Raw genomic sequence first — 144179 nt, forward strand, 5'->3', positions numbered from 1 at the left:
GAACAGCTGGAGCTAGAGCAAAGACATCAAGGACAAAATATGAAGGAGAAAAAGGTTACCGGGAGTAGTCAGCACAGATTCACAAAGGGAAATTGTTTTTCACCAAACTGAAAACTTTCTACAATTAAATCCCTCACTGAAGAGATGAGAAATCAGTAAACACTGTCTACCTTGATCTAGCAACTTCTTTGTAGAGATGCTGTTGAAGTATAGGCTGGACAATACTGAGCCTACCCTCAGCAAGTCTGTTGGTGATACTAAACTGGGAAGAGTGGATGATAAGACAGTAGTTCTTGCTGCCATCCAGAAGAACTTCAGCAGGCTGAAGGGATGGGCCAAGGTAATGCTCAGAAAATTTAACAAATGAAAGTGTCCTGCCCCAAGGAAGAGTAAATCTGCAGTAGGAAAAAATAAAAATAATAAAAATAATAAAAATAATAAAAATAATAAAAATAATAAAAATAATAAAAATAATAAAAATAATAAAAATAATAAAAATAATAAAAATAATAAAAATAATAAAAATAAAATCTGTTGAAAGATGATGGAAAATGGCTTGGTAACCACATCCACCAACTCTCTCAGCATGCTAGGGTGCAGTCCATCTGGCCCCAAATCAAAGTATAAATCGCTCCTCATGAAGTTTCTGTCTTAAACCTCAATGTTATATATTTTTCTATGCATATGTACACTGTAAAGTAATTCAAAATTCTATGACCTTTTATGCAAATATCTTGATGCATAACTGTGAGAGAATAAGCACTACATTTCCTACCAAATTAAATAATAGAATTTTAATATAATTTCCATCTTACCATAACTGATCAAAGTTTAAAGCAAATCACCATGTCTCTTTACACTGGGGGAAGAGATTGTTCAAAATGTAGAATAGTGGAAAGTTATCTGGCAAATAATTTTACAATGTGTCTCTTCAGGAATGTCAAGACTGTATTTTGTATAGTTGCAGACTGAGATGTTGTTTATAAATAGAACCACCATAAAGAATATGGAAGTTACAGTGGAGCTCAGACAAGTGACCAGGTGCAGAAGGCTCTTTTCTGGATACAGCTACTAAAAGCATATATATTTCTAAACAACATTCAATTGAATTTGAGCTTTGATCAATAGCTGTTCTGTGGTCATAAAACAAGATGGATGTTTTTCTTTTCTACGGATTTCGTGAATGAGCATTTCTGTCTGGACCTTGAGACATGTGCCCCCTTTCAAACCTGATATTATGCGTGGCCAAATTATAAACATTCAAAGCTAGAGGTTTACAATAAAAATTCTAAGCATACCATTTAGTACTGCTACACAAACCTGGTTTATAACTGAAGAGGGAATCCATTAAAGGAAAGCCATAAAGCTGCTAATCCATGTGTTACCAGCTCTGAAATTACAGTCATGGCAGATTACACTAATAGACTTATTTTAGCATAATATAATGGTATCAAGACACAATTAATCTGACTCAAAATAAATTTTAATTTCAAATTATCAAAACTGTAGAATGAAGACTCTTTTGTAGTACATAACTGACAAAAAAGAAGCAACTCTTCACATGCCAAATATATGGTATTTTCTGGGCCAGAGCTGCAGCACATGGAGAAGAGCCCACAGTGAGGCAGGAGGTCTAGGGGAGAGACAGGAGAGCAGTGAACTAGAATGAAATATTCCTCACATCAGGGATATGTACAAGAAAGCGATGTTTCCTTTTCTATATAATATACATGCAGTATTACAATGTCTAAGATATTTCAGCCTGACATAACACATACTTTACAAGACATATCAGCAAGATATCACTTGGATCTCTTCAGAATCCCCTCTCTGCCCTGATACAATCTGTGTTACTGACATAAATACATTATTAATGAATCACAAGCAGCTCTAGTGTATCTGCTGGCCTTTTCTTATGAAAAGGGTATCTGATATAAATCAAAGAAATCCATTATTTTATGTTTCTCCATACAAATAATATTTGTTTTGGTTTCTTGTTTGCTTGTTTGGTTTCTTCTTATTTATTTATTTATTTATTGAATCTACGATTATGCTCCTTGAAGGACCACACACCACACAGAGCGTGTGACACATGTAAGAGATCAGACAAAATGTTCTGCACTCCAGACACAGGAGGAACACTTACTTAAGAGGACTTTTGAAGGTGAATCAACAAACCTTACCCCACCACCAGACTGAAAGTGCTACAGCTATTTACATAATACATTAGTATACCTCACTTTAGTGTGGTATAATATGCTAGAGAACATCTCCGCATCAAGCTGTCTGAAAGAACAGGTAAGGAATCCTTTAAAAGATATGGATATATTCAAGCAGCATCCACTGTGCATCAGTAGAATGGTATTTCATTAAATTAACAGCAACTTACATTTTAACTAAAAATCATCACCCTTTTATACTACTTCCATATATAGTAAAAAATGTAACTTTTTATAGGATTCACTTCCCTTTTCCTCTTCCTTTCCTTTCACAATTTTTGGCCAACATCTAAACAGATGTGATCAAATTGCATTTCAGATACATTCCATGGCATTAAATGCATTATCAAATCTAGTCATATTATACCTTAAATGTCATCAAAATCAGCCATCACTTTCTTATCTCCCCAGTGTAGTCTAGCAACTTTATCATGGTATTGGGGAAAACAGTCTGATAGTCAAGCACACAAAGTGTGGTTTAATACAAAAAGCCATACAAGATCAGGTGCTGATGAAACACTTGTCAATGTTCACAGTCTATTCATGCTAACATACACATTTCTGTATGTGTAATAATAGAACAGAAATATATGTTAATATGATGTTCACCACTGTTCTGATCTTCTCTTAGTGGGGTGAATATCTGTGTGAGTCATTACTCTGTGTAAAGAGAAGTCAATCTCTGCATGCTGTATCTTCCAAAGAGAAAACAGCAACAACAACAACAGCAACAATAAAAACAAGAGGATGTGTCTTAATGATTTTAGACTCTCTCTGGTGTAAGAGAACTTTACAGTACTGTTTGGAATTTTCAACAGATATAAGCTTGGTCATACATATTGGCATGCACAACAGGTGTCTGCAGAAGCATGGAGCTGTCAGCACTGTCAGTGAACACTTTGCAATGGTGTATAGGAAACTCATAAATCAGCAGAGACTGCTCAATGATTCCCAGAAGTGGAGAAAGTGAATTTTGTGATAGCAGTACAGTTTTTCTTCCAAATAATGTCATCCATGTAGGGCTCAAAACACAAAACCTCCCTGTCCATTTACTCACTTTCTGGTAAACTGGTAAACTGGAGTATCACTTGCTAGGAGAAAGGCAAGGAAATCAAGGCAGATCAAGCCTATTTTTCTTGTTATTTTGTTCTTCAACCAATCACCTAATTACTGTAGTGACTCAAGGCTCACACTTTTTTATTTTTATTTGTAATATCCAACAGTTCCTTATGCCAATGTCAGATCAATATGGAATAGAGAAGGCCCTGATAAGACTTCATACAGTCTTCCAACACTTAAAGGTAGATTATAAACATGAGGGAAATCAACATCTTACATGAGTAGATAGTGATAGGACAAGAAGCAATGGTTTTAAACTAAAGGAGGGAAGACTTAGAGTAGATGTCAGAGGGAAGTTTTTCAAAGAGAGGGTTTTGAGACCCTGGAACAGCTTGTCCAGTGAAAGTGTGAATGCCCCATGCATAGAGGTAATCAACGCCAGGCTGAGCAGGGCCCTGGGCACTCTGATGTAGTGCTTGATAGAGTGGTTGGCAACCTGGCAGATATATCTTTGAGGTCCTTTCTAACCCAAGTCATTCTATTATTTTCTGATTCTATGATTCTATAATATATTTATGTTTTTCCAAAAATTTGGGATGAAATGAATAATCTACTAGAATTCGAAACTATTTCAACACTAAAATCACAGATCTTAGACATATCACTGGATAGATCATAAGCTTGCATTTTTTTTTCACTCAGCATATAAGAAACCAACAGTATTTTGTTTCATGTTTATTTCTTTTTCTTTTGCTCACTTTCTTTGAGAGATTAAAAGAGAAAGCGAGAAAATCTAAATATAACTACGAAGTAAAAGTGTTTATCCCGTTGATTATATATTGATTTGGAGGTGCTAGAAGGAATTCATGTTGAAAAAAACTGTCATCATATAGAAAGGAGAGGAAGAAATTTATTTGGATATCTCATAATTCACTCTCAGTTTCCATTTTTATCTTGTATAGTTAAGCTTAAAACAAAATGTTTATATGAGTAAAACAGATATTTCAAATTGCAGCAAACAATACATTTGACTTTTATGCTTGCCATGTACTTAAAATATATTTCATAGAGTAGAAATTAAATGTCACTACATTGTTATGCATGATGTAATCTCAGATGGGAAAATGAAATCACTGAACATGTTTTTGATTTTTAAGAAAATAGTAAAACACCAACTTTAATAAATAACACTGAAAGACAGTGGAAAATATTTCTGGAGGGATACTAAAAATTTTATCTCCTTGACTTGATAAATCTCTGCCTACATATTCTCCAACCAAGTTAGAATTAAATCAAACTTACTTGCCTGTATTTCTGTGTTTATATTATGAAGTAGGGAGGGAACTTACAAGTTTGTTTTTTGTTTGTTTGTTTTGTGTGTGTGTTGCTAGAGAATTGCTCTAGTTAGTCTATTTATTTTGAAATCTGTGAATACATATATATGTATGTATATATTTAAATCCAGGCATTTGAAATACTTGATTTCAACGTTATAAAATAACAGATTCCATGGCTTCACAGTATAAGGCTAAAGTACAAGTGATTCTTGAACATAATTACAGTAACTTAGATCAGACTAAGTGAGCTGCTCATTGATCTCTAGAGTGCTGAGGACTCCAACAACTGTTTGAGAAGCTCACTGGCCTCAAGGAGCAGCATTTTTTCTCCACACATCAGGTCGATAAAATAAGCAGTTACTTCAAGTTAAAAACTTTTGTCTGTCTATCTAGATAGGCTGTGTGGTTCCAATACCAACAACAACGAAACACAAAACAAAACAATAATATATAGTGAACAGAGTTCTAAAGGCTGTTACACTTCTCAGTATCACACAATTCTAGAGAAGATTAACATAAATATGAAAGTGTGTATCAACTTCAGATAGACTATGGCAATCAAGACACATAACACTGACAGATGAATAGATTGAATCTTATAAATGTTGGGAAATATTGTTTGTTTCAAATTTATCTAGTGTTACCTGCTTTGTTTGCTGGGTAACACTTTCTATTTTGTGAGAATTTTATCTAAAAAGGCTGAGTTTTCTGTTACTCTGTTCAGTACAAGTGAAGCACTAATAGATTTGTCCTCGGAACAAAGATTATTGGTGTGATGCCTCTTGCCTGTGTTTGATTCTTTTGCTCGAGTACTGACTGATTTAAAAGTCTATTAATTTGATATATGCCACTTTTTGTCCACTACATCAGAAAAAGTGCAATAAAAGAGACAGTTTCTAATCTTTTCTAATCTATTAAGAGAGTGCAAAATTCTGAGTCAGTAATTTCTATAGGAGCCCCAGGAAAACTAGAATTAAAAACATTCAGTCATCTCATGGAACAAAAAATACTTCCTGTAATACACTGAGAATCCCTGACAAGCTCTTCAGTAACTAGTGAATCCTCTTAAGTGTGGAGGGACAGCTTCAAACCCACGAAGGAATTCAGTGTTGGAAACAGATTTTTGCCAAGTGGAATTCAACATTAAAAGGTGTGTCAATAAGTAGGCTTTCTATAACAGCAAACAAATTACATCTACCAAATCAAACAACAGTGTGGTCAGCATGTCCAGCTGTTTTGTGCTTGTGCATGTTCTAGGACATTTTATTGAAAAGTGAAGTGCAATTTCAGACTGCTGTGGAAAACTTCCAGGATTCATTCAGTTACCAGAAATAACATGAAACAATACAAATTTCTGTACTCTTCTAGTCCATTTCACCAAAATCGAGAATTAAAAAGGTTCAAATCTCAGGCATTCTGATAACTTGAATATATTCTAGGAAATTTTCTAAAATTTTTAAATTTTGAAGGTACACATTTCAAATGGATTTGCACCAGTTAAGCAGTAATTTATTTGCCAAACATATTGTATCAGTGTGCTGTGAGCCTACACCTCAGACTTTGCAAAATATGCCTCCTATTGGTGGAAGAGCTACTCTAAATCCTTTATTACTGCTAATGTAAGGGCGGACAGTGATAGGACAAGGGGGAATGGTTTAAGACGGAGGCAGGGGACATTTAGGTTGGATAGTAGAAAGACGTTTTTCACACAGAGGGTGGTGACGCACTGGAACAGGTTGCCCAAAGCAGTTGTGGATGCCCCATCCCTGGAGGCATTCAAGGCCAGGTTGGATGTGGCTCTGGGCAGACTGGTCTGGTGGTTGGTGACCCTGCATACAGCAGGGGGGTTGAAACTAGATGAGCATTTGTCACGGGTTAACCAAGAATCTACCTGTGCCTGTGACAGGGTGGGTAGCTGGCCCGCAAGGGCCGCTATCCCGAAAGGAAAAGGGAAAAGTTAATTAGGAAAACAGCGGCAATGATATAAGGAGGCACATTTATTTACTAAATACTATATTAAAATACAGGATAACACAATATAATACAATATAATTGAAATTAAGGCTAACGAATCAAGCAAAATAGGAGAGAGAATGAGTCCCAAAACCAAGAGGCCTACTGTAACTCTAGGCAAAACAACTGGAAGGCTCCCACACGCTCCCCTGGGTGCCAGGACTCGAAAGAGATCAGTCCAGCCTGGGAGTGAGATTATAAAGTGTCCTGGTCCCGTGACTTATCTCTGACCATGATGTTCTCTGGGATATGTAGTCTTCTTCTGTAAGTTGAACATTCGGTAAAATTATTCATGCTTTATATGATGTTATGATGTGGAATACTGATAGCAAAATTACAAAATTATAAAACCATGACAACATTATGGTCCTTTTTAATCCAGGCCATTCTATGATTCTATGTTCAACTATATTTTTTTCTTCAATTTTGTTGCTTTTGAAGAAGACGGTGAATTTCTCTACCTCCAAAGGGCAATCACATTATTTGTATCATTCATTGGTAGAGGTTTAGATTGCTGTACTGCATTAGGCCAGGACTGATTAAGCTGATTAAACCAATGTTTGCTTTCATTCAAATTACTAAACTGTAACAACTGTTGACAAGGCACTTCCTCTTCTTTTATCAAATGACTCCTTGTGACTGCACAGGCTGGGAGCAGACTAGATAGAAGACAGAACAAAAGAAATTCTACTAGTCTCCAAAATTAACAGCATGCTCTCCCAGAAAAGAAGTTTAATCACATAATTTTTGCCTTAAGAGGCATTAAATTGTTAAACTGCAACAATAAATTAGACTGTACTATGGTATTCTGATGCTTCAGTTATCTTCTCGTTTTTTCCCCACAGGCCACTGGGAAATCATCAGAGACTGTTTGCACAACTCTGCTTTTTAAAAATAAAATTTAAGTTAAAAGAGATTTGGAGCATCTACCAACTCTTGATTTAATATACAGTATAAAATCTATATACTTGATTTAATAAAAGTATAAAATCACATTGTAGAATCAATTCCAACAGATTACTAGGCGAGAACATGAGAAACTTCTAAGAGGCAGAAGACACATCAGTTTCTGTCATGCTTCAGCGACGCTGGTATATCTATTTGAATCCAGGCAGGGTGATAAACTATCAGTCAGCTACAGGACAATATTGGACATCATTTAAAAATTGATAGCTACAACCAATACTACTTGTACTGAATAAAAATTGGACAAAAATAGGATTTTATCAAATTGGTGCAAATTGAGATTCATAAGGTAAAAACAGAAGACTCGAGTGGTTCACGCTTTTCTCTTGAATTTTATTTGCTAGGTATAGATGAAGTTCTACTGTAGTTCTGAACTTATGTATAAGAATAAGTACTAAGCCAGTCTTTCAAACAAATAAAATTTTTAATGAGTACTAATTTTCCAAAGGGAAGTAGTCTGACTCAGAGTTTTACTGCTAAGCTCTAGAAGAAAGGTGCCAACAAACTATCATTCATTTGTAGATGATTATTTTGTCTGTATTCTTTTGTTTTAATTCATGCCAAATTTTGTATAATAAATCTGTATTTCTAATTCACCAGAGTGAGTGCTAAGTGCTGCATTACCCTTCACTGTAATACACTGATGATGCAGTACTTTCAATCATCTCACTCAGCTGGAGATAAGCACATAATATAATCTGAAATATTCTCTACTATGTTGTCTGTTATTCAGTGACAGTTTTTGAAATATCACTTGACACCACTCAGATTTTACTGGTTTAAAGCTGTGTTCCTTTAGTATATAGTAGCTAAAGAGGTACACTCATCTCAGAGAAAATGTCTCCATAGAAACAAAGAGAACAAATTGTGTAGTTGTGGTTGAAACTAATTGTACCAAGAAATAGAAGGAAAGTAATTCTAATGTTTAAAAATAATCAGATATAGATAAACTTGTGTGCAAGGAATGCAGTCTAATTTCCCTTATGGCTCATAGTCCTTCATTCTCTGAGGCTCATGTTTGTGTTTTGCAGTGGGTATAGTTTTTGTGCACACAGATGTTGGGGAGAAATACTTTGGAAGGCATAGAAAGCACATGATCAGGCAGAGCATGAGTCAGTTAAGCATATTATGATTTGAAATAGTCCTACCTCCAAATATGAGCCCCATTTCCACCATGGTTATAAACAATTACTTTTAGATCTTTTTGTTATGTATTTGTTAACATAACAGAATAAAATCTGTCCTAATAAGACTGAAAGTTCTCAAATTTTAAAGTTAAAAATAATAATTAAAAAACAAACAAACAAACAAAAACAAACAACAACACAATTTTTAAATTCATATTGGTCTTAATATTCTTACCATCATGTGATAAAACAGTATGGCTTTGAAAGCTCCCCAGAATGAAGTCTTTGATGCACCTGGGAGCCTCCTTTGTATACAAACAATTAATCCCAAACTCAAGGGGCAAGGGGCTTGCATTGCTTAAACTGAAGGACTTATTCTCAACTATAGCTCCTCATGGGCTTAGAGGAATACTGAAATTTTGTTTGATATGCATACAAGCAGAAAACTTCCTACTACTATTATTTTACATTATTTCCCATTTCTCTGTTAGTTTAGTAAACAACAACAAAACAAAAAAGGAGCAAACAAAAAGTGAAAGTAATAATCTGCAGCATTCCTCATTAAATGTTCTGTTAGCACTAGGTATTGTAAACTTCTGTTTAAAAGGTTGTAAAACTCATCTATGTACATGTTAAAATGCAATAAAAAAAATAATCTCATTGACAAGAAGGGAATATCAGAAGACCTCTGCAGGGATTCACAAATAAAATAGAAGACCTGTTTATCTTCCACTTGAGGAACTACTTCAAAATCCACAAAAATTGTATTTTGACATACATTCCTGAACCATCATAATGTATTTCAAAGGCAAGGAGTGCAAACTATAAAGAAAATTGTATTCAGAAATGACAATGGTATATGCATCATGAAATCTGAATAGCAAAGAAACTACTCTTATAAAATATATCTGCAGTTTTCCCTAAAGTATGAAAGCTATTGGTGATTTAATTGCTATCACTATGATATGCATTTCAGTATTTTATGGAATACCACCTAAACTTGAGATTAGATCTTCAAGTTATTTTTTTTATAGAACTGCTAAACTAATCTAGTTCAGGAATTTGCACTGTTAATAGGAACAAGAATTTAATTGGTTTAGTGTGGAAAGACTACACAAACAACTCCACATTAAATAACATCAATTAGCTATGTTTTATTTATTGAAGAGTTAGAATTCATTATTTTATTCAAAACAATAAAACAAGTTATTTATTGATGACTGGAATGATATCTCAGTGAGAGGTATTCACATGACAAATCCTGTGTTCCAAAGTGAGTGACCTCCTAGCAACATACAGATGAGCTGAAAGTCTTTAGAACTTCAGTATTTTTCACTTTTGCCTAATCTTTACTTAAGGATCACATGTAAAACCCTTGTCCAGTCTTCTGGACTCGTGAAATGTGCTCATTTTGACTAAAATAAAGGTTGATTTCACTTCTTGACAATGAAGAGAAAAACAAATCAAAATAAACAGAACAATCATCTTTGTAATCTGTATTTCTACTGAAAACTGGAGTGGTCCTTAGGATCAGGCTCTCAGGACTCCCTTAGGCCTCAAAATTAGGAAACCCTCACAAATTCCTCAGGCTTCAAAATGAGAAAATGTGTACACACTTGTCTTGCTCCAATTTATTGGAGGGAGGGGAGGTTATTTGATGTATGTATACCTGGCGTGGGATTAAGAAATCAACGGTACAAATGTTGGTCCAACCAGTTTATTACAAGTCCTAGCCAGTTAGGGAGATGGCGAAAGGAAGATGGGCAATAGGAAAGATAGGAAATATAAGCAACGAGTCTCTGTAGAGAGCAAAAGAGACCATGGGTCCAGCGAGGTACGTAGTAGGTCCGTTGATCTCAGGAACTCATCTGATCACCATGAGGGATGGGAGAAAGCCAGGAAGCTCCACAGAAAGCAGGCCCTGGGAGGTTCTTCTGAAGAGACTTTCCTCTCCGGGAATTCTCTGCCAAAGGTGTCTTTGGGAGTTTGTCTCCAAAGTCCCCAGTTTAGTAAGGGCCTTTTATCCCCCACTTCTGTGGGTTTTCTTCTTCTTTTCTGTCAGTCAGTGTGACATACCTGGGCCAACAGATAAGCCAGCAGGGAGTGCTGCCTTCACTGCCATGCACAAGCATTATCACCTTCTGCAGTGGTCAGCTCCTTCAAGCAGCACCCCTGGAAAAGACTGCTTATTCTGCTTCTGCTTATCTTTACAGCCATAAGCAGAGGTACTGTGGCATGGTGACATGCCATCATTCCCCCCCCTGGATAATGAGCAGTTGTCAGTCAGAGTCTTATCACGAGAAAAGCCACACGAAGCAAGCTTTGGAACAAAAAAGAAAAACAATTTTGTCTTTCACAATACTTCACATTTAATATTTGGAAAAGCATTTTAACTTTTGGAAGAATAAATAATGCTTTAAATTTTGGTGATTGATAGAATTTCTTGCTATTTTATTCTTTGGTCACTCAGGTGATCAGAGAAAAGATAACAGTTAATTTAACTTTTATTTAAAATTTATATTCATTCTGATTTGCATAAAACTTCATGATTGTTTGGAAAATTATTCCTTGAATGATCGAATACTTAAAACTACCTATTTCTCTAAAATAATAAGGTTAACAAAAATGTGTTGACTTCACTGTGCCAAATGAAGTGAAAACAACATTGAACCAGTAGCAATTTAAGAGGAGATTATCTAGAGGTCTTTCATGAGATGGTTTTTTTTTTTGTTTTTTTTTTTTCTTCATGAAAATATACTTGCTTGTCAGTGTGTTCTACATGTGATATCACCAATCAGTGGCAGACATCAAAAATGGATTTCCTCAATTAGAAGTCCCACAATTCTTGGTTGGTGTCTTTTGATGCCTATGTACAGGAATATAGCTATTGCCTCAAGAATGGATCTTAGATCAAATTTATCACTTATATACACTATTTTCCAAATAGCTATTTTCCAAATAGAAATTTCATTGTAAACATTTTTTTTTAATTCTTAGTCTTATAACATGGTGCTTTGATAATGCCTTGACAAGGTATCAGCAGTAAACATTTTAAAACAGTTCCCAACAAGTTAGAAATATACCTTTAGAAACATTACTTCACATGTTTTATCAGCCTTTATCTTATCCCTACACTATTTTGAATTCAGTTTCCCCTGCCTTCTCTTACTCTCTTCTGGTGGTGAATAGCTTCTGGAAAATACTGGGTGTGGATAGACTTCCTTGTTCACTAGGGAAGAGAGGAGTTTTCCCATCCCAAGAAGTGTTAGTTGTTATTGTTCTTCACACCCTTCTGAATCACATAAAGTGATTCAGTGTTCTCAACATAGGAGTAGTGGGGGGGTAGGGAACAAAGTACTTTAAATCATGTCCTCTACTGAAAGACCTTTTACCCTGCAAATGGAAAAAGCCTGTCCTTAACATCTGAAAATTTGATTTCTGTGTGAATTAGCAAGTCTTATATACAGTACATATAAATAACATATTTTTTCCATCTTAGATTCAGTTTACTGGGAAGCAATTACTTCTTCAAGCTTCTGATTAAATTAAAAATATTAACTCTTGTTACTCAGGGAAACAGTTGTAATGGCAGAATGTGAGCAAACTGAACAATGCAGAGCTTTTTTCATGAAAAAAATAATCAAATGCTAGCTATCTAACATAAAACACACAACAGTGTATTGTGTATTTTCATGTGAACAAAGGGGACTCCACCTATTTCCATCTGAGATTTATCATCAGCCTCTCTTAATACTCATTCCAGAGATGGAAAAAAATGAAACTCATACGATTTGCTGTTAAAATAGTTTTTTGGTTTAATCTTCAGATCATTATTATCACAAATGAAATGGAGCAAATTATCAGTACAATGTTTAAATGTCTTAATACTTTTAAAAGATAATCATCATATTTTGATAAATAATAATACTTATGACTTGAGTTGGACAACAGAGATATTATCTGTGAAAGGAACGTATTGTACCATACTTATTGCCAAGAAACGATATCCATCACTTCCTTTCTTAAATGGAATTTTCCTTCCAAAAATTATTTCCCATAGATTTGACATTTGCAATAGGTTAAACATATAGTGGGAGATGTGGAATAAGGGAAAGAAAGACATATTAATGCAACCACTTCTCCTTCTCAATGAGAATGAGAACATTACTAAATTCAGTGTTTATAACACTGTTAATATTAGAATTTCTACATTTTTGAAGAAACAAATAATAACTTGGTAAAGATTTAAAGAAATTCTGGACGTGTACTTTGTGGTATATATTTAGTTCTCCATATCTAATCTTTTGCTTATTCTGTATGATCCACCAATATTGTCTTGTGAAATATACTTAATTGTCCCAATAACCAAATCTTCTATAGGAAAGTCAATACTCTCAGTTAACACCTTATCCCCCGCACCCACAATTATTTGAAAATACTTACATTTTCAAGTGGAAAGCATTATAAATCCTCAAAGATTTGACTGTAAATTGTTATTGGGAATTTTATCAGCAAGCACTAACACTAATGGGATTAAAAGTAGCTTGCTAAGAAGTTATACATTCTAAAATTAATTAATACAATTGAAAATAATTTGAATATTGTCCAAAAGTTGCTATATATTCTTCAAGAATAGAGTCGACATAAGAAAGGGGAAAAATTAAGTTGACATTAAAAATGGTTGCAGAAGCACATGATAAACAAAAATCAAGTGCAGCCTTATTCAAACATCAAACTATGACTATTATCCTCAGGAAAGATAATCCAGTTCATGAAAAAAAGCAACTGCTTGTAGACATGGCTAATATACTTTTCAGGTTGTTTTGTAAAGCTGACCCACAGTCAAAAAACATTTTACTATCCCTTCAGATCCCTATTTAATAATTCAAAAGATCTGCCTCTTCTGATTCAGTTCATGTTGCCCCCATTTTCATATACATAACACTAACTGAAGTTGACTTTCAGAAAGTGAATACTTTGGTCACTCACTCAGCTAATCTGATCAACAGACAGCATTTTGGACAGCTAACATGAGAACTACCACGGTAAGTGAAATCCACCCTTTGAACTTTAACACGCATTGCTACTTACTCAATTTTGTTTTCCCAGGCTTTTGTAGACCTTTTTGCTGTGACGAAAGCAATACTGAAGAAATGTGACTTCCACTTATTATTTCAGAAGGCGTGCCGGAACCAAGCAGGAAATGGAAACTTCAGCTTATTGGGGGTGAGGGGGGGGGAGGTCAGGGAGGAGTATTTTTTTTTCTAAGGTGAGAATCAGGTCTCAGACATTAAACTTCACACAGGAAAAATTATTCATCTCTGATATTATTCTGGGGAAAGGGAGTGAGATGCATGAATATGCTAGAGGATGACTACAAATGCCTCTGGCCTTCAATGCTCTTATGAGAAAATATCATTAAAAAATTTCCTGATTCATTTACTCTTTTTAAAAGAACTTGGAAAGAGAACCATCAGCATCCTTTATTAGGAAGCATTTTATTCCAAAAGGAAAAGGCAAATCAGATTTTACCCACCGAAATTTCCTTTGTCAAAAAATCACATCTTGATTTTTCATATTGTCCCAGAAGAGATAAATTGCACCCTCTATTCCTGGTGGGACACATTTGCAGTTATCCTTTATGAGTACATGGAAATAGTTACATGAAAAAGAGGTATTTTATTTTTTCAGTGTTCCACTGACATAAGATTTAAGACCTTCAATAATTTTTTATTTCATTCTTCTTCATTTTTGAGGTTTTACACATATGAAGCAAGGTTTCTAAGTCCAGTCATATATATTTAGTGTTTAGTCTTCCAACTTCCACTATAATCCATGGCAACTAAGTGCTGAAATATCTGTTAGTTTGAACCTAAATAATTTACCAAAGAGTTATAAAGGAGGACTGTGGCAGAACAGGGAATCAAATCCAAGCCTCCCAAATCCTATATTTTACATCCATTTCTTTAAGCAGCAGTATCAGTCCAAGCAGCTGCTGAGCTCAATTGTTCCTTTCCTATTGTACTTCCCTGCAAACATCACCTTTTTAGTTATGCCAGTCCAAATACTGGTGTATCACAGAATCACAGAATGACCCGGGTTGGAAGGGACCTCAAGGATCATGTAGTTCCAACCCCCCTGCCTGGCAGGGCCACCAAACATACACAATAGTGTAGTGTGAAACAAATCAGGGAAGAGACACCTGACATCATGATTCATATATGAAACAGGACCAGATTAAAAATGCTGCTAAAGAGAAATCAGTCTAAGCAAGAGTGTAGAAGATAGACATTGCTTTAAATAATACCAATACGAGAGAAAATTTCAGTGGAAAAAAAAAAAAAAAGAGTCTAAAAAAATATTGAAAAACTGTTTTAGAATCATGGTTGGTAATAAAATGCTCAAAAAAGGATACATTTCAATGACTAGATTTGGAAACAGCAGAGCTGCAAAATCATGTTCTACACTTTTAATACTGAGCAACAGTAAAATTGCCTCCTTCTTAAGAAATTCTTTTTCAAAATTTAGGTTGCCTCCTTCAATAGTTGGTATAATTAATTATATTAATTCTATTTGTAAATGAAGAAATAGTAAGCTCTATGAAATGTGGATTAATACTATGTGCAGAACTTAGGAGAGCATTTATGTGCATTAGAATCTATTTTTCCATTTCTACTCTCAATTGCTTGGTCTAATATGCACTCTGTTTTCATTGGTTTCTGTCTTTAATTTACTTTTTCCTACTTTCTTCAGCATTCTCTTTGTCATCCTCATGAGATAATTATTTTACTGGAAAGTGATCCAACAACACTGAAAGTGAATACTTACAAAGATTTACAGAATGTAACATGGCCCAAGACAAGAAATACTATTTTGTCACTCCCTGTAATATTTTCTACGTGCTCACATTACTGAGATATACAAGATCATTTTAGGCTAGGCTTTTGCTGAGTACTAGGAAACCTTCTATGCACCAAATTGTAGAAAATATGTCTTATCAACATTCTCAAACTACCCACATCCTCTGCAATAATTTAGGAAGATCTAGACTAAGCAGGACTAAGAATAAACAAGAAATGCTTAAGTCACAGAAGATACAGTATCTCAGCCAGCAGTACAGAACTATATTTTCCTGTGAAGGAAAAAACATAGATCTTCTGCAAAAGACACAGGCTGAAAGACATACACATTTTTCTCCCAAGAAAGGATAAAGAAAGACAGTAACATGGATTTCCAGTTCACATTAGGGATAATAAACTTTGGTAGAAAAATTTTGATTTTTGCATCATTGTCATATGGTAGCAATCAAAACAAATCCAGAGAAAGACAAGCAAATGAAATGAACAAAATTGTATGTCAGAGAGCAGATCAAGCTATCACAATCAAAAAGTTATAAACACAGTATTAGTCACAGAGAAAATCATTGAAGTCACTGTAGATTAATTCCAAAACTGATTGAATTTAAATTAAATTACACTGTCAAGATAACTATATTTTGTACATATTTGATTTAAGAAAAGATAAAATATTCATTTTATGATTGCTTTCTATCGCAAAGTCTGGGAAACTCATTGATGTAAGAAAGAATTTGTCAAGTACACAAAGTATTTTGTTTTCTAAACACAGTTGTTCAGATTTGTAGAAGGGGCTTAATCTGTTTGTGTAACTTTTAGCTATTTGTCAGAAACAATACATCTAACTATTCAAAGACAGGAACAAATTCCCCAAAACTGGATTTTCCCTTTTCCCTTCCTGGCCACAACATGAAAGACTCTTAAATTTAACTCATTTCTGTGTATAACTTCCCTAAAGAGAACAAAATTGTTTCTTTGAAATACCATTAAATAATCATGAGAGTGTTGCATAGTTTTTCTTCTGTCCTGGTTTTCTTTCCCATATCTGATCTTTTCAGATAAATCAGTTGATCACTTCAACTTTCTATATGATGGACTCTTCAGTTTCTTTAATCAGTAATTAACTAAACTTTCTGAATAGAAGTTTGGTTATGTGATGGACTTGATAAGTCAAAAATACTAAATTAAATTTAACTTTTTATGAAGCATTTTCATGAACCAAATATGTTACAATTGAAAAAAGTGGTGCCATTGCAAAACTAGCTATCAAATAGTGATTAGCCATCAGTTTAATTCTTCTAAGTCAGACCAGAACATGTGATAGCAGCCCTCAGGACTGTGTTATTTTGTTTGCATAAGAAAACAGCTACGAGGGAAAAATGAAAAGGACAATTTGTATTACTATTTGCTTTGTACTTGCAGGTAATTAATTGAATTACTGTGAATACTATAACCCTATTATACCTCTGCATCAGGCAGACTTTGTAAGGAAGTAGTACCATAAAACAGTTTCTTCCAAGGAAAAAATATTTTCTCTGTTGTATATGTTGACATATTTCAGCATGTAATATTCAGTCATCTAAGAGGCTGATGAGTTTTCTTTCCTACTTCTTTTGCAGGATGAACATTTCATTACTATTAAACAAATTGGGAAAAATAAAGATAATTAAAAATATATATATTCCTGAACCTGTTTAGTGCAAGGACTAGGAATCACCAGGAAACTATTCATAGATATGTGTTTACTAGTAAGAATCTACACCACTGCGTGCGTAATATCCTCAACATTTCTAACCTGCATCTTTCATCAGACACACAGAAAAGATAGGTGCCAGATAGAGGTAAAAGCACGAAATATTTTTTAAAATGACCCAATTTTCAGTCAACCCAAGCTAAAGCACAGCGTGAGAGTGCATATGAGGTATCTAGAGAATAGAATGCTGGATAGATTGGGCTTCCTGATACCTCCCCAGAGTATTTCAAACAGGCAAGAACATGAACTCATCTGGCCTACTATGTATGCAGTGACTTTATCCACAGTTAAATAAGAGAGGGCATAAAAATGTAACTCAGGTTCTCCACCAGCTAATAACTGACATATTATTCCATCTTGTATTTTCCTGAGGGCATTGACACTTCATTTGTTAAAGACAGTTTCATTTTATAACCAAGTTATTTTATGCTTAAACTTTTCCACAGAAAAAATGTCCAATCAAAGAAAAACTTTACCTATCTTCCCCTACTGCTGAACTCTCCTAAATGAATAAAATTGATGTCTGATGTAGCACACAAGTATTTGGACTCTTAGTTATGTATCAACATAGAGTAGATATTAAAGTGTTGAAAAATGATCAGGGAGCACCGGATGTGGTAAAAAAGTGAAATGAAAATATAATGTTTAGCCCTAAGAACCCAGTATTGCTGCTCAGGTCACAAGAAAAGGATGAGATAAAAGAAAGAAAACATTCAAGTAAAGTTAGAAGAAAAAACAGTTCATCACTTACCTGAAAGGGTACCTCCTAACTGTTGAATACAATAGTGTTTAATTTTGGTAGTGGTTTAAATGGTGCAGGGCAGTGGTGAGAGAGTGCATTTCTTTGTGTTTTTCAGGGAAGTAATGAGTTAATGCAGTGGCTTTGTGAAATTGTGGCTTTGTGGCTCAGAACTTAAGATGATCTTCTGTCACATTATGTGATAGTTGATATATTTGGCAAGAACCAGATGTATAAGATTTGTACATTCATATGTATTTGCTGTAGAAAAAGGTGGACGTCCTTCCTATTTAGTGGTTACGTAACTTCTTATTGCCTCTGAACAGTTGTTGCCTCTCCTAGTTGATACCATGTGAATTGCATAGATGTGCAATACTTTGCTATTACTTAGGGATTAAAATATGTAAGTTCAGATCATCTTCCTCCACAGCTGCAAGTTAGATTTTTCCATTAGGACTTTTTTTTTTTTTTTTTTTATTTTCTTCTTCGTCTTTTTTTTTTTTTCCCCCTGTTCAAGTGATGGTTTTAATATTTTTACCACGTTGTAAACTCCCAGCTTACAAAACAGAGGGATGACTAAAATGATGACAACAGAATGCTATATCTGGGAGAAGATAATATAAACGTTTCTCTTAAGGACTTCTCTAACAAGGATCTTAAAAGTCAAAACAGCTAGGATGAGAGAGATTCTAGCTACATACAGTGATTACCATTTTATTTTAATGCCTGTTTAAAGGGGATTTTAAAGTAATTTTTTGTCTAACACCTCCTAACAAAGGGATCGGTTCCTCCTTTATTTTTGTTTAAAAAATAAACATTGCACTTTTGGTGTTTTAATAAGTGCAGTCTTAGAAGAAGATCAAACGTTGACATCAGATACTTTTGCCTTGAAAATCTTAAATGTGTCATACCTTCAGAACAAATCATTTTCATATAGATTTTAAAAGCCAGTCAGTCAGACTAGGTTTCTTTCAAAGAACACAAATACCAGCACTTGCAAAGAACAATGTATATGTACAGTGAGAAATAACTGACTTCACACCCATCCTACGAAAAGTCACTGCTCCTCCTATACCAATGTCTTTTAAACCAATCCATGTTAAGGAATTATTGTTCATCTCTGATAGGTACTAGGGCTTTTACAAGCTTGTAACTTTTAAAAAGAAGTTGCAGTACTTTGCAGATTTGTATCCATATGAAGCATGATACATGGCAGCTATTCAAGAAACTAGTGGTCAGAAGACAAAATTATTTTTCTTAGTGGAAATCTGAGAGGGGGGAAAAATTATTGCATATTGGAAAAAGACTTCAACATTTCTTGAGACAAGTATCCTGAAATGTTGTTTACAGAAACTGAAGCAACAGTTTTGCTTTGGCCTTTCAAAACAAAGTAGAGATGACGTTCTTCAAGTTCTCTGAACCCTAACAGCCTGAGGACCCAAACAGTTTAGACTCATCCCATGGCTTGAAATCTGTCTCCAGACAGGAAAAACTGTTGGTGAAGTAGGCTAGTTTCCATGGAAACCTGCCTAGATTCTGTCGAGAATAACTAAGAAAAATGAAGTTGTTCCCACAGAATGTTTTCATGAAACTGAATCAGCATTTTTAAAATATTTCTATTAATAACCTAGACTTGTAACAGAAGACTAGTTTTCAATGACAGACTTAATGTGGAGTTGCACACTGTGATCTCAAAGAAAGCAAATGAGCCTCTACTGATTTTCTTATCAGGAGTTTAACCTCCAAGGCATATTTTTTTCTATCTGAGTGAAACGCTGACACACAGAATCAAAGAATGGTTTGGGTTGGAAGGGACCCTTAAGATCATCTAGTTCCAACCTCTCTGCTATAGGCAGGGACACCTCCCTGTAGACCAGGTTGCTCAAAGCCCCATCCAGCTTGGCCTTGAATGCCTTCAGGGAGGTACAATCTCTGGGTGACCTGTTCCAGTGTCCCACCACCCTCAAAGTAAAGGATTTCTTCCTAATATCTAATCTAAATCTACCCTCTTCAAGTTTTAAACCAATTTTCCTCATCCTGTCACTACATGACTTTATAAAAAATCTGTTCCCAGCGTTTCTGTAAATTCCCTGCAGATATGGGAAGGCCACTTTAAAGTTCTCCCAGAGCCTTCTCTTCTCCAGGCTGAAGAATGCCAACTCTCTCAGGCTGTCCTTGTGTGAGTACTCTAGCCCTCTAGTCATCTTCGTGGCCCTCCTCTGGACCTGCTCTAGCAGCTCCACGTCCTTATTGTGTTGGAGGTTCCAGAACTGGAAACAGTACTCCAGGTGGGGTTTCACAAGAGCAGAATAGAGGGGAAGAATCACCTCCCTTAACATGCAGGTTGCACTTCTCTGATGCAACCCAGGATACAGTTGGCAATACACACAATATAAATGCATGTGTGTATATACACACTTGCATAAAGCTGCATAAGCCCACTTCAAACTTGCAATTCCTTGGTGTCAGCATTGCATTTGCTTATATATTACTGCTCATTCAGTGCCTCTAAAGAGATTTCTGAGACTAGATAAAGTGGTTACATTAACTAATTATTTGAAGAGCCTGCATACTGACTGAATACCAAAGACTTTAATGTGTTATTCAATGACAGAACTTTTAAACAGCATAACAAAATAGATTCACCTTTCATAAAGAGAAAAAAGATCTCAGTGTTTCAAGAAAATATTGGCTAAATCAGTGTTATTATTGTGAGGCAGAAAGAGGTGCCCAGAACATGTTAAAGGCCAAAACACTGGCACTTAAAGTTGCATTATGTTAGTGACTAGAATTTACTGTGATAAAACGCAGAGCAGCAACAAATGATAGGCCACATTTATCATTAGAAGACATAAGAATGACATTTTGTCTGCTGAAAATGCTGGCTATGTTTATTATATCCTTTAGATGGAAAACGTGCACTTGGGGTGCATACAATCCCGGTAACATGATAAGTGCCTCATTTGTAATTTATATCATCGAATATCACAGATGGAGACCTCAGGAAGAATAGTCCGTCTCAGTTAGGCTTTCTTATATTCATGTATTTTGCTTGCAGGAAAGATTACAAAATGATTATCCTGACATGAATTCTCACAACTCTGCAATGTACAGATCTTTATCATTCAGTGTACTTAAAGAAAATGAGAACACTGATTTCTTTCCACAGGGTTTTTTGTTTGTTTGTTTCTCTTTTTGGGTGAGGTGATGGGAGGTAAAATTAGATTTTAACATCATGCATTTTACTTATTCTACACCTGAGAACCTCCAGGGCATGTTCTGTAACATCATGCATTCTTGGGTGCTGGTTTAACTTTAGATGATAAAAAGAAGGCACTTGCATGGCCTGCAGTTTTTGTGTATTAATAATCATGAAAGAATGTAAGTTAACTTTAAGATTACAAATTGTGGGTTTTCTTTTTTCCCCTATAAAATTTTGTTGAGATTCTACTTACTCTTGACAAAACTGATTTTTTTTTATTTTTTTTTTTTTTCCCCCCAGAATGGAGAAATATTCCAAAAAATTGCTTCTATCTAGGCTTTGGGACCATTTTCTCTGGTTGGACAGCACCATACAATTAGACTTCATGCCTGATAATTCTCAAAGATATTTAGGAATTTGTGTAAATAGCCTATCTACAAAGTTAATCATTTTCAAAATATGTGAATAGGAATACTAGAATTGCTACAGCAAATTTCAGAACTAAGATTTCTTTGAATGATAATTTGCCTAGTGCTGTAGTGTATCTAACTAATGTAGATGTAAATACAAATTAATTATGAGCACTAACAATCATAGGTCAAGTACATAGAATAGCAGTGTATATAATAGCACAAGATGATGTAAATAGACAGGACACTGTTATGATGCCAAGGATCATTATTGCATTATTAAAGGGTGTCATAAAACTGGAACAAATGAAAAAGTTTTGCCTGGTAACTAAAGACTCGGCACTAGATTCATTTCATTTTATTACTGTTCTTAGTCACAGAAAAAGCATCCAGAAGAGCAGGATAGAATCATTATCATATCTGATGTCAGTAATTTAAGACAGATAATGCAATATTTTTTTGGTATTTCATCCTGTTAACATCTTCTCTGTTCAGAGCAAAGGTTTCTTTGTAATATCAAATCTAAGAAAGAGTAAGTTAAGACTTGGATAGATGCTGGAAATTAGGTTGTTATCTTTTAGCCAGAGGAATTGCATTTTTTTCCTGTACAAAAATGTGTCTTTAAGTTAAAATAGGAAGTAACATGGTTACCTCAGCACACAGGATTATAAATCCCTTTCTTCTCTTTCAGTGTTTGGCACTTCATCTTTTTTGAGCATATCTCAACAGCCCCTAGTGATTTAGCTCTCATAGCATTGTTCATCATGCTAGCTCCCCTCTCTCAGTAAATAATCCATATATAGAAATATAACACAGAACCAAAACATTACATTGTTAGGTTGATTCTAAGGTCAAGATTTCCTATGTTTTTTATCTACCGAAGTCTGTCTTCCAACAAGGGAAAATAAGCTTTTCCCCATATATATACGTATGCATATATATATGTATGTGTTTATATATATGTGTGTGTGTGTGTATGTACATGTATATGTATGTGTATATATAATCTTCCTATGCAATTTGCTGGTTGCTGACATATCTAGATGTCTCCCTAGCGAGCTCTAACTATTGTATTGTTACAAAGGACTTAGATCAGGAGTGAATTCCTCATGAAAGGTTTTTGATGCAAATAAAAAAAATCAGCAAGTTCACAATATCTGAATTAAAATTTAAAACAAAAGAAAAGCCCTTGAACACCTATCAACTGGAAACTAAATAGCTACAGGCTTTTCTGTTTCCTAGCACTTTAATGTGCCAGACTTGGGATCATAGGATAACTTAGGTTCAAAAGTATCTCTGGAAGTCATCTAGTTCAAACTCTTGTTCAGTGCAGGCTCAGGCTCAGCATGTTGACAGTCTTCTAATTTCAAGACTGTTTATGACGTCTGTACATAATAGGGACTGTACTCTTGGTCTAAAATTTAAATAAAGTTTAGTAAGTATACTGAATTCTTCAATCTTATGCTTACACTGGTTATATTTAAATACATAGATCACAGAATCTGTGCAAAGTAGTAGTTTCAGATGACAAAGATATCTTTATGCCTTTGTCTTTATTATTGAGATTATTTTTCCTGAAATTATATTTTTTTCCTCATAACCACTTTACAAAGATATTGCAGTATCATTAGAACATGAAATTATTTCAGTGCGAATGAAACATACACTCTTTATTTTTAAATGAGGAAAGGAAAAAATAAAAGGGAGAAGAATCTGACTGAATTATTTAAAGTATAATAAAAGTGAACTGATCAAACTTGTAAATACTACCATACTAATTTTCTTACACTTGCAAGAACTCTAAGAAGGTTCGTTTTAAGTCAGGAAATATTTGTCTGAATTTAAGCAACTGAGCAGTATTCCTGATTTCAGTGAGTTTTCACGTACACTTACATTATTTGTCCAAGCTGCTACCTTTCAGCAGTATTTTACACAGAAAAAAAACAACAACAAGATTATTGGTAAAGAATAAAAAAAAAAATAAAAAGGGATTTCTGCACAATGGGGACTAGACACAAATCGATAAAAAGTCATTAAAAAGTCTTAAAGTCTTATATGAAATCTTGGCAGTACTCTCATACTTTCCATGTTTAAAGTAACATAGAAAGTAATTATCTAGAGATAAGATTGCATTCAGGAGCAGGGTGGGAATTGGGCATGAGATTACAGATTGATTTCTAAAGTACTGAAATATGTTAATGGTTCTACACTAGAATTTAATAGAGACATACTGTGAAGAATCTTCTCTCCCTGATCTGAGTGTAGTCTGTAACACACATGAGCTGAGCTTACCACAGATGTTAATGTTGGCTATGCTAATATTTTTGTTCATTTTTTGTGATTTAATCTGTAGGAAATGCAATTGAGTAGCATTGACACTTGCATCTTATAATTACCCTCCTTTGCCTCTTTAAAGTGCTTAATTAAATGTTTGAACAAACAGCAAGTGCTACATAGTTCAGTGAATGCAGGCTCTGCTAAACAGTGAGAAGACCCCTATATTTATCTTGCCACCTCCTGCTGGTCTCTGAGCTAGTTAAAATCTTTGTCAGGCTGGAGCCAACTATAAGCCAACTACCATCACCCAAGGCACGAAAATCATTCTACTAAAAACAGGGTAGACTGGAGGGAGAGATAAAGAAGAGATGTTTGTTACAGAAGTTCCTTTTGTGTGCGTGTATATTCAGCAAATTCTTACTTGGTGAAATCCTATCCTATTACAAAAGGACAGAATCACTAAACAGTGAGGAATTATCCAGATACTTAACAATGCTGAACATAACCATTATATTAAGAATTTGCTAGTGCTCTTTAGTTCATCCTCTTTCTTCAAATTTGGAACACTTTCACTGTTTTCGTAAATTGTTATGTTTTCATACTGCCCTTGAAAAAGGAGATAGGTACTGACCAGTTCTTGTATTTGTAGTATGAAATCCAAACAACATTAAGGAAAAATTCTGCAAGTAGCAGATTCAGAATTAGGTTTCCCTAGACTATGACTATGGCTATGACAAAATATCAGGTATGTAGAATATATTCACTAATACAAATTTAAGAAACTGAACACTGACATTTTCCTCTCAGGAAAGAAGCTGATCTCTCCCCCTTTTTTAAGACTTTGGAATTACCTTGTTTTTAAGGCCAGATCTTTCTGATCCCCAAAAGAGAGTGGATGCACGGGCTGATCAGAATTGTCTAGCACACATTCTCTTTCAAAACTCCATTTATGTGAATTCACCAAAATATTCATTTTCATAAAGCCCACTTGGATAACATACCCAATTTGAAAGAACTAAAACAGTACACTGAATCCTGAAAATTATTTTCCTGTCTGTATCAGCTACACGAAACAGCCATACATTCCTGAATCTCTCGGATTCATCTTCTCTTTCCCACCTCTCCTATTCCCATGAATCACAGTGGCCAACAAGTTCAGATGTGTCCAAGAATTTGCCTTAGTTATGGAACAGGACTGCAGTAAGTTCTAGTATGCTGATAAAAATCAACCTATTCCTTCACAGTCTGACTTTTAACAAATAGCAGCAGCTAGCATGCAGACACTGAGTTGTAATGGAGCACTGCTAGCATAAATATAGTTTGTTTTTATCCAGCTGCAGTCAGCAAAGTTTTTGCTTCTGCCTCTTGAGTTATATCATTAAACTTACTCTGCAGTCTTCTCTGCTCTTTGCAGCAATGTGATATTTCTCCAAAGCAACTATGGAAGATCAGAGGAGCTTTCTAGGAATAGCTTGTAGGAAGGTGGAAAATCTACCTGCGCCCGTGACAGGGGGGCGGCTGGCCCACAGGGCCGCTAGCCCGAAAGGAAAGGGAAAAGTTAATTGGGGAAAAAAAAATACAAACAGTGTCAACGATCTAAGGAGGCACACTTATTTACTAAATACTATATCGAAATACAGAATAACACAATATAATACAATATAATTGAAGTTAAGGCTAACGAATCAAGCAAAATAGGAGAGAGAATGAGTCCCAAAACCAAGAAGCCTGCTGTAACTCTAGGCGAAACAGCTGGAAGGCTCCCACACCCTCCCCTCTGGCTGTCTGGATTCAAAGAGATCAGTCCAGCCTGGGAGTGAGATTATATAGTGTCCTGTCCCATGACTTATCCCTGACCATGATGTTCTCTGGGATATGTAGTCTTCTTCTGTGAGCTGCACATTCGGTAAAATTATCCATGCTTTATGTGATGTTATGATGTGGAATGCTGATAGCAAAATTACAAAATTACAAAACCATGACAGAAGGAACTGTCACAGCTTCTCAGCAGGCTTGCAATTCTTTCTCTTGCAATGGCAACATTATTAGTGTAGCTCTCCACTTAGGATGAGTCTGATGGTGCCTCCAATATTTAGACCATAGATCGTCTCCTGTTGTATTGGCCCTTCAGTCTTTGATTGTAGATGCTTTGGCAACTGGTATATCCACACCAGGACATAGAAAACCAGTAATTTGATCTGGGAAACTCAGAGAAACTACATACAGACATCTGTGTTGAGGATGAACTTACCTATACTTTATGTTTCTAAGTTATAGTAAGCAAGTCCTACTCTAACCATCTTCAGCAACATTCGATCAAACTAGGGTAAAGGGAAAATTGTACGATGCAATGTAAAGTCTTTGAGTCCCTTAGAAATGATAGAAAGCACTTTTTAATTTTCTCTGTACTGAGTCACAGAAACGAGAAAGGAATAATTTCTGGTAGTTGAAATTAGAAGCCATCACACATCTAGTTCTTCTGACTGCTGAATACATGCTAATAGTAAATAAAATAAGAAACTGATTAATTATAAACAAAAGTCCAAAATAATTTTAATGATTAAGAGCTTTGTGACATCCCAAAATCACAAAACCTGGATCTTCTACAATAAATTCTCACTAAGTTCCCAAAGAGAGACTGTTGCCAACATGCTTCTTTCATTCTTGTATTTGGATGTTCCACAACTGGTACTTAGCAATTAGAAAAATACTGTATTTCTCAGTTACCTACAAGCTCTTCACTGAATATCACCTTCCCACAGATGCCTTGCTCTTGATAATCTTAGTTTTAAACTAAAGGAGAGGAGATATACATTAGTTGTCACAGGAAAATTTTTCACTGAGAGCGTGGTGAGGCCTTGGCACAGACTGCCCAGAAGAGCTGTTGATGCTTCATCTGTGGAGGTGTTTAAGGCCAGGTTGGATGGGGCACTGGGTAGCCTGATCTAGTGCCTCATCTAGTGAGTTGCATCCCTGCCTGCAGCAGGGGATTGGAATTGAATGATCTTGAGGTTTCTTCCCAACTATTCTATAATTCTATTACAGGTTCTGCAGGACTGCTGAAATCATGAGCAGTAAGTGGTGGGTTTCCGCTGAAGTGCCCATGCAGTCACTCTGGGATCTCTATCTGCACACAGACAGGACTACTCAATTGCAAGAGAAGCCCCAGCACTTTCTGTGCACTGGAGCACGTGTGCCACCATTTGTAGCCATAGATTGCCTTCAGGTTCCTGTGAACAGGCATATAAATCACCCTGCTTGGACACTAGCAGGTGCTGGGTTATTGTGAGGGCACAGGTGCTAAAGCACAGGCAGATGTTTGTGCTGTCAAGATTGCTTGAAAATGTCAGCACTAAAAGCTCATCTTTGATTAAAAGCTCATCAGTGCCAAAAAAGTATGCAGAATGATGAATGTCTACAAAACCCCAAATCGTGGGAAATTATGTCTGACTATAATTGCAATCTATATTTCACACACTGTCCTAATGTGAATGCTAGCTGGATAGAGGAAAAAAAAAGCAGGAAAACAGTGCCTCGTTGTTAAAACCATTCCTATGGTTGTGCTACATTGCCCTCTGCTCTCCTGACAGAGCTGTCTTTCAGAGGGAAGGCCAGGGCATTCAGCCAGACACCATACTTCAGCCTGTGTAAGTTCCCAGCACATAATATACTCAGAGAGGGAGTCAAGCAACCTAAGAGGCTGTGAAATATTCTGCAAGATGACTGTAGGTAGTGGATTTATTAACTGGTTTTTCTCTCTGAAAACTGTTGTCCTGTTATGATCAGCCAAAATGTGAACCCTAAGAGCTATCACTCTATTACAGAGAGATTTTTGGCACCCTGGCATTTATTCTTAGCAGAGCAATCCCTTATGAATTCATAGCCTCCTAAATTTTCACATGTAGGGAGGATAGTGATCTGTAAAATGTTTGCATTTTCTCTTACTGTGCTGTGTTTCAAACTAATATTGAAACATCAAATACGTCAGCTAGATCACCAAGAGAACAAAAAAAAGTACTAAAAATTACAGGTATTTTGAGATGCCAACCACGAAGAATCTTATCCATCTATCTCACTCCCTCTCTCCTCTGCAGAAAGAAACATATCCTATCTCTATGATAGTATGTCCAATGAAGCCAAGTTTCTTGCTTATAGTTTAGGCTTATTAGCAGATATAACTGAAGAGCTTTGTAAACTCTAAATAAAACTGCTGGTATTTAAGAAATAAAACGTTCCCCCTGCTGAATTAGAGCTCCAAACACAGTGCTAACTTAAAGGGCTAAGGCAGAAGCAGCAGTGGTTTGTTTATGACAGCTTACTCCAAGCTTGCCTTGTGAAAAGAGTTATATAATGTAACTATCACATTAAACACAAAAATCTGATGGCCTGGCTTTTGGCTCAGAATGAAAGATCAGGAATTCAGATGAGTTCCATTTACATCTCTTTTATGTAATTTTTCATCCTTCCAAAACTAAACTTGGAATGTTTTTCTCATTTTCAAAACTCCACAACAACCAGATACAAGTGGGCATGGAAGTTGTGCTAATACAATCTAATTGCATGAGTCTATTGTTGATAATGAAGCTTAACTCATTAACCTTATGTATCAATTTTCTGTATCTTTTGTACTCATAAGGGCCACTGCTTCCTTAACAGAGAGCGTCAAAGTATTGAAGAGCAGGAACACTGAAGTTTATCAGAACTTCTCTTCCTACAGAGCTGATTTTCCTGATGTGAATGACGGTGCAGTTTAAAAACATCTTAATGAGGCTTGAAAAGAGGTGAAAATTTCTTGACAACAGTTTCAGAGACTTTTTCCTGGCATTTTTGATTCAGCAACTGGACATAATTAGAACAGGAAGTGAAGAAATCACTGAAAGTATGAATATTTTTCATCATAAGGGGGGTTGTGGGGGAGAATTAACAATAATTTAACAAGAAATTATTCATTATTGACACTGTGCTTTCCCAAAAGCAGTAGTGAAATTTCTGGTGTCCTTGGTGAACCAATAAAATGGCTATAATTGTGAAAATCTTAAAAACATTCTAGCGGTGCTACTGAATCTGGCACAGGGATGAATTTTGTGTGGCCAGCACATAGGGAAGTATAATACCAGCAGGGAACTGACTAAATAAACATAACATTTGGAAAGAAGTTTAAATCAAGTTTTTATTTTTAATACAATATTTTATACACCTTGAAAAAATTTATTGTTTAAAATACATAGGTTGCTCCGAAAGTAATGCTTCCCATTTATTTCCATGGAAACTACAACAAAAACAAAGAGCACAATAAATGCAATTTGATAGAGCATATTCTCAGTTACAAAACACTCTTTTTCATCTTATTCTCCACCATTAGCTGTGCATTTTTGCTAGCCATGACAAACAGCTTGCATGTCAACCTTGTAAAAATCTGCTTCTGCAAAGGTCACCCACTTTCACACAGTTGTTAAGACAGAATAATTGCTAGGAAAATGTTGCCCACACAGTCTCTCTTTTATTGTCCTGATCAGATGGAAGTCAGAAGGTGCCAAATACAGATTATACAGTGGGTGTGATAGGATAAGGCAGCCAAGATCAGCAATATACACCATGATCATCAAACTAGCATCACAGAATTACAGAATTGTAGGGTTTGGAAGGGATGTCCAGAGATCATTGAGTCCACTCTCCTGTAAAGCAGGCCCCCTGCAGAAGGCTGCACAGGTAGACATCCAGGCAGGTCTTGAATATCTCCAGAAAAGGAGAATCCACAGCCTCCCTAGGCAGCCTGTTTCAATGCTCTGTCACTGTGAAGAAGTTTCTACTCATACAGGTGTGGAACTTCCTATGCTCTGTTTTACATTCATTTCCCCATGTCCTGTCCACACAGACCACTGAAAAGAGGCTGGCCATGTCCCTTTGACTCCCACAGTTAAGATCTTTATAAACATTAATAAGATTACCTCTGACTCTTCTTTTCTCAAGGCTGAACTGACCCAATTTGCTCAGCCATTCTCACAGAGGAGATGCTACAGGATCTTAATCACCTTTGTGGCCCTGTGCTTGACTTTCTCCAGGAGAGCCCTGTCTTTTTTTGTACTGGATACAGTACGCCAGGTGAGGCACAGTAGAGGGGCAGGATCACCTCTCTTGACCTGTTGGCCTCACTGCCTTTAATACGTTCCAGGATCCCAGAAGCCTTCTTGGACACCAGGGCACATAGTCATCCATGAAGCCCCCAAAGTCCTCCTCCACAGAACTTCTGTCCACCTGGTCATGCCTCAACCTGTGTCGATACTTCCAGTTATTCATTCCCAGGTGCAAGACTCTACACTTGTTTTTGTTAATCTTCATCTGGTTTATTGCTGCCTAGCTCTCCAGTCTGTCCAAGTCTTGCTTAATGGCAGCACAGCCTTCTGGTGTGTTAGCCACTCCTCCCACCTTCATAGAATCACAAAATCATAGAATGGCCTTTGTTGAAAAGGACTGTAATGATCATCCAGTTTCAACACCCCTGCCATATGCAGGGCCACAAACCACCAGACCAGGCTGCCCAGAGTCACATCCAGCCTGGCCTTGAATGCCTCCAGGGATGGGGCAGTTTGTATTAATACCTGGGATTGCCCTAACCCAAGTGCAGCACCATGTACTTGGCCTTATTGAACTTCATTAGGTTTACATGGGCCCACTTTTCCAGCTTGTCCAGGTCCCTCTGGATGGCTTCCCTTCCTTCCAATGTATCTACAGCACCGCTCAGCTTGGTATCATCTACAGACTTGCTGAGGGTGCACTCAATGCCATTGTCTATGTCATTGATGAAGATGCTGAAGACCGTGGCATCATCAGTGGCATCATCAGTGTACTTACTGAGGGAGGACACTATCCCCTCATCACGGTCATCAATTAAGAGACTGAACAAGAATACTGGGCCCATCATTGACCCCTGACGAACACCACTGTATGGAATGGGGCCTGGCACCAGCATGCTGCAAGAAGAAGGTTGTCTTCTCTGGCCTGACTCTGGAAGTTCAAGCCTCCTACTTAGTCAACATCACAGAGTAGCAGTCAGACTTTATGGCTTGTCTGGGTTCTAGAAAATCCAGAAGGATCACCATAGTCAATGTACTTTACCTGACAATGGTTTTATCTTTATCTTCAACAGGGAATTCACATACTCTACTCCATGGACTGCTGTTTTTGCTTCACTTGTAGCGGTGACAACATGTCTTGTCATTGGTAATGATGTGATCCAGGAAACTGTCACTTTCAGCTTTGTATTATTTCAATAGATCCTCACAAACTTGCATATGTTGTTCTTTCTTTTCCTGCATGAGCATTCATGGACCCACCTCCTGCAAACTTTGCTGTATTCCAAAGTTGCTACCATTGCATTCAATGCATTGAAGCCAATATTCCTCACAGTTCCCGGTTCCCTGATTGTAATCTGTCAGTTCACATTGATGAGCTGACCTAGACACACTTAATTTTGTAGTGTGATGGTAGTGCACAGCTGCCTGGAATATGGCTTGTCTTTCAAATCATTGTCACCAATGCTGAAATGCATCACCTGCTCTCTCACTGTGCTCACACCCATTGCTTGGCTTCCATAAGTATCCAGTGTAATTGGATGCCAATGTGAGCCATTTTTGCTGCATGGAGGAGTTGAGTGACACTCCTTTGCTTCATACGCACTTTGATGTCAGATGTTCTGTCAGACTGCCCTTCTGCTACCATCTGTCATGCAGCAACAAAGTGCAGTGGGATACAGGAAGGAACGTTCACCCTCTACTGCCATACCATCATCATCTGCCTCTGATGTTTTGGGTGAACATCATAAAACAGAAGACATTACTTTTGAAGCAACCCTCAGATGTTTACATTATATCCAAAACATTTATTCCAAAAAGTATTTAAACTGGTATATTTACTTCTACTACTGTTTCCCTTAAGTTTGTATGATTAAAATGAAAGCATACTGGCAAATTTGAAAACTTTAGTAATACCACCGACTTTGAGTCTATTTCTACACAAAAACTAAACCAGCTTTTCCACTGCATTGTGTGGGAAAATGATTTCATAGGACTTTTTAATTTTAACTATTACCTTAGGGGCAAATGTATTGGTTTGTTGATTATTTTTGTTGTTGAAAGTAGTGATATAGTAATAATCATCTGGCAGGCAGCTTCTAGCTACTTCCTGTATTACATTTTAAATCAGTAAAGTAATCATCAGGCATAATGTCACCATTTGTCTCTATTTAGACTCTTGACCTTTATATTGCCCATTAAGGAGAGGAAATCCAGTTCCTATCCATGTTTTGGCAAGACAAGAGATTTTCCTGTTGTAGCTATACATTTATTCATCAGAAGTTGCAGCCCAATTGACGTCCATTTGATTTGGAAGTTTCCTTCCTTTTTACTGGAATAGGAAGCACATACTATTATGGGCTAGTTCATTATTAGTTTTAAGGGAGGACACTGTAAGAGGAAAATGTCTACGTAGATAGAAATGCTGAACTCTAGACAGCCACCTAAAGGAGAGAGTGAGTATATTTTGTTGCTTCCTTATAGTTTCTGAAGGGACACATTTGTTCCCAGAATGAATCAAAATCCAATGGGAGAAATGATATATTATAGCTTTTGTGACACTATTCCTTGTCATATTTTAAAAATTGCATACTGCAGAACTTGGCAAAGAAAAGATAAATGCATAGGAAACTAATTTTAATTTTGTGTACCTTTGAAAATATCCATGCTGTTCCGGTATTACTATTCACTTGCTAGCTGTCAACATACAAATCTGTAAAAAATCATTCCACAAACATCAGTAATACTGCAGAAATTATAATGCACTATACAAAAGAATAAGTAGAAGAGTGTGCTTCACTTTTCTTTAAGTGAAATAAAGTCTCACGCTTTCCAGCACAGCATCTCATGATAACAGTGAAAGACAGTGCTCTCCTTCCCATAGTCTCTTTCAGAGAACTGAAGTGAATGCATTTTTATATCAGTTTTGACCAAAATTTTACAGCGTAATAGTTGCATTACATTTCCAATAAATTACAGTTAACCATCTTCAGTAAAGTAGTGAAATCTGTCTCATATTGTAGAGCTCCCAACTGCCAAGAAAATTAAATGCCAGTTGTTTATCTGGGGTTTTGCAAACATAGCTATATGTGCAAGGTGCCAAAAATTAAGCAAATTCGGCAGTCAAGCTCTAGTGCTATGCAGCAGAGGCATGCAAAAGAGGACAGTTGTAGTCCAATCTGTCTAGTGGTTATTGGTTCTCAAAGAAAACAGAACATGAGCTGCATAGAAATCTCCTTTCTTTGATAGCTGAGACACAAATACATAATAGATTCTGTTCTCCAGTTTTGCTATTTTACAGGAGGTCCTGTATTCAGGAAACTGTGGGATCAAAAGAGCAAAACACAAATCTCAGCTAACACTGAACAAGTTTGTTTATATCCAAAACAGCACTTAAGTGGCATGTTATGTGTATTCTTCAATTTTCCCATGTGTAAATTTTGAGGAAAAGCCTGGAAATGAATAGGAAGTTACATCTTTCTGCTTCCTAAGTAGAACCAGTAGATAGGAAGGTCCTTGGCTGTTCTCTGTCAAGCAAAGATCTTCACCTTATTAAATAATTTACAATTTTTTTTTTTCTGCTTTTGGATAGTGAGTCAATAGATACTACAGAATTCTCATCTTCCTGTTTCCTCTGCTGACTCACTTTACAAAAGAACCCCACTTGAGTTGAAACACAGAGCTACGAGCCTGTGCTTCAGGAGAGCAAACTTCCATCTGCTCAAGGAACTGCTGAATGGGATCCCCTGAGAAACTGTCCTTAAGGACATGGGTGCAGAACAGTGCTGGCAGCTCTACAAGGACACCCCTTTGAGAGTGGGTCAGTCAAGTAGGGGAGGCAGATGACTGTCATGGGTGAGCAAGGACCTACATCTTATCTAAGGGAAAGAGGGAAATGTACAGAAAGTGGAAGCACAGTTGTGTAGCCTGGGTGGAATACAGGGATGTTGTCTGTGTGTGTAGGGAAAGGATTAGGAAAGACAAGGAGCAGATGTAGCTCAACTTGGTGAGGGATGTGAAAGATAACAAGAAGGGTTTCTATGATTCTACAGGTACATAGGCAGAAGGAGACAGGCCAAAGAGAGTGTTCCCCCTCTGATGAAAGGTAATGGGGACTGGCTTTCTCAGACATAGAAAAAGCTCAGGTACTCAGTGAGTGCTTTGCCTCAGTCCTCACGGATGGTCAGACTTCCCCTGTCTGCCAGGACCCTGAGCCTCTAGGTAAAGGTGTGGGGAGTCATTTCTGTACCACTGTAACAGTGGAACATGTCCTAGTCCTCCTCATGAAATTAAATGTGTATAAGTCCATGGAGCCAGATGATATACATCCTTTTTCAGAGTAAAGTCCTTATGGATAACTTGTGTTTATGTCATCCTAGACTTGTGCTCCTGCAAGAGGAATGAACACTTCTATAAGAAGGTTGTGCAACATTGCTATGCATCTTCTTATTTTATACTTCAAAAATAAAAAGCATGTTAGAAGCTTCAGTCATGGTGCTTTCTTTATTTTTCATTTTCAGGTAAACATTGAAAACTCCAGAAAGGTCAATGGAAGATACATTCTACACAAAAGATTGATAAAATAGGCATCAAAACATCTCTTCAAATCTCAAAATTTATCAGGAATCCCTGTCACAGGCAATATGTGGAAATGATACACTATTACATTAATAGTAGCTACACAGAAGACAAAAAAGGACATTAATATTTGAGTTTCAGTATGTCACTTGCGATAAGGCAATTTCCCCTTTAGTTCTAGTATGTTTGAAATTTGACCTCAGATTTTCTGTATCTACTAATAATTCTAGTTAGACAATGAAGTTAATGAAATTAAAGAGTTCAAAATTTCTAGCTGTTTAGCTAAGAATGTTTTTTTTTCGTTTTTTCTTTTTTTGTTGTTGTTTGTTTTGTTTTGTTTTGTTTTTTAATGCACGTAACTGCTAACTATCAACAGATCTAACCTCTAGGTCAAAGATTTACAGTCCTCTTCCTTTCCAAGTACTTCTTAAAGTAATATATCTGATTAAATTCTAGAGTGAACATTTCTGTTGCCCTTGGAGTTAAAACCTTCAAAAGAATCTAAAGATTATGTAGAAATCTTAAGTAGTAATGATTACAGCTACTGAGTGTAGCTTGTGGCCTTGCCTGTCAAACCTGTCTTGTATTCAGCATGGGAATTTTCAAATCATAACCTGTGTTAAAAACAAACAAACAAACAGCAACAAAAACAAAAACAAACAAAAACAGAAAATGAACACCAACAAAATATACAAAAGCCTAATTTCACTCATGGTTCATTGCCTCCTGTATTTGGACATGCGACTTTTTTTTTTTTTTTTCTTTTTTTTTTCTTAGAAAGTAGAAAAAAACTATGCTTTTTAAGATGTACAATATTAGCAGTATCCTGTTTATTACCTGTGACTCAACAAACCTCAGTGAGTCACAGTATTAAGAAATATTCTTTTGCAACTTACAACTTACTGACAAACGACATTCTATAAATAATCAAGTCACAAGTACTCAAATGTTTTCTTTCCAGATAGAAGTAGAGTAAAGCACATTCAAGGACTTAGCTGAGTTTGGGATTTAGTATGTATGCTATTGAAGGGATTAGCCACAGAAGCTGAAAACATTTTAATGTGCTATTCTAACAGCAATAAAAATCTAAGTATCTATTTGTCTCACAAAATTTGGAAAACAATCAGAGAGAACTGGGTCTGTGAAAGATATGACAGTCATTTAAGTTAGGAAATTCTTTGGTGTCACACCTTGAGTAGTAAATAAGCATTAAAGCCAGCATGTAAGCAATGTCAAGCTACTATAATTAATTTCACTGCTAGCAAAGATGCACAAATATATGCAGTAGACATACAGTGAAGTAACTTGTTTCCTTTTCAAGGACAATTTGTCTTCCATGTACTATATTTCAGAAAGCTTTCAAGATTACTTTGCAGTCCTCTTTGTCTCATGAGTGGGAGAAATTGGGAATGAAAATGAGATTTTACATGACTGTAAAATATATATATCCTGGTCTGATTTTTAGGTGGTGCTGCATGGAGTCTGGAGTTGGACTCAGTGATCCTTGTGAATTCCTTCCATCTTAGGATATTTTATGATTCTACTTATATTTATATTTATATATATTTGGTGTATCAGGAGTGTGTCACTACCGCACAGCAAAACTATATGAAACCTTTCTAATCTGTTTTATTTTATTTTTTAAATAGAAGTTGAGTATAGCTGCCATTAATTAAATTGTGAAATATGTTGAGGTTCAATGTGCTCTTCTGTAATTATTATAAGTATCTTTTACTATCAGGGTTCTTTGCTTCAAGCAATTGCAACAGTTAAGACTTGTCCTTACTGCAATGAAACAGCATTATATTGAGAATAGTCATTAGGTAATTGAAACAAATGGTGTCCATGAAGTTTTGTGTACATCTGTAGCAAACTGCAGATGTTCCTGATGGGTTACTATTAGCACTTGAAGAACATCCAGTTGTGGTGTGGCTTCCTGGGTTTTCTGAGAGCTATGGCTCAACACAGACCAGTTGCTCCAGTGCATCTGTTCTCACTGGCACAGTGCTGTGAGAGCTATACAATCCTGACTGTGCTAGCAAAGCAGGCTGGTGAGTCCAGTCTTTGCAGACACTTGGATAGCTAGTAAGCATGGTGGGATTTCCCTGGAACACATTCAGGCTGGAAAGAAATTTTTGATGTTTCCAGTTAATGAGAGGTTTAAAATCATGTCTTTCAGCTGTTTAAATAATTGTTTTCACTCATAGTTTTTCCACTTTATCCAGTAGCTCCACCATTTCCCTTGGAGGATACTATGGGTTTAATGATTACAAGAATTGAGAAATTTACATTTATTTTTATAAAATCAAAATGACTTACCAGAACTGATAAATACCAGTGTGGCAAGGAGTGTTAGAACATCACAAAGTTCATTGCATCAATCAACAAACTTAAACCAAAAAAATTTTTCTGCTTGCAAGCAGGAATAAATGCATCAACACATAGATATCTAAATCAGGTATCTAAACCCTGAAAGTCTGTGAAGTGTTTTGCAGAAGGAGACTGATTGACTTAAGCAGAGGAAGTAACTGACAAATGAGAAAGAGAAGTTTAAATCTATTTGTTAAGACAGTGTTGTCAATTAATCATAGTACAAACTGTTAATTTCTGAGAACAAACTCATGGACAAATAGTTCAAAAGAATACTTAAAAACACTCTCAAGTTTCTCAGTGGAGGGAAATTCTGGATTTCCTGGATGTAGTAACTATATTTTGGTGGTTTTTTTTTTTCCTTTTTCTCTCTGAGTAATGTAGATTTGTTATGCTTGGATTCCTACCATGGACTGAGTTTCATCTTTTCAGAAGAATAAGAAAACATTCAAAGCAAAATATTACATGTTACTTCAACAGAGCACTAAGAAATTCTGAGGTCCCTTACTGAAATACATCAACCAGTAAATAATGTTGACAGTATTTCTCAAAAAATGACCAATAAATAAATAAATAAAAATTGTATTAAAATCTTCAAATTTTACATCAAAACTCAGCAGGGTTTAAAAACTTTCCCAGATTAATTGCTGAAAGGAAATGTGAAAATGTAGTTTTTAATTTGTGGCCACCATTAGTAACAGAAAACCAAGAAGTGAACTGAATTGATTCTTGTTATGATGGTGGATTTGTTGTTGTTGTTATTTTTGTTCATTTGTTTTTTTCAAGTACATGTGTTGATTTTGACAGAAAATTGTTGAACTTCTCTGGGAAACAAGATCCTTTGATCATCTTGAGCTTAAGCGTGTCCAATATGATTATACCCACTAAATGTTTCAAGAAAGAAAAATTAGCAAAAATTGTGTTTGAAGAGAAGTAATTTTCTCATTCTTGTTTTTCTGTCTCAGTTTTAGAGTTTAGATAAACATCGGAGACTGAAGCACTGTGTTTGCAAAGCAAGCAGACATGGGTCATTATGTGCTACAAACTGTTTCACATTGTATGTTGTCTTAATACAGATCAGAGGTGAGGAATCTTACAAGATAGCCTGTTTTCTATATTATTTTTATTTTTTAAGACTGCTTCATAAGCCAGTGTAGACAAGGTCAAGTGTGACTTACATACAAATAAATTTCTTTTGGAATCTACAGCTACTTTCAGGAACAAAGTCACCTAATTGTACAAAGGAAAAGGCAGTAGTTTTGGAAAAGAAAATGGATATGATACTAAATACATTTAGAAACTGTAGGGGGGAAAAAAGGATATGTGGGAGGCAATCACCTAGATCCATCAGAAGAACAGTCTTTCATTTTACAGAAAAATTGGGTATTCTGCTAAGTGACCTGCTTCTCACTTTTCACGTCAAACTTTTTATGTGTTCACCTTTCTCTACAATTCTGGGGCACTTAATGTAGAGGCAGACAGAAGAGTGGAAGAAGAAAAAAATAATTCTGGAGTATTTAAGGATGGCGTTTGTACTTTGGACATCAGTTAATGCAGAGAAGGACAGAACAGGCAAGGCACAATTGTAATGGGTTATCTGACTTTTTAACTAGTTTGTGCTCATATAAGCACTTACTTGGAATTATGCTGTCACTTCTACTATCTGATGTAGTATATGACTTTGAAGTTTCTCCTTGTGTTCTGGAATAGCTGATATACAGCTGACATAATTATGCCACAATCAGTGGGATCTCCAGACTCACTTCATAGAAAAGAAGTTTTACCTTCACTACATCAGATGCAAGAAGCCTTACTTCCATTTCTGTCTTCTTTAAGAACACTGTGCCTCAAGCTCACTTCTATTTGTATCTTTACAAGGAAGCATGCTGTTCTTGAGGAGTCTCTTGCTGTCTGGCACTTGCCAAACTTTGATGACTAAAATCCAAATGCTAATGTCAGACTAGTATGGAGGGGATTTCATTCACAGTTTCAATGAGTTACTGGTGTTTGTAGCCAAATTACTGGAAACTAATAAACTCCAAAGAGAGTATGGATGGAAGTTTTCCATCCTTGTGATCCTTTCTATCCTTGTGCCGGATAGCAATACTGTAATGGAAGAAGTATTATTCCTTGGGTCCAACTGCTTCTTCCTTTTGTTGTTGTCTGATCACTGATTCTTAGATAGTTTATCTCTCAGGGTTAAAGCATAAATGAAAAACAGTAATGCTGAAGTCATTCACAACGACAATGATGAAAACAGTCACTACAGGAGATGATAATTTAACTTTTAATAAGGCATCCAACACTAATGCTGCCTGCATTGCTCAGAAATGAACTTTTGTCATTATTTACTACAGAAAGACATAGTAAAATGAAATTGGATAGTCAATTTTCACATCTCAGCTCAACAGAGTTTTTCTGTACCCAGTTATCTAAAAGCGCATTAAATCCTCTTTGCCATAAGTGTCTGATTTGCTCTTAAAGGCACAGTAGAGAAATAACAGCTCCTATTTCAAGTCTCAAATAACTTAGTAACTTCAGTTTTCTTGGAATAGTGTTATATCAGAAGTATAGCAGCATTTTTGGGTCTTTGAAAATGAGGTTTCCTTGATTTGCTAAACATTTGTTTCTGAGAACATATACACATGAAAGCAATTGTAATAGATTGCTAAAATAGAGAGAACAGTTAAGAGAGAGAGAGAAAAAAAAAAAATAAAACCACAAACTCTTAAGTTTTTATTTTTGAATAATATAATAATATAATTAATATGTTGACAACATGATTAGACTTAACTAGTGAAAGACCTAACGGAAAAGCTAAGTTCCCATGCCTCCCTCTAGGGCCAAAAGAGAATCAAGTATTATTACTGAGATTCATTGTCTGGGTTGGGTATACATGTCTCTAATACAATAAGCTTGTTGGGACTGGGACAAGGTAAGCTTGTTGGGAAATATCAGATAATGTAGATGGAAATTCTGTTGAAACAGTAATGAACATATGCAAATAACAGTTTTCAAAGTTTTATAACTTATCCAAATAAGTAAATTCTCATAGATAAAATGACAAGCCAGTTTCTGTTACAACACATGGAGGTACCACAGTTCTCCAAAGAAATAAATTTTAATACTGGGAAATCAATATATTTCTCTGTAATCTTCCTCTTGGAAATGCTGTAATGTTTTTCATTGAAACTTCCCCAAATTTTTTCACTTGAAGAATCATTGTGGGAAGTTCAACCCAAGCAATGAAACCTGGCAAAAAAAGCACCAAAACTAAAACCAAAACAAAACCGAACCAAACCAACCAACCAAAATAAATAAATAAACAAAACAAAACAAAAAAAAGAAAAGAAAAAAAGAAAACCAAACAAAAGTGTCTGAGCCACTTAATGCTTTTGGAAAATTTTTTTATGAGGCTGAGCTAAGGGAGAATGACTAGTAAAATGAATATCAGCATTTTGTAAGGCTTTATGAAAGCATGAGCTGAATGCATATCAAGGATAAGATCTCTCTGATTTTATTTGAGCATTTAGCTACCAAAATGCTCAAAATGAGCACCTGGACCTCTGTACACAAAACCTATCACTGTACAGGCAACAGGCCTTATTCTGGTAACCTTCATGTCATGTATATAGTCCTCCTTCCTCTGCCTCCCACTTAACATCTGGAGAACTCTTCTTTATGTCTGCAAGTGTCACCTCTGATGTGAATCGCCTACACACTTGAGATGTACCTCAGCTATGTAGATAACTCATCCCCTAGCAAATAAACTGGTGTTTTTTGTTTTTGTTTTTGGTTTTTTTTTTTTTTTGTTTGTTTGTTTGTTTTTCTCTAATTAAGAAAAATCACTAAAGGATTCCACTCTATAAAGGCAGGATTTTATAAATATATATTTATTTTTAATTTATAATTTTTTGAGACTTTCTTACTGGTTCTAGAGGTGTTTCCGTTAACTCAGTTTCACAGAGTTACTGATAAATTTTCAGAACTGGCCAGGAAGGAATCCAAGGTTTTACATTTAAGTGTACAACTTTTCCTTAAAGCAAGCAATGTGCCCAAGATATCTGCTTTCCTGAAGCTAGTAACCACTGCAGCAGTATTTACAAATTTATCTAGCTCCTAGCAATGTAATTAAACATGTACATTCATTCCAAAGAGACAGATGGCCATATGATTAACTTTGATGCCAGACTGCCTTGACATGTGTAAAAAACCACTGCCTTTACTCTCCAGTATCTTTCCTGCAGACATTAACTTCTCCGTTTAACCCTTCAAAGGGGTTTATGCTCTCAGATCCTTGTCCCTTGTTGTAGTAAAAGATCTCTGTTTGCTTGAACACACATACATACACAGAGTGGGATGTCATTTTTCATTCTCAGTATTCTCCAAATCTCCCCTATGAAGAAAGGCTAAGTGAACAGGGTCTGTTAGCCTTGAGTAAAGAAGACTGAGACCTGATCCAGGTCTATAAATATCTAAGGTGTGGGGGACAAAGTACTGAGGTCATACTCTTTTCAGCCGTGTGTGGAGACACAACAAGGGGAAACGGCCAGAAAATGGAGCATAGGAAGTTCTGCACAAATGTGCACAAGGACTTCTTTATGGTGAGGGTGACGGCCTGGAACAGGCTGCCCAGGGGGGTTGTGGAGTCTCCTTCTCTGTAGATATTCAAGACCCGCCTGGGCACCTACCTGTGAGACCCGGTGTAGGGAACCTGCTTTGGCAGGGGAGTGGACTCAATGTCCACTCCATGTCCATTAGACTCAATGATCTCTGGAGGTCCCTTCGAACCCTTATGATTCTGTGAGTCTATGATTCTGTGTGAACCTGAGTAATTAATTATTGCATACATAGTCTTTTCTACAACAGAAGCATATGCAGAAGGAAAAGAAAAATATAAATCATAAAAATGTGGAACCACTGCCAATAGTAAATTGAACAGTTACATGACACTGCTGCTTCCAGCATCCAAGCTTTGTGTTCTATTGCACTCTATTATGTAGGCAAATTCCCATTTATTTGGAGTCACTCTACAGTGGCAATTAACTTAGGAGTACAGACCTGTGCCTTAGCCCTGGGAATATGTTTAGCAACATGAATAATCTCTTGAATGATCTTCATTGGCCCAATGTAACACATGACCTTTTGTTTTTGCCTCTTTTTGCTACATGTCATTCAAAAAATAATATACATCCTCTTTTCAAGTGATCAGAAAATGTAGTTCTTAAAAGACCAAATCTAATGCCTGCCTTCCAAAGTTTCAGAAGTAACTCAGCATTTTGAGTTCTAAAACTGACTAGTTTCTCCCAGTTATTCTGCTCCTAATTTTTGTTCTTGTAGTAAACACCTCTTTCTTTTCTAGGCTCTCATGATTAAAAAACAAAACAAACTGTTGAATACTGCTAGTAATGGAGAACAGAACAGTTTTTTAAGTAATGGATGACTCACATATAGGTTTGAAATGCAGCTTGTTGATAAATAAACTACTGAATATTAGATTATTATTATTTTTTTAAATTTCATTTTATTTTGCAATAAATGTGGTCAAGCACTGGATTTGGCTTCATAGAGAGGTGGCATTTGGATAGTGTTCCCATTAAGATGTGCTTTAACTTTTTGTTAGCCCTGAAGTGTTCAAATAGCTGGACTTGATATTTGAAGGTCTCTTCCAAATATTGTTTGATTTAATTCTTTTCTGTTCTATTCTAGGCAAGTCTATTCTAATGTAATCTACTCCTATTCTAACCTCTTTTTCTTTTCTCTTTTCTCTCTCCTCACGTTCCTCTTCTCTCTTTCTTCTCCTGTCTCCTGTTTCCTCTCCTCCCCTCTTGTATTCTACTGTACTCTACTTAGTACTGCATACAACATGCTAATGTTACTTTTCACTTTGCTTGAGTATTTTGGGAGAAAGAGATAAAATTTTAAATTGGAAAAAATGAAAAAAGAAAAATTAACACTGTACAAGACAAATAGGTTTCACATGTACTTTTGGGACAGATTTATAATGAATGTCAGTATGATCATAACAGTCCATCAAGTCAAATTATTGGAATCAGTTTCATTTAGGAATGGAGATTATCTGAAGTATTAGTAATTTATGAACATCCTTTTTTAAAGTAAAGCTCAGTGCAATTGTCACTTCAGCAGGCCTTGGAACATATTCTTAAAACAATTCTTTGAACTCAATACCAGTTTAGTGCCATTTTCTAAGAAAAGAAGTTTATGAGAGTATGTGTATTCGCCTGGCTCTAGCAACTGTCCTCACTGTCCTAACAACTTTGTATCCTCTGGCAACACTATTCACAGAAAGCTAGTCCCAAGGCTAACTGTTGTCCTTTTGAGTTTATAAGGTATAGTAAAACAACTGCCTGTTCCTCTTACTTACCAATAACCTGGTGGCAAGAATTACTGCAAAGTGAGGTCACAATTAATAGTGAAAAGACTCTACAAGTAAGGTACCTTTTGAAATCGTACAGAGCATTTAAGATTCTGAAATTAAACAGTCAGAACTTACAGCCATGATGCCAAATTCCAAAAGAAACAATGTTCCAATGCACAAACCTCTTGCTTTGTTGTTTGATCTGTTTTTAATAAATTGTGTAATACTTCAAATTGGGCAGTATCATTTACCTAAACATGGAATACTCCACATTGCCAGTTTTCTGTTATCCCAGTTGGCTTTACCATACAGCTTAAATGTTGAAATGGAAATGATGCTTTTAGTGATATCAGACTGACTTTGTCTTTCCATCTGAACTCACTCTGAAAGTGCTGTTTGACATGCATTTGTATGTATCATAGAATTATATAATGGCCTGGGTTGAAAAGGGCCATAATGATCATCTTAGTGTCCCCCCTCTGGACCCACTCCAGGCGCTCTACATCTTTCTTGTGCTATGGGCCCCAGGCCTGGATGCTGCGCTCCATATGGGGCCTCACAAGAGCTGAGTAGAGGAGCATAATCACCTCCTTCTCCCTGCTGGCCACTCCTCTTTTAATGCAGCCCAGGATACTGCTGGCCTTCTTGGTTGCAAATGCACACTGCTGGCTCATGTCCAGCTTCTCATCTACCAGGACCCCCCCAAGACCTTCTCTGCAGGAGAATCTTCCCCAAGGAGATCTTCCCCATTTTGAACTCCATATTGGTGCATTTTGAGAAGTCTCATCCCTAACTTAAAACACAGCAACTCAAAGCTCATCTCAGCAGAAACTGGCACTCCATTTGTTGAACTGGAGATCATGACAAAAATAAAGTCCAGACACATATTTTGTTTTGTTTTGTTTTGTTTTGTTTTGTTTTGTTTTGTTTTGTTTTGTTTTGTTTTGTTTTGTTTTGTTTTGTTTTGTTTTGTTTTGTTTCTAAAGGACAAGTCCCCTTTGTTCAACTTTGCCTTTTAACAAGAGAATTTCCAAAATGAAAGAATATCTTGCAGTTTTTCTTCCTTTGCCTGCATCTGTGGTATGCAGTAAATGAAATATCAAAACAAAACTGAATGAAGCACAAGTTTTTTGTCAATCCAGAGGTTAAATTTCCTTCCTAGTGATATTAACTAAGCTATCACCTTGCATCTACAACTGTTCATAATGATGCTGAGCAATGATATATGTCAGTGAACAGCTCTGAAACACTGATTAAGAAGAGATGTCTAATATAACATATACAATGATAATAGGCACAGAGAAATTCATTAATGGATTTATTCAGGGTACCCAGATGTACTGGGGTAACTGACAGTTAAAGGGAGAAAAGCTTAATACAGTGGTATTTCAACACAATTGCTTCCACTCCAGATCAAAACAATAAAATGCAGATGTTAGTAAACATTTTTTATATTAGTTAAAAATTAGAATGAAAATAGCTCAATTGGAAGGAATCTAAAAAGGTCACTGAGTCCAACTACCAGACCATGTCAGAGCAAATCAAAAGATAAAGCTTTTTATTAAAGGCATTATCCAAATGTCCTGTGAATACTGATAGGCACAAGGCATTGATTACATCTCTGTGAAACCTTTTTCAGTCTTTGACCATCTTCATGATGAAGAAATTCAGACTCCAATCTGAACATCATCTGGTGTAGCTTTGTGCCATTACCATGTGCTTTCATTGGTTACTGGGGGAAAGAACCAGGCATTTCCCTCTCCATTTCGCCCACTCAGAAAATTGCACAAAACAGTGTGATTGCCTCTCAGCCATTATACACAGCACATCTCCACATTTCCTGTCTTGCTTATCCATCCTGTACAGTTGATATTCCTTCATCCCAACACTCCAGTCACAGGACTCATCCCATCAGGTATCATGTAAATGATATAGCTCTAGGAAAGAACCGATGTTTTCATTTCATCCAATTTGTTTCTTATACTGCATTTGCTGTTATACAAGCATTTCAGACGTACTCCTAAACCCACAGTGCTCCCCAGAATAGCACAAATATTCCCATTAGCCTTGCCACCCTCAGATGGTGACTGTCATTCCTTTGCCTAACTTCATGTACTTGTTCTGCAGACATTCAGGTCCCAAGGATTTTAAACAGGTAAAACAACATATTTAAAATAGCTTTTTAACCAAAAAGATCATCCATGTTTCCATACTTCTTTATTTCAGTAATTCTAATAGTGGGGAGTTGATATGTGTTCAATTCATAGAAAACTAAATCAAGACAGGAAGCTAAGGATTGTATGACAGTAAATATCATGTTTTCCTTTTGAATTATTTACTATTTTTATAGCAATACATTTACATTTACCAGGGCATGCTTATAGTTTATTCCTTCATTTGCTCCATGGCTTTGCCATTTTCAGCTTTTGCAGCTGCTGTTCTAGTGGAAATCCCTATATGTGGTAGTAGACATCTTTTCTGGTTCAAGAGTGAGAATAGCTGACTGCATCATTATTCAGAGGCATAACCTGTTGCTTTACTATTTATCCTTCTCTTTAAAATAGGACTTTGTATACAAGTGGGTGAATTATGCATATAAGCGACTAATCATTTGCAGAAGACTCTTTAACATCACAGCATCACTATGATTGTACAGATCTCTTTTTTCTTCTTTAAAAAATAGTATGGTTGGCAAAAGCATGACATCACACTTACATGAAGACACTTTTTACAAATCAAAATAAAATGAAAGAATAGTTTATGCAGTTACTGAACCAAGAATATGGTGAAAGTCATCGCTGACAATTAGAGCAATACTTGTTTAAAATCCTACCCATGACATCTGGAATCAAAACATTTAAATTTATTTTGGCTTTGATATTAACTACAAGCCACAGATGTTATATTATTAGTGAATGCCTGGATCTGTTACAAACTCTGAGAAATATGTTTTTTAACACTCTGGTGCTAGGATACTCCTCTCAACATATAATGAAACATACGGCATCAGCTTTATTCCTCACTGACATCACGCTAATGCAAATACACTAAAGATATCTCCTTCAGGTTAAATGTAGTTCTTACATACAGAAGATGCTTCCTAATCATTGTACCCCCCCCCCCCCCTGCTTTGGCAGGGGGTTGGACTCGATGATCTCTAGAGGTCCCTTCCAACCCCTACAATTCTGTGATTCTGTGATTCTGTACTACAAAGTGATCTACTGAATAGGAAGAATCATCTTCTCCAGGAAAAAAGAGGTGGGAGATGGGAAGAAAACAGTTCAAATATGAGAGGGCCTTTAAACAAATAACAAATGTCAGACTTACTTATAGCAAATTAATCATAAACAAAATGCTAATATGCATATGTATATATCCAGTTAAATCATTTTTTCCTTTTCAGGATTTTTTTTTTTTTTATTTGAATCAAATCACAGCTGTTTAATTAACTTCCTCCTCTTATATGATCTCAATAATTAAGAATGTATTTCACAGCAAGCATTTGGATTTTTTATTTTATTTTATTTTTTTTTGTCTTCTCAGAGCTGGAAACTCCTTCGACTATTTACCTTGTGACAGTGTGTTGTGGTATGCCAGAAGTGGTATCTGGTTATCACTATTATTTCTATGGAGAAGCAAGTGAAGAATACCAGAAGATAAAATTATCAAAATTATTAAGCAGTCAGATACATGAAATATAAATTTCCCAATGTTCTCATTACTGAAGTCAAACATTTTACCCAGAGTAATCCTAGTCTTGTATAGTTTCTTTAATTCCTCTTTGCCCGGAGAGGTGGTGGATGCCTTGTGCTTGGAAACACTCAAGGTCAGGCTGGACATGGCTCTAAGCAATATGATGTAGCTGTAGGTGTCTCTGTTCTTTGCAGGGGAGTTGAACCAGATGACTTTAAGGGTCGCTTTCAACTCAAAAAATTCTGATTTTATTTTACATCTAATCAGAGGATTAGAATGACATAGTAATGTAAAAGAGTGTGACCTTCAAAATCACAAGAAGCCACTCTGTCCTGCCCATACCTGATGGAAATGAAACAACAGAAAGCAGTGGAATTTAAGGAATGGGGAGGATGCATAGGTCATCTAAATAAGAGCTGTTTTACCTTCTGGGATTCATACTTCTAATATGGACATCACAAAGCTCTTTGAAGCACCCTAATGTTTTATAAAGAATGAAAGAAGAGAAAGAGTGCTGTGAAATGGGCTCCACAGTTAAAAATGATGTCTATGCAGCCCAGTAAGTAATACTCAAGAGAAATTTGTTTTAAATTTTCTCATACATCCCAGATATACATCTAAGGAATCACACTGCTTTTAGGTTCCAACTAAAATTTCAAGGCTAGAGATACTCTTAAGTCTACTATAGATTCCCTCCAGTTTCCTAGCAGGTGGCAGCTGCTTCACCATGTCTTAAAATGCAAAATTAGCGCAAACAGTTAGAATAGCCAAACAAAAATGTAGTGTAGCTGCATATAGCTGGGAATACAGAGGGCAGAACGCTTTCTTTGGATTGCAGGCAGAGAGGTTTTTGGTAGAGCAGTTTCACAGAGGAATTCATGATGAGATTCCCTGCAGGATACACTGAAAGAAAACAAGTCTCAGAGCCAAAGGGGATGTAAATGGTGGCATGAATACATGTTGCTCCAGAAGAATATAGAGTGTTAATATCTGTCTGAGAATCTGCAGGAAAATAACATGTGGGTAGCTTTTGGCATAGAAAAGACTGAATTTCAGATTGTTTAGTACATTTGTTTAAAAGAGTAATAACAATAAAATAGATTGAAAATCACTACTGAGCAACAATGTAAGAGAGAGATAGAATGCTAAATAACCCATTTTAATATCCACTTAAATTATAAGGAACATTAACTGAAAAAAAAACCCAAAACATTTTATTTACAACTTTCTTTGAAACTTCTGAATTGAAGGACAGAATGACTGTGGGTACTAATGTAACATTTTCTCTATTTAGGACCCTTGCTTAAAGAGATAACTCCAAGTACAGACATTTAGAAATGTGTAAGAACAACTTGCAAACAGGATTTGGTGGGCCTTTTTAGTTTTTACACCACACCTCCCATTTGAATGGCTGTGGTATGCCTCTACATGCGCTCCGGAAGCTTTCAATTATCCAGTTTAAACAGAGCATCTGTCAGTTTTACCATTAAAGTCTCCATCAGCTCCAAGCAAGAAACACAGGTCCAGCTGGAGTTCAACATGGCTGCCTTCAGTTAGGAGACTATTTCCTTTTCTGTAGCACTAACAGATTACATATGGCCCAGTTTAAAAGTCATATGGGGTTTCTGTGGGAATGGCCTTCACACTGGCTGGGTCCCACTGCAGCTGCCTAGTAACAATCATTAATAGGACACAGAGGGAAATAATACAACTTCCAGATTTAATTTCCATAGCTGTGTCCAAGTTCAGCACAGAGTAACACCTCTTTCCTTCCCACCCTGGCCTGATTTGCAGCTTCCATGGGACTCTGCCCCCGATACTCTGCAGAAGGGCAGGGAGGAAGTGAGGGTCTCCCAGCAGCAACATGAATACTCCACCAGCTCCTGAACCAGGCTACCAGGGCACTTTCAGGACAAGTGTTGGGTCATCTTTCTTTGTTGTGCAGAGAGCTCTTCTCGCACTTAGGGCAGCATGAAGTTTCAGATTTCCTTTGTGCTCAGGCGAAAAGAAAGGAAAACATCTTCTCTCAAAATGGTGGAATTCGTCCTTCACATTTAGGGACAATTGGTCCCTGCCAGATTTAGGCATTTGCGTTGATCACCATCATTCATCAGCTCTTAGTCAGGGTTGGAGAAACAAACTCCCTGGTCCCACAGAGGAGTGTGACTGTGACTTCTTTCAACAGATTATGTCCAAAATGAAAGATGCAAACTAGAGCTGTCTGTCAGTTGATTTTGTCTTGCTGTTTTCTCTCCTGCTCTTGTATGTATAAATGTACCATTGTCTCATCAACTTACACCTCTCTGGTTTAGTTTTCACAGCAGAAATCACTACTATTTGTTTGTTTGTTCTGTGTATAAAACACTGAGATTTTTCTTTACTTATTAGCAAAAATGTATACTATAGTCAAGCAGTTATAGAAGGCAGTGGTTAAATAGGGGGAACTGCAAGAAGGCTGTGAGTTGCATGTGCCTGCTGAGTGAGCCCCCCAACAATGAGTTTTTATGGGACTTAGAAATACAGAAGCCAATTGACAGTTCTATGGAAAATTCTCTAATTGCCACATACTCACAATATATGTTAATAACTATAAAATCCTTAGTTGCTTTAAGTGAAAATTATCCATGTAGACCGAAGAGCAGAAAAGGCATGAAAGCTATAGCAAGCATAAAAAATTGCGTAAGCCATGCTGTCCTGCTGTCATGCTGTACCTCTGTATCTGTGTGTGATACTTGAAACAACAACATTCTTAAGATTTTCAGTGGTGTTTTTTAGGGTTCTTTTATTTCCCCCCAACATTAGCAAGTTTTCTACAAATTTCCACCGAGAATTAAATTTTAACAACAGCTTCCAAAAGCACCTGTAAATAATGGTTATAATGGATACAGTGACAGAGATTTGAGTGCTGCTGTGATGCCATTCTATGTCATTATAATAAATAAATGCTTATTTCTGGAGATGCATGCATAGATTTGGGGTAAAGACTGAAGGAGATCAATCATTTTTTGCCAGCAGTCATTGCTATACATTGCATACAGAATAGAAACAAGGAAGCATTTAGTTGGGAATAGCAATTCTGTTTCTGTCCATCTGGGGTTTTCTGTGAGAAACTTGTATCCTGCAGGGTTTGCAGTTTTGTTTTCTATTTTCATACTGCTAGACAGTAATTGGATATATAATGTGGTGTTTTACATTCTAGTATCATGTAATGTCACATGTCCAAGTCTACAACAAATCAGCACAATGCCCGTCATCCCTCAATCATTTTACTCTGCATACCTATGAAGTCTAACTGCTGGCTGGCTCAGAATTTATTTCCAAAATTGGTTCAGAATTCATTTCCATAATTCCTGAGCCAGCTCACTCATGATGTACATATGCTAAGTGAAGACAGCAGAAATGCAGTTTTATCTGATTTTATAGTTTTATACTATCTCTTCTGTATAAATATCAAATATTCTTGCTCAGAAACAAGATATATAAATGCAAATAAATAATAACAAAACAATTTAAAACAAAACAAAATCTGACACAGAGGTTCAAGAAACTCTTAATTGATCTGAGAGGATTCCCTCAATTCCACATAAATTCTGCCTGAGCATTTGATAATCTAGAACTACAGAATATAGTTAGTTATCAGAAATCATAATTCAGGCAATATTCTGAACTCACATTTTCTGTGCTGTGAAGTACTACATTTAATTTTATTTCTTGAAAATCTTGCATTCCTAGAGCATAGGAAGTTCCTCGTGAATGTGCACAAGGACTTCTTTACAGTGAGGGTGGCAGAGCACTAGAACAGGCTGCCAATGGGAGTTGTAGAGTCTCCTTCTCTGGAGTTATTCAAGACCCGCCTGGACGCCTACCTGTGAGACCTGGTGTAGGGAACCTGCTTTGGCAGGGGGGGTTGGACTCAATCTCTGGAGGTCCCTTCCAACCCTTACAATTCTGTGATTATGTGATTTGTTATAACCTCAGATATCCAAATTAATCAGCAAGAGGAATAGAATTTTTAAATATACTACCTTCCTGACTTTGAATATCCTTGCTTCAAGTTAGTAGTGATGAGAAGTAATGAATTCCTGCATTTCCAGAACTCTCAGAATCTTTTTCACAGTACAATCCTTCTCACTGTCTCCATCTTGACAGGGACTTCTTTCACTTCCCATTTTTCAACATCCTGACCAATATCCAAAATCTATAATTTATGAAGACCATTATTAGAAATACATTTTCTGATACAATCTGTTTATAGCAACAATAGCAGCAACTCTGCCTCATTCCTAGTTACACTGAGGCTAAACTATGCTGATGTAACCAACATGTGAGAAGCTCTCTAGTATAGCAAGCTATCACTGTGAACCAACACATAGCTCTTGCATGGATTATCAAAGAAAGCACAGCTAGGAAATACAATAACCACACCAGCTTCTGAAGAATCTTCTCAGAGCTTTTTATAGTTGGCATACAGTGATCTGCCTGCATGTATCTGAATGCAACTAACATAAGTGGGCCAGAGACCAAGGGGTGGACTTAACTATTAACCATCCTCTATGAAGTCCTCTGGGATATGTAGTTTTATCCAGTTCAGCACTGGCAGTTGAGGTGCCAAAAGGAGCTGTGTTTCAGTCCCAACTACTTCGGAAGCAGCCCAAACCCCCTCATACCCCTAGTTTTCTCTTTCTATATTGGAGAACATGGAGGAGAAGTGACCATCTTCCCAAGAGTTAACATGTTATGTTATGGTAACCACTTTAAGAGTGGACATGCTATAGCCAGGGTGCAGGACAGCAGTAACAAAAGCAGGTCTTAAAGGTGCTATGAACCACAAAATAGTGTATAAAAATAATCTTAATATTAGTATTTAAAAAAAAAAAAAAAGAGGTATATGTACTTGCTAGAGTCTGCATTGCATGTTTACCATATATACATAAATTTATAGCATACTTTGAAAAATATAGCCTATCTATCATGGAAGTTGATTGTCACAGCAATACCTCGTACAGATTGAGTCATGCACAACAACATCTCTGAAAAATCTGCTTTAGTTTTGTTTAGAATCACCCTTAACACATTGTCAGAGCTAATAATGAACCAATTACTTCAATTTAATATACTCTATCATCATAACTGTGCACAAATGAAACTGGATTTGATATACCCTAGAAAAGTATGTGTCATTGTTTGGACTAGATAAGGTCTGCATCTCTATTCCCACCCGATCAGGGAACAGGACGGAACATTCAGATCCTCCTCACTAGATTTGCTATGGGACAAGACTTATAGCATAAAATAGAAGACACTCAGTTATGTAGTGAATTATATTCAACCTGCTCTGGTTCCAGAGAGGACACAGTAATGCTGTAGCAGACTCAAAATGAAGTCTTGGATGATGTCGTGATTATATGCAGCCTGCAAGATGTTTCACTCTTGTACTCTTTCCAAGCTAAATAGAAATGAATTGTATACAAATGGATCAAATCACAGATTCCAGAATGAGTGGCTACAAACAGTTCAAAATAGTTTTGTACAAAATAAGTTTTCTCACATGTTAACATGTGCTAAATTTTCCTTTAATTTTGTTACAGATGAATAAATCAAAATGAATAAGTAAATGTAACCTTCAACACAAGAGTGTTCTTGCAGTACCTATAAATGCATATAAGCTTCCTGTTACTTACAGCTTGCATCTTACAAGCAGTAAAGGGGAGAAGAAAACAGAAGTTACTGCATTACGTGTCAGTTCCAGCAGTTGCACTATCACTGATGATGCCAGCATGGATCCCTTTCACATGTTTCCATGCTATGGCTCAGAGTCCTACTGAACACCACAGCTCCTCAAGTTTGAGGAAAGGGTTTTGGGTGAAATGCAACCTGCAGGATTTCCTGTGGGAGGAATTGTTTTGCTCATAAACATTTTTATATTTTCCTATCTTTTCCCTCAATATCCAAAGACAAGGGAACTCTTTCTTCCCTAAGGAGGAAGAAACTTATGACAGTTTTACCCCTGATCTTCATGAAAGTCAATTTACAGTAGACTCCTGCTCTCATTCCATGCTACACTGCAGATATTTTTCTCCTAGCCTGAAACAAAGCAAAAAAAAAACCTGCTGAGATTATGATTTGCAAATCTAGTGCTTTCTGCCATCTCATCTCCTTCAACAAAATGTCAGAAAGGGCTGGATCATGCAACTTTCTATAGACACTACAGGGTCCTTTTGTTAACAATCTTTTTATTTTACCAGCCAATGAATAAACAGAATTATCCCTCCAGTGTTAGCTTTACCCTCAAAGCTTTAACTCAAGTACAGATACATTCTATTCAATCATCCAACAATTGTGGAACATCATTTTTTATCCAAAATTTATATTTAAAATTCTTTAAATATGTTATCAGAAGCATTGCATTCATTCTAGAGAGCAACAGTGAGAGGCCAAAGTCTGCTAAAACTACATTTGACAGTTTAGGTGTGACCTAGTGAAACTACCATCATTTAATTGTCTTTAATCATTTGTTGTAATTCTTCCAACACATAACTTCTAGGGTACTTGGAATGTTTAATGTCTTGTGCTGAGTGAACACTTGACAGAGAGAGAATTACATCATTTGGAGTTCAACATCAACTAAGTAATATAAAAAATGTAGTTCCCTTAGTTATTTTGTTCAATCTATTAATAAACATCATTTTAAAGCTGTGCTATATTTATCATGTCAATTGATACCAACTGTAATCATATAAATATCTTAAAAGAAAATTTGTGCTAAGCCTGAAAGGGAACAGATATGAAAGCTCTGAAAATTGACTGTTTCTCATTCCAGTTACTGCATTCTTTACATGTATTTATATTTTGCTAAAGCACAGATTTGTCTTCTTAAAAAAGGAGACAAGAACAGCATATGTTCTTGTCAGATATTCCATATTTTGTTGCAGCTGCTCTAAGAATCTTCTAATATGACAAGTGATACTATTGCCTCTGCAGATCTGTGGTGATAAATTTGCATTTGACATTAAAGACAGAAAAACATCATACACAAACTGGAGACTTTTTACTGCTTGTAAGTCTTCAAATTAGAATAAATACCACAAAAACACTCAGAGGTTACCACTGATCCTTTAAAGGAGCTCAGAATTTGGCCTTACTTCTGGATGGATTTTGACTTCTACTTCTTAAATTTAATGAAGGTTTGCACAATATTCTTGTTGTCAATAGATTAGCAACATTTTAAGATCAAATCCTAGCTGCTATCTTTTATTGTAACTAGTATAAATTGCCATTAATTTAATGAGCATTACTTCACAGTTTACCATAAGAGCACCTCATCACAACTTTGTGAGGCTGTACCCAAAGAAAGGTAGAGGCCAAGCTTCTCACAAATTCTTTTCTCTCTGTCTGTGATTCAATCTGGATACAATATTCACTGACAGAGCTGGGGAAAACTGGTTTCTAAACAGCAGCTGAAAAAAAAGTCTGTTTGCAATTTAAATATTCAAAGAGCTGATGATAGATAATACATACATGGTAGTAAAAGATATTGAACATTTTCTTCAATGTTTCTTAACTTCAGAGGATCTGGCATCATTCTCGACCAGCAGATTTATACATAATACTCTGTATGGTTTGTAACAAACTCTTAATTTGCAGTCTGCCAAGTGCTGGGTGACAGACAAAACTCAAATGTTGTGATTTTTTATTTTTTTAAAAAACATTATTTCTAAATCTGTTCTTGATTAAGCTTTGTTTACAAGATAACAGTTTGTGAAATTCACTTTCCCTGCTGAAGGATTTTCTACATGTCAAAGCATGAAAATGCATAGTAACGTCAGCTCCCTGTACTGTATCAGAGCATAACATACAAATAGGATGTTCATTTTAAAAGGCTGTTAGTTAGCAATTGGTTGGAAGATGCAGTACATGCATACTTATGTAAAAATACATTAGCATTAGAAAGTATTTTACATGTCATTGAGGAAAAAAATGAACTAGAGTCCACAAATTTTGAAAAGCCTTCTTTGATTTTAATAAAGGGTCCAAGATAAATAGCCTTATAGATAAAACAACTTTATTATTATGCACAAAATTAATACATAATTACTACACTGTGCAGATAACACTATGGATCCTCTTTCAGCCCCTTTTCCACAATTATTTTTCAGTCTTTTTTGAGTGGATATCTTGTAAGAGAAAATGAACTGCAGTCTAAGAGAAGGGGGGCAAAGATCCCATAAAGTGCTCTTAGTTTTCATACTTTGGCCAGCTCCTAAGCTCACTGCTATTCACAGCAGAAGATCTGATCTTTCTAGACTAATTTGTGTTAAATACAAATACAACAGCTTTTCTGCAGTCCTCTTTTTGAAAAACTACATCACATGTAGCATTCACCACCCACATGATGCATGGGCCTAAACGTGTGACGGAGCACTGGAACAGGCTGCCCAGGGAGGTGGTGGAGTCTCCTTCTCTGGAGATATTTAAGACCCGCCTAAACGCCTACCTGTGTGACATGGTGTAGGGTGCCTGCTTTGGCAGGAGGGTTGGACTCGATGATCTCTAGAGGTCCCTTCCAACTCCTACAATTCTGTGATTCTGTGATTCTGTGTATTTTGGAACAAAATTGATTCTCTAAGTTATTTCTGCAAACAAAGGCTGTTGGAACTCTATATATCAATTGTTCTGGGAAATGTGAAACATTTTAAACAATTTGAATTCTTCTCTCCAGAGCACATTTCAGGATTTTTTTCATTGACTTCAGTAATATTAAGATTGATTTATTAATACCTATTTCTATCCCAGTCAATAAGCTTTCTGATCATGTAATGAAATGTCTAGAGTCTGAACTACTATGCTATATTTGTCCTGATGAAATATATTGGACTAAACATGGCTATACTCGAGAAAACGGGAAGACTTGATGCAATTGCTAATTACTAGAGTTCAATTTAAAAAAAAATCTTCCCATTTATTTGTTCTGGGAAGACAAGATCCGTGCAGTGCTACTCCTTCTTTCATTTTAAAGACTGTTACTTTTTGCCCTTAAAGCAAAACTTTGAATGCTTTGGATATACAGTACCTTCATCCAGTATTTGTATATATGTGTGTGAAAACTGTGAATGTTTAAATGCTATTTTATTCATTAAAGAGTTAATTCAAAAAGTATAATAATGGTAATAGAAAATTATTTCTCAACTTTTGATGTTTCATCCAAAAAAACAAAAACAAAAACAAAAACAAAAAAAAGAGAACTTTGACCCATTTTGCCAGTAGAAGTATCTAATAGTATATTAAGCTGAAATAACTAAATATTGATGTATTTTTATTTTCTCAGAGCTTCTAATACCACAAGATGCAAACAAAATAGACTAGTCCACCTAGTTATTTAGTAACACAAAAACCAAGAACCATCCTAAACATCAACACAGAAAAGAAGGATTCAATTGTAAAGAATGGCATTTCTCTGAAAAGAAATTTAAAAGAAAGTCAGATACAGGGGAAAAAAAACCAAACACAAAAAAAACCAAAAAATTACCTACACCACAAGATGAAGTCAGAGATATACTTAATGTTGCTTTTGTATAGTGAAGCTGATGATTCCAACTACTGACTGAATTTCTACAGGTAACCACCTGTAATGATCCTTTACCAAAGTCCCAAAAATTTAGAACTGCTGCACTCTAGTTTCTCCCAGTTGTGCCAAACTGACAGCCCTCTATCTAGAGCAAGGAGAAAACATAATTTTGTGTTTAAGCTATTATGATCAGCTTTAGAATTGTATAGTGGCACACCAATACCTTTAGAAAAATGTATTTTATTTTCCATTTGTCAACCTTATCCTTTTTGCCTTATTTCTGCCAATTAGGTAGTTTTTCCTACTTCCAGGGAAATCTCATCCTAGATCCTTGCCAATGAAGTAGTGTATTTGTAAAGCTTGTTTTTCTTCAGCTATTTTTTAATCCGCATCTATCAGTATGTAATCAATCAATGCAAGCTGTCAAGACGATTTAACTAAAAGAACTGAATTGCCCAGTGAGGTTGTGAATGCCCCTCCACCCCGGATGCATTCGAGGTCAGGCTGGATGAGGCTGTGAGCAACCTGGTCTACAGGGAGCTATCCCTTCCTATAGCAGAGGGTTGGAACTGGATGATCTTAAAGGTCTCATCCAACCCAAAATATTCTATAAATAGGGAAAAACAAAACAAAACAAAAAAAACCAAAAACCTGAGCTCCTTAAATTTGGTATATATTATTTGCCCTCTGATTAGAAAAAATAATAGTTTTAATTCAGGTTCAGAGTTGAGAATGACTGAATTTTTAATTGTGAGGGTCTGCTCCAAGGAAGAAACCTGAGTTCCTTAAATATGGATTTAAACTGTGCTTCACTTCTTTCCGAATGAATGCTAACACAAAATAAAATATTTACATTCCAAAATCTGGACTCCATAAATAGAATGTGGGAATTTTGTAGTGAGTTTGTCCAGTTCCCTCTAGAAAATGAGTCACTTCAATGTGAGATTGTGCTTCTGAATAAATCAGTGTAGATATAGATTCATTTCCAGAGCAGTCTAAGGCAAACATTCTATTCACTGAAATGTTACATGACTTGACAGCCCACATGAACTTAGACAGATTCATCTGTAGTTCAGTTTCTCATTTATGAAAAAGAGGAGAAAACTATGCTTTCCAGTCCCACAGTGGTGTCAAGCAAGCACTTTTAAATATTCAAAACTGGCCCATCATCACATTGTTATAGTAATATAGGCTATGTAAATAAAATAGCTGAATAGTGAGAATGAGAATATGATATATATTGTGTCAAAATAGAGGAAGTGAGATTACATAGATAATCAAAGTAATAACATGGCAAAACCTTCACTGATGTGAGGCTATGAATTCATATTTTTTTTCTTAATTCATACTTGAAACTATGTTCACTTAGGAAGAAAAAAAAATCATGCTCAGTAATAAGAACATTTTAAAACCTACATTTCACCAAACACTTAACATTTTACCCCATTTGGAATATCAATTTTCATGGTATTTCCAGACAGTGTACATTTTTATTCAAATTGAATTAAACTGTTTAGCCACATGTGCACACCAGTTTAAATAATGCTGTTTGGAGAACATTTTCACCTTTACTGGACAAAAAGTACCACAGGAAGTTACCTTCTCCTGGAAAATGAACCCAGTTGAAAATAAAACAACTGATATATAGCCAGGCCTGGAAAGTGCGAAAAATAAAAATCTACTTAACAGAGAGGTGCATGTCTTAAATGCTTCAATGACCTTATCTTTCAAGAGGATGGAGTGCTTTCTGGGACTATATCCCATGAAAATAGCTGAACAGCTGAATTTTATAGATTTTGCATTATAACTCTGCATCATTCCACAGATAGATCCAGTTTCTAATATTATCCATTTAACTTTTGTGGGTAAAAATATAGCTTATTACTGTATCTCCTACAGTCTCCAACCACAATCAGTGTCCCACTACAAGACATTCTATGTACTGAGAATGTGACACTGCTGGCTTCATGACTTAAAAGCTACACAGATAGATGATGAAGAAAAAATACTTGTCATCACCACCCCTGTTTTGTTTGTGAATTGACATCAGAGGTATTTCAGTAAAGTCCTAGTTGATTACCTAAATCCATAATGCAACTACCAAACTGGCAACAGGTCTCCTGACTTCCAGAAGCATCTATGCATCGCACACTCCAAAGTAGTTTACAGATAGAAGAAGTTACAGGTTTCATGGAAGAGAATTATGTACAAGTCAGATGAAAAAACAGGACCAAAATTTAAGGAACTTAACAACTAAAAAATCATCCATAGCACTATTCCTCTGGGAGTCTGGAGAAATATGGAAAACATATAGCAAGAATAAATGTTGCTCCTGAAAAAGAGAAATATTTTCTTTATAAGTGACAGCAGGTGCTTCACACTAAGAAATATTCTCCTCTGTTCCTTCATGGTATTCAAGTTTGAAACTGTGATTTGATCATACAAACTATTATATTTGAATAACTGTATTTATTTTATGATGGAACAGATGAGAATATGTACAGTCTTGCTACTTAGACAATAACACTTTCTCTTCACTTTTTATTCACACAGACATCCTGTAGTTGGCAAATTTCAAGTTCAGGTTCCTTTTGGGAGATGTGAGTTATGCAATTATGAGAACAAGATTTAGAGTACAGTTAACACAGCTGCATATTTCTTAGGTTAATTGGCTGCTGTAATATTTCAATTTTTTAATCACTGCTTTCCTCTGGTTCCAGTTTTTTATTTTTTTATTTTTTTTAAATCAAGATCTTGTGAACCAGTTCATGCCAATGGAGATTTTTAGCCCCGAGGTATAAAAGTGAATTTAAAGAACCCTTGGCAGAGATCTCGGATTTAGCAAATATTGCTTTGACGGTCTGGGATCCTAATTTCTTTTTCACTCAAACTAACTGCCATTAATAATCTAGACATCCTTACATTTCCTGTCAATGGCACAAAACTGTCAACATTGTCATTCAAAAGGGAAATCTAGTTTTAAGAAAGTCATTTCTGAATCTTTGGATATTTTTTCTTTCATTCCTTCCTTTTCTCAGCAGATTTTATTTTAAATTCATAGGAGATTACTCTGCACAGCACTGATATCACAAGCAAAATTTGTCTGCAAGAAGAGAAATCATATCCTTCTTAGTGAGTGCTAACACCACTTCACAGAAGAGCAGAATTAGTAGAATATGACATTTATAACTGTTGCATAATAGTGGATAGGTTACAAACTAGCTTCACCAGGAAATCAGGTTTGCCTCCATCAGTTTTCACCAGATATTTCAGCAGATGTAGCTTCAAGGCAAGTTTCTTTTCTTTTCTCTCTTTTCTTTTCTTTTCTTTCTTTTCTTTTCTTTTCTTTTCTTTTCTTTTCTTTTCTTTTCTTTTCTTTTCTTTTCTTTTCTTTTCTTTTCTTTTCTTTTCTTTTCTTTTTTCTTTCTTTTCTTTTCTTTTCTTTTCTTTTCTTTTCTTTTCTTTTCTTTTCTTTTCTTTTCTTTTCTTTTCTTTTCTTTTCTTTTCTTTTCTTTTCTTTTCTTTTCTTTTCTTTTCTTTTCTTTTCTTTTCTTTTCTTTTCTTTTCTTTTCTTTTCTTTTCTTTTCCTTTCCTTTCCTTTCTTTTCCCCCTCACTGAGAAGATTTCAGCTCAGGCTCTAAAACTGTTAGATTAAATATACTTGTGTGGATAGAACTTAACAGTCTTAATATTTTCAGCTCATGGTAGTTTTTTAAACATATCCAAACTTTGTTCTCTCAAGCCTCAAAGTCCTCCAGAAGTCTCATTTATCTCAGTGTGGCTTCATACTTGCTGCCAGAGTAAGATTTAGTTCAGATAACCTCTAATTAGTTATTAGAATATCCACAAAGGAAAGTTTTTCTGATATACATACTGTCTTCTGGAAAGACTTTGTCCCATGGACTAGTGAAAAAATACTTCATTTCGAATTTGTAAATATAAACAAATAAAATAAATATATTATTATTATTAAGTGATTTTGAAGGTGTTACCAGAAAATTTACTTATTTTATATAATAAATTGGGACCAGCAGTAGTTAAAGGATCCCAATACACATTTATATGTCTACTAAATCTTTTCACCCTTCAAAATTCAAAGTTGAGTTTTTTCAAGAATTGATTTGTTGACAAAGTGACTTAGACACCCAAATGTGGGAAAAATTCTGGTTTCACTGAAGTTAAGGGATTTCCATCTCTAACAACTACCAGTAATGTTAGAAGGGGAAAGAAAAGAGTTCTTCCTACTAAATTGTCCAAACACAGCTAACATGGATGTGACACAGAATTCATTATTCTAGTTATATATTCATTATTCTAGTAATAAGCACGTTGACATTGACTTCCTAAGTGCTAAATGGGCAATAATGTCTTTCCAAAAAGTATTCAGCCTATTCAGAAGAGACAGTGGATAAGTCCATCTCCAGACACTGGTTTCTATTCTTAATACCTCCTCTGTAGCTTCTTTTCTCCTGAAGAAATATGTATAAAAGTAAACATGAGCATCCATCCGTTTAATGTGATCAAGCATCTGAAAAGTGTATTAAAATTAGCTTTTTATATGCTTTTTATCCCAGCAAGTAATTTGTACATGCTGTGTCTCTACCCCTTTTACATGTAGGCCTTCAAAAAGGGTGAAATTAAGTAAATTAGTTTTTCTGTGTTTATCAATGGCAATGCCTTCAGCAGAACCTATATACATTCCTTGCTTCTCTCAGTATTTTACATAATCATATTAAATAGATGTGTTAGTTATAATTAAATGTTTATGTGATTTTCTGTTCATCACTTTGATGCCTTTAATCAGCTTACTGGAACACTAGTAAGAGTGAGAATGATCTTCGGGTAAGATATAGAGAAGCAAATGTAGATGTTGTCCACGAAAACATTACCAGAGGAACTGAACACAAGGTCTAGGGCAGAAGGGGAAAATCTGTCTTGTGACTCTCTCAACTCAGAATTATTGAATTGCAACTCTGCAAAACTCCTTCACATTGCAGGTCCATTTCAACATCTCAGAACATGACTAAAACTTCTTATTGTGAAGGTGACAGAGCGTTGGTACAGGATGCCTAGAGAGGCGGTTGAGTCTCCTTCTCTGGAGATATTCAAAACCCACCTGGATGTCTACCTGTGCAATCTGTTGTAGGGAACCTGCTTCAGGAGGGGACTGGATTTGTTGGTCTCCAGAGATCCTTTCCACCTCCTAACATTATGTGATGCTGTGATTCTGTGATACCTATATGAACAGAAATGATGTCTTCCCCAGTTATTTTTAATCATGACATTTACTGTCAAAGAAAAAATGAGGATGTCTAAAATCCTCGTTTAAACTATCAATCACATTTTACTGTCTTGATCACAACTTGGCTTTTTCTTTTTTTCTATTTTTCCACATGCCCACCTTCCTTCTCTCAATTTATATACTCTAAGAAATGCCTCATGCAAAGACTTCATTTCACCCACCCCCATTGCTTCTCTGTTACTATAGTAGAAAGAGTGAGTAGATGAAAAGATTCTTCTTTCCCCAATAGGTCACACTTGCATTGCACTCTAGAGGGCACCCATGAATGAATGGCAAATGGCCATCCAGATAGTTGCCAAATACCATTAGTCAGCTGTGGCAACACTGAGAATTGTGACAGGCATGATTTAATCTATTGTTTGGTAATCAACTTCATCTATGGATGTTCTCTAATTGTTATAAGTTTAAGAATTATTGCTAGTCTTTTGGAGCAGAGCAGTTCAGAGAATGTCTCAGTAATAATCACAGATTGTTCTTTTCTTCAGTCAAAGAGGTAACCATTTCATGATTACTTGAGAGAACAGATTATGTCAGCTAGACCTAACAACACAAGCTTTGTCTCAATGAATACTACTTTCTCCCAACCAAGTCTCCCAAAACTATGCAATCTTCAGATTGGATGTTGCTCACTGGGATCAGTGGATAATAACACCATTCATTCACTGTCTGATTCAGATTTAATAATTAGAATGGCTTACCCCTCAATTAAAGGGCATTGTTACTTCTGTTCACTGTTCCTGTGATTTACGACCTAGTAATATAAAACATTCACCCCCATCCCCAAACTCTTCCCCCCAAAGGCTCCCCATCCCCTTCTGGTCAATATGCAATAGCTATTGGATTATTTCATACCTGAATGAGGACAAATTATTCATTTGAAAGAGTGAATCATTTTGTCTATTTAGAACGTGGACATTCAAAAGTTTAAAATTATTCACAATTTATATTGTTTGGTACTGATGATGAAACTCTCATTCATAACATTTCAGACTGCTAAGTATAAAGCTATAAAACTTTCAGAGACTGAAAAGCTGACTCCCAAAGGAAACAGAAATATTGACAGAAAATATCAGTACTTTCTTAGATAACTCAAATGTAGTTACTCATGTTTATGATACAATGAAACTGTTATTTGCTGGCAAAATACTTTTTTTTCCCCTCTGTTTTCAATGACATATCTTTAGATTCTCAACACTGACATTGCTTTTTATAACTGTTGCATTATTCAGAATATTATGTTACTTATCAAATATCTTGAGGAAGTAAATCAGAATTGCCTAACTATGAGGCAAACTGAGATTGGAAAACTGTGCCATCCTTTCTCTAAACTCTTGCTAGATAAAAGTGTCCTGTAGTCATTATGAATTCCTATTTGAGGTTTAAGGAGATTAAAATTGTACGCTGGGGAGAGAGAAAAAGATTGCTGCCTCCTGACAACTTGTTCTACTGAGTTGCTGCAACAAGGTGCTGGAGACCTCAGGTCAGACACTGAATGGTCATAGTGACATTTAAAGATTTGGATCATAATAAGAAACATTCCCTCTTGCTTGTCATCGTAGCCCAGCAAAGCAGTGGTTTGGGTCCCACGCTGTACACACAATTTTTCCATATTTGGGCACAATCTCTTCTGCAAATCACTTCTACAACCTGATGATGTTCTCACTCCAAGTAACTGAGGAAGTTCAGAGAGGAAGCCTGTGCCAAACTGTGCCAGACTTTAATATTTATTCTCAGGCTCATGCCACAATCATTAGACATCCTGTTAACACTAAAGGAAGTTGGTCATCAGGAAGCAGAATGACATGATGTATACTTGCATTTTATAAATAGATAATAACACAGAAATTGTATGGATTGAAGCATTGTGGTTGGGGTTATACAAACTGTATTTAAAGACTGTTAGAAGAAATTTTTAACAATCAAAAGTGATTACCTTATAGAACTATTTATACCTACATTACTACTTTTTTCTTCTTTTTTTTTTTTTAAACTGTTTTTCTGTGTTGTTTTCCATCTTCTCAGCCTTGGATTGCTAGTAAATTTACATAGTTATGAAAAGGAATTGGGAACTTCAATTTATCTTATGCTACTGCTTAAGATACCACTGTTTTATTTTCTCTGTTACTGGAAGTTTCTACTATGTCAAGGCTGTTCCTCTCTTTTATTATAATGCCAGGTGAGTTGAATATGTTTCTCTTTGTGGAATAGATTCTTTTTTTCATACCAAAATCTATTCCTCACAGGTTTCAAATCTGGGACAAATCTCATAGGACTAAGTTTTTTGAAATGTTACCTGGGATTCTCTACAAAAGACAGTTTCCTCACAATTTTGCCCTCATACACTCCTGACCACAAAATATCTTATTTGATTGTAGCATAGAATTTAATCAACTAATGTTACCAAACTTCAGCATAGTAAAGAAGTATACCATGGAAGAAAATCTCCTTTCTCAAAATTATCATATTAGAGTTAAATTACGGTGTCAAGGAAAATTTAAGATTAATCTAGATGGATCTGCCAGATCTAAAACTGCATACTGTCTGGTAAAATAGGAATGTCTTCTAATCGAGATAATTTAGTTATATTTTTACAAGGAAGGTCCATGGAGCTGTCCATAAGTACAGAATATATAACATCATATACATCTGTTTTGGCCTTTATATTTAATTTTCTACTGATCTATGTGGCTTTTAAAATTATATATACACTTGTGAAAGCAACTACGTATGTGTGTGTGTGTTTATATACATATATATGCATATAAATATATAGTTATTTGTAATCCCCTCAGTATTACAGCTTGATGATAATTTAATGATGAATCAAACTGAATAGTGTAACTAGGAACCGAATGGCGGATGAACTGACTCTTAAGAACTGGAAAACTTGACATATTTGAAAAGTACTGCAAGGCCTGAATAGTGTGAATAATGTTTAGTTTGCAGCTGTTGTGAATCCATTTGGACTGGCAACATGTTTAGTACTAGTGTTACCGCCCTCTTTCCTTCTGATCTAATTTCTTTAACATCTGATGGATATCATTATAATGGATCCCTCGAGGTAGTTCTTTTTTTACTTCATCAAGAAAAAGCAATCAACATTTTCTCAGTGGGCCCTAGTTGAGCATTACAACCTATCCTAATGTTTTTGAGATATTATTGAAATTCAGAAATTCCCATCACATTTGCATCCTGGAGAGTCACACAGGGGGCTGGGTGTGAACTACTAAAGCTAAAAACTGTGATTGTAATACTTCAAGAAGATCTGCTCTATCTCATGTCTAATGTTGCAGCAACACTCACTGGCTGCTAATGATGATTGTATACAACAGATTCCATTCTACTCATGTCAGGGGAAGAAAAGAGCAAGCACGTATCCCACTGTTCTTTTCATCCACTGTCTGTAAGAAACATAGCCATGAGAACTGAAGTCTTCTCATGCTTGTGGAGTCATCTCAGTGCTGACTACTCAGAGTGCTGAGGAGCACTCTAGATGACACTCAGTGCTGTAACATGCCTTGGCATACAGTTGCCCTAGGAATTCAAGGACGAGGCCAGAGGTTGTCACAGGCTATGAAAACTCGGTTATGAGATGAAAATCATTATTGAATAAACAATGCACTTGGAAAAGGTTATCTGAATCTATAACTCTCAAAGAATGTACTGCATACCAGAAAACCTGAAAAAGGGAGCATTTCCCGTCCTTTCAGCAAAGCAGACAATACTGGGGAGGCAGTTATGTTCTTCCTATCTACTACAAGTTGTCTATTTGCTAAAATTATTAAATTGAATACATTACTTTGAAAAAGTGTAATACTCTCCCTGCAGGGAAGGACTTGGGGATCATGTACGAGAAACTGGACAGAAGCCAGCAGTGTGCGCTTGCAGCCTGGAAGGCCAACATGTTCTGGGTTGCATCAAAAAAGTGGCAGCCAGAAGGGACAGAGAGGTGATTGTTCGCCTCTACTCAGCTCTTGTGAGCTCCCATCTGGAGTACTGCATCTAGGCGTTGGGCCCCCAGTGCAGGAGAATGAGGAGCTCTTGGAGCATGTCCTGAGGAGGGCACCTCTGTTATCAGTAAAGGTTGTATAAACAGGAAGGGGAATGGCTGTTTACAAGGGTGACAGTGATAGGACATGGGAGGTTTAAGTTAGACTTCAGGAGGCAGTTTTTCAGTCAGAGAGTGGTGATGCATTGGAACAGGTTGCCCAAGGAGGTTGTGGATGCCCCATCCCTGAAGGCATTCAAGGCCAGGCTGGATGTGGCTCTGGGCAGCCTGGTCTGGTGGTTGTTGACCCTGCATGTAACAGGGGGGTTGAAACTAGGTGATAATTGTGGCACATTTCAACCCAGAACATTCTATGATTTTACAATCCTATGTTACTGACCATATGTCTTGTGTTGTGTTTCATACAGTGTATGAAGCAGAAGGAAAGCTAATAAAATAGATACAGTCTTTTACAGTGAGGGTGGCGAGGCACTGAAACAGGTTGCCTAGTATTCTGGTTGATGTCAAGTCTCTGTAGACTTCCAGGGTGAGGCTGGATCAGGCCTTCGGTAACATGATCTAGCTGTGGTTTCCCTGTTTGTTGCAGGGGAGTTAGACTTGACAGCCTTTAAAGGTCCCTTCCAACTCGAAGGATTCTGTGATTCAGTGAGTCCATGATTCTAAACTGAAACTATTAAAAATACATTTATAGTAATTTCTGTATGCAATATAAATATCAAAAAGTCTTGGAAAACATTGACAGTACCATATCCAAATTATGATTATATTTTGTTTATACCATTCTTCCAAGAGAGCAAATAATTTTTAATTACAATTTAGTAATTTAGAAAAATAACATCTTTTTAAGGGACTAAGAAAAACATACATAAATCTACCTTTTTCAGTTGGAGGAAAAGACATTACATTGAGGATAATAAAAAATGTCTGAAGAAGAGGTTAAAAAAATACTATCTTAAACCTAAAATAGTATCGGTTCATTAAAATATAGGCCCAAATTAGTTATGATATTTTCAAATCTGTGATATTTTTGTACTTTGGGAGTATTCTGAAAGAAAAAAATCCTTAATGTTACTTTTTTACCATAAAAAAAAATTTTAAAGTATTTAGTGATTGTACTGTGACATGGTTATACAATAATCTAAATTATGTAACTTTTTTTTTCTTTTTTTTTTTTTTTTTTAATTTATTTTCAAATGAGAACAAGAGGAGGAAGCTATGCAGAGCAAATTTCACCTTAAAGTATAAAATATACTTTATTTAATCTGAGTTATAAAGTCACTTTTTATCACCCCCCAGTTTGCAGAAGTGCAGCAGAGCTCCTTTGTCATGACTCTTAATGAATAGACTTTAGCATATGAATAGGCTGTCACATATGTTTCTTGCAATTTCTTCTGAATTCATGGAGAATATCTCAAATAATTCTAATAATACTCTTCTTTCTCATAAATATTCTTTTAAATAATTTGAACTATGATTCACCACATATACTGAAAGAATGACCAAGGAGTTCTTCTTTCTTTACAGGAACAAAGATAAATACACATGAATAGTTTCAGATAGGTGGCCATCAAGGAAAAAAAAAGGGTTTATTCTTCAGAAGGAACTTTCTGGGACTTATTTTGAATCAGAAGCCCTCTGAATTAAAAACTTTCTTTCAGAAACAATACAATTATTGTGCAACTAAATTATAGCTTAATGAACTATTACAGGCCAACTTTTACTGTAGGTGTATGGGAACTGTTGAATCATGGCCTGAACCTCTGATTGACCACCTGAGGCAAGCAACAAGTCACCTGCGGGAGCGCAGGTAAAGGAAAGTCAGCTGTGTGACCAGAAGGGGTGGAGCCTGGCTGTACCTCTCCTAGACCCCATCTAAGGGCTGACTAAAACAGTAGGCAAATCTCTTTTTTGAGATTGCTTCTCTTGGAAGATTTTTCAGTGAGCCTGGTATGTGGGTAAGCTTTCCATTCATTTCTGTTTATCCCTAATACATTTTATTATTTTCAAGCCTAACTTCTCCACATACCTTCTCCACATACTGGTTATACATCTGTATACTCATGGGTTATACAGTAGGAAATATATATATTTTTTCCTCTGAAAATAAGAAGAGATCCATTAGATTTTCTATTTACATAAAATGCTCCATAGAGATGAAAGCATCTTGATCTATCCAAAAATTACTAAGCATTGGTCTATGCCTGGAAAGTCAGTTATCCACAGATGCTGCAGTTGTAATTGTTACTTACAGCAGAGCTCTAGTGTTGGGAAATCTGATAGTATTTTAGGGTTTTATTCAGTGTATCTTCAAAGAGGAAGGGACAAGTTTATTTTCGTCCAAGTTTCATCTGAAAATGATAATCTAATTTTTTTTCATTCAGTACAGCAATTTATTTTTTTATACAGAGATTTGTTATGATTTTCATCGATATATCAAGAAGAAGAGAGAAACTTTTCAAGAAGCTGAGTTTAGTGATTTTTTTTTTTTTTTTTTTAGCCATTTCTATGCATAAGCAGCTATTATTTCTACAAATAAATGAATATTATGTGTTGGTTTCCTTTTCTTATGTCATTTTTCAAACTACTTTTCCATGGAGAATTATTTATTTATTTATTTGCTTTTAAAATGTTTGTTTCTTCATTTCCATAATGTAGTAAGTATTTTACTAAAACAAGTGTTTCATTTTTCATATTCTTCTCTCATGTCCATCATTTCCATGCCTAAGTTAGAGGATTCTTTCTGATGAATGTGTCCAGCATGTTAGAAAAGTAAGTCTAAAGGTCTTATTTTTCTTTTTCACTTTTCATATTTGTGGATGGTAGTCATTAGAACTTGACCTCATTTGATAAGATATCCTTTTGATAAGATACTATTTGTGTACTTTGAAATTAATCTGTTCATTAAAGCTAGGTTATTCAATCTCAAAACAAAGAATAAACTCAGGTACTAGACAGCTTGAAATCTAAATAGATCATCTAGAAAAGTCTACATTATCATTATATATATGGAGCTAGGAACTCATCAGGACTGGAGTTTGAACTTTTGAACTATATACCCAATTTCGCTTACAGACAGCAGTAACACTTTCTTTTTCTTTTCTTTTCTTTTTTTTTTTTACATTGTTCAACTGATTCAGTTTTCCATTCCCCATATGCTTGTTAGAAAACTATACAAAAGCAAGTTGTTCCTTGCAGTATGAGGGTTTTTATAAAAATTTAACAGTAAGTTTAGAAAGAACAGTCTTTGTGGATCCACTCTAGAACTAGAGACTGAAATACACAACTTGGACAAATTGTTAGTTAATTCAAAAAAATTACAGCGATTAGACTCAAAAATACAGAATATTATACACATTGGGATTAGAGTGTTGACTTGTGTTTCTGGTGAATTATAATAAAACAGATATAAATTTCAACATTACTAAAAGAAAGATTTCAAGGTTTTGGTGTTCAGTTGTATTTCAAAAGAAGGACAAAATCTGTGCTCAGAGGCCTAAGCTGACCACACCAAGCAAAACAGAGACTATATTATTGTCCTGATTTATTTCAAAATCAACACAAGTAATTTTTGTAAATATTTAATCCCTACCAATAAGAACTATATTATACATATCAACATAACAAACTAAACCTGATGATCACGTCACTGATGATGAAAACTAACTTTAAGCATTTTGATACAGACATAAGAAAACGAGAAATCTGTTTAGACCCAGACAGCCTGAATGATGCACTACAGGAAAACAATTGTAAATTTATATCACCTCAAAATCAAATTTACATGGTGGCACAGAATTTTACATTTTAACTGCAACTTGTGCAGACTGAACAAATGGAATGCAATAAACAAGGACTTATTCGTGATGTAGGTCACATTCAGGATCAAATCTGTACAGATTGAAGAGTGATGCCGACAGAGGACTTGACAGATCACATTCAAAGTCATAATAATAAGTGCTAGGAACAAAAGTCTTTTTATTTTAGGGAAAAGCTACTGCCAGAAACTTTAATTCTAAGTAGTGCCTTAAAATCTAATGGTTATGAAATTGCTATGTTAGTTTTGTGGCTTCATGTTTCATTCCAAACAATTGCAATACATTTATGTGGTTTAAAAAAAGGCAGTTATGGAAATTTTTGAGGGTGGCTGCAGAGGTTTTGCAAAACTGTCTGCATCAATCTGTTGTCCAAAATGTGAAATCACTGAAGTTGTAGTAGGGATGATTCACATCTTTGGAGAAAACATATAGTGGGCCAAAATCATGCTTGGTGCAACTCCAATGAACTTCATGGAGCTACACAGGGAATTGATATATATATATATTTTTAATCTTGGATGAAATTATTTAGTTACATTAAAATTTAGCTCAAAAATAATAAATGATAATATTATGCTGTGGGACCATGGGCCTGATTTTCTTAAGGGCATAATGAGCTCATCTGTATTCTTAGGTCAAGAAATTAAACAAACTGACTTCAAGCTACTCATTTGGGAATTAGTGCAGTGGAACTCCTCTGTCAATGATGAGTGACTCTGGGGACTGGTCCCCACTGTGGGAAGATGATTTTAAACTTGTGCTTTTGGAAAGGAGCAGCCAGATATCATAGGAAGGCGACAGAACAGCTTTTGGGGAGAATTAGGTGCCTATGTATTTGTTGTAGGATAATTTAAGTGCCCATTGCTATCTTGCACAGTGTGTAGATAACACATTTTGCTCTGGTGCCAGCAGGCCACTAGGAAACTTCACCTTTTCACCAGAGCAAACATACTAAAAGTGAGTCAAAAAAAGTGATTCAGTTTTAGCATTAAGGAAAACACATTTCCCATTTTGGAAAAAAAATAAAATAAAAAAATTCCTCTTGCAGCCATATCTCTTGAAGAAATCCATGTAATGGTCTGAATCGCTTAGAATCACGAGTGTTGAACTGTACAATGGAGCAGCAAGAAGATGCTCTACCAAAAAGCTATCCTGCTGAACACAGCAATTAACTCCATCCAAATGTTGCATGTACAATAGGGGACAGCATGTAGAGAGCAGAGCACAGGAAAATAAAATTATAAAATGATAGCTGTGATGCACCTGGTAGAAAATGGGCAATAATGACAATGCTTGCTAAAGACAAAGCATACTGCAGATCTTAGTATGCAGTCTGACCAGATCATTGCAGGTCAAACCTGAAACATTTCCAGCAGTCCTTAGCATTTCTGATATCCTCCATGGATTGCCTCACTGATTCAAAAGGAATAGTGATTTATTTATTTCAATCCTTGTATTTTCTCACCATTCATAAGCCCACCCAAGCAGTATGCAGTTCATGAGGACAGGAAATATTCCATTGTGTGGGCCAGATAATTTGGAAGTGATTCATTTGCTTAATTCAAATGAATTTAATTAATTTAAGCCAGAAGTTCAAAGCTTCTGGCTTAGACCTATGGTGCATTTTAGTCTCTACCCATTCTTGCCTCAGACTTCTGTGTTCAGTGCAAATGAGCTGCTGGAGTGAATGTTGCAAAAGTTCAAGTGGCTTCAAATTTACTTGGATTTAAAAGTCTCTTCTGGGATTTCTGAAAAAGAAACAAAGAAGAAAACCACACATATGAAAACTGATTGCCAACACAGAAAGGAAAATTTATTTTCCCTGAAGCTATAAAGTGGTTTGAAGTCCAGTATCTTTACTTGCTCCACAATGATGTGTATTTACGATTATACCACTTTCCCAGCAATCTCTTTACTAGTTTATTCACTATTACATACTGTGGCTACTCAGCGCAGGTGGAAGAAATAAGATAAAGGCAAGCTTCGCTGCTGCTTTTCTGCTTTGTTATTAATGTATGCAGTGAAGACAACTGTGAGAAATCTTCATCTTGCCTGGATACGAGTAGGAAAAGATTTCCCACTATATGAAAATATTTAAAATCACTCCTTCTCTACTCCTCTCTCATCTTATTGTACGCTGTGTTCCAAAAAAGATCTATTGATACTGGAATGTAACAGAAAAGTGAGAAAAGTAATCTTCAGTGCAATTGCAGTGACCCAAGTTTAGTAGTATGATATGAAGTTGTCCATGCAGCACTCCAACAAAGAAACAAAGGAAAGATGTTCAAACCCAAATCTATTTAATTCATAATATATGTGTTTTTCTGGATTAATAAACACACCACTTTTTCAAATATAATGTTTATTCTTCAAAAAAATTCAGTAAAGGACCATTGAAGGAAGATGCAAACCTGGCAGTACTGAATACAATACACAGAATGAACTAGTAATTCCATATGGATCATTTAATTTGCAAGAGTTCATGTGAAAGAACATCATCAGGTGGAAGATTAATATCAGCAAATAGTATGCATTTGCAAGGGGCACATATGGATCACCAGTCTTTATCCCTGCTTCCAGTTTCCAACATTAGTTTGCAAAGCAATTTGAAAAGAGCTGAAATCAAGCTGAAATGGGAAGGAACACCTGTGATTAGATCACAGGGACAGTACTTCAAGCCTTTCTTGGCTGGTCACTCAGCCAAGGAGAATTCCCAAAGTTAGGAAGGACAGCTGAAAGCTGGGGAATCTTGGGTCTCGTGACAAAAGATATAATCAATTGTCATGCAAACTCTGACAGGCAGAAACACATCCTCTGCAAAGTTAGTACAGGATCACCAGAGCAGAATGAATGGAAGAAGTTTCTTTATGGAGAGTCAGATCATAGTATCATAGTCTCGTGCGGGTTGGAAGGGACCTTAGAGATCATCGAGTCCAACCCCCGGGATTCGAGCCTCTGTGTAGCAGAGCGGCACTTCTACCACTTGCACCACAGGGGGTATTCGAACTCCGGGCCCCAGTGTTGCAAGGCGGCATTCCTACCACTGCGCCACCGGGGCACACGATGCTCAAGAAAAAGAGATGTCTTCCTAAAGATTTGTAGACACGGGAAAAATAATTGCATAAATAATCAAAATTTTGCTTTTGGGGTGCAACAAACAAAAACTATATTAGCATTATTACTTGAACTACTATAACGATAGTAGAGTTTCAGTTCAGGTGTAGTACGTTGTGCTAGGCCCAGACTAAGAGAATGCCACCTTGAATCAAAACTGATTCAAGGACATAAAACAGATAAGCAGTGAGATGAGCAGAAGCAGATGAAGTGATTTAACCAGCTTCATACAGCCAAGCAATGCTGGGTCAGAAAAAATAAGTAATCTTGAGCCCAAGTGTAATACCAATGCACTCTACCATATTGTCTTTCCTTTATGTACCGAGAGAAGAATAGGAGCATGCTGGCTCAAGACTGAACACTTTACTCAACTTTTCTGCATTTCACAAAGAGATGTACAATGAAAAAGAATCAATTAAACAAAACTAAACAGAAGCTTCTATAGCACTGGTGATATTGGAATGAAAAAACTGATTGAGAAACAAACATGTCAGAGGAGTCAGATGAATGTGAATGAGCTGGTAAGAGACAATAGCAATCACTGTTTCTTCCTCAAATATTTCCTTCAAAGAACTACACAGTCATGGGGATATGTATTAAGTTTCCGCCTTATCAGTCAACTGCTTGTGCGCTCTCTGTAAGTATATGTACACTCTACGTTTCTATGATGTGGTGTCTAAAAGGAGAATCCTAATACTGATAGGCATACTTTCATGTTTGTGTTTTGTTTTTTTTTTTTTAAAGTAGCAACCCTCCACACCTGTCACTTAGGGCTGGTTCACAGAATGATTCCTGAAATCTCACAATAGCTGTGAACACAAGGAATATATGAACTTAAGCAGAAGGGAAGCATTATCTCAAGGTCACAAAGCCAAAAACAGATGGAGCCTGAGTTGGGTACTATGGCTTCAGCCCTCGGACAACACTGCTTCCAGACTGAGGATTTAAAGCACCAGAAAGAAGGTTGCACATCCCCATTGCACAGCTGTCAGTGATTAAGAGTAGTACACTCAGAGGAGACTCAGAGTTTCATTTCCAGGAGCTACTATTGCAAAGTTTCTCCGTGATGAACTCTTCCAGCCTTTGACACGTGCAACAGTTTGAAGCCACATTCTGCCCACAGAATATGGGTCTAAATGCAAGTTACTCAAATCCCCAAAAAAGTTCAGAGTATTTTACTCACAGATGTTGTGGAAAAGTTGTTTAATCGGTTAAAAGTGTTCAAGCCAAATAAAAAATTTCCATTTGGCTAAACTTTTGACAAATACTATCAAGAGATTTCAAGTGTTCTCCTTTAAGACAATATCTCCAGCTGCTACCTGACAATTAGAAATATAATTTTCATTTCTAGACTTGAAAAATATTTCTTAGGTGAAGCATCTGATATTTTAAGCTCCAGTCTATGGAGGAAAACAAAAACAACAAAGTTAAAACATCTTAAAAGTTTTTGGTTTTTTTTTTTAATCAACTATCACATAAAGAATATTCATTTTACTTCCAAATTTTGGTAACTAGTGATGCAACTATAAGCCTCCTGTTTGTTTACTTGGAAGTCTGATGAGAAGTAATGTTTTCATGATTTCAGAGAAAGACCAGTCAACCATGCCGTAGAAGGAAATCTACTGCGTCATTTGGCTGGTGTGTAGTAAAAAACAAACCAATATTTAAGAACACCTTGTATTGACCTCATTTTCCATCCAAAGTACATGAGAACTGGCAAGAGTATATTGAAGTGTCTAGTTACTGCACTTTAGGTTAAAATCAGTTCATTCTGAAATAACTATTCCTTCCCCTCCTCTAACAAGCTAACTTTTTTTTTCTTTTAATCTTCCATAGACAAAGAACATTGAATTTACTACCAAAAATAAAATAAAATAAAAATAATTTTAAAAATCTACTTTGGTAATTCCTTTTGCACTCATTTCCTTCTTCAGTTAATTTTTTTTATGGAAAAGAAATTTACAAGTATGCTCTTTAAAGCAGGCTCTTCTGATTATGAATGTGCTTGTGACTAATGCATTTGTCTGAAATTCAGGTTTATATTCAGTTCTCAACTCTGCAGCATACCTCCTCTACAAAACTGTGCAATTTGCAGAATCCAATTCTGAGTTTTCTTATCTGAAAAATGCAGGTAATCTTCATTTTATTGGGATTTTGTTTGGATAGACTCACTCATATTTGTAGAAATCACACACCTAGACAAAAAGCAGCATTCCTAGTCCCATTACTATGCATAATGCACCTACTAACAGTATTTTTTATGTTGTTTTTTAATAAATTCTTCTCAAATTCCTTTATTTGGACATCTCATCTAATAAAGAAACTGAAGTGCTTGATTTACGACTTTAATCAAATAGATGAGGTAGCAGTAAGCTGAGAATCAGATTTCTTCTTGAAAATATTTGAAATAGCAGTGAAAAAAATGCAGCCATTTGTAAACAGATTGCAAACAAATAAACAAATAAGAGAAAGATACACTATGATGAGTATTACCTCAGCAAAATTATTCTTATCTTTAGCAGCAGATGAGCTTTATCTTCTTGCTGAAGAACATCTCAGGGCTGAACTCCTCACTGTGGAATTAGTAATTTTGCCACAGACTAGGAAATACGATCCCAGAAAACAAAACCCTCTGCACTCTTAACAGGTCCCTTTGTTCTTTTGAAAGCACATAAGTGATTTGAGATTGAGTTCTCAATCAGTGGCAGCTATTCAGTTTCACTTGCAGGTTCAAAGATTCTTACTGCAATCTCAAAAATAAGAATCATATCAAAAGAATTAAAATTTAGGTCTAGTAGCATCCAAAAGCCAGGAGATTAAATCAGTTTTATAATTTATGTTCCAGTGCTGGGATGTTATGTATAGGTAATGCCAAATGTGACACTTTACAGGGATTTTACAAGCAAGGTTTCTGTGAGTGTCAGATTTTGCTGTCTAAATGAGGCCTCCTGATACATATTCACTTAATTACAGTATCTGTTTTCATGATTGAAACTGCTTTGATGAAAAACCTCATTGCTTCTTGTTTAAATTTATGTATGAATGCCTAAATATGTTTGTACTGATAAATCTGTCCTTGTCATTTTAGAGTTGCACACTTACAGCCCGGCTTCCATCTGTTTAAGCAAGCTGCACATTTTGGTTGGGCACACCTGCAAGTTAATGGCTGTCTTGAGTCAGCCTTTAGACTGATTGGAATTTCATTTAAGACAACAATCTGAGTGCCCTCACCTTCTCCTGCCTCCAAAACACACATTCTGAGCTTGAAAAAATAACTGTAATGCGCTGAAAGGAAATTGTAGAATGCTTTTTCTTCAGCCTCTACCTCCTCAATGCCTCACTCTATGGTTCTATGGTAAATACCAGCAAGGCAATCTGGGAAATTCCTCTGAAAATGCTAACACATTAATCCCATATCAGTCAAAGACTCTGAAAATCACACTGTGGTATGAAAATTCCCAGAGCGCCATTTTGTTACAAATATTATTGTGAAGGTCACTTTGTAATGCAGCTTATCCTTTAGATTTGGAAACAAGGAGATATGCTGTATTGAAAATACTTGGTGCCTTTATTTATTTATTTTTATTATTACTATTATTATTATTATTTTGGTATTAAAGGACTGGGGTCATATAGTATTTGTCGATAAGTCTGCAAGGGTCATATAGTATTTGTCGATAAGTCTGCAGAATATCCAGTCATATACAATTATTTCACCTGGCCTAGCATTTCTATATTTGTGCTGAACAATTGTTCAAAACATTTACAAGTATCAGATAAATGATCTTCATTGGAAGATTGGAGTAGGAAGTTTTTTAAAATTCATAAATTATAATTGGGAATTATGGTTCATTTTTTGTTTAAGCTGACAGTGATACAATAGTAAGACACCCTCCTTTTTAAGAGGTTCTTCACATGTTTTTGATTGAAGTAGTTCAATCATTGCATTGTCTCAATGGTGGAATACAAATCCTTTTTTTCTGAAGATATGGATAAAACACGTAAAACACTACTGCATGTACTGTTCTGTCTTGCTTTTCCATGCAAAATACCAGATCTAACTGCCTTTCCCAATACTTTATTGTATTTCTGAATAGCTTACCTTTCAAAAACATAAAATTAAGGTAATATTTTTATCATAAAATTTTTTGCCCATTTAAAAATTAGCCACATACGGGAATTGTAACTTTAAAGTAAGAGTGGAGAGAATGAGGGCAAAAGTATCTTTTATGATACTTTATGGTTTAAGTATCTTTTATGTATAAAGATACTTATCATCATAGAATCACAAAATAGTTTAGGTTAAAAGGAGGGACCTCAAAACCCACCCAGCCCCAACCCTCGCCCTGGGCAGTGCTGCCACCCACCAGCTCAGGCTGCCCAGAGCCCCATCCAACCTGGCCTTGAGCACCTCCAAGGATGGGGCACTACAGCTTTTCTGGGCAGCTGTACCAGCTTCTCACTGTTCTCTTAGTAAGTAGTTTTCTCCTAAAATCTAGGCTATATCTCACCTTCTTTAGTTTAAACCATTCCCACTTGTCCTATCACTTTCAGACTGTAAAAAATTAGCCTTCCATCCTTTTTTATAAGCTCCATTCTAGTACTGGAGGGCCACAGTGAGGTCTCTCTCGAGCCTTCTTCATGCTAAACAATCCCAGCTCCCTCAGCCTTTTCTCATAAGGGGACATTCAGCTCTATGATCATCTTTGTGTTCTTCTCTGGACCCACTCCAACAGCTCCACATCTTTCTTGTGCTGGGGGCCTCAGGCCTGCATGCAGTACTCCAGAGGGGACTTCATGAGGGTAGAGTATTTTACAGATTTTAAAGATTATTTTTACTAAAATACTTCTAATATGATGATAAAAATAATTAACAAAGACACCAATGATTTCTATTGGAATTAGTATGCAAATATTTTCTCATGTAAATCTCAGCACTCATTGGAAAAATGTTTAAATATGACCCATGCAGACAAGAAAATGAACGTGGTAATCTTTTGGGGAGGTGAGGGGAGGTGCATTGCACAAATGTAGATCTTTTAAGTTGTAACTCATTTTACTCTTTTTTTTTTTTTTTTGGGGGGGGGGGGGGAGGCGGGGAGAGAGGGTGGGGAAAGTTACTTGGCTGCAGGATTTAGACTGGTATCATTTAACATCTCATTTTTAGCATTTTGAAGCAAACACTCCTCAATGCCATTGCCAAGGGGAAAAAAAAATAAAATTTAAAAGTAGAACTACAAAAGCTCTGCTGTACATTAGTGCTACAGACAAAACCAGAGGGAGTAGGTAAAGAAACTTGGAGGAAGTGTTCCTAGCAGTAGACAAGCACATTAGAGAGTCTACAAACTGTCATTTTTAGGCTTACTGGTTAGGGCTCTTTGTTTTTACGGACAGTTTACAGCTGGCTGTGACACTGAAGAAAAGCTAACAGAGAGAATAAGAAACACATCTTTTATGGTTGTTGTTCAGGAAAATGGAATACTGATTCCAAGTATAAACAACATGATTTTCTGCTCTACTTATGTCTTCAATTCAGTTGTAAACACCAACAAAGAAGTAGGGAGAATGTCACAGCCAACTCCAACTTGTACTCACCAGCTTCTCTGATTTCAGATCTCTGAGTGTGCCTGCTTATCAGCAGCAGTCAGATTTGGAGACTGTTAATATTTTACAGAAAGGCCTTCATTTGGAAACTGTATTAATGTTTTACAAAAAAGGCCTACATATCTGTCTGGTACAGACTACTCATTACTGTTGACTCCAACAGGCACTGTGTGTCACATAGGTATAGCAGAACATTTAGTTTATATAAACATTGGCAGTGCTGGGGAAATGGCCTGGGTAGAGCTGCATATGTGACTGCAAAGTGTAAGAGAATAAAGGATGAGAATGAAACTGAGGAAATGATTTTCCTTGGAAAAGCAGAGACTAGCTTTGTGCCATTTTCTTCTCCCACTCAGTGCTCTCAGTTAAGCCTCCCTCACCCCTGCACTTCATCAAATTCTCCTTCTTCACAAATATCTTTTTCTACTGTAATAGAATCTGTGTAAGAAAAGAAGTAGGAATAGAGAGGGAAAAGTCTTCATGGAAAATACAATCTAATAAAGATTAAAAAATATTCAGACAAAAATTTTCTTTATTGGTAAAATATAGGACAGTGCTGAGAGTATTCAGTCTTTCTCTTTAGAAATTAGATTCACTTTTAGATAGAGTATGAGGATCTGCAACCAAATAAATCCATAAAAGAAGGAAAGTAAAACCTAGTTTTCCTGCTCATGCAAGTTTGGTGGCTTGTAGCCAAGAATGTATAAAGTTCAGACAAAAATTTTCCCTTATTTAGAAGACAGATAAACACTCCAGCATCAAGTTCATAGGATATTTCAATTTTCACTATTCTCTATCTGTGTTTCTGTTTTCAAGAAGCTTTTAGAAATTGACTATGTGAATTCTGTGTCTAAAAAATTTGGTTTAAAATTGCATGTTGGCTCAGTCAGAGGAAACAGACACATGCTCAAATTATTCTTTTTCTCACAAGTGACCTAGTGAAAACTCATTTTTCCTTCAGAAAGAAATTTAGTGGCTTTTGTTTGTTTGCTTGTATGTTTCTTTTTTTCTTAAACTAGTTCTAATAAGTTATTCACCACAGTCTGGTCATGTGGAATAGCCTTCTTTGTGTCTTCACTAAATATTAGAATTTTTTCACTCAAGTTGAACAGTAATGAGGGGATTTCAAAATTAACTAACCTTACTGACGATCTCTTTTATAAAAAAATTTAGTTTAATCATGAAATAATTTTGTATATTTCACTAGAAGCTGACACTATCTGCTGACAACAAATGTTAAGATATAGAAATTTGTATCTAGTTCTCAGCGATTTCCTCAAAATGGTGATCTCAAGCCTCCATTTCAAATTGGTCCAGGAAGGCTGTATCTCAACCAACTTCCTTGAAGGTACAGATTCATCTGACTGTGAAGATGGCTTGTCTTAGGTTATGGGAGAATAAGAAGGTGAAACAATATCACTATAGTATGCAAAGCCTGTAAATAATTGCCAACGCCTCTACGATAAGGTGTAGAAAACTGCATACTTATATAAACAATTTATTCTGAAGAAACCAGTAGTTTGTAGTAATCTGAAGGTTACTGCAAATTATCATAGGTGATCTGAATTTGTCCTTAGCCCTCTGAAAAAGTTTAGATTGAAACATGTGTACCAGAGTCCATGTTCACGTATTTTTTCTCCCTCCAGTTCCCAAAGATGGAAGAAAATGTTCCCATCGTCTTAGAAGTAACAGATTTCCAATACTCAAAGTAGTATTTGAAGTATTTAGAAAGTATTTCAGAAAACAATGCAAAACAAACAAGTGAACAAAGCAAAACTGAAACCCTTCACATACCAAATAATTGAACAGAAATAGACACTAAAAATCAATAATTTAAAAGCTTTCTCTTAGTCCTTTTTTTTTTCCTTCTAATTATAAAAGCATAAAAATGTTATTCCTTAGATTCAAATAAATAAATAAATAAATGATAAATCGATCATTAATATTTAATGCCCTTAATATAGTTAGAAACAAGTATTTGGATTTCCATCTTTCCATAAAGAGTACAGAAAAGGATTTTAAACCAAGCTTGGAGCTAAAAGAGATTAATATGGCTCTGAATATTCACACATCTCTAATGAGACTTTTTTACTGCTCAGTAAATCTTTGCACAGTACTGCAATTGCAGTATGACTCAAATAGCATTAATCAAGTGTTATGGTAACCTCGTTTTATAGTACAAACACAGTCAGACTTTTCTAGTGCTATACTTCATTTCTTACCAAGATTCTTTTAATAGGTAGGATTTTAGGATGTCCTTTGCATTTGCTTTCCTTATAAAAATGTCAAATCTCAAAGTGTACCCACATACCCAGAATTCTTCACTGTATTTTCTCCTGTGTGCCAGTAGCTTACATCATTTTTGCTTTGTTTGAACAGCTGCTCTTCACCCAGCCTCAGGAGTTCAGAGGTACAATCAAGGCCAAGACCTCACTCTTCATAAAGTAGAAATACAGAGCACAAGGAAATAGGATGTATCGCCAAATATCCGTGTCACTTCCCCTGAGGGGTAAGTCTGTTATGTTAAAAGTTCCCCACTGCTTTGGTAATGCAGACTTCATCAAATACCACAGAACCCCAGTGTGTTATCATTAAGTTGGGATTTTCAATGACTCATGGATGCATGTATTCTTTATTTTTTACACCACAATTTTGTCTCCTTTACAAGTTACAGAAGACTGTCACATCTTCTATCTCACATTTCAGCTTTTCCTGTGAATACAAAGGAGTTTCAGAAGCTCTTTTCCAAGGAGATTATAAGGTTGAAAATGTATTTTAGCATCACAGGTGATGAGGGAGAAGTGAAAGCTAGCTTACTCCACAAGGAGACTAAGAAAGTTGGGACCACACACAGGTTCTCGGTGTGGCGGCAGCAGGCAGTTCCCTAAGTCCAGAGCAAGGAGATGGCTGGATACAAGTTGGGACACAGAACTGAAGACAAGATAGATACAAAGGCAACCTAAAAGCCAAAGCCAGGAGTTAGCTATTTACAGAGCATAGCCTGATAGGACTAGGTGATCTCAGCATATTTGTGCATTCCCAAGAGGATGAAATCAGGAAAAGCGACAAGAGGCCTGTGTAGATGAGCAAGGAAATCATGGATAAAATGAAAGAAAAGAAGAAGGTCCATGAAATGTGGAAATGAGTTTCCTGGTGGGAACAGGTTGGTCATGAGCCAACAGTGTGCCCTTGTGTCCAAGAAGACCAGTGGTATCGTGGGGTGCATTAAAATGACTATGGCCAGGAGGTGGAAGGAGGTGATCATTCCCCTCTACTCTGCTTGGTAATGCCACATTTAGGCTACTGTTTCCAGTTCTAGGCTCCTCAGTTCAAAAAAGGTAGAGACTCGGTAAGGAGTCCAGTGGAGGGTCACAGAGATGATTAAAAGCCTGGAGCATCTCCTCTATGAGTAACCTGGGTCTGTTCAGCCTGGGGAAAAGAAGACTGAAAGTGATCTGATAAATGTTTATAAATGTTGAAAGGGAGGTGGGAGGCAGATAGATGAGTCCAGGCTCTTTTCAGTGGTGAGTACTGATAGGACAAAGAATAATGGCCTAAAATTTGTACATAAAAAGTTTTGTACTAACATGTGGAAGAATTTCTCTATGATAAGGGTGGTGAAGCACTGAAACAGGCTGCACAGAGAGGCTAGCGATCTCTTTCAGTGGAGATACTAAAAATTCAGTTGGATATCTACCTGTGCTACAATCTACATTAAAACAAGCAGTGAATTTATCAGCAGCAATTCCAAATCTGATACCTCAGTATACTGTCTATTTTTGACTATGCAAGCCTGTTTTGGTAAAAGTCCTGGGGGAGACATTAGCAGGCCAGTGTTTGTGAATCCCTTTAAGTGAAAGTCCTTAAGAGAGCTCTGACAAACAAACATTGACTGATAAGTGGCTGTATACAATCACTAAGGTATAAACAGTTGACTAAGTCTGGGCCTAGCTGCACCTAAATTTCTCTTGAAGAAGATTTTAGAAAGCAAGGGGATCCTTTCTGAACCTTGTGATCCCACCAATGTGTCAAAACTTGTCCATTTAACAAAAAAAAATATTTTCTGCAAATTTTTCTTTGAAATGTGCTGGTTTAGGCATCATTTTAATAAAAGGCCTCAAAGATCCTGAAGTTAATTTCTGCTTGATTCATAGAATCATAGAATCATAGAATCATAGAATCATAGAATCATAGAATCATAGAATCATAGAATCATAGAATCATAGAATCATAGAATCATAGAATCATAGAATCATAGAATCATAGAATCATAGAATCATCATAGGATCATGGAATGGCCTGGGTTGAAAAGGACCACAATGATCATCCAGTTTCAGCTCGCCAACCACCAGACCAGGCTGCCCAGAGCCACATCCAGCCTGGTCTTGAATGCTTCCAGGGATGGGGCATCCACAACCTCCTTGGCTGAGTTAACCTGTATGGTAAGGACTCGAAGACAAACAATGGTTCTAACTGTAGACATAGTTTTTTCTCTGCACATCAAGTTTTTTGGGTGTAACACATTCAGGTACTGGTGCCATTTGAAAGATTCTAAATGCCAGGAGCTGATGTAAAACAATCCTCCTCCACAATCCAATTTCAAACCACACCTAGTTTACTACAGAAGAGATCTATACTTGCATTCACAGCCACTGTACAGAGTGGAAGAGCTAATTCTGAGGACCTGACTCCCACATTATACTTCCTCCAGGGGGTTTCTTGTTTGGCTAAATTTGACTGTATACATATATCTGTCTGAATGCTCATCTTTGGCTGGAATGTATTGAGTGCCTTTTCAGTTTAATTTTATTTCAAAAACAAAGAACAGTACACGAAGTTAAAGATAGTCCTTAAAAACACAGTTCAACTTTGAACTGAGAGTAATGTAGTTGATTGCAGGAAGAGGCCTAATACAGAGTGAAGCAGGACAACATCCCCATTCCCTTGGAAGTAGGGATTTTGGTGGCAGAGTATTGAGCATATAGACATGAATTTTACTTAAATTTATATTAATATTTTTTGTCTTCCTGTCATCCCATCAGATGTTGTAACATCACATTCTTAATTACTTATCTATGAAAAATGTCAAGAATTGTATACACCACTCCATCTTTTAAAAATCCCTTTCTGCATAAAATAAAATGCAGTAATGGAAGTTTTAAAAAATAAAATAAAAAATCCTCCTTATACTCTCATGCATTTGAATGTGATCTCGAAAATGAAGCTTGCAAATCTTAGATGAAGCTAAGGAAGTTGGGATGATGTCGTAAGGATTGAATTAAAATAAAAAATAAGGTATGGATGAAGTATGCAATTCATTTTCAGTTCATAAATCCTCATTTTTCAAGTGAAAAGGGTTACACAGAGAATGTATAAAAATTTAGTGGCTACAGTTCTGCTAGTGTCAAAAACACATATTGACATAAGAACACACACTTCTTTAGAAAAAAATGTAAAGCCATTAACTTGTAAGATGTTAGTAAATCAGCTTTTGTTAGACTCAGCTCCCATTGTACACCTGCATGTGTATTTCACTACGTTCCAAACCTTCTTTACTACGTCACTCAGTAAATCAAGACAAGATTTACTGAAGCAAGAAACTCTGAGCAAGGAGTGAGTCACGATATTTATTTGAATTTCATTGACCCCTGGTGGGAATGAGCGAAAAGGTGGCACTGCCCATTTCTGTGAATGTAATGTTTTCTTGTTTAATGCCAAGACACTTTATTTTTACTGGGACAGCTTCTGAGCTGGAAACATAAATAACAAAGCTAGTACTCCTGTTGGCTGCCTTCCTCAAATAAGTGAGGGCTGTAAGGAAAGGAAAGCAATTTAATTCAAACTTGGCAGTAACTAAGCAACCAAGAGTAAACAAATAGACTTAGGGCCAAGTTAAAATGAAAAAGGATGTGTCATGTCTCTTTAAACTCCGTATTGATTACACAATGTATATGCAGACATATGTTTTCTATGTTTATATGTAAAAAATCCAGCAAAAATTATATTACTTTATAAATGATTGCTTTATGCATGCTTTTTAACATCATAGGTGATGAATTTAATGGAGGAATAAAGAGTGGCCCTTTTCTTTGCTTTTGTTTTGTATCAAATGTGACAAACATAACAGTGAAGGTGGCTGAATCCCACATCATAGTTCTTATTAACTGTATGTAAATGCACAAAGGTAAGCTACATGCATTCATCTTCTCCACTGAGATCTGCTAGCTTTGACAACAAAATTGAGATGAGTCTTTAAAGTCTCCAAAATCATTTAATGGGAATGACTCCTATCGTTATGATTTTTCTGTTATGTTCCTTGTTTGTAAGGAAAGCAGCAAAGTTGTGTGTGATCTATTAATAAATGAAATGAGTTTATTTTCCTTCAAGGCAATTAACAAAACAAATATCATGTTAATATTCCTGTATAAAGAAATCACCTCGTATCTGCTGACTCAGATGCATCATATCTGATATCTTCATACTATGTAGATTTTTCTGTTAACCCCTAGAGTAGCAAAACAGCTTATTTTTTGCTAACATTGTCCATAATAATATCTCTGGCCCTTGGCTTGTTTAGAGATTGTACTAAATGATCTTCAGAACCTTTGAAGTTCTTGTCTTTCTGACGCTGAAACACTGAAGCAGCATCAGAGAAATAATTAGACAACATCCATCAATTTATGAAGTGCTTTTACTCTTCTTTTTAAAGCACCTGTGTGTATTTGAGCACACTGAAGCCTTTGCTTGTGTCATGCTTCTGTAATGGTTTGATAGGGGATACGGAAAACTTATCAGGATGAATTATTTCTCTTTAGACACCTTACTACCAAAATGACACTGCAATTACCAATAGTACTGCGACACATTTCCCTGTGCCAAACCTTTACTCACTTGACAAATGTGCTTTCACAATTTTAACAAATATGTGGAATTCCTCAAAGCTGTTATTGAGCTGTTATCAGCAGTTAACATTGGAAGCATCCAGTCTGACAGGATGAGAACTCAGGTTAGTTGTTAAGTATTTCCCTGTGTGTTGCAGGACTAATCTAGGACACACTTTTCACTTGTCATAGTTCTTTACATTTATTCCATATTTCTTTCTGAGGGCAAGACACTGTTGTAATCTATGGTAGAATAAAACAACATTTCAATTAGCTGATTCTCTAGTACTTTCTGGCCCAAGAAAGACATGCCGTGAGAGGAAGCAGAAGAAAAGAGAATCAAAAATATCCTTGGCAAAGAGCAATTATCAGTATTCAGTTATCACTGGAGAATATGTAATATTGTTTCTCTTACTTCAGGAAAGTAAAAAAGAAACCTACCCACACACTTTCAGTTTTGGGTCATATGCAACTCTCATTGTCCCAGCAGTTAAAGAAGGCATTAAACAGTACTGGACGTGGTGTCAACTTCAGTGGTTTACAGTGATAGGCCTCCGGGTGGACATAAGCTGTTGCTGATGGCAGTTCTTTTAGAATGGCTGTTCAATTGGTTTGTTGCCTACTCTGCAGTCCACTTACTTAACCCACGCTTCCTCAGTTTGTCAGTGAGGATGTTATCAGAGAGAATGTTGAAAGCCTTACTAAGACCATAATAAACAATATCTACTGCTATCCTGTCATCTACTAAACTAGATATCTCATTTTAGTGGGCTGCCAAGTTCATGAGGCATACTGGATTTCTCTTAATGATAATTATGCTAATTAATTACAAGTTATTTTTTTATTCTTCATGATTTCTGCTAGAATATTAAATTCACAACATCTACAGTCTATTGTGTTATCCTGATATCATTCTGTAGCTTTAGGAATTTGGAATTTTGACTCTACCCATATGAGTGCCTGTGGAATTACTGATCAGAATCTACCTGGTGACATTATCAGTATCAATATACATAGATTTTATTTTCCAGTCCCGTCTAATCACAGCTGTTCTTTCAGTCTCATCTCAAAAGTACATTTTCCATGCTATATTTTCCAGTACATGTCCAGGTCTTTACATTTGTTTTGTTTTCTTGGTGTTTTATTGTAGATGTACTCTAAACTGCTAATCTAAGGTTCAGTGGTTGAGAATTTGTCTCATCCTCATCTTGTGTACTGGTATTATGAATAATTTGAGAGAGGTCAATATCTACTGCTATTCATGCTTTCCTTCAACATTAAATATAAAATGTTAAGATGGATTCTCCTATTGTTTATTCAACTTTTTGAATAAAAATTGAACTTAGGCACTTACAGTAATAGCTCATTATTCTAAAGCTGCATGATGTTTGTAAAGAATTAGAGATCATTAATGACTACTTTACTATCATCTCTGATCCAGAACAGTTAAAATACCATTAGAGTATGGGATAGGTTTCCTGTTCTGAATCAGGTCACAGCATCTGCAAGCCAAACTACGTTTACTGGGAACACCCTTTCAGACAGGAAAGATCTTCATTAATGAATGCATCTGGGAGATATGGGTCTAATAAACTTGGAACATATTTGTTCTATCTTGAAATAAATAAGTGTAGGGATCTGGAAAACTATAGTTAATAAAAATACCCCAGTCTGTCAATGCTAAACATTTAATCAAATTTCATAATTGTTATCACATTTGCTCTACTATAAGAAATTGAATCATGTGACAAATTTACTGAATAACTAATATTCCATAAAGAAACAAAAATTCACTGTTCAGTCATCAGAACACATTTAGGCCTTGATATTTAGATAAGGGTGACTCCACAGAGCTTACCTGATATAAATGATGAGTTAGGGTGCAACTTAGAAGTTAACCTGGCAGAAATTAATATTAGTATTAGAGACCGATGTGCTGTACAAAGTGAGAATGGTGCACCTATTCAGGGAGCCAAGTAGATTCTCTGCAGACATGGACATACAAATTATCATTTTGACACTTCATCCTACGTGAATATTTATTGAAGAACATTGTACTTGTCAGACTTCAATGAAGAAAAACAAACATTTGAAATGTAGTAACAGTTCTGTGTTAGGTTTCAAAATTTGAGTGTTACTCAGCAGTTCTGTGGCTGTACTTTACAGAACTACATTACTAGAAAGAAATTTTGTTTTCCTGCTGAGTATCCAGAGGTGATTTAATTAGAGTCATGTCTAGTGGAGAGAACAAGATAACTTGGAGAAAAATCTCTGGATTCTCAGTTCAGTCTGATTTTCAAACCATTTAACCATATCAATCAATAAAATATTTTGGAGGATCAAACTGCACTCCAAATTGCTGGAAACAGTCTAATGACTAAATGAAATGCTTAGTGGAAAGGAAAAAGAGTCTTTTAAACAGTCCCTGATATAAAAGTCCAGAGACATCTGCTAAAATGTTCTTGCAAGACTATTAGCAAAGAAATGCTTCTTTCCCTAGTTCTACTTTACTTTTTTACTTGTAAATACACAAATACACAAAAGAATACACAGAATAAATTTACTTGCAGGCAGTTTGGAAATGATTTGGAAAGAAGTTGGAATAAACATGTAGATTAAACAGTACATGATCTGAGCTCCAGAACAGTTCCATGCCTGGATCAGTCCAGATATGGAACTAGGATAGCAGATACAGCTAAATCTGAGGAAAGCAGGGGGTGGGTGGAGGAAAGCACTTTTGGAAATTTTATAGTCATGGTGCAGATGGTAATAGGAGTCACATACCCACCTTTGCTAGACTGAGAGTCAAATGTATTTTTGGGAATCTTGTTAGTGCTAACCTTTTACTGTCTTATATGCAATTTTCCTTTCCTTTCTTATTGAAGAGTATGCTCTGCTGCACATTAAAAAATGACTTAAGCTTAGTTGAACATACAGAGGGTAAATCTCTTTCTGCACAGTTTCATCTCCATACAAAGCCAGGTTTCCTAGGAATAACAACACAATGCAGCAGAGCCCTTCAGGAGACACAGCTTTCTCAATGGGTGATCTCAAATTGCAGAAGGAAATTGCTACCACATCTAACCCACACTGTCCTCTGCAGGGAAAGGACTATAAGCATTCCTCATATCACAGCAAAGACTAGTGTGTGCAGGAGTACTGTCATGGTAACCTCTAGATCTATTTGTGCCTGTGACAGAGGGATAGCAGACCCCAAAAATGAGGGGAAAAGGGGAAAAGGGAAAGAGGAGAAGAAAAATGAAATAAAACACAAACAGCAGCAATGATCTGAGGAGGAAAAAGTAATTTGCTAATTATAATAGTAGAAATTCAAATTATTGGGATTGAAGCTAACAAATCAAATAAAATGAGAGAGATTCTGAAAACCAAGTTATTCTGACCTGCCAGGGAACATAAAGAGTAAGTCTCATGACCTCCAGTCAGTTTTATCTTTCCCACCAACCAGAAAATCAAAATATTAAAGCAAAGTTTTCTGAGAGCTCTAGTACATCTCTTCTGAGACTCCCAGTGCACTACATAATGTGCTGATGATGTGATGATGTCAAATTCAGATAATAAAAATTGTAAAACAGTGATAACTACAATATCCATTCTGTGCAAACAAATCCTGTGTTTATGTGTATAATTCTTTCCCCTGGGTAGAAGGTGAAGTAAACTGTTAATTTAAATTGCATAATGCACTTCTGGAAGGTGCCAAGCTGCCATGCTGCCATAGTGCTACTGATATTTTAGCAGGTTATTCTTAAGAGCCTTAGAAAGGACACTTTGCTTTGCTGTTGAACAGCCTCACACAAGACTAAAACCAGTAAGCATGTATATAAAGCCATAGACAGTATTCTAAACTTTTCTGCTCTTTGGCTTCTTATGATTTGGACAGTTGTACAGTTTGCTAGTTGAAGATCTGGTTGGGTGGACAAGCCCAAAGAATCAAGGTAAATGGAGGTAGTCCCAGTTGGTGACCAGTCATCACAGATTTCAGTATTGAGGCCATTTTTCTTTAATGATTTTTTTAATTATCTGTATGAGATGATTGAATGCACCCTCAGTATAATCACAGATGACACTAAGTTAGGTGCACGTGTTTATCTGTTTGAGGGTACAAAGGCTTTACAAAGTTATGTGAATAAGATAATTTTGAGGGACGTGCCCAATTATATGCCATTCAGCAACTGTAACTGGTAAGTCCTGCTCTTGAGCCATAGCAACCCAGTACAGTGGAATAAGTGTGGAGAAAAGTAGCAAAAAAAATTGCCCAGGAGTAAAGGACCCAGGGGTGCTGATCAACATGCAGCTAACAAGAGTGAGCAGTGTGCCCAGGTTGGCCAAGAAGGCCACTTCTTTGTCAGAAACAATGTGGCCAGCAGGACTAGGGAAAGGATTGTTTCCTTGTACACAGTGAGACTAGACCTCAAATATTCTTTACATTTTTGGGCTCCCCACTACAAAAAGGATATTGACTCACTCAAGAGAATGCAAGAAAAAAAAAAAAAGAGCAATTAAGCTGGTGAAGGGATAAGAGAAACAGCGTTGAGGGAATTGGGTTCGTTTAGTCTGGAGAACAGGAGGCTGAGTTGAAACCACAACACTCTCTTCACCTGTCCAAAATGAGGTAATGAGGTTGCAAAGAGTAGGATGTTGATCTCTTTTCTCAGGTGAAAATGATAGGACACAAGGAAATGGTCTAAAGTTGTGCCAAGGGAGGTTTCAATTGAGTTTATTCACGGAAAGGGTAGAGGTATTGGAACAAGCTGCCCAGGACGTGGTGGAGTCTCTATACTTGGAGATCATAGAATCTTTCTGTCATAGAACCTTTGGATCTGGAAGGGACCTTCAAAGATTATCTTAGTCCTGCTCCCCAGGAATGAACAGGGACGTGCATAGCTAGACCAGGTTGTCCAGAGCCTGATCCAGTTGCACCGTGAAAATCTGCAGGGATGGGGCATTTTAATGCCTTTCTAGAATAGTTTAGATTTCCATCCGAGTAAAATCATGTAAGTCATGTCCAGTCAGAATGTAGTTGAATTAATAATATATTATTAGATCACAGTTATAACGTTTCACTGTTCAACAGTTCTTTTCATCCAAATACCTCAAAAGTACTTGAAAATATAAACAGCACATTTACAGAGTTATACATGAACATTGTTCCAAACACTGAATATATCAGAGCAGTGCTCAGAGGCTGAGTTGTTCAAAAAAAAGTATAGATAAAAAACAGACTGAACAGACTGCAGTTTAAATCTGAGAGTCTGTTGAAAAGGTTTTATGTTACTGAGTGTCATGAGAAAAGTCTTCTTATGGTTACTAATGATGAGAGTGAACATTATTTTAAAATTATCATAGAATCATAGAATCATTAGATTTAGAAGGGACCTTTTAAGGTCATCTAGTCCAAATCCCCTGCAGCGAACAGAGACATGCACAACCCTGCAGTCCATGCATACTCTCATTCTGAGCAATCAGCTAACTTAGCAGGAGTAAGTAGGATATGAAGCCTCCACAAGGGGCAGAACACCACATACACTAAACAATAATTTGTTGACTGTTGTTTTGACCACACTTATTTCCCAAAAAGAAAACAATTGGAAACAAAAATATATCCATCATTCAGAACCTATTTCCTACTTACTATCACAACAGTAATAGGAATTGCAAAAAATTGTAATAGGAATTACAAAAAAAGTGTCGAACACCAGTCAAAAGACAATAGTGCATAAATACAGTTAAAATAAGCATGTGTAGGAAGAAGCCCTCTACCTTAATATCCTACCCCATGCAGTACACACTCTCAGACATTCAGACATGATAGTAAAGAAATGGTTAACTAGATCCTTTCACTCACAATTCAGTTGCACCTGGCCCTATACACAAACAGTCCATATGAAGTCATGGAGTAAAATGGTTCATTCTTCCTTTCTGACCATATTCCATTTTAATTTTCTACAGCTGATAATACTTTCCAATTGTTCAATCTGTCACAAAATTAGAAGCTGTTGTCCTTCCTGGCATGCCTGTCTAAAATTCCATAAGTATTTCCTGATAAAGCAGATCCAAATTCACAACTGCTCTAGTTTTAGTTTATACAGGAAGCATCATATTACCACATATTTTCATGTGCATCACAAACAGCTGCCATTAAACTCTGAATTTTATTGCTTATATGTCTTTAGGAAGCTTTGACTGGAATACAGGAAGAACGGAATTTTACAAGCACAATGAGAAAAAATGTTTGTGACTGGTAATCTTATCATTTTGAAACTATATCAATTAGTGCTTTCTCACTTTAAAAGAAAACAACCTATAATATAATATAATTTGAATTGTTTGTACTTGACACAAAGTTATTATTACAGATACAGCATACAGTAAACATTAGAAGCAGCAGTTTGGGCCCAGTACCTAGCCATCAGTTCTATTATGTATATTATTATTTGGTTAACAACAAGCCAAACAGAAATATGACGATGTGACAGAAATTCCTCACTTAAACAGAATTCATGTATAACCAGTATCTTGCATAATGTGTATAAACAGAGCATCTCTTGCCAATGTCTACAACTGAGACTTTACGAAGCAGCGGAGAACTGACAGGCAGACTCAGATGAAATGTTCCATCATTCATCCCTCCGTCACACAAGACTAGGAAGATCTGTACAACATTTACACAGCAGTATATCAAAGAGAATTGAACACTATGTGGGAGGAGAAATGAGATGACTACTGTGATGTATGCCATAAGCAACCCTGAAAAGATTTATTAATTGCAAATACAATTGTATTTCACTCTTCCACTGGGTCTCTGGGGACAGCCTGAAGGCATTAGGAAGACAGAGCTTACTGTTTACCCCAAACACCAGTGCACAGAGAACATTATAGAGATCCCAACTGAGAACTGTCTCTCTGAGCAAGAGACAAACACACTCAGTTATTTAAATCAGAGTGGAAACTCACCCTATTTGTCTGGTTCTCAGTGTGAACTAAGTCTTCTCTGAGATCTGCCTGATTATTCTAGGTATGAGCTGAGGACTGTCAACACAGAATGAGTTAATTCTTGTTACTGGCTTTCATTGCCTCTTCACAGAGGATTTTCTCTTGTTCTAGAAAAAAACAATATCTTCTCTCTTCTTGATTCCCAACACTCTCACTTTTGTTACACATCAGTAGTGCTTGGCATATTTATTAGACAAAAATGTATTAGAACACAGAATACCTGTTCTTGCACAAGCATTCACCACATGGCTGAAAACCACATAAAAGGAATAGAATCTGAATAAAAGAAAAATAATACATATACGCATGTGGATTGTTAACAAATGTCAATACATTCCAAGTTAGTCACATACATAATATGCTATTAAGGTAGACTGTAACTGATAGTGGTAGTAGAAAATTGTATAAAAACTTTCTGAGATGTTAAAGAAAATTTTGATTCATATTTAGCCATTGATTTAATAAAAGATGACCTATTGAGCCTGATGAACTGAGTATCAGATATTTTTTCAGTTTAGAAAAGTTAGAAGCATGCAAACTAATATATTTAATTGTTGCTCCAAAAGTAACACCTCATATTTATTTCCATGGAAAATTTAACAGATATAAAGAGCACAATAACATTACCTGTTAGAGCAAATTCTTAGCTACAAAATACTGTTTTTAAACACAGTCACCACTATTAGTTATGCATTTATTTTTTTCCAGTGAAGAACAAGAGCCTACATGCCACATTCATAAAAGTCTGCAGCAGTGGAGGTGAATCACTGTTGCTGTCAGCACTCCTGAAACACAGTACCTCACTATGTTCATATTCACTCTATTATCTCCATAAATGTTCAGAAAGCATCAATAAAATGCTCATGGATGCACTTTTTTTTTTTTTTTTTTTTTTTGCATTCAGGAATTCAATGACACACCTTGGTGTGATCACCTTCGGTGATTCAAGTGGAGACATTGAGAGCTCTTCCTCCACCTGGACTGTCACAAGTCTATGTGACAGAACGGGTTTCATCCTGTTGTGCTGAGGGAGCTGGTGGATGTGATTGTTGAGCCACTCTCTGCCATCTATCAGTGTTCTTGGTTATCTGGAGAAGTCCCAGAGGATTGCCAATGTGACTCCCATCTACAGGGCTGTAAGGAGGATCTGGGGAACTACAGGCTTGTCAGCCTGACCTCAGTGCCAGGGAAAGTTATGGACCAAATCATCATGGGTGAGATCACACAGCGCATGCATGGTGTCCAGGGGGTCAGGCCCAGTCAGCACAGGTTCATGAAAGGCACGTCATGCTTGACTGGGTGACCAGGCAAGGGAAAGGTTTTTGATGTAGTCTACCTAGACTTCTGCTAAGCCTTTGACATGGTCTCTCACAGTATTCGCCTGGGGAAACTCAGCACTGGTGAGGCTGCACCTCGAGCACTGTGTTCAGTTTTGAGCACCTCACAACAAGAAAAATTTTGAGGCCTGTGAACGTGTCTAGAGAAGGGCAGAGAAACTGGGGAGGGCTCTGGAGCACAAGTCTTATGAGGAACAGCTCAGGGAGCTGGGATTACTCAGTCTGGATAAGAGGAGGCTCAGGGGAGACCTCACTGCACTCTACAACTTCCTGAAGGAAGGCTGTGGTGAGGAGGAATTTGGCCTCTTCTCCCAGGCAACAAACAGGACACAAGTTGTGCCAGAGGAGGTTTAGATTAGATATAAGGAAGAACCTTTTCTCTCAGCAAGTGGTCAGGCACTGGAATGGCTGCCCAGGGAGGTGGTGGAGTCGCTGTCCCTGGCAGTGTTCAAGAAGCATCTGGATGAGGAGATGCAAGATATGTTTTAGTGGCTTGTGGTAGCAATGGTAATGGGAGGGCAGGTGGTTTAGATGATCTTGTAGGTTCTTTCCAACCTTGTGATTCTATGATTCTATACTTTTGCTTCAGATGCACTTCCATGTCAGATACCATTTTGTCAGTCTGCCCCTTTGCTGCCATCTGTTGCACAGCAACAAAATGTAACAGAATATTGGTGGAAGTTTCACGCTTTACTGCCATACCACCAAAAATATCGTGGACAAAATAATAAAACAGAAGGTGTTACTTTCAGAGAAGAACTTGTGTGCAAATATATGTATATACACATATATACATTTTTACACAGATCTCTGATATGATTGTATTTAACAATTTAAAGTATTACTCCAAATGCCATTCCCATTCTAACACCAAAAGAAATCAATAATGCAGTTTTAAAACTAGTTTATATACTTTCCTATGGGACACTGCACTTCCATTCAAAGTCAAGAGCTCCCTCTAGATAATAGCTTGGGGAATTTTTCAAAGCCTAGCTTAGAAAGTGAACTTTGAAGAAAACAGGGAGTCAGTGATTTAGAAACCACCAGCATAGTTGTTGTTATTCTGAGGAAATTTGGAATGTATCTCCTGACTTTATGAAGAATAAATGATTTGATTAAAAAAGAGTAAAATAAAAAGCATCAGCAACTTTAGCCTTTCGAAGTTGTTTTTACAGAATCACATTATTTATGTGTTCCTGTTATATTATGTGAGTTATTCCAAAAATAATAGCAGTAGCATAGTAGCTCCTGATGTTGTTTTTTATTTTTTTTTAATTTTTTTTTTATTTTCTTTTAAAGCAGACTTCAGCAAGCAATCAGATATGATCAGGATTTGCCTGAAGTATTCCTGTCTGCTTAGCACATAAGTGCTGCAGTTGAGAAACAGCATCAGTTTGGGACTGAGGAGTGCTGTACTGCAAGAAATTTAGAGAACAAAAGTAATTCAAAGATTTACAAGAGATGTCACAGAATGTGGCCTGTGAGAGAAACTTGAAGAAACTGGCATTAGTTTGTCCAAAGATACAGAGAGTAAGAAGAAACAGGATGTTTTTCTGCAAAAATAGCTGTAAGAAATCAGAGGATTATCTGTTTTTCATGTGCATAGAGGCTGAGACAAAAGTAACAAATTTAAATTGCCTGGAGCAGCTGTTTTGGAGCAGACTTAATTTGTGCAATCTGCGTTTGTACTTCCAATCCTGTCAGAAATTGCTTGGATAAAGATGTGCCTGCCTCAATGAAAGGGAAGAACTTGCACAGTGCTTTCGGTGTCCCATCTCTCAGGACTTTTGCTGTCTGTAGTTCTGTTTACAACTTGATATAATTTACTTTTTTGCTACAACGTTGTCTTTGAGGATAAGCTTATGATTCATTAAAACTTCTTTTAATAAAACTTGGCCACAATAGGGTAACTTTGACAATTAAGCTTTCTCTGTGTGGAATATGGCATTTATCTCTAAAGAATGATGGCCTTTCCTTCTTCAGGATGTTGCCTGAATTTTTTTCAAGGTTCTTCTGAGCCTTCTTTAGCCTTTCTAAAGTACTGTACCCAGATCTGGGGCCTCCAGCACAATAAGCGTGTGGATCTGTTGGAGCTGGGCCTGTTCAGTCTGGATTCTCTACAATAGCTATTACATTTGTCCTCATTTCCTTTTACTTTATCTCCACTACCATCACAGAGACATCGAGGTCTGGAAACATGACCTGCTAAATTTTTAAGTTCTCAAGAAGAAGACCATAAGGCTCAATGAACTTTAAATCAGCAGATTCTTCTAAGTGTTGCCTTACCTGTTCCTTCCTTATTTGACAGAGAAAACTTAATCTCTACCAGTGGTACATTATGCATAGGCCTCCTGATTTTGTTCGATAAATATATCAAAAAAACTTGTAAATAATTTTAACAGTTTGGAACTTCCATGAGTAGCTTTCATGTTCATGGAATATCAAGCTACTTTTTGAGGCTGGGAATATTTCTTATGGTAGAAATACTTCTAATTTTATATGTGCTTTTGCTTACTAGTTGCATTTCAGTTTAGGCAACTGAAAAAATTCCAATGCACACTTCAGTGCAGACATATTTTTCCTGTAAGCAGCAGTTTCCAGGAACCAGTATGACTGAGAAGAAATGCTAAAATCAAATGACATGATGGTTTGGGGAATTCCATACAGACAAGAATTAATATAACTGATAAAAATATTCACATGTAGTGATTTACATAATTACATACATTCAGACTGAATCTGAGAAAATTAAAAAAAGGGTTTCTCCAGAAAAGTTATTTTGTTTCTGACCACTGAAGAAGCACAACTTTATTCAACTGAGCTGCCTGTGAGCAATGCTATCTATTATTCTAGTTCTATAGCATTTTGCAATCATAAAACAAAATTCAAATATTGATCATCCTTTTTAAAGATTGTCTCTTCATTTTCTGAAACTTTTGCATCTCTTTTAGTAAGGAAAAGTAATCATGGAGTTAAGGCTGATATTTATGTTCATTTGTAGGAATAAAAAGTCACTTTATCTGAATATTTTCTAACGTATTTTTAATGTTTCTCCCAAAAGGTCAATTTTTTCCCATAATGCTTTTAGCCTTATTTAACATCATAAGGAGTCTGGAATTCACCCTCAAATTTAGCTCTAGAGGTAGAGTAATGTCTGAAAAGGGTATTCTTGACTTTGTTTAGGACCCCCCTGTAGATCCTACTTCCCAGGTATGTTCACTGAAAGCATTTAAATGAAAAATTAAAAATATGATTTTCAAGTGAGCTTTCATGTAAATTTTGGAGAAGGTTTTCCAGCTCAAATAGAGACTAAGCCACCTCTGTCTTACAAATAAACAAACTGTACATGGAAACTAAGCCCTTTAGCTTAGAGAAAACCTTTATTTGCTTAGCCAATAGAAAGAATTGGCAAAACTCCCTAGCACAAGTTTATCGTTGTGTTTAATAGACAGCAGGACTGTACTGACATGCAAGCCAGCTATTACAATACAAAATATTCACAAGTCTGCCAAGGAATGATGTCAGTTTCAGGCTGTGGTGTTTGGTACATATCAGAATACCCTCACTACTAGAAACAGAGGTACGTATGTGTGAGTTGCATATGAATTCCCAAACGTAATAAGGCCACACACTTTGAAAATGAATCATTTAATGGTCATCATCAGAGAATACGTTTATCTGCAGTAAGATACCTTTTAAGTGTTAAGCATAGGTTAATGTGTGGGCTTTTTATTTGCAGTTAGACACCTGGAAATTATTAATAACAATTTAGTTTTCCATTCTGTAAAAATGTTCTATTTCTCTAAGAAAAGAACTTGCAATAAATTATACAGAAAAGGGAATACAGTTAACAATCTAAGTTTATTAATAAGACATATCTCTCTTGTTATGTACTGAGTTTATGGGCAGAGCAAGTTCCCTCTGTATCAATAATGTGAGAAGATTAAAAGATTTAAAAATATAAGAAATCATCAAGACATCATTTCTGGAGGATCTCCAAGAAATTGTACCAAATTCAAATGGAGTTTAAAAAAATCGCTTTTTTTATTTTTTATTTTTCCTTCCCCCTTTTATTTGTTTTGTTTTGTTTTGTTTTGTTGGGTTTGTTTTGTTTTGTTTTGCTTTGTTTTCCCTGCATCACAGTTCTGATTTGTTCTTTTCCATTTCACTCATTTCTACGCAGTTCTTATGGCTCCTGAAGGGATATTAGCTATTAATACCAGAGATTTCCCAAATATAGTTCTGGTATTATAGGCCCAAACTGGAGCCCACTTTAATGTTTGGAAATCTTTCTACATGTTTAAAGGAAATTTAATCAGGGCTGACAGGAATACCTGATGAGTCTGTTCATAAGTTTTTATATTTCAGTTGCCTTGAAACTGGTTTCACATAGTAGTGATTTAGAGATAACAGACAGGGAGCTAAGAATCAGTTAATACAAGAGACAATAGGCTGTAGACATAAAACAAACATAATCCAAAATGCAGTAACGTAGTGGAAAGTCATAACTGGTTCTGAATAACTTCCTTTTCCTCCCACACATCCAGGAGCTGAGAAAATATTGAAGAAGGAAAGATGAGAAATTTCACATCCACTTCTTCTGAATATGGAGCCAAACCTTGGGAACAGGCTTTGCCTGTCTTCCCCTTGTCTCCTTCTATCCAGTGGAAAAAAGTGCTGTGACCATCTCCTCTGGAAAACTGGTAAGCATGAATCACTGTGCTGATGAATAATTCCCTTATTAAAACATTTCTAAATTGCTACCAGCTTTGTGATTCTTTTACCTATATGCCTCCAGCGATTCCTGTACCTGTGAGAGAAGAGGAAACAACTGTGTTGGGTCTGTGGGTGAAATATAGGTGAATCAGTTCTTTATCTGGGAACTTAAGAAAGCCTATTCCCCCAAGTCTTGTACAGACCAGCCTTTATAGAGGGGAAGCTCACAAGGAGATTCTGTGGAGAACATATTCTTACCTTCCCTCTCAACCTATCTCATTTTTATTTGTTCTCCTGGCTGAAACATGGCACTTAGTAATGCAGTTAAGTGCAGTTTGTATAACAAGTCACATAAAATGAAAGAGTGGTTTTCAAACATGGGATCTTGACACAAATTATAAAAATAGAATTGGCATTTGTTAAAAGCTTTTGGCTGAGCATCTCTTTCCAAAAAGGCTTTGTAGACAATTACACTGTAGAGCAAAGTATGGAAATACCTGCAGCAGTAGCTACAGCTGTGAAAATATGTCTGAATCTGGTTCACATGGAAACCTGCAGACTTGCTTATTGATGAGCTTCATTCACAGACTTCAAGGCAGAACTGAGTGAAAAGTTACCTCTAGGTTAATCTAGTCTAGTCATGAACATTACTATGATGTCCTGTATGTCTACTCCTTGAAAAGAATAGGAGGGACAGGGTTCCAACCAACTATGTCAGTGGGTAAGTCAGTGAAAACCCTAAAGATTTTTTATCAGCTTTATGAAAATTATTGCATAGCCCTTGACCCCTTGGGCTTCCTCTAAGATATGCCCTGATATTGCACATTAGGGCATGCTGGAATAAACAACAGATCCTAGGAGAAGCTGAGTTTCTATAAGCTAGTGAAAGTCAAGCACACATTCTTAAGAAACTCCTGTTCTATCAGGAAATGAAACATCCTTTAAACCATGAGAGTCCTCAATTCACTGCACCTGCATCCAACTTCCTCTTTTCATACAAAATCACAAAGTGGAGAAAAGCTAAACCTGATTTCAGAACATACTCCCAGGCACTGGTATTTTATTGTGTGCTTAAACTACAAGAGAAGTCCTTGGCTTTTGACCTATGTAGCTAGCAGTTTCCCAAATGACAGCTGGGCATGACTCTGGCAGTATAAATGCAGCCACATTATTTTGAATGTTTAAATACATTATTTTTTTCTCTTTCAGAAAAGACAGAATGGAATAAGCATATGGAGCTCATTTCAGAGTAGTCACCTAAAAACTTCTTTACTCCTTTCTGTTTATTCTTTTATTTCATATTTAGTTCACATATCCTCAAAATAGTACAACTAGTATTATTTTCTAAGTGAAACAAATGGGAAATTGATAATCTAAAAGCCAAAAAATCAGTAGCTTTGCCAAGACTATATAGAAGGAAACTGATGAAGATGGTTATTGAATAAATTTTTCTGGAATCCCGTATCTGTGCTAACAGGCCATCCTTCCTTCCGTTTAGTTGAATGACAGGCTCATTGTGTAGAAGTCTAGAAAATGCACAGACTCTCAGTCACATTTAGCAAACAAAATAAGAACATATAAAAATATCAAGAAGTGTGCTTTTGATAATTACATTATTTTCTGTTTCAATATACTAGTGTAATTCATCAGAATTGGAACATGGGATTTTTGACCACTCTTTTTGGAATGGTGTTGAAGACATTTGTTTTAGTACAGCTAAGGCAAATAATATTAGCAATAGAAGAAATATTTTATTAATCTGTTCACATCTAATTAATTACTATTCACAGCTCAGCAGGAGATGATGTCTGAAGTATTGTTCCAGCACATAGCAGATGTTCTGCTTTCATATAGTGGAAGAGAAAAATGTAGGTTTTGCAAAGTATAATATCTATTTCAACAGATTACCTCAGCTCTACAAAAGACAAAGGTTAATGATGGATGACTATAAAAACATGCAGCAGACTATTCTGCACTGCTAAACCTTCTGATAATGTCAATTTATAGTGAGTTAGAGAGACCACATAGAACATGAGAGGCTTTTCTTTTACCAAACACTGATGTACTGACTTTGAAGATCAAGATCTCTCTCTCTCTAAGGAAATACACATTGACATCAAGAGACTGAATTAATGGGAAAATGTAAATTTGCTGTCAGCAGTGTTTATGTGGAGAGCTGTGCAAAAGAATATCCCTATGCAATATCTACTCCTGGGAGTGGACAGCAAGCTGAGTTTCATATAGTTTGGAATCACATACTAGACTGTATTTTCAGTCTGGTTGTTTTAGTATGTCAGAAAAGCTAGGAAATATATCTTTTGTACCAGAATATGTACAGTCAATATATCTCAGCATTCAGATCTTACAGTCTCCTGTCTGCTGGAATATTTCAGGGAAAATGCCTAAACAAATCTCAGAATGTTCTACAGTCTTATTATAGAATGCTGTTGAGACTACAGAGGAGCCATGCTGGGCATTACTTAGACGTCAAGACTGCTACATCCCAATGAAATGCTTTAATCCTATCTTTGCTGAGTCATTTCAGGTGATAATTCAGCATGTTGAGTTTTAATTAATTGACAGATTTGCCAAATTTAGCAGGCATGTTTTGTAGCAAGGAAGAGAAAAAGAAATCTTAAGCCTTTCAAAAATACTGAAAAATGCAAATTAAAGGCAAAGGACAGTGTGGCCACTTGACACTGTTTGATCAAAAGGAATCAGTGCCTGACATTTCAACAGATACAAATATGCATGCTAATCATTCCTTTCATGACAAGACTGATATGAACCATAACACATAAACTCAAACATGCAAGTCATTTCTTACCTAAAACTAGGTAGAAAGAAAAGCCTTACTCAAATATATACCATGGTGATTTTATGAATGAGATGATGTAGTTTCTGAGACTACAAATGGGAAGAAGATATATTTTTTTATTTCCCCTCAGTTTCTCTCCCAGGCTTTATTAGTACTACCCTTTCCAAACTCGTAAGATGTTGTTGGAGATGCTCTCTGTTCCCTCACCAAAACAATAGTAGAATATCCATTAACATTACGAATAATGTTCCATGGATTTAATCTGATTCAAACTTTACTTAATTTCACAGTTAGTGAGTAACATCACATCTATCACATCTTCATAATAATAACTTTACAAGGCAAAGTGAGTTTCAGAGTTATGGTTAAATTTTATAGTTTGTTATTTGATTAATTGCCCAGCATTCCTATCAGTTGATCTATTTTATTCTCTATCAGAATGCATTGTATTTCAGCATCTAACAATGTATTATTTAAGTTTCTATACTGCTCAAAGTTTAGTCATATTAGTACAAGTCAGTTAGGGAATTTTGCTTCATGCAATTCAAAGCTGACATTCCATGTCATTTCTGGTGCTCTCATCCCTTCCTTCAGATTTTTTTACAGCCTTCCAGTCTCCTGGTGGACTGTTGATTCTTCTATTGCTGAAGATATTTTTTGGAATGAAAACTTCATTTCAATTAATACTAGAAGTATGATTAGCTATCTTATATGATACTTTAATGAATTCTGGATAGTTTAATTAGCTAATTTAAATATATATTTTTTTCTTAATTACATTTTTAGTTATTCCTTCTGTCTTCACAGTGCAATATTAATTTATAATAAGCAATATATAGTTACACTATTGCTGTTAGGTAGCATGTAAACACAGACAGAACACTTATTATTCAACTTGAATTTTAAAGTAAGGCCTTGAATAAAATGTCCATGTATAATACTAGATGAATTCAGGAACCTCTTCCTGAATGAATTATAATACAATGTATTGTATGGAGTACAATGCACTTCTTACTACCTAAAGTGGTATCTCAAACCAGATGGATGCAGGAATCACATTCATAACCCAGTAATCATAGAATCACAGAATCAGAGAATGGCCTGGGTTGAATAGGACTTAAAGATCACCTAGCTTCATGGCCCTTGCCATGGGCAGGGTCTCCAACCACCAGACCAGGCTTCCCAGAGTCACATCCAGCCTGGCCTTGAATGCCTGCAGGGATGGGGCATCCACATCCTGCTTGGTCAGTCTGTTCCAGCATGTCAACACCCTCTGTGTGAAAAACTTCTCCTTCATATCTATCCTAAATCTCCCCTGTTTTAGTTTAAACCATTCCCCCTTTTCCTATCACTATCAACACATGTAAACAGTCAATAATCTCTATTATTGCTCTAGCCAGGAGTTGTGTTTCTCCAGTTTACATGCGAGGGCTAGTTTATTGGCCTACAGAACTGATTTGTGCTCTGGTTTGGTTCAGTTTTAGATGCCCTTATGGTTCTGCCACTGCTATTATATCCAAATTTTTGGACCGTTATTTTGGTTTCTGTTGTAGTTGTGACTTACTTATTACTCCTGGCTGCAAGCCACAAAGGAATGGAAAATGCAGAGGTGGCACCTTTTGATGTTACTTTTGTTGCTGAACAGACATCCTGTGGGCCCGACCCAGACTTGGGAGCTGATTGCAACAACTGTTGTTTTTTTTTAAAAAAAAACAAAACAAACAAAAAAAAAAACACAAAAAGACCCAATGCTGTAATAATATTGCTAATTTAAAAATTTCCCCTGTTTTCACTCGTACAAAATTTGTTCTTTGTATGTCTAAATGTATGGATGTCATGCACTTAACAGTTTGTTGCTTTCATTATACATGAATTCTGATTAAGTACTAACTCTGCTCTCTTCCCTTATAATTCAATCTTCCTTTCACATTCAAGTCAGTGTACCCATAAAAAAAGACTTAATGTGAAGATTATCTAACAATTGAATTTAATGTTTGGATATTGGAAGAATTTATTGACTCACTCAGTATTTTCAAATGTGTAGGTCACAAATTAAAACCTTACGGTTTTGCTTATAGCTTTGCATTCAGATTCATACATATTGATATTACAAGTCCTTGGATGAATAGCAACTCCCATTGCAGTGTTAAAAAGTCAGCCCTTCTGACATTCAGCAATACACTATTGAAATTTTTGACCTAGGTTTCATATTGTTTCATATTGAACATTCACTTTAGTTTTATGCCTCTTATTGATTCTCTTTTTAATTGGTATTGGTAAACATATTAGCCCCTTCTGACAAATGTTGAGTTTTGTTTCACAAAATCACAGGATGGTTGGGGTTGGAAGATCTGGATGTCACGTTGTTCAAAATTCCTGCTCAATATAGTCAGTCAGAGCAGGTTGCTCAGGGCCAAGCTCAATCAGCTTCAGAATATCTCTGTGAGTACAAATACTCCATAGCCTCTGAAGCAATCTTTGCTGAAGTGTTAGTCCACTATCAAAGTAAAAAGATATATGTATATTTCCTGTATGTGTATATGTCCAAATTGAGTTTCATGATTTTTAATTTGCAGCCATTGTGTCTTGCTCTCTCCCTGAGCCTTCACTGCTATACACTTAAACTTCTATCTCTCACAGCTTTTCCACCTGTAAGAGGTACCTTTGCTAGATTCACTTCATTAAATCCACATCTTTTCTGTCTTGGACAAATCAGAACTGGACACAATACTCCTGCAATACATGACATTTTACTGTTGTCTATGAAAAATTCTGTATTTGGGAGAAGCATAATTATTTTTACCTGAAAAAATAAAATAAAAAAAAACAGTTGACAGCAGTTCCTGATTCTGCTAAAGTTATTGCCATTCTTTGTATACCTGTGAAACTAATGGTATTGACTGAATAACTGATGGTTATAGGATAATTACACACAGAGTATTAATTTAGTACATATACCTTCTTTTTCCTTTCTTCATTAGGATCCTGAATTTCAATTCTCAACTTGCAAGTGTAGACAAAATATGCTTTTATCTATAGAAAAATAGGGTGTAGTCTGGAGAAGCTGAATAACTCACTGATGATCAGTCTTGGCTACAGTGATGAATATTTATTATTTTCCTTTAATAACTGTGTTTAAAGAATCTTCTTCTTGCTTTTGATGATTTATATCTAAAAAGAAATCAACCGTCTTCACTTCTTATTCGTGATGGACAGTGATTGTTTTCAGATATTTTTCTATTGCTCTGTGAAGTTTTATTTTGTTCTGAGATTATAGGCGCTCTGTTCATACAACTCCAATTAAATTCTCCTTTTCTCTGTATGAGTTTGCACATGACTAAGTTAAATACTGGTGAATCAGAGATTTTCTCTCTTTCCAGTTTCTATATCATCAGTCTGCAAAGGGACCATTTAATTATATGGACGATAAAGTTAAAACCACACCTTTCCAAAAGTTTTTATAAATATGTACATATACATTTATTTGTATTTTATTATTTGTATTTTCTACAGAGACAACAATAATATTATGTTAGATAACTGGAAGTTTAGCATTAAAGATTTCAGCTATGAACTTAGTAGAATACTGGGGCTGTTTTTTATGATGCATGTCTCTGCTATACCATGATAAGATCCTCACCCACGTATACTGCCCTCACAGAATCTGCATTCCAAATTCAGATCTAACTCTCCAGTCTCCTAGCTAACCTGATAACAATTTCTTCTCTCTCTGGGTAATACATTCAGCAGAGAAAACCATCTTTCAAAAACACCACCCCACGAGATCAAGATTTTTTGGCTGCTATAGATTTTTTCACCATCTTATCTATCTTTTTAACTCCTGGCAAATAAAGGACATTGTGTTTCAGTGTTTCAATCTCTCCTGAAGTTATATTTTGAAGTGATTCCAGGAAAGTAGCAAGAGCAACGCTAGTATGGAATTAGCTGTCCATGCCCTTATATTTACTGTAAACATGATTACAGAATACTGTTTTGTTGTTTTAAAATAAATTAAACATTATAAAATTTTAAAAAGTTCTTTGAATTTATCATCAGAAACAGTTGCTCTTATGGCTACAGAGCTCATTAGCTCCTTATAACTACAGTATTACTGAAATTTTGATGTCATTTTTAAGCATTTTGCGGTTCTTATTTTTCTTCTTCTTCTTCTTCTTCTTCTTCTTCTTTATTTGGTTTTGGTTTTGCTTGCACTTGTTTGTTTGCTTGTTTTCCTACAACATGTTCCTAATTTTAAGCACTAAGGCCCTCATTCAAGGAGGTCCTTAAAAATCTATTTTGCTTTAAGTAGGTACTGATGGGCTTTTTCTGGTAGGATATTTACCTGAATGATTAAATAGCTGCCAAAATGAAGTTAGTCATTTGTAAACTAGAAGAATGTATTATTTGGTTTATTTTTTTATAGACAACATAGCACATAAAGACCAACTCATGTTCCACAGCTAAGCACCTGAGGACAGAATATATTCGTTTTTTCCACCACTTTTCCCAAGGGATTTTCTGGCCATTCCTCATCTACTTAGTTACTCCTGCATAACTTCAGTCAAAACTTCTTATAGACTGATTGACTTGTTTCCCCATATATGTGCTCTCTCATGTTGTCACTCTGAATCCAATGCTGTGCTAGGCACGGGTTTTAGCTGCATATCTAGAGCTCCAAGTACAAAACGAGGAGATGATGATTACTGAGGTAAATTTTGATAAGGGGAAATGATGATTGCTATTTGCTGTCTTTTCGGACCAGTTTTTCCAGTTTCCACCTGGGATCACTGAGCTCCAGCAAGGGCTGATCAGATCTTATTAGATAGACATTGGATATCTCTGCAGTTCTTTGCTAGCTAGACTTTGCTAGCTAGATCTTTGAATATTTCAAGTATGTCATGATTAAGAAGTTTAATAACCTGTTCTGATTTTCCACTCCAATTTTATCCCCTTAACTAGCCATGATTTTATCTTTTTTTGGTTTTAATCTTTAAATATCCATAAATGTACATAATCTTAAAAACAAACAAACAAACGAGAAAAACAACTGAAAATGAGATTTTAAAAGTGAGAATAAAAACTGATAAAAATCTCTTGCAGAAACAAAATAAAAAAATAATACTAGCAAAATTTATCCATAATTCCTTTCTATTAATTGCACTATCTTCAGAATACTAATTACAATATGATTCATTTATTTTTCTAAAAATATAAATAACTTCCATAATTTATAAATCATTTTCATTTAGAAAGACTTATTCCATAGTTTGCCATAATTCCCATCAATTTTGCTTAGGATGGAGAGGGGTGGTCAGCAGGGATAGGGAGGTGATTGTCCCTCTCTACTCGGCTCTTGTGAGGCCCCATCTGGAGTACTGTGTCCAGGTGTGGAGCCCTCAGTACAAAAAAGACATGGAGATTTTGGAAAGGATCCAGAGGAAGGCCACAAAGATTATCAAAGGGCTGGAGCACCTCCCCTATGAGGACAGGCTGAGGGAGTTGGGTTTGTTCAGCCTGGAGAAGAGAAGGTTGAGGGGTGACCTCATTGCAGCCTTTCAATACCTGAAGGGAACTTACTCCCAGGCGGGGAGTAAACTCTTTGAAAAGGCTGATAATAGCAGGACTAGGGGAAATGGTTTTAAGTTAAAAGAGGGAAGATTTAGGTTGGATGTTAGGGGGAAGTTCTTTACTAAGAGAGTGGTTAGGTCCTGGAACAGGCTGCCCAGGGAGGTTGTGGATGCCCCATCCTTGGAGGTGTTCAAGATCAGGTTGGACAGGGCTCTGGGCAACTTGATTTAGTAAATATGTATGTTTGGTGGCCCTGCTAGGCAGGGGGGTTGGAACTACATGATCCTTGAGGTCCCTTCCAACCCGGGTCATTCTGTGATTCTGCAATTCTGTGATTCTGTGACTTCTGTCTTCTTTCTCAGCCACCATCTTTGGAAAGCTATGTGAATATCAAGCTTCAAGACAGATCATATTTATGCAACCCCCAAAATGACCGTTTCAGAACTGCATGGCCATTACCTCACAATGGCAGCCTGGAAGGAAGGATTATGCATTTAATCTTCTGGTATTCCTAAGGAGGAAGAAAGAGAGCCAAATGACTAAGTTCCTCATGCAATATAGACAATAAGAGTTTCCTTAACAAAGACATAAAATGCTCTTGCTTTCTGGCAGAAAGACTTAATCTGCATGCCAGTTATAAAATGGACTTAGTGGACGTGAATGGCACACCTTCGGGTAGCAGTACTAACCAGCAATCCCTCCCCATGATGAAGCACATCAAGATAACACAGTCTCTCCATCTCTTTTGCTTTCAGAGTCCACAGGCACCTGCATTCCCATTTTACCAGGCTTGTGTCCAGTTTTTAGCTACAGCAAACTCTTCCAGACTCTGCTAAAATCTCATGTCTCTTTGACTGGATATTGTTTATTTAGGAGGAGCTGCTCTTGTTTATTCCTGCTCTTCTCTGTGGCATGGTTGATATCAGCTGGTTCTTCCCATGTGGAGTTTATAAAGCCTGTGACATTGACATCGCTAAAGGAGATTTTGAAGCCATACACATTATGCTATGGAAAGGTAGAGGGAGGTGGTTTTTAATCTGCTTCATGATTGAATCTAAGTAAAAGCTCAGAATGTCCCAACTCTTTCAGGTAACCTCTGTTAGCCCTGGCGTATAAAAAACCAGTTGAAGATTATTAAATTATACTTGATCTCCATATTATAACTTCCCTGACAAAAACACTTTAGAGAAATAATTAATGTTAGCATAAAAGCTTCCTGTATAGTTGCTGAACTAATCTATAACTGGGGATGCAAAGGAAAAACAAACTGGAACAAAGCAAGAACAAGGAAATAGTTGTTAGGATACTACCACTGAAAGGTCAAAGTCCCAAAAGGATAGAACTGAGAATCCTAAAGTTCTTCACTTTGTGCAGTATTTGCTACTTTGCTGTTGTGGTTGCTGCGGAACAAAGGCAGAGCACCAAGTGGCATCGGGGAGAAGCACAGTGTGGAATAGAAGCAGAGTAGTACAAAAGCGCAGAAGATTACAACATACACAGCAAATGAAGCAGACAAAAATTCTAAGCTTACTGTTTGAGACATCTATCAATTGAGAAACTAAGAAAAACTGTGCAAGAATTTCAGAGAAATTCTGATTACTTCATTGCTTGGAATTTATTCTTGAGCACTGTTTTTCAAGACAATTTACACTTTAGAGAACAAGTTCAGATAATGAAATGGTATATTTACTTCATTTTCAAACACATGTACACATAGTTTTTCCCATTTTTTTTCCAATTTTTAACAGTTCATACATATGCTCATACAGATTCTTTTCGCGTTATTTAAACACCAGAAACTTCTTTGGACTTCTCACACTTTAGCTAACACATTATTAACGTGTTAAATATAAAAAATAATAATAATAATAAAAAAAAAAAAAGTACAAATTATCTGAAACTTTTTTTGTAGGGAATTCATCTTTCCTAAAATTCACCTTAGAAACTCTCAAGCATGAACTGTATATTATCTCCTTGTATGCTTATGAATTGTTCCCTCAAGACTCTTAGGGTTTCAGCATGGACCAATAATGAGCTGCATGCCAAAAAGCCTTCTTGGTTACCACATCTCTGGAGGACATGTCTCACTTTAACTGTGATACCAGCTGTCCACATAGGTAATCCAAAACTTCCCTTTGGATACTCTTGAGAATGTGCTGCAGAAGGTACAGCACCTCTGAATGTGCCCCATGATCCTGTAAACTCACTCAGAACTGTAGGTTAAGAATGTCTAATTACAAGCTAACTAGAGATCCAGTCACCTTGAAATACACTTAATTCAGCTCGTGTCAATATAAGATGTAAATACAACCTATTATTTCCTTAGAGAGAATACCTACTTACATTTATAATAACCAAATGAAAAGAGTAAGAAAAATATAGCCTTAATCATCTTGCACTGATTTCTATTGCAGATGTCTCTCATTCACCTCATTCAATATCTTGACAAAGCAGCTATCGTACATTCAGTTGTCATACATAACTTCCTCCTCAGATTGCGCTCATTAAAAATAAACTCTCATCTTAGTGGAGTATATTTATACTTTTAAGTGACTTTTCTCTAGAAGATTCAGACATATTTGAACTTTCTCCCTGGGAATTATTATTTTTCCTTCTATGCAAGCAGAGATTTTTCCTAATTATAGTGTCTTATTTTATTTGCTCATCTATGCAAAGTATCACTCTGTTAGGCCAATTCTCACATATACTCTACCAGCTAATTAATAATGCATCTTAAAAAATAGTAAGACTATTCTTTAGCCGCTCCATATTTGTAACCCAAAAAGATGGGTTACCACATTTTATTGTTTATTGCTTCCAGTGATCATTATATTATATATTGATCTGGATATTAAGGAATTCACTTTCATGAATATTTAAGCAGGATGAATTTTGAGTACCTGTGGAAAAATACCATTAATCTTTGAAAGTGTGTCTTTGTGATGAAATCAGTGCTCCAATGTCACTATGATTCTACAGAAAGAATATTTTTAAGTAAAACTGATCATGTCTTTGATTTAATTTCAGGTATTAATTATGTTTATAAATACCAAAGTGAGATGGGAAAAGGATTTCACCCCTTAAAGCAAGATGCTATCCAAGACAGAAAGGCATTTCTATGTCTTAGGAAATAAAAGGTTTTTTTAATCAATTATTTTAAGGCACACATATCTTTTGATTTTTAACCTGCTTTGAGTATAATCAAAGATATCCTTACAGTTCAAGATAGAGAAAAGAAATAAGTAATACATGTATGCACAAAATATATTGTTAATGTTCAGAACAATTTTCAGTACTCTATATCCACTGAATATTACTCTGTCAAGATCTCTTCTAGCCTCCATGCTCAGAGAGCTACATGTTCTATAAATATGTATATTCCTCTTTCCATACCGCCCCTTGTGATTAGAGAACATTTTCCCCAAACCTTGACAAAGCTGACCAACTTCTCCTTAGAAGGTCATGCAGAATCAGTGGCTAACAAAAAATTGGCCTTGACTTGGCTGATAAGACACCAAGAAAGAGAACTTCTATTAGCTTCCTTCTAGATCCTTCCCTTGCTATATTTGCCTACCATCATTTGCATCACGTTGAACGCTTTCAGGAGACACTGTCTTCCTTCCCTTCCCTTCCCTTCCCTTCCCTTCCCTTCCCTTCCCTTCCCTTCCCTTCCCTTCCCTTCCCTTCCCTTCCCTTCCCTTCCCTTCCCTTCCCTTCCCTTCCCTTCCCTTCCCTTCCCTTCCCTTCCCTTCCCTTCCCTTCCCTTCCCTTCCCTTCCCTTCCCTTCCCTTCCCTTCCCTTCCCTTCCCTTCCCTTCCCTTCCCTTCCCTCCCCCTCCCCCTCCCCCTCCCCCTCCCCCTCCCCCTTCCTTTACCTTTCCCCTTGACATTATCCTTTATTCTTATTCTTTATTTCTGCAGAAGCCTTTTGATGTATGCGTTTTCTATTTTGTTGAGGCACATACGGTACTTAAAATATCAACTGAACTTTAGATCATATCAAGGGAAAATTTCTGTTGAGTGTTTACCTTTGAAGACTTCAGTCACTGAACAGGAATGGGTCTGACCACTGGTTTTTGATTGCCATGAGAAAGAAAGCAAAAACAGAAAGCAAAACTTGCTCTACATTATTCTTTAGGGATCTTGATATCTATGCCATACAAACCACATCTAGAAGAGGTCCCTATCCCTGAAGCTAGACATCGAAAAAAGTCAGGGATATCTTAGGATATCTTATCCTATCATAACACCCAAAATTTACTGTAGAAATTTTAGTGAGTGTACCATAACTTCTTGAAGTCTTCCATACTTAGAAGTATTTGATGCACTGCAAACAAACAGGTATATGTGTATTTCAAGTAAATATTCCTCACATTTGTGCTCTGTTTCATATGCTGTTCAGGTTTGTGGACATATAATAAGCATAAATATATATCTAAAATTATTATGACAATAACAATTAAGTATACTTTATCACTACTGTTGTGACAATAAAAACCAACTACGGAAACACAGTTAATTGAAGTCAAGCAGATAGAAACACTTATTTTTCATATTAACTTAAAGTCTGATGAAAGACTGGACACTGAACAGACATGAAAAAGCACTCATGTAAATAATTTATAGGAGCTAGAGGGAAATGTTAATTCTGTTTCACAAAGTGTTTTAGTAGTCTACACTTGCTTGCAAACTACACAAAATTTCAGGAGTATTTGCAAAGAGGAAAGGAGAATCAGCATTGCCAATTAAATTTTTTCTACTTTAGGGCTGGAGATGGAGCCAAGTAGCAGACATGTTGGTGCTTTTCTTGGACTCCCATCCCGCAGGAGGCCAGCAAAAGCTAAGAGAAAAAGGTAGCAGAATCTGAAGAAACATGATCATTGATTTGATTTTCAAAACCTGCAGTATTTTCCTCTTCCTGTGAAAGCCCTACTTAAGTGCCCTCTTTTTTAATATTGATTCAAGAAAATAGCATTATTAAAAACAGTAATTTTAATGAAGTAACAAAATGGACTTAATAGAATAAATAAAACCAAATGATAAAAACATATAAAAACATCTGTGACATAAAATGTTGGGTTCGTCCGGTCTTTAAGATTTTTATAGAAATGCAGTTCTGCTATTTAGCAGGAGAAATATGCATACTCCAGACGTAAACACTAAGTATCCTCATGGGTTGTGTGGGAAAAGTTCAGGAAAAGGAGCAAAGTGGAATGAGTGGCTGCTAGAGGTGACCCTCAATCCTGCTAGTTCTTTTTAATGCTCTGTGCTGCAGATAGGGTACAGAATGTGGGAGAGTTGAGGAGTGGTGGTGAGTAATATGGCTCTACCTCTGCTTCCCTGATCCTCTGCTTTCATGTCACAGTCTGACAAAGTAACTGAAGATATATGACACAACTGTTCCAGCCATCAGTTTTGTGGCTCTTTGGAGATCACTGGAAGGCACTTCTGCCACAAGCCTCCACCAGTGTCCAGACTGATGATATAGGCCAAAATCATTGGAATTCATTTTTCTGAACAGTCTAAAGCTATGCATTTTTGGAGTTCAGAACTTCTGGAACAGCAGAAAGATTATTCATATTTCAAGTAGTCAGAATTGGACTGAATTAAAAGATAGTTGAGAATGCAGTGGTGAAAGAAATCAACAACTGATTTTCTGGGAAATGGATAATGAACATGTACGTCAGAGGGGAAAAAAAAAAAAAAAAAAAAAAAAGGAAAAAAAAAGAAAAATGAAATAAAACTGGGAATTTCAACAGTCTGTTATCATGGAGAAAAGTTAAAATGTGGAAATAGTCAAGACATCATAAAGTTAAGACTATCTGGAACCATTGTAGACTACATTGGCCTATGATTTTTTGTAACTGCTTTTTCCCCTCTGGAATGAATGAGATCTCCTCCTCATTCTCAGTCTGTGGGTTTGGACTGATCTCTTTCAAAGGAAATGCTCAGCTTCCGTTGCTGCTCTGAAATATTAACAGAAGGAGGGGACAGATTTCTCAATACTGATGTTGAACTGAGCTAGAAGCCGCCCTGACAACAAGTGTAGATTCAAGTAGTCTCAAAAGATTTATACCCATATCCCGTTTAACTGTCACATCTCCAGGAAGCCAGAAGCATTTGGAAAGCAGCCCATCAAATTTTTGCCTTGTTCCTCTTGCTGTGAGGCTGTTCCTCCCCTGCCTTATGCTCAAGCCCAGGAGCAGATTTAGCCTGAGATGTTCTCTTGAGTTTAGTGAAGAAACTTAGCAGCAAACGCTTCTTCTCAAGAATTATTTCAGAACTGTACACGGACAGTTTCTGATATCAAATAAGATAAAAAAATAAATAAATAAAACTCCAGTGACACAGAAAATCATCTGTAAGGCTATCCGCTACAGCAAGATATGCCACCCCAAAACCACTGGGCGAATTCATAGGAGTTTTCCAAAATTCCATGTTCAGTGTTCAGAGTTGTGATTTTTTTTTTTTAATAAATTACTGACTTCTGGGGACAGTCAGGGTGAAGTCACACACAGGGAAAAAAAAATAACAAAAAGGGGAACGAAGATTAACTTTTGCAAACGTGCATTGTGAGGAAGTACGAGTAACACTTGACAAAGTTAATTCCAAGCAACGCTCAAAAACAGCTTGTTAAATAGTCAGGAGACAAAACCCATGTGTCTGGCTTTGGTCGTGAACACTTTTCATTATTTCATTGAATATATTTCATTATTTCTTAAGAAGTTACTACAGCTTCCACTTGGAAGCTTCATCATAATGTGGTGAAGAGTACTTCTAGAACACGTGGAGACTCCACAGAAGCAGAGAAGAAATTCCAGTAGCACTTTGAGTACATCCACAGAGCCACAAATGAATCATTCACACTAGCCACTTCAGCGAATATTAGCATTTATTAACTAGGAAGTGATGTTCTAAAGAATGACTGGTAATTTGTCACTTGAAACTCTGAGCCCAACAAAAGCAGTTAAAAAAGACAAAGTCAAACATTAACAGAGAAATTATAATGTTTACATTGATGCCAGTACTGTCAGAAAAGCTATACATTTACATTTCGTAATGCAAGCTGCACTGTAGTCAAGGATACACTTTAGAGACATTATTTCAAAATTATATATATATATATATATTTAATAGTTTTCCAGTTGCAGAGTTCTATTTAGTTTATTTATTTACTGCATAAATAAACTTAACTCCATTGTCTTAACTCCATTTAAATTTGGTTTAGAGAGATGTCTGCACTGCACTCTGAAGCAAGCTGACAGCTTGCCCAGAGATATAGAAAAGATGAGAAATGATGCACATACACATACAATGTAAGCCAGTGTCAGAGACAGCATTTCTGCTGAAGAGGACTTGAGATACTAGTAACATAAAAGCTTAACAAATGGTAATTATGCTTTTGTGTTAAAAACAGGCAAGAGATAATATTCCTAAAGATAATTTTTCCTTTTTTTTTTTTTTCTTTTCCCCCTTTATTTTCATAGCCATAGATTAGCCACTGTGTCAACATCTGAAATTTATTCAGCTTTTTAAATAAACGGGGTGCTCAGTGCAATTAACTTATATGTCTGTGGTGTGTTACACACAATAGCAAAAAGTGTGGCTTTGATTCTAGTTACAGACACAGGATATAGTCTGTCTAGACCATCAAGTAATGTATTTCTGAAGTAAGAGTTTTACACGTGAGACTGCATCTCTGAAATGGAAACTGCTTCAAGAATATAGGCCAGAGAAGGGAAAAACTAGATTCCTTTTACAGTGTCTTATTTATTTTACTCACTCACTCTTCTAACGAACCCAGTGGAAACCTTATACCTAGGATGTTTGCATTCTATTGGATATTTCAGTGTTTCCTGTAAGACATTTAATGATTAGATAACGCCTTCTTTCTGCCAGCACTCTAGAAATGTATATATTTTTCATTTCAAATTTATGAGTTATGTTTACAACAAAATCTACACAGAGTACAGAACCAAAAGGTAATTACTTAATTGAAAGCTTTACATTCAGCTCCCTGAATTATTAACTTACAGATCAGATGTGATGTGAAATTTCACATGAAAATTTTTCTAAACATTTCTTTATCTCTACATAATTTCAGCAATCAAGGATACAGGAAATATGATGAGTCTTTGATAAGGAGATGTCAGAAATCATCTAAAAGGCCTCATTAGTTTTCTCCATCTGTACAGCCTTCTCACCTGATTATTTCTGCATTCTGCCCGTTCCCATATTGACAGTTGTTTCTGGTTGCAATTAGCCTCTCTTCATTCTCCATTTTGTACAGAAACCAGAGGGCTGTAAATAAAAGACCAGAAAGATGCCCTGATACCACTCAGGATGCTGGCTCTGATGTGTAACCTGCTGTCACAAGCAGTGGAGGTGATGCCTAAATGAATTAAAAATCACACACACGCACACGCACACACACACAAAAAATAATAATAATAAAAAACAACGACAACAACAACAACAAAACAAAACAACTAGAATAAAGAGGAAAAGACACATTAATCCTCTGAAAATCATAACTTTTTTGAACATCCTTGGTTTTAATCTTCTACATGGGTGAAAGGATACTCGACATGCACAAGTTGTGCATATGCACAAAGGTGTATATGCAGAGACTGGGAATGAATTGTGCCTTCACTGATTCTATGGACTAATCATCAATCTCTTGGAGTGGCCAGTACTGTCTTTTTAGAATTTTTAGCTGGTTTCTGTCTTTAGAGCTAACTGATGCTGTTCTCAATTGTGATAGCGCTTATCATGCTTCTTAAATGCAAAGAATAGCTAGGGTCAGGCATGCCAATGCCACAGAAGAATTTCAAAACATCTCTCACAGGATACATACTGCAAATGTCTCTAGATGTAAGGACACTCAGTGCAGACTAGCAGGAATATGCGAGGGAGAGGATGTGCAGCTGCCTTAATTTCTGCACTGTGGCTTTTAAATTGCCTGAGCAACCAAAGGACACAAAGAGGGCACCTAAGAATCATATGTTTTGCTGGCAAATAAAATAAAATAAAAATAATTATATATATATAATTTTATTTATTTGTTTGTTTGTTTATTTTTTAAAGATGTAAGTTTAAGGTAGGAATGCTCAAGATGGGGTGTCTGGGAGAAAAGGAAACACAGTGAGGACAATTGAGCAGGAGGCAGGCAGGGAGCGTGTGAGCGCCTGTGTGTGTCCTGGAAGCAGGGAGAGGAACAAGGCACTTCACAGAGAAAGCCAAATCTAGGCTCTGCCAAAGATGATGGGAGACTTGTCCAGCCAGCAGAGCTGTCAGTCTAAGTGTTCATTTAATGTGACTAGGCTACAAATTGGAATGAATCACTTTCAGACTGAAAGGCTTTGCAAATTTTATATTTTAAGTAAGTCACTGCTATCCTTCAGTACTTACAGAAGGATATAGCAACATCTGAGGTCCTGCTTTTTGAATACTCACATGAAGTCGAAATGATTTTTCAGCAAACTCTGCTCCTCTAAATATAAAAAAATCATGATTTCCAATACCAGATTCGGGGGAAGGGGGGGGGGGGGGAGGTATTTCACAGTTCCCACTGACAAAAGTAAGCTCTTTAGTAGATGCAGACCAATTAAGAAATAGTTTTGACACAGCTGTCTATCTTCAGGTTTATTGTTCTTTACATATTATTTATTTTGTAATATATGCTTTGCTAAATTTGCTAAATTTTCTAATAAATCAAACAGACTGTGAGAAGTTGAAAAAAATAGAACACCCAAAAATAATTAAACAAACACTAAAATTTTCAGCACGGTGAGAGGGAAAAACTTCCTTTACTCACAACTGATTTACAGAGACACTTTAGCATAATTACTTATTTGAGTGTCATCACTGTTAAAAGGCTGGACGTCTATTTTGGATCTTCAAGAGCCTAGTGAAATTCCTGCTGATAATTTTCATCAAGCACAAATGAAGTACCTAAAAGAAGAATTTTTATTTTCCTGGTTTGGAGAAATTAGAGCTTACTACCTGATCTAGACGGAGGTGTTCCTACCTATAGCAGGAGTGTTAGAACTAGATTACCTTAAATGTCCCTTCCAACTTAAAACATTCTATGATTTTATGATTATGATTTTGTGTTTTCTCATGAAAACATATATGTGTCTGTGTGCTTTAAAATAGTACTTTCTTGCTGGGAACACATGCTTATTTCACTACTTGGTTATGACCATTATCCCAGTGTTGGATCAATGGCCTAAGAGTAAATTTATTTTTGATTAAATTAAAAATAGGTATTAGTAGACTTGATGGATTAGGCCTTTGCCAAGAAATTGACAAAATACTGCAGAAAAAGCAGTTTGCACTTCGAAATAGAATGCGATACTTGGGAATGTGAGCATTTCCCAAACAGTTTTTGAGAGTCCCATTAACAAAATAACATTTTCAATTAGTCTTGAGTGTGCAACTGGAAATAATTGCTGTGCTGATTTCACGTTCATTTGATATGTGCATGTGCATGTGTGCATTTTTGCTAAATGGAAATCTCCTGAGGTGTAGCAAGTCAGTTCTGGCATTCCTCTGTAATGTTGACACATAAGCCTCAGATGTTATGCCAGTCCTGGTTCTGTACTTGACACAGTCATCCATACTGCAGAGACATTGCCAGTGTCGTCCTACATCTCTTACCTTATTTAAGCCTGTGCTTCTGCAAGTTATCTGCCTTTTAATATATATTGTTGATGTAGAAATTCAAAACTCCTAGAGTTGTGCATAAGCAGCAAGATATTTTTATTTTTTATTTTTCATTTTAATACAAGGAAAATAAATTCCACGAGCCCAGTGAAACAAGAAACATTTTCAGATTTCATTCAAAGTAATCATCACTCAGCAAGACTCATTGTTTCGTCAGGTATGCACTTAAGGTTCCTTACCTCAAAACCACTCCTTCACAAAAAAAAGAGTGTGCAAGAAGCATTTGTGGAAAAGATCTGCTCTTCACATTGATGCTGTGCCCTATCTCTGGGGCTCACTCTGTGAGGCAACGAACACACAGTACCTCTCCAGTTTGTGGATTCTACCTTTACCATAATATTTTACCAGAAACATAAATAGAATAAGAGCTGATCTACAGATACATAGAGGTTTCTGTCTCAGAAAAAGCATTGACATTCATATATAGATATTTTACTAGCAAAAAAAAAAGTCTGCTGGCTGCAAAGCACAGGGAATAAAGGCAGATAAACTCAGGAAATTAAAAAAAAATTGAGAGGTTTTCCTCTTGTCTGTTCTACACTAGATGAATACAATTTAGAAAAACAAAACAAAATAAAACAAGTCAAGTCACAATTTTTAGCTCATTGGAATTTTGACAAGAGACAGAAGTATTGCTATCCATTCTACATTGATGTTAGTAAAGAAAAACACTAAAGAGCCATCAGCACTCTCCCCAGGCTTGGCACTTGCAGTCTGGCACATCAGGAACCATCTCTATGTTTCAACCAAGCAAAGTTTTGTTTCTTGAAAAGCTCTGTCAACTGGAAGACTTAGAGCCTTCTTTGTGGTTATCCAATTAAAGAAGTCCTCCAAATTTTTAAAAATTCATGACTAAATCTTGTGGGGAGAAAAGAAATTGCCAAGCTGAACACCAAGATTCTACCCATTTTTTTTCTATTTCTGTCATCTTCGTAATTCTTTAGAGCTGCATTCCTACTGCATTTACTACAGGTTTCAATTGTATCAGTAAGCCAAAAACAAAATCATGATATGAATTTTACATCCAGCAGATGAACACTTTTGAGTGTAGCAAAGGTGGGGAAAATTTGTCACTTGTAGGACACCCGTGAAGTACAAATTGACTAGTGTTGTTTGAAGGCCCTGGAATGAAGATGGGTCAAAGAGGCTGTAAGATTCTGTTAATCAATTAGGACACGCTCAAAAACAGATGGTCCTGACTCATGCATCCTTTTTGTGTGTCCACTTCCTCTCTCCAGATAAACAAAATTAAACTAAATACGTGGAAATAAATTACATAATCCTAGGAACAGAGTAGAACGTTAATTCTGTTTACTTTTTTTTTAAGGGTAGCATTTAAGATGTGGAAACAACACAGTGTAACTACAGTAGGTACTTATTATATTTCCTGAAATTTTCTTGTACCAGCTGGAGGAACTTACCACTACTAAACAAAAAAATGAGACCAAAACATGTCAGAATTATGGATGTTCCACAGACACTATAATTCTACTTAAGTATTACAACTTTCCATAAAATTGAAACAGAATATAGGTCTGCAAGGTATATTTCCTGATACATTTAGCATCCCAGGAGATAATTTATACAATTTTCTTTAGTTTTCCTTATATATATTTAATTATGTTTTGATCTCTATTTTGAAATTAGTCACTATATAAAACCAACAGAATCTACAGAATTTTGATGTTCATTTACTATCATGTCCATTACTAGTAAATGACAGCTTTGCATTTCTTTTCACTCTCTCTAAGGCTGAATGTATATGTAAATATCCACATATATATGCATGTATATATGTATGTATCTATAAATGTTTGCATGTTGGTATATGTATAAAAATCCATTTCCTTTAAGATTTGCTTTAACAATGGCAGCTGCATTGCTTTCCATATCATGTCATCATGGCCCATAAACCTTGAGTATATTTATCATCATGTAAACATTGGAAGTAGATTTTCTCTGTCAACCTCCTGAAGCTGTCTTAAATGATTTTTTAGAATACTGTGACAAAGCTAATGATACACTTCACTCTGCCTACCAAGAATAAATAGAAGATAGATAGGCAACTCAGTGAACCTAGGAAGCCTGTGATGGAGACTATTTCTGTTCTGTGATCTTCTTTAATGGTTTGGTGCTCCAGCCAAAGCAAAAGCAGTTATCTATCCCAAAACTCCAATAATAGAGCAATGGGAGAGGTAGGTGCACAGGTACATATGTAGAAGACTAAGATCTGAGTGAACACCAAAACCTTTACCAGAGTATTTCTGGATTGATGTAAATGTTCTCAGTCTCCTGTATATAAATGTTATCACTGTCTTTATCTAATGCTGCTTGTACTGTTCCTTTCTAGGAACATAACTCCGTGAGTAGCCCCATCAATCTGCACCATGTCTGTCTCTCACTCACCAATAGCTCAAGTGGGAGTATAGCAGGAGAATGCAGTTCTACATATCACCGTGCCCCAGAAGATTACCTAATACAAATACTGACAACTTGACTCACACCAAAACAAACCATAACCATATATAAACATACATTATATGCTATGTACTTCTTGAACACTGCTTCATTTGCTACCACATATTCCAACATGATTAAACCTCATTCAGATGATAGACTTCTATTCTAATATGTGCATTTGGGAGCAAGCCAAATTCAATATGATTCATACCATGAGGAATCTCAGTGACTTCACCTTGATTTTGTGCTCTGTGTTCATCTTCCAAGTGTGGGTGCTATGAGACAAAGGATCTATTTATATTGTTTATAACAGACAGGCTTATGAAGAAAATGAGTGAATGAGTGAGTTGCTAGGGCAGACAGAAATTTCTCCACCCGGTAACTGTCAATACCATTTTTGGTTTCTTTTTGTGAAAAAAAACTGTCAAGTATGAGCTGCCAAGAATTTAGGAAAAGTTTGGGGAACTTTTCCTTAACTGGAAAAAAGGAATTGTTAATAACATACAATACATCTTTTTCCTTCTCAGCATGGTACAGTTGCATAGCTGGGCAGAAATAAGAGGCCAGTGACTGTGATCTAGCAGAGACCTGTTGTAATCAAACAAAGACCTAATGTTCTTTTCAACTCAGGTCATTCTATAATTTTATGATTCCCCTCATGTAAAATCAAGCTTCATATAATATCAATAATATTATATTACTAATGACTTAAAAATCAGTACATACATTATTGTTTTGTATCCCTCAGATCTGGGCTAAATTTTGTGGTTGTTGATGCTTCAATTTTGATCCCTACTCCTGCATCCCTTCTTCTTTGGACAGATTTCTAAGCCCATCCTTAAAAGATCTTTGGAAAACTAACTTGAAGCTTCCACCACTTCACCAAATATACATACTTTCAGTATTCCTAACTCTTCCTAAGCTGTTCCTCTACCATTATCTTTCTGTCCCTCACAGTGCTTTCTTTCCCTGGCTTATCTTATCATACTATGGACAGGGAGATGAAAACTCTTTGGATATGTTGAGGTAATGAGAATATGCCTCTGAATGTAGGTCAGAAACTGTCTTCATATTTCAGCAAGTCTTTCTAGGAAGGTTTTACTTAGGCACAGAAGTTGGGTGCATTCCAGTTTCCCAAGGAAACTTGCTAAGTTTAGTAACCAGAAATCAGGAAGTATTGTCCCTCACAGCACACAGAGCAGAAGGGTGACTGACACAGACTTCGAGGATGATTCTAAATAATCTTGAAAGTATGAGCTTCCATTACACTGTAAAGTATCTCTTTACTGAAAAATAGGCAAAAATGGGAAAGTGCCAAAGCTGAACTCCTCTTTCTACTCCTTCATTTCTTCCTTTTCAGCTGAAGACAGCAGTTGTACTCAAGAATGTACAATAAGTATTGTTGGAGACAGGTTAGAGAGCAATTGCAGTTAACCGAAGAAGCTGGATTCCCAGTCTGTGGGAAAATGAGTTTCTTGAAATAGGTTTCAGCCCAAATAGGACAAAAATCCAATGAAAAATAAATGAATACAGCAAACTCAGAAATCCCCACAAGCTGGAAAATCTCTTTCAGCAATTCAGTAAAACTGAACAGAAATGTTAGTTACATGTAATAGTTGCAGGACTCGCCCAAGGATACTAGTCTTAGAGTAGACTCATTAAAAAGCCACCGATGGATAAGATCACAGAGATTCCTATGCCACTAGAAGCAGGGAAGACCTGTCAAAATCTGTTGCGAGGCAACAGTTCCTTGCTTCCTCAGTAAATTCCCATACAGCAGTAACAACAGTAATACAACAGCGTGCTCTAGTCTTGGAGAGTAGATTTCTTAGAGAGAGGAATAATCAATGCTTACTATCACCACAAAGACTTGTCCAGACTAACCATAATAGTGACTTGAAGCTGAATTAGTATTTAATTACGTTGTGAAATGCTACAGAATTAATAATGTCCTGTACTCAGGTTTAATGTCTTCCATTTTGTACCATTTTGAACCTTTTAGAAGGCATTTTATCTAACTGGTTAATGAATAAGATTTATAAAGTTAATCTTGGTGATTCAGACAAAATCCTGTTATTTTGTGCATAAAAATATCCAATTGAATCTCCATTATGAAGGCTAATGGAAAACCCCATTGGATTATAGTTTGACGTCAAATCTGGCACAACACAACCTGCAGACATCTGACTCACAGTGCCAGCAAAGACTTGGAAACTTACAAGGAATCTTTCCTGTATTTAAGCCAGTATAATTCCCTGGGAAAGAGCACATCTGAAAACAAATTTGACTTAAGAACAATTCTTGCGATCTCATTTGAAAAGGGATTGGCTTTCTCTTAAGGAACTAGCGGGGAATTCCCTTTTACTTTTCATGGAGAATGAAAATGAACATTGTGAGTTTTTTCAGTAGCTCTAGTGGGTAGCTTCCCATAAACAAGAATGAATAATTTATATTAAGGACTGTATTTGAGATTAATGGTTTGTTGTTGCTGGTTGTTTGGTTAACCAAAAAGAAAAAGGGAAAACTTTCTAGAAATCATTTATTTCCTGACATTTTGCTGTGGAATAATTTAGTTGATCCAACTTGCATGGAAGGGTGGTGACACACTGGAACAGACTGACCAAGCAGTTTGTTGATGTCCCATCCCTGCAGGCATTCAAGGCTGGATGTGGCTCTGGGCAGCCTGGTCCATTGGTTGGTGACCCTGCACATAGCAGAAGGGTTGAAACTGGATATCATTATGGTCCTGTTCAACCGGGGCCTTTCTAAGATTTCTTCTATGCTCCTCTAATTTAAACAGTTGGAAAAACAACAGTAACAAAACAAAGAAAAACAATATAAGAGATCAAAAATCTTTCCTTCATTTCAAAGTGTTCACTGTAACAGACAGTCCCTTAATCAAAAGATTTTTGGTGTGTGATTGTACAGCTATGCAATAGAAGAATAACAACAAAATGTTTTCTTTTAGTTTTACTCAGAAGTGTATGAGTGAGGTTTCTATAAATGTGTACTGTGAATGCTCAAAAAAACTACTCAGCCACCTTATGGAAGAAAAGTTATATCCAGTTAAGTAGAAGAACTAGTAGATGCAGACTTCTTTTTAGTGATTTCAACTCCATCGAGAAATGGAACGGTGAAGTCAAATTTCTTGTATAGCAAATGGATATCTATGACCAGTTCTAAGACATAAAATTTGTAATTAATGTGCCCTGTAGCAATTTTTGCTTCCTTTTATAAAATGCAACAGTGCATATGATATATCACCTGAGGGAGGATAAAAATGAACTCTAAATTACTACCATACCACACAGTTCTTTCAATAGTTTTTAAAAATATTTCTCATTGCTCAATTTTATTCTGTATCAAACTCTTAGTACTAATGAGGGCCAAAAAACAAAGTGGACAGAATGAATTGTAAAAAGCTGTTGAAGTTTGCTGACAATAATATTTTAATTTAGGATTAAAATCTTTGAGTAAATCCAGTGCATCTTTATTATGCATCTGTATTAACTTAGTAGTTTTAAAATTCAATCTTTGGAAACTTCACAATGGTCTTTAATCTTTGGTACAGATAAAATATTCCAAAAAGATGAGTCCTCCAATGACTCATGAAAGAAATATGTGCATCCTACTGTGGAAAAAAATAGTTATGATGTGCTAATGAAAGGTGGAAGTTGGAACTGAATAAAATTATATACATATTGTCTGGTCTATAAGCATTTTTCCTTACGTCAGGTGAGACATGCATAAAGTTGTTCATACTTTACTCAGTCAAGCCACGAATGAGTAACTGGAATTTGCCTAAATCAGGCCTGTGTACATGTTCAGAAATTTTTGGTAACCCCTTTTTTGCTTCTGCTTATTGATAACTGTCCTTGGAAACTGATGTTTGTTTCTACAAACAATGTGCTTATTTGCCATTTCTACAGAAAACAAAACAAAACAAAACAATGCCTCTAGCACTATTTTACAAGCAAACTATGCCTCCTCCCATTTTACTGCTTGCTGAAAGACCTACAAGTACTCGGTTTCCCTGAAACATGTTTTAAATTAAAGGTTAATATGGTAAATAATTTATATATGTATATATATAAAAAAATAAATTACTGAATTATCACAGACTTGTTTCTCAGTTTAAGGAAAAAGAAAGCAAATGTCTTTCCCCATCACCTCAAAAATATGTGAAGGGATGCATTTTAGTTCTTGGCTCTGTTACATCTTGGGAGCTTTATAGTCTTCCCTGGTGTTATAAGCCTATCTAAATTAAAATTAATTTCTTGGCATCTTGATTCAGTTTTCTACTCCTGGCATCACTATGGACAATTGTGTTAAAACCACGTTTGTTAGATGTAGACTTCACAACTTTAAATGAGCTTTAAATCTGTTCACATTCAATGGTTCCCCTATGATTTCGATTGAACAGTTGAAGTAGCAGTTGAGTAACATAGTTATGAAATACAAAAATGAGACAATCTAAAGTACAGATATCAACTTCAGTGAATGCATTCATTACCCCACCACTCTAACCATTGTAAAGTGTAAACTGGAAGGCAACATCTGGAATGAAATAGTCTCAGGGTATGAATAGGGTAAAAGACAGTTGTGGAGCTCCTTGGGTATTCTAGAAAGAAGAGAAGGCTACTAGTCAGAGTGGTCCTCAAACACTCAAGCCAAAGTACACAGACGATATGGAATCTGCACCCACTTCCATCTCTTTTGTAAACATGGTTGTTTTTCTTTAAATCACAGTCATGTTTTATTTCCCTTTTCTCAAAATATTTCCATGCCATAGTATGCAGAATGAAAAGAATACTTGACAAGGACAAAGTGGCTCTTCATTAATCAGATATGTTATTGAAATAATAGCGTTAGCCTGTTGGGCAGCAGAAATGTACGTGCTCTTGGTAAACACTGGTTCAATAGGAGGTTCTTCCTAAGACTCCTTACCTCTTCCACTAGCACTACATAATGAACCTGTTGTGTTATGGAAGATGAATGGATTTGGAAGCATTCAGCTCAAACGATCATGGCTAAGAACAAGTTATCTTGAAAAAAAAAAATATCAAATCCTATCTTACTGTAAAATTTCTTAATTATGCCAGTCATATTCTTTCATTTGTCTTTCCTCTAGTCCCAGTCACTGAACACAACATTTCATCACAGGTAAATACACTTTGCATTTCTCAGAACCAAAGAAGTCTCAAATCAACTGTAAAAGACTTATCTCAGTATTACAGTGTACTAGAGCAAGTTGTTCGAAGATGCACTTTTATCTGTTTTTATACTACGTTTTCCTATGCTGTAGGTCTCTGCAAAACACAAAACTATTCTGTCCTAATTGGAAACTTATATATTAATTTTCTATTATTATTATATTTAAGGAGAAAAAAAAAAAAAAAAGCATGCAATTATCTAGTCAGTTTGTCTTCAGGGAAGAGTGCCAGAAATCAGAAGCAATTTCTTGTACAAGATTGTTTAATAAAGATATTTTTCACAAAGTATTACATAAATCTCAGCACAACAAGAGAGAAAAACTTTTTAGGTCTTATGTAATTTTTATTTTTTTCTCCACTACATCTACTTCATAAATAATTATTTTGCACAGACATTTATCAATGATCAATCCAGAACTCAGTGAATTAAAAGATCATATACTCAACACAGTCTAAATATATGACATCTCTTTGAGGGTCTTTAATACTAATTAAAGTTTACAGGAGAATAGTAGGAGCAAAGGCAGGGAGAATAGGAATTTGAATACGAAAAAGCAAAGTGAATAAGAAGCACTGCTGCCTTGAGTTAGAGGAAGAATCATAAATAAAGCAGAACTATGATAATTTTATAGGGTGAGAAGGATTTATTCAGAATAATGATGAATGAAATGAGTGACGGATACAGGAAGAGAAAAAGAAAACAAACAAACAAACAAAAAAAAACACACAAAAGGGACTAGAGTGAGGATTTTTTTATGCACACTGACTGAGAAGGACCATATGGAAACAAAGTTATCACTGACTTCCAGAAGGCATATGTTTACACTGGAGAATTCCTGATTGAACAGATTTCTTCTTCTTGTTTTTCTCCTTCTTCATTTTCTTTTTTTAATCTAATATCAAAATTTGTAACAAGTACTACAAACTCGGTTGTTCAAAATGTCTGTTTCAAGATGACATGACATCTGTCTGCCCTCCAATCTACTTTAGGTTCAGATGTATCCCAAGGAAGTCTAAACCATCAAAGGTATCTCCTAGTCCACACAAAGGAAGACATGGCAGTGTTACCAAATGTTTTCCACTAGGGATATGTAAGCACATGATAGGGAGCAGGCAAGGTAAGCCTTCTACTTTAGAATGATTCTACAGGACTAGGCAAGTCTCCCAGTTTTGTATGCTGACCTTTTTGTTCTTCTAGTTTGAAACTTGGCTTTTATGCTACTTCATTCACAATACTCTTTTCCTTCATAAACTATGTCTAGATACAGTAGATTGGGAGGTATTTTGCTGGGAAAACCCTGATAGAGACTAAAGTTGACTTTGTTGCTCTGAGTAAGTAATTTTCCTTACAGTTTTCTTGAAAACGAAATTCTGTTCTCTCCCAAATTACTCAGAGCAAACCACATCCTCTCACCAGTATGTGAGGTTTGCATGTGAGGGTGTTACATGTTGCTGTCTTCCCAGGATGATGTGATGGAAATACTTCAATCTCCCATCTAAATTTAAGCTGGTTGTCTACCTCAAATACATTCAGAGATTATGGTAATGATTTTAAGCAAGTATTAATCCTGATCAGATTTCTCATCTGTCTGTGAATAAATTTGGTATTTCCCAGAAACATAGAGGTTTACTGGACACACGAGTGCTGATTACAACTTTTATATAAACAAAATAAAGCACACTAAGCTATATTGACGTCTAATAGAAAATACAAGAATATGAGCAAATAGCATCTATATTAATCCTCAACAATTTTCAGATTTAAGTTATATATCCTATCTGAAATGTGTTAGGAAACAGCCAGCAGTACAACCACTTCAGGTTCATGTCTATCAAAGTACTATCAGGAAATCTTAATGTAACATTTTCCATGTATCAAAATCAACAAATTAGTAAATAAAGCCCCAAGTTCATACCATACCTGTTGAAGGATATTTTGATTAGTGTTGAGAATTAATATTACCAGCATGGGCCAAGAACGCAAATATGCTGTGAGAAAGCTTTTGGGTGCGCAGCTGAAGAGATTAGTGATATGTACAAATGCTTATATGCTATCTTCTCGAAAAAATTGAAGAAAGATATCAATATGGGGGGGGAAAGAAGAAAGAAAAAAAGAAGAAGAAGAAAAAAAAAAGAGTAAAAGTATTGATTTAAGTATTGTATTCATACAACATCTGATTTTTTTTTTTTCCAGTGCTCCTTTTCCATAGGCTAGATGGCACCCTAGTATGAATAAGTAAGCTAATCACTGCTCTTTCCCTCTTGTCACAGGAGCCTTTCTAAGTCTCCCTTCTAAAGGTATTTATAAATAAACATCCTTTTAAAGAAATAGTTACTTGTCTCTTTTCCACGTACATCAAAAGTCACAGTCCATTTTGTGTTTGCTTCTTTTTAAATTTGCAATATGTCCAAGAAAATAAATGTTATTGGTATACCTGAAGTACTTCAATGTCACATTGTCTAACCTCAGACCTTCCTCATGTACTGCTTCCAAGTCTGCCCTGTTTCCTTGGCCTTGTGACAAAGAAAAAATATGACCTTGCCTTGTCCATGAACAGTGCATGTTGGCAGAAGCAGTGAGCACAGTGACACACAGCAAACCGGGCAATGCAGAAAAGAATAGTGTGTGTTTAGCATTGACATAGGCCATATGTCAACACAGGATGAGACAACAGTATCTGAAACTGCTGGACAGGTCTATCATAGTGCAATCAACAGATCAGACTGGTAGGTGCTGTCAGCATCTGGCTGGGAATATCCTCATTGCTAGAGATTGAAGGAAGATTGAAGAACCTCCTCCCAGGAGGAGCTGGGAATGTTCAGCCTGGAAAAGAGGAGGCTCAGGGGAGACCTTATTGCTCTCTATAACTTCCTGAAGGGAGGTTATTGTGAGCTGGGGGTTGGCCTCTTCTCTCCTGTCATTAGTGACAGGACCAGAGGGAATGGTTTCAAGTTGCGGCAGGGGAGATTCAGGCTGGACATTAGGAAATATTACTTCTCAGAAAGGGTGGTGAGGCACTGGAATGTACTGCCCAGGGAAGTGGTGGAGTCATCGACCCTGGGTATGTTCAAGGAGAGAATGGATGTTGTGTTGAGGGACGTGGTTTAATAGGAGCTATTTGTAATAGGTGAATGGTTGGACTGGATAATCTTTGAGGTCTTTTCCAATCTTGGTGATTCTATGATTCTATGAAGAGTAGGACATGGTTAGTTGAGTGCCCAGTGCTGTCAGTGCAGGGTCAAGCTGCTGTCCCAAGACAATGCCCAGACTGGCAGAACCAAGTGTGTGCATTACAAAGCCTTACAGTACTTTCATTGTGGGAAATCAACAAGGGAGAAACAGAAGTTTGGTGAGACCCCAGCCACTCTCTAGCTGACGCAAAATTTGTGCCTGAGACTCTGTAATAAACAGATTACAATATTTTCACAGGCTAGCCTGTGAAAAACCAACAGTGAAACAACTCCAAAATATTATATCTACTACAAACTATACTATTGGGGTTAGTACAGTGTCTATGTGCACATTTAATTCCACAAGTCAAAGTCTATTATTTTCATAAACCTATTCTTTAGGCCACCTACACACTGTGGGAAAGCTTAGAAAACTCTGATGTAACATAACATACCTTGGGACTATATTTCTTTTAAAAATATTTACTAGCACTAACAAAACACCATATAAAGTTGTCTGTGTACATCTGACAATATCACACAATCATAGAATGGTCTGGGTTGAAAAGGACCACAATGATCATCCAGTTTCAAACCCCTTGCTATGTGCAGAGTTGCCAACCAACAGACCAGGCTGCCCTGAGCCACATCCAGCCTTGAATGCCTGCAGGGATAGGACATCCACAACCTGCTTGGTCAGTCTGTTCCAGTGCGTCACCACCCTCTGTGTGAAAAACTCTTTCCTAATATCTAACCTAAACCTCCCCTGTCTCAGTTTAAAACCATTCCCCCTTGTCCTATCACTGTCCACCCTTGTAAACAGGCATTCCCCCTCCAGTTCATATTCCCCTTCAAATACTGGAAGACTACAAATGAGGTCTCCCCGGAGCTTTTGCTTCTCCAAGCTGAACAAGCCCAGTTCCCTCAACCTTTCTTCATAGGAGAGGTGCTCCAGCCCTCTGATCATCTTAGTGGACCTCCTCTGTATATGCTCCAAAAGCTCCACATCTTTCTTGCTCTGGGGGCCCCAGGGCAGATGGTGTATTCCAGATGAGCCCTCACAAGAGCCGAGTAGAGGGGGACAATCACCTCCCTCTCCCTGCTAGCCACTTCTCTTTTAATGCAGCCCAGAATGTTGATGACCTGGGCTGCAAGTGCACACGGCTGGCTCATGTCCAGCTTCTCATCCACCAGGACTCTCAAGTCCTTCTCTGCAGAGCTGCTCTCAAGATCTTCTCCCAGTTTGTATAAACACCTGGAATTGCCCTGACCCAAGTGTAGCACCTTGCACTTGGCCTTGTTAAGACTCATCAGGTTTTCATGGGCCCACTTCTCCAGCCTGGCTTCCCTTCCTTCCAGTGTATCAACTGCACTGCTCAGCTTGGTGTCATCTGCAAATCTGCTGAGGGTGCACTCGATGCCATCATCTGTGTCATAAATGAAGATGTTGAAAAGCACTGGTCCCGAGACAAACCCCTGAGGAACACCATTAGTCTCCACCCTGACACAGAACCACTGATCACAACATGTTGGCTGCATCCAGCCAACCAATTCTTAATCCAATGTACAGTCAATCCTTCAAATCTACACCTCTCCAATTTAGAGAGAAGGATGTGTTGAGGGTTCGTGAATTAAGAAAGACTGCAAATGATGAAATGATGAAATGGTTGCATGGCAACTGGAGGCTCCAAAAGCTGGGTCCCTTGGATTTTTATTTCCAAAATTAATTTCTCAAGACAAGTCAGAGGTGATTTTTTATTATTATTATTATTTATTTTCACAGAATCACATAATTGTAGGGGTTGGAAGGGACCTCCAGAGATCATCAAGTCCAACCCCCCTGCCAAAGCAGGTTCTCTACAACATGTTGCACAGGTAGGCGTCCAGGTGGGTCTTGAATATCTCCAGAGAAGGAGACTTCACAACCCCCCTGGGCAGCCTGTTCCAGTGCTCCGTCACCCTCACTGTAAAGAAGTTCTTCCGCACATTCATGAGGAACTTCCTATGCTCCAGAGTCTGTCCATTTCCCCTTGTCCTTTTTTGTTGTTTTCAGTCACAAGTGGAAAGTGGTTGGGCAAGCTGGGTTACTCTAAAGGACACTTCTACTATAACTGTTTTTTCCACTCTGTTGTAGGTTAGCAGGTAAGGCAAACAAACAAACAAACACACAAACAAAGAAACAAAAACAAAACAAACAAAAACTGGCATAGCTTCTAATTCACGTGCCATACTGAAACATAAAGTATTTAACAGTTATTAAAAGAGTAGAGCACACTCATGGCCATATTTCACAGTGCAAATGCTGATAGCTAGGATAAATGTTGTTTGACTTACTGCAAATGTTAAATGCATTTCACAAGAAAGGTAACTGTGTTTCAGAGGCCAAATCAAACGGCACTGGGTTTTAAACCAAACCTCACCGTTCACCTACACAAAAAGACAGGAGAGTTTTGTGCGATCCATGAGTGCCACCTGGTGACCATTTTCTGCTGCCTGTGTCAGAGTTTTAAACAACTTCATTCCAGCGCCCTCTTTGAATGCTTTTCAGAACTGGAATTTCAATAAATATAACCAACGTGTAATATTAACTGGGAACTACTTTGTGTATCACCACCAGGGAAGTTGATGCATTCCAGAGTCCAACACATTAGAAATTTCAGCTGAAGTATTTTAATAAGAGAAATAAACATATATTTGACATTTAAGGAAATTTTATTCTATACGAACAGTTTATCTCCATGTCTGCTATCACATGAACATAAACAGAATTGCTGATGAGGAGCTGGCACAGCTGCCCATAGAAGCTGTGGTTCTCCATCCCTGGAGGTGCTCAAGGCCAGGTTGGATGGAGCCCTGGGCACCTGAGCTGGTGGGGGGCAGCCCTGAGCTCCATTCCAGCACAAACTCTTCTGAGATTCTATGATTCTATTAAAGCTTACTATCACACATTAGCTGTCATAATTAATGGTTTTGCAGTTGTTGGTACTGGCACTATTGCTGCACTTCCAACCAGCATTTGAGGGCACCTTTCCCTCTGGGGACCTTGGTGTGTGAATAGAAACATTTATCATTAATTGTTTCTCTGTCACACAAGTTTATGTCACCAGCCAGAAATCCAAGGCCCAATTTACCAAGGAGGGACATCGGTTATTAAGTTGTTGTTGTTTGCATCCCACTGTCCACCCCTTCTTTCATGTCTGAAGCAGTCTGAATGCCTGGTACTGTATGGGAGCACAGGGAACTGAGCTGGGAGACCAGAGATGGAAAGACTGCAGAGAGACAGTGGTTCAAGGGGTCTGGAGAAACTGAAGACTGAGGGAATGTGCAAGAAATAGTCACACAAGCTGCTTCCAGGAAGTCCAGTAGACAGGAAATATGTTCTCAACCTCCCTATTCTAAGTTGTGCAGAAATGTAATGTCAGCTTCTGTTCAAGCCCCCCTTCCAAATCGTGCAATTAGAGGAAGATTAAATCAAATCAAGACATTTCAGTTATGTCAAGCTTTAGAATCAAGTTATTTTTCCTGAGAAAATGTGGCAATATTGGTACAATGCCTAATGAGTTAATGGTTAAATCCTAATAGTACAATAATACAGTTATAAATTATTACAGGATGTCTGAGATTTATGTTTAAAATAAGATTTCAGTGTCAGATTTCTAAGAGTGTAGTGTTCAATGGTACTTCTCACTTCTATTTTTCTTAATGGTAGCCTCTGACATGGTATAAAATTCTTATAAAATTGAAAGAGGCAAAAAGCAGGAAAAAAAGGAAAATCCCATAGTAGTACTGAGATAATGAAAAGCAATTACTTCAGTTTCCTTTGGAAAAGAAAAAGTAAAAGCAAAAGAAAAAGCAAAAGCAAAAGAAAAAGTACAACTGAGCAGTCTGTTAGAAAACACCAAGCCAAGAACACTACTCTGGTACTGGGGGCTTTCCTCACATACAACAGATATTCATCAGTAAAATTAAGTTTAAAAATGGCGTGTCATCTCATGGCTTAGGGATGGGGTGGGGGGGATACATTTTCATACAGCATGATTTAATGTTATTTCAGTTGACCTATTTCCTTCAGTCTTCCTTTTAAGGAAAGCTTGGATTCTGCAGAAAGCAGGAGGACTCGGTTCCATATTCTGCCAGGAACCTGCTCTGTGTTCCTGATCATATATCGCTGCTTTTCTTTGCCTCTGTTTACCTTTTCACTCATTTCTTGGCTTTAGTCCAGGCCTCAAAGGGCTGGAAGAGTAATCGCTGTCATCAATAACAAGCTCAAAAATCCAGGCAGGAGAGGAAAGGGGAAATCAGTCTAGATTGTGTGCCTTTTTTTTTTTTTTTTTTAATTTTTTAATTTTTTTTTTTTAGTTCATTTTAGTTTATTACTATTTTTTTTCCTAACCAACACAAAAGCCAAAAAGAAAAATAATCCTGTATAAAATATCTGACTCAGCGTATTTTGTTCAAGTACTGTAAGAAAAACATAGGGAGTTTGCAGCAATCCTGTAGCTGACACATTCCTCCATGCCCATATCCTAGAGAGCTCATGTAGGAGAACCAGCTCCAAGATCCTCTTCTGTCTGCAGGCAACAGTGACAAATCTGTGCACTTAACTCACCATACTACAGAGACCTTCTGGACTTTACAAAGCCCTGCTTTCTGGTAATAAAGAATAGATCTGAGATAGCACCTGTAACAAGGACTTTAGTGGGCTCTGTACTGGTGCTCACAGGTTTGATGGTAAGAGATTATATCAGGAGACACTGCCCTGGATTGAAAGAGAGTAGAGTTATCAGTGAGTCTCTCACTGTGCAGGTGGGCACCTTAGCCAGTTATCTTAGGTTGGAAAGTTTCCTGAGATGGCTATCCTGTAGTTCTGATCCTTGACAAGCCTTTTAAGTTTCACCTGGACCAAATGAAAATTGCTCCTCAACTGAATGGCAAGGACACCCATCTTTCAGCTGCTGCTTCACTTGTTTTAGAAAATGGAAGGACAGCTCACCTTGCAATCACATTGCAGTCTGATAACAGAAGCGTTTTCTAAGAAAGTGGGAGAAGATATGTCACCAATTTCACATACTATAGGTAATTTCTAACAGTCAATATATATGGATACATAGCACATTATCCACCATCCTTTTAAATTTAATTTCCCAAACATTTTTCCTGCCAAAATTATTCAACAAATTCAATATAGATTCTCAGCCATAAGAGTTTTTTTTTTTGTTTTGTTTTGTTTTGTTTTTTGTTTTTTCAATTTATAGTTTAGAAATGTTATTTCAGGCTCTATGATAAGAACTCTTCTGTGGGGATGCAGTGGGCTCTGTTTATATAAGAAAATAGAGAGTATAGTAACATGGTCAAACACTTGCGTAGTACAAGGGTGTGAGAATGATTCTCTACTGCTTATAAAGTGTAGCACCTCAACTCTGTACAAAGAAGCGTTGACCAGTTAGACACAACAGATTTACATGTGAAAACGTGTATGGGAGAAGAAAAGAGCAGAAGATACTGAACCACCTGACTCCACCCTCTTTGTTAAGAAGTAAATACAGGATTTAGAAAACAGTCATTTAGCTCATGAACTGTCAATTCCAAGGAAGGTTTTTCCATTGCACAACATGGGCGGAAGCATCCTGTAACCTGTAGATTTTGATTTCCCATTACTGGCGTTTTGAAAACAGACCTGTAACCAAAACCAAAGCCTCCAAGCTCTCATGCTCACTTTCCATCTCCATGCTTCCTTTCTACAGTGTGTTTCCTTGTGCAGTATGAGAATCTACTATTTCACAGTAAAAGTTTCCTGTTGGAAAAATTAACTACAAGCAAACAGGCAACAAGTTCAAAAGTGCATTTACCTACCAATATCTGTCTTACTGCCATTATTCAGATTTAAATCCGGCACAGAACCTTAAAGCATTAAGGGTGAAAAAATCTAACTGATTTTCTATTTCATGCTAGAAGCGCAACAGCAGCTTTTTTGTTTGTTTGTTTGTTTGAGTGACTGAATTGAACAAACTAAGTGAGCAAAATTTCAACTACCTAATGTGATTTTCAGGTATGTGCATCATATTGCTCAGGACTAAATTATGATTCATTTACACTCTTAGTTCATGCAAAACAGATATTTCCTTATATGCTTCATACCTTAGAAAGTAACGGTGATGACAAGTGCTGTATATAAGAAGACACGTTAATATTAACTAAGGACTTGGGGGAAGGAGTCCAAAATGGCAATGTTTATGCCATTGCAGCCAACTGGGATATGAGCCAGGACAACCAGAACAGTGACAAATGTTCTTTAGCTGCCTCTCAAGACATGAGCCAGAAGGCCAGCCATCTCAAGGTTGTATATAGCAATGGCGGATCCTCTTGCATCCATCTAGGGAAACCTGTATCCTCTGCTCCCTCTTATTCTTTGAAATGCCTGTATAGCAGTACGAGCCATGTGCGGAATCAACAGGAAGAACCAGAGATCTGTGTGCAGTTGCAGGGCCATGATGTCATTACAATCATGGAGACACTGGGACAGTTTGAACAACTGGAATGCTGTCATGGATAGCTATGTATTTTTTAGGAAAGACATGCCATTGAAGCAAGGTGGTGAAGCTGTTCTTTATATAAGAGAACAAATGGAATGTGTTAAGCTCTGCCTATGGAAAAATGGTGAATGTGTGGGAAACTTATGGATAATAATTAAGAGACAGGATAATATGAGTGACACTGCTGGGGGTGTTTAATACAGGCCTCCTGATCAGGAGAAAGAAGTTAATGAGACCTTCTATGCACAGCTGAAAATAGCCTCACAATCACAGGCATTTTTTCTCCTGGGAGACTTCAGTCACCCTGCGTTAGAAGCAGCAACACTGCAGACAGGCACAGTCCAGATGAAAGAGGTGAAACATGTCCACAGACTCAAGGAAAGCCAATGTCATTTCAGCCTTCAAAAAGTGTAAGAAGGAGGCTGCAAACTGAAGGCCTGTCATCCTTGCCTTCATTCCTGGAACAGGTGATGGAACAGCTTATTCTAGATTTCCAGGCAAGTGAAAAAAGAAGGTTATCAGGATTAGTCAACATGGATTCACCAAGGGAAATCATGCTCAAACAACCTGGTAGCCTTCTGTGATGTCATAACCAGCTGTATAGATGGTAGAAAGATAGTGGATGTTATGTACCTTGTCTTCAGCAAGGCACCTGACACTGTCTCTGATAACATCCTTGTAGGTAAGCTTAGGAAGCATGGGATAGAAGAGTAGACGCTAAGTTGAAGAACTAACTGACTAGCATTGCTCAGGGGGTTGTGATCATAGGTAGAGTTTGGTTGGAGGCCTGTGAGTAGTGTTGTTCCCCAGGTGTCAGTGCTAGGTCAAACTTGTTTAACATCTTCATAAGTGAACTGGATTAAGGGGCAGAGTTCACCCTTAGCAAATTTGCTGATGATTCAAAGCTGGGAGGACTTGCTGACAAACCAGAAGGCTGTGATGCCATTCAACAAGACCTGGACAGATTGGAAAGTTAGAAAGAGAGGAACCTGATGAGGTTCAACAAAGGCACATGCACTAGTCTTGCACCTAGGGAGGAATAACCGCATGCATCGATACAGGTAAAGGATCTGACAGGCTGGAAGGAGTTCTGCAGAGAAGGAACTGGGTGTCCTGATGAGCAAGAGGTTGGCCATGAGCCAGCAGCGTGCCTTTGTGGTCAAGAAGGCCAAAGGTATCCTGCAGTCCATTAAAAGATGAACAGCCAGCACATCAAGGGAGGTGATCCTCCCCTTTACTCTGCCAGAGCTATATTATTGTGTCCAACTGAGCTTCTCAGTTCAAGAAAGACAGGGAACTGATGGAGCAAACTGTCCATCAAACAGTTGGAAAGATGGTTAGTGACCTAGAGTATTTCCCTTATGAGGAAAGACTTAGAGACGTGGCTGCGGTGGTGAGAGCACCGAATCCTAACCACTAGACCACGAGTATGAACCTCTTAATGATTTATACTGCACATGATGTTATGATGTGGAATATTGACAGCAACATTACAAACCATGACAGTCTGTTCAGACTGGAGAAGGGAAGACTGAAGGGGCATTTTACCAATGCTAATAGTAGCTAATGGGCAGGAGTCAAGTGGGTGATGCCAGGCTCTTTTGAATGGTGCCCAGTGACAGAACAAAGGGCAGCAGGCACAAACTGGAAAACAGAAGTTCCATACAGATGGGAGGAAGAACTTTTCTTTGACGAGGGGGATAGAGAACTGAAACAGGCTGCCCAGAGAGATTTTAGAGTCTCTTCTATGGAGATACTGAAAACCTGCCTATATGCTTTCTTGTGTAACGTCCTGCATGGTAACTGAATTAGCAGAAGACTGGACTAGATAATCTCCAGAGGTGCCTTCCAAACTATACAGTTGTGATTCTGTAATATAACAATGGGCTTATTTTTTTTCAGTTTCCATATTTCCAGAAGATAATTTGTGTGATCATCTTGCCACATTGCAGGTTTCTCTGAATCCAGGTGGAAAGGCAAAGCTTTCTTGTTATATATATATTTTTTTCTCCCAACATTATTACTACTCTAATATAGAAATCTCTGAAATTCATGGTCTGCACTCTGTCCTTTGAGAATCAGCAGATGTCTTTAAAATGCTTGGTCTATTAAAGCCTATAATGAATGATTAATGATCTGAGAGCTGCTGATCGTGGGTGAAAGACTCAGCAGAATTTGCCCAATAGTTTTTGCAGATTTATGATTTGCACATTAGAAACCAGAGCTACCAATGCAATTATTTCAGAAAAGCACTGATACATGCTATTAAAACAAACAAAACAAACAAACAAACAAACATCAACACAAACACAAAAAGCAGTTCAACAAGCAAAAGTGAAGTGGTCTACTGAGTTCCTCCTGCTGTAATATCTTAGTTTCTTTTTGCTCTTTCAGCATTTTTCTTCCCACAGTACTGTAAAAAGAAATTTCTTATCTGTTTATTTTCATAAGACCATATTAATTTTTTTAGTCAGTTCACAAAGACTTTTCATTTTAGTCCAAAGCATGAGTAAGTGCCTTTTTTATTGGTGTTCTCAGTTTACAAAACTGTACTGCATACTGCTAATTTGCACTGAAAAAAATCACTTTGTTCAGCATGCAAAGAAACTTTCTGGGGAAAAAAAAAAGACATTAATTTTCTATTCCTCTTCAGCTTCTCAGGGTAAATACAGTGCTCAAAGTGCTCCATATGAAATTATCTGTGCTAAGTTCTCAGGTGCAAACAAGGTATGCACAATTTCAGCATTTCTGATATACATATAGTTGTTGCACTTAAACTTAGATCTGATCTTTAGTGCACCAAATACATCAGGAGATATGTATGAACAAGGAAAGAAATTAATCTCTTAAAGGCTTTTACTATTAAACTATCAGTATTAAAACCTAAAAACGGAACAAAACTAAACAAAACAAGTAAAACATGCACAGGAGATGGAATGATGTTCAGTGAAGAGTTGGAAACACAACTCTTGCACATGGTAATCCAATGTTCACATCATCATAACAACCTTCTATTTGCCAAAAAAAAAAAAACAAAAACAAAAACAAAACGCCATCCAGCAGAAAGTGAAATAGTACAAAAAAAAAAAAAAAAAAGATAAAATCAACTAAACAATAACAAAAAATAATGTTGACAATTTTAGGAAGAAAGAAACTCAGGCTGAGTCCCCATTTTCACCTTTATTGTTGTTATTTAATTTATGGTACTTTCCATAAACCTATGAACTAGACTTGTTGGAACAGTATGCAAAGTATTTGATTTCTCTGAACAATAAGACCTGAATGCAGCACTCACCTGGAACTTGTGTCAGACTCATTACTATACTTTTCTCTCCGTTCTATGTTTGAGAAAGGTATCTTTTTATTCATTAATTTTGCATACCTTTTGAGTAATAAAAGTACTTAGAGTTTTCAGTTAGAGCATTAGTTTGCGTTTTCAGCTTCGTAAGGCAAATAGATACACTATACAGACTAATTGTGGTATGGGAAAAAAAAAAAAAAGCAATATGAAGAGAGAGAAATCTCTCAAATAATCTGAAATCCTATACTAATGTAATGGTAATACCAATATGTGTATTACTAAGAGGGCTATAATGCCACTACTTTCTGAACTGGACTTCTCATTTCCCATCAACTTTATTTGTGAAACTACTTTTCTCAGATACAGATTAAAAGGCCAAGACAATAAGTAAATTACAAGAATGGAGGTAGAAACATGTGATGTAGGAAAACTCTTTGTATACCTTTTCAGTGGGAACTTACAGGAAGAAACACTTGCATGCTCTGCCGGTTCTCCCACCATAGGGGTTCTTGCTGGAGGCCTAAGCCATCCAGTACTGACACCTTACAACCTGTCAAAAAAAGCCACACATTCAACAAGTCCCACAGAGACATTTATTAATTCTGACCACACTGTAGTATTCCCTGAGGTAACAAAATCCAGTCAGGAAGCATTTGTGGTCAGAAAAACTGGAAAATTGTTGAAATGAAATAGGAGAGAAGTGTAGAGTTCAAACTGGGACAAAAAGGAAGGGAAGAAACAAATATGATTACGAAACCTCCTTTGGATTACCTAAGCTTTTCCTCAACAGTGTTTAAATTGTCTCAGGTACACATGGTGCATGACTGGCACCATATATATCCAAATACATAACAGTAAGTTATTTTAATATAACACAGTCACACTATGTTGCTACTCAAGATTCAAGTTCATACATATTCTTTGACAAGTCCAACGAATGACGTAAACTCCATTCAGCTGTCAAAAACAGAAGTAATAATGGAGAAATCTTGTCAAATTTAATCCCCCAAGTCCTTTACTTTTAATGGGGCTTGTGATTGAGTAAGCAACCAGGTTGTAAGCGGACAGGCAGTACTGTCCTTACAAGCAAACTTAAAAGAAATTGGTAAAACACTCAGTATTCCTAAAAGATTTTCACAGCTTTTTGCCTTCCTGTAATTGTGCAGCCAGTCTAGTCATCACCTAGCCACAGGCACGTAGCTTGTGCTGCCTCATACAATATCATTCTATGCTTGTTTGAACAGTGAAGCAAACATTTTAACAAAAAGTAGAAGGCAAGCCTGCGGTTTTGATTTCTGGTACCAGAAAGTTTGGTGGTACCAGGTGCTAGAGAGAAATCAGTTTTCCGGGGTTAGAGATGTTTAATGCTCTGGTCATCTGTCATCATGGTTGTTCTCAACCATGCTGAGCAGGGCACCCTCTGTAAGCATCCACTTATTCATAGATATCAGGGAAAGGAAGTCAGATGAACATTAATCTCTTCATAAAAACGATTAATGAAATTTCCTTTCCCCTCTTGTCCAGCAACTGCATGTTTCTGCCCTCCTGAACTTTAATGGCCCCTCCTTAGATTTGAGGCTGTACTGTCATCTTGTCTGCTGAAATCCTGCAGTTGTGAGGGAGGGGAAATAAAAAGACACACTATACACAACTGCCTCAGGGAAAAACAGAAAAATAACAAAAAGGACACTGCAGATTTTTTTCTTTTTTCCTGTTCCAATTACTTCATCAAATTGGTTTGCAGTTCATCCTCAGAAACAACAGATTGGTTTGTAAGCTATGCTGCAGGTTCTTAAAAAAAGCCGTCAGATTTTTTTTTTTTTTAAAAAAGAGCCCCATGATCACCTCCTACATTCATGTCTAACAATAGTCACCTTCCAGGGAGCACCATATGTCTGCATGTGAGCCCAGTGATTTGGGGGTCTTTAGGGATAACTTCAGCAGGGCTTCCAAACATGAACAGGAAACTGCAATTGGGATACTTAGAGTGCCATAAGCAGAATGTGTCTGGCTTGTCAAATAAACAGTATTATTGTAACCAGAAAATACGAAGGCAGTGCTGTACTTAAAAGTTCTGATGTTTTGAGCCATGAATCACTTGCAAATGTGTGGAAACAGAAAAAATGCATAGGCAAAACTATACATCTCTGGGAGATTTGATCTGTTACAGATTCACAGAAAGAAAAATAATATTTTCTCCAAAAAGTCAAAATTTTCAGACTTTCAGGTACATGAAGCATCCCATTAAAGTTTTTTCATGGTTGTCTTGTATGTCTGATTTTAACACCTTATTTTGGTCTCAAATCTTTTTTATTACAATGTCTAAATCAGAAACCAGCTTGTGTAGTTCTGCCAGGATAAAAATAGTTGAGCCAGCTAGCTTCCATGGCCAAGATAACAGTCTGGTGAGCATCTAGCTGTGAGGTCTTACATTTAGGTCACAAAACATTGGATCAGTGTACTCTTAAACTTCCATCATATGGGTATACTACAAAACAATCTCTCTCTTTGATTTGTAAGGCACTCTTGAGGGTATTTTTCACAAACGGGATAACAGATCAGTCTGGGCAGCATAATCCTGTTCAATCTCCCAAAGAGATTGCATATTTTTGCCAAGTTGCAATTTTTTGGATACCCCTCAGCAGCTCAGGACATATACAAGCACATATGGTTAGTGTTACAGGGGAAAGGGCCGGGGGGGAGGGTTGAAACACAGGCACTCTTTAAAGAAAATAGCACTCATGGAGGAGATCTAGGTAAAAATGTGATTGATCACCTGCATGCTTTCCTTGCATTTCTTGTCTCGTCATTGAGGAGAGTGCTTCACATCAGCTGCCCCCCAGTCCACCTTTGGCTTACAGCTTCTCTACCGCTATTGCTTTCTTCCACTCTGTCTAATGGGAATCCCTTGGGAAGCAAACCATGTCCTTTCACTGCTCTGCTGGGAGATTTCGCATTTTGTGCTCTCTGTCCTGTGCAGAGGAGCCTAGTAAAAGCAATTTGCCTGTTCAGGCACCCTCAACATTCCCCTCCCTAATCCCCTGTGGCACAGTTCTCCAGAGCTGATACTAATATTTGATCTGCTTAGGGAGGGCAGCTCTCTACATGCAAATTGCCATTTAAATTACAATTGCAGTTACTGGAATACTCAATTACAAAAAGGCTGCTAGCCTCACACCAGTCCAAGTGTGCATGCTTAATGATATTATGATGGAGGTCTACAGGTCTGGGTCAGATAATTCAATAAAATATGCATTACATGAGAAGGGGAACAAGGAAGACGAAAGCTTGGTAAATGCGTATTGTTCTAATTAAGAGCATTATCCAAATGCCTCTTAGACACAGGCAGGCATCAAGCAGATCTCTAGAAAGCCTGTTCCAGAGTTTAATTACTCTCTTGGTAAAGATGTTTTTCTTGTTGTCTAGCCTGAATGTCCCCTGATGCAGCTTTGAGCCACAGCCATGTATCCTGTCTTTAGATAGCAGGAAGAAAATATCAATACTTCTCTTCCCCTTCCCCTTCCCAAGAAGCTGTAGAGAGCAATGAGGTCACCCTTCAACCTCTTTTATTCTAAGCTTAACAAACCCAGTGCCCTTAGCTGCTCTGCACAGGATGTGACTTCCAGCCCTTTTACTAGCTTTGCTGTTATACTCTGGGAATGTTCAGGTAACTTAACATCCTTCTAAAATTATAGAGTCCAGAACTCCACACTTTACTCCAGCTGTTGACTCATTAATATTAAATATGGTGGGACAATCACCTCCTTTTGCCAGTTGGCTGTGTTTAATGTACTCCAGAGTATGAGTTGCCCTGTTGGTTTACCAGGGCACAATGCCGGCTCATATCTTCAGCAACTCAAGCAATCTACCTGCAGCATGCCAGTTAGACTTTGACTCTCCTACAAAATAAATGACATCTCCTGCAACTTATATGTTACAATATGATAATAAATATATACATTTGTGTATATGTGCTCCTTTGCCCATCCTGCAAGGAGCTAGAGAAAAGGAAATTTTTGCTCAGGTAAATATGGTGGTAATTTAACCTGATGTTTGTCAAATAGTTATTGCATAGCAGAAGTTATAGGAAGAAAATTATCTTCTCTAAGATATTTTCTATATAATACTGTCTGAAATACTCAGCTATTGGTATCTGTGCTATCTGGAACAGCACTAACAGGGAAAGAGAAAGAGGCATTGACTTCAGAGCTCTGAGAAAGCCTGATCACAGACCTTTGTAGTCCTAGATGTCTTCCTAGACCCAGATGCAAATCCACAACTAGGTATTTCCCATTCTCATTCTCTCTTCCTCCAATAAAATCTTCACAGGCACATCTTTTTGTTGTTTTTAACATAATTGTATCCAGCTCTGTTAAAGACTTCTTTATAATACTTCACATTGCATATGATTTTTGTTTTATTGTCTCACATGTTATTCCCTTAATAACTACCCGCAATGCCTGTTGACAAATCCTACCTCCCTTTACTGTCACAGATGATTTTGGCCAAGATATGTTCAGCATAGCACCTGAGAGTACAATAATCTATTGTGCTAGAACATCCCACAATGTGAAGATGCCTGGAGACTATAAACCCAGGTTGTAGGAGCTGAGAGAACACTGAGTATATCACCTGTACTGGCTACAGCAAGAAAAGTGACAGCAGAGTTGTTCAGTATTTATAAGTCACTCGTGGATTCCTTCAGGCTGAAAGGATCCTTCCTTGGCTGCTGCTGCTGGTCTCAGGGCAGCTTTGTGGTATGGGAATGACATTAACTGATCTAATAATGCTCCAGAGGGCCTGGCCCAATGCGTGCAACAGAAAAGTAGGGCAGAAAGGAAATCTTGCTACTACAAACACTGCAATGGCAGCCATCCATTGTAACAGGCTCAGAGTTTATGTAAAACAGTGGCCAGAGCTGCTTCACTCTGAGTTTCATAACAAAAAGTCTTGTGTGACAAATGCTTAGCTGTTTAGCACAAGCGCAGGAATGAACTTGTGCATACATTCAGAAGAGCACTCAAGTCACCAATACTGCAGTTTGTAGTAAGCTAAACATGAATATGATTAAAGAACACACAAAAAGCCTTTTCTGTCATAAAATATACTCTAAAAAAGAGGCGGTATCTTTGAAGGCCTCACCAAAAAGTCAGTCAGTTTGTTTTTCTTGCGGCTCCCTCTTCTCCTTTTTCCAGTTATTACAAAGTTTCCATGTGCTGTCCCACAAGACTGAAGAGACCTTAAGATGTCATCAACTCCCTGGCCTCTCTGAAGGCAATATAACCAACAGAAAGGGATATCTCATCAGTCTCTCTCAGTTTGCACAGGAAGGATATATCAGAAGTGACCAAAGAAAATCATATTGTTCCCTTGTTTTTGGCTGTGAAATTCTCATGAGAAAGAGTCAGAGAGATACAGAAACCATTATATACGTCACAGGAGAAGCTAGTCTGGTGACACTTCTACATGGAGCTAGTAAAGACTGTGGCTGAACCAACAGGAAATATTGTCAAAGTACCTTTAAACCTTAATTTTCCTCTACAACCTTCACCACTGCATGAGGGTGTTGGGATAGAAGAAATGCAATCAACTTTATGGTTACATGAAGCTCACCTCTGCTAATTCTGAACTTCCACAGATTAAATAAAAGGATTGGATTTGAAGACAGCTTCCACCAGGGAAACAAAATATATAGTGGTCACTTGTCTACTCTGCAGTGTGAATACTACTCATCAGTCAGTAAGTGTGTTACTAGCCTTGCTGACAGTGCTTTTTATTTATTTATTTAATTTTATCCTTACTTTTGATTTGTTCCAATTACCAGAGCCAAAACCTGAGCTGATCCCCAAAGGCAGCTGCACATGCTTGGCAGTGGCAGTACCCAGATGCTAAAATGTATTTTGCAGTAACAGGAACTTCAGCACAGTGGTAAGCAACCAGCTTGCTGAAAATGCTTCCCTTAGATTTAACAGCCTGCCAGGAAAGAG

Source organism: Coturnix japonica, chromosome 1, assembly GCF_054131305.1.
Source record: "Coturnix japonica strain WE chromosome 1, WE-NBRP24, whole genome shotgun sequence".
Classification (NCBI taxonomy): Eukaryota; Metazoa; Chordata; class Aves; order Galliformes; family Phasianidae; genus Coturnix; species Coturnix japonica.